This window comes from Eschrichtius robustus, chromosome 15 (assembly GCF_028021215.1).
Source record: "Eschrichtius robustus isolate mEscRob2 chromosome 15, mEscRob2.pri, whole genome shotgun sequence".
Classification (NCBI taxonomy): Eukaryota; Metazoa; Chordata; class Mammalia; order Artiodactyla; family Eschrichtiidae; genus Eschrichtius; species Eschrichtius robustus.
Window position 1 is genome coordinate 94,089,436 of NC_090838.1, and position 144,179 is coordinate 94,233,614.

At 48.5% G+C, this 144,179-nt stretch overlaps 1 protein-coding gene across 3 annotated transcripts; it reads right to left on the bottom strand.

Moving 5' to 3' along the window:
- Window positions 1-14,144: 14,144 nt before the first annotated feature.
- Window positions 14,145-93,962, bottom strand: UXS1 (UDP-glucuronate decarboxylase 1). Of its 3 annotated transcripts, none has more exons than XM_068564570.1 (15): window positions 93,792-93,962; window positions 77,681-77,708; window positions 76,294-76,342; window positions 75,195-75,238; window positions 64,760-64,820; window positions 46,826-47,006; window positions 35,652-35,756; window positions 32,834-32,893; window positions 29,915-30,036; window positions 23,715-23,834; window positions 23,226-23,269; window positions 19,680-19,740; window positions 17,605-17,662; window positions 15,901-16,004; window positions 14,145-14,980 (listed from the first exon to the last, which is right to left on the bottom strand). In XM_068564570.1, the coding sequence occupies exons 1-15, from the start codon at window positions 93,883-93,885 to the stop codon at window positions 14,849-14,851; spliced, it is 1,263 nt and encodes a 420-aa protein (XP_068420671.1). In that variant the 5' UTR covers window positions 93,886-93,962; the 3' UTR covers window positions 14,145-14,848. The 3 variants fall into 3 exon arrangements, with proteins under 3 accessions (XP_068420671.1, XP_068420670.1, XP_068420672.1); XM_068564569.1 differs by having other exon boundaries at window positions 76,294-76,357; XM_068564571.1 differs by lacking the exons at window positions 64,760-64,820; window positions 76,294-76,342; window positions 77,681-77,708; window positions 93,792-93,962 and having other exon boundaries at window positions 75,195-75,215.
- Window positions 93,963-144,179: the final 50,217 nt, after the last annotated feature.

Below are 144,179 nucleotides of genomic sequence, written 5' to 3' on the forward strand. Positions count from 1 at the left end.
TCCCTGCCCCCTATTACCTCCATAATGACAGGGTCCACCTCCTCCCTGCCCCCTGTTACCTCCACTATGACAGGTTCCAGCTCCTCCGTGCCCCCTCTTACCTCCACCATGACAGGGTCCACTTCTGCCCTTCCCCCTCTTACCTGCAAAATGACAGGGTCCTCCACCTCCGTGCCCCCTCTTTCCTCCACAATGACAGGGTCCTCCACCTCCGTGCCCCCTCTTTCCTCCACAATGACAGGGTCCTCCTCCTCCGTGCCTCCTCTTACCTCCAAAATGACACGGTCCACCGCCTCCGTGCCCCTTCTTACCTCCACAATGACTGGATACTCCTCCTCCGTGCCTCGTATTACCTCAACAATGACAGGGTCCACCTCCTTCGTGCCCCTCCTTACCTCCTCTATGACAGGGTCCACCTCATCCCTCCTCCCCTCTTATCCCCCATTACAAGGCCCACCTCCTCCCTGCCCCCCTCTTATCCCCCATAACAGGGTCCACCTCCTCTCTGCCCCCTCTGACCTCCAATGACGTAGTCCACCTCCTCCTTACCCCTTCTAACCTCCACTATCACACGGTCCACCTCCTCCGTGCCCCCTCTTAACTCCACAATGACAGGTTCCATCTCCTCCTTTCCCCCTCTTTCCCCCACAGTGACAGGTTCCACCTCCTCCCTGCCCCCTCTGACCCCCCCATAAGATGGTCCACCTCCTCCTTGCCCCCTCTTACCTCCACTATGACAGGGTCCACCTCCTCCGTTCCCCCTCTTACCTTCACAAAAACAGGGTCCACATAGTTCGTGACCTTTCTTATTCCACTATGAGAGGGTACACCTCGTCCCTGCACCCTCTTACCTCCACTATGACACGGTCCACCTCCTCCCTGCCCACTCTTAACTCTCTATGACAGGGTCCACCTCCTCCGTGCCCCCTCTTACCTCCACAATGATAGGGTCCACCTCCTCCGTGCCCTCTCTTAACTCCACAATAACAGGGTCCACCTCCTGCGTGACACCTCTTACCTCCACAATGACATTGTCCACCTCCTCCGTGCCCCCTCTTATCTCCACTATGACAGGGTCCACCTCCTCCGTGCCCCCTCTTATCTCCACTATGACAGGATCCTTCTCCTCCGTGCCCCCTCTTAGCTCAACAATGAAAGGGTCCATCTTCTCCGTTCCCCCTCTTACCCCCACAATGACAGGGTCTACCTCCTCACTCGCCCCTCTGAACTCCACAATGACAGGGTCCACCTCCTTCGTGAACCCTCTTACCTCCACAATGACAGGGTCCACCTCCTCCGTGCCCCTTCTTAACTCCACAATGACAGGATCCACCTCCTCCGTGAACCCTATTACCTCCACAATGACAGCGTCCACCCCCGCTGTGCCCCCACTAACCGCCACAATGACAGGGTCCACCTCCTCCGTGCCCCTTCTTACCTGCACACTGACAGGGTCCACCTTCTCCGTGTCTCCTCTTACCTCCACAATGAGAGGGTCCACCTCCTCCTTACCCCCTCTTTCCTCCAAAATGAGAGTGTCCACCTCCTCCCTGCCCCCTCTGACCCCCCCATAACATGGTCCAACTCCTCCTTGCCCCCTCTTATCTCCACTAAGACAGCTCCCGCCTACTCACTGCCCCCTCTTACCACCACAATGACTGGGTCCACCTCCTCCGTGCCCCCTCTTACCTCCACAGTGACTGGGTCCACCTCCTCCCTGCCCCCTCTTGCCTCCAGAATGACAGGGTCCACCTCCTCCGTGCCCCATCTTACCTCCACAATGACAGGTTCCACCTCCTCCCTCCCCACCCAACCCCCCCATAACAGGGTCCAGCTTCTCTCTGCCCCCCTCTGACCTCCCATAACGTGGTCCACCTCCTCCTTGCCCCCTTGTTCCTCCACTATGACAGGGTCCACCTCTTCCGTGCCCCCTTTTATCTTCACAATGACAGGGTCCACCTTTCCCTTCCCCTCTCACTTCCACTATGACAGGGTCCACCTACTGCGTGCCCCCTCTTACCTTCACAATGAGAGGGTCCACCTCCTCCCTGCACCCTGTTACCTCCACTATGACAGGGTCCTCCTCCTCCGTGCCCTCTCTTAACTCCACAATGACACCGTCCACCTCCTCTGTGCCCCCTCTTACCACCACAATGACTGGGTCCACCTCCTCCTTGCCCCCTCTTACTTCGTCAATGAGAGGGTCCACCTCCTCCCTGCCCCCTCTTGCCTCCAGAATGACAGGGTCCACCTCCTCCGTGCCCCCTCTTACCTCCACAATGACAGGTTCCACCTCCTCCCTCCCCACCCAACCCCCCCATAACAGGGTCCAGCTTCTCTCTGCCCCCCTCTGACCTCCCATAACATGGTCCACCTCCTCCTTCCCCCTTGTTCCTCCACTATGACAGGGTCCACCTCTTTCCTGCCCACCTCTAACCTCACATAAGAGGGTCCACCTTCTCCCTGCCCGCTCCTACCCGTCCATGAAAGGGTCCACCTCCTCCCTGCCCACCTCTGACACCCCATAACGGAGTCCACTTCCTCTCTGCCCCCCTCTGACCCCCAATAACGTAGTCCACCTCCTCCTTCCCCCCTCTTACCTCCACAACGACAGGGTCCACCTCCTCCGTGCCCCCTCTTACCTCTACATGACAGGGTCCACCTCCTCCGTGCCCCCTCTTTCTTCCACTATGACAGGGTCCACCTCTTCCCGGCCCCCTCTTACCTCCACTATGGCAGGGTCCACCTCCTCCGTGCTCCCTCTTACCTCCACAAAAACAGGGTCCACCTCTTCCGTGCCCCCCTTAACTCCACTATTACATGGTCGACCTCCTCCGTGCCCCCTCTTTCCTCCACTATGAAAAGGTCAACCTCCTCTTGCCCCCTCTTACCTCCACAGTGACAGGGTCCACCTCCTCCTTGTCCCCCTCTGACCCCCCATAACGTTTTCCTCCTGCTCCCTGCCCCCTCTGATGCCCCCATAACATGGTCCACCTCCTTCTTGCCCACTCTTACATCCACTAAGACAGGTTCCACCTACTCGATGCCCCCTCTTACCTCCACAATGACTGGGTCCTCCTCCTCCGTGCCCCCTCTTAACTCCACAGTGACTCGGACCTCCTCCATGCCCCCTCTTACCTCCACAATGACAGGGTCCACCTTCTCCGTGCCCCCTCTTACCTCCACAATGACAGGGTCCACCACCTCCGTGCCCCCTCTTACCTCCACAAAGACAGTTTCCACCTCCTCCGTGCCCTCTCTTAACTCCACAATGACAGGGTCCTCCTCCTGCGTGACCCCTCTTACCTCCACTATGTCAGGGTCCTCTTCCTTCGTGCCCTCTCAACTCCAAAATGACAGGGTCCACCTCCTCCGTTCCCCCTGTTACCTCCAAAATGACAGGTTCCCCCTCCTCTGTGCCCCCTCTTACCTCCACAAAGACAGGGTCCACGTCCTCCATGCCCCATCATACCTCCACAATGCCAGGGTCCACCTCCTCCCTGCCTCCTCTTACCTCCACACTGGCAGGGTCCACCTTCTCCGTCCCCCTCTTTCCTCCACAATGACAGGGTCCTCCTCCTCCGTGCCCCCACTTACCTCCAAAATTACAGAATCCACCTCCTACCTGCCCATTCGTACCTCCATAATGTGTGGATCCTTCTCCTCCGTGCCCCCTCTTACCTACACAATGACATGGTCCACCTCCTCCGTTCTCCTTCTTACCTCCACAATGACTTGATCCACCTCCTCCGTGCCCCCTCTTATCTCCACTATGACAGGGTCCACCTCCTCCGTGCCCCCTCTTATCTCCACTATGACAGGATCCTTCTCCTCCGTGCCCCCTCTTAGCTCAACAATGAAAGGGTCCATCTTCTCCGTTCCCCCTCTTACCCCCACAATGACAGGGTCCACCTCATCCCTCGCCCCTCTGAACTCCACAATGACAGAGTCCACCTCCTCCATTCCCCCTCTTACCTCCACAACGACAGGGTCCACCTCCTCCGAGCCCCCTCTTACCTCCACTATGACAGGGTCCACCTCCTATGTGCCCCCTCTTACCTCCTCTATGCCAGGGTCCACCTCCTCCCAGCCCCCCTCTTACCCCCCATAACAGGGTCCACCTCCTCTCTGCCCCCCCTGACCTCCCCAACGAGATCCACCTACACCTTGCCCCCTCTTACCTCCACAAAGACAGGGTCCACCTCCTCCGTGTCCCCCTCTGACCTCCCATAACGGGTTCCACCTCCTCCCTACCACCTCTGACCCCCCCATAACATGGTCCACCACCTTCCTGCCCCCTCTTTCCTCCACAATGACAAGGTCCACCTCCTCCGTGCCCCTTCTTACCTCCACTATGACAGGGTCCACCTCTTTCCTGCCCACCTCTAACCTCACATAAGAGGGTCCACCTCCTCCCTGCCCCCTCTTACCCGCCCATGACAGGGTCCACCTCCTCCCTGCCCATTATGAATCTCCCATAACAGTGTCCACCTCATCCGTGCCCCCTCTTACCTCCACAATGACAGGGTCCACCTCCTCCGTGTCCCCTCTTACCTCCACTATGACAGGGTCCACCTCCTCCGTGTCCCCTCTTACCTCCACTATGACAGGGTCCACATCCTCCGTGACCCCGCTTACCTACACAATGACATGTTCCACCTCCTCCGTGCCCCCTCTTACCTACACAATGACAGGGTCCTCCTCCTCCGTGCTCCCTCTTACCTCCACAATGACTGGGTACTTCTCCTCCGTGCCCCCTCTTACCTCTACAGTGACTGGGACCTTTTCCGTGCCCCCTGTTACCTCCGCAAAGACAGGGTCCACCGCCTCCGTGTCCCCCTCTGACCACCCATAACGTGTTCCACCTTTTCTCTGCCACCTCTGACCCCCTAATAACATGGTCCACCTCCTCTTTGACCACTCTTACCTCCACTAAGACAGGTTCCACTTCCTCCATGCCCCCTCTTACGTCCAAAATGACTGGGTCCTCCTCCTCCATTCCCCCTCTTACCTCCACAGTGACTGGGACCTCCTCCTTCCCCCCTCTTACCTCCACAACGACAGGGTCCACCTCCTCCGTGCCCCCTCTTTCCTCCACAATGACATGGTCCTCCTCCTCCTTTCCCCCTCTTTCCTCCACATGACAGGGTCCACTTCCTCCGTGCCCCTTCTTGCCTCCACTATGACAGGGTCCACCTCTTCCCTGCCCACCTCTATCCCCACATAAGAGGGTCCACCTTCTCCCTTCCCCCTCTTACCCGCCCATGACAGGGTCCACCTCCTCCCTGCCCTCCTCTGACCCCCATAACAGGGTCCACCTTATCTCTGCCCCCCTCTTACCTCCCATAACGTGGTCCACCTCCTCCTTGCCCCCTCTTACCTCCACTAAGACAGGGTTCACCTCCTCCCTGCCCCCTCTTACATCCACTAAGACAGTGTCCACCTCCTCCCTGCCCCCTCTCACCTCCACTATGATAGTGTCCACCTCCTCGCTGCCCCCCTCTAACCCCCCATAACAGGGTCCACCTCCTCCCTGCCCCCTCTTCCCTCCACTATGACAGGGTCCACCTCCTCCGTGCCCCCCTCTGTCCTTCCATAACATGGTCCACCTCCGCCGTTCCCCTGTCTGACCTCCCAGAACAGGGTCCACCTCTGCCGTGCCCGCGTCTGACCTCATATACAGGGTCCACCTCCGCCGTGGCCCCCTCTGTCCTCCCATAACAGGGTCCACCTCCTCCTTTCCCCCTTTCCCCCCCACCCATGGCAGGATTCACCTCCCCCTCAATGTATGCCTCCTGGGCCTGCAGTTTCATGAGCCTCTACTGAGCCTGGAAATAGCAAAGTACTGTTTCCTCTTGACACTGCACTGACGGTCAGCTGCCTTCTGGCAGGAGCTCCCCATGGCTAGGTGAGTACTTGAGCTCCCATGAGGTGGAATATTTTCGAAGCTTGGTCAGTGGCCCTGGACCAAGTGCTTTCCGAATCACACCACCTGGTCCTCCAAGCATCCCCTTTAAGTCAAGAAATACTGTCTTCCTCGATGGATCAGAATTACTTTCCAGGATTTTAAACCAACCATTTTCATACAAAGCTTCAATAAGGGACAGAAGTTCCCATTGGAAGAAGATGCTGACCAAGAGCTTTATTAATTTTTATTGGAGTGTATTTGCTTTACAATATTGTGTTATTTTCTGCTGTACAGAAAGTGAATCAGCTATACCTATACATGTATCTACTCTTTTTTGGATTTCCTTCCTCTTTTGGTCACTTCAGAGCACTGAGTATAGAGTTCCCTCAAGAGCTTTAACTCTTAAATTGGGCATGGGAGGATGGCATGGCCTAGACACTGCTCTCTGCTTCCTCCTCCTCCTCTTCTTTTTTTTAAAAATTGAAGTCTAGTTGATTTATAAGGTCGTGTTACTCTCAGGTGTACAGCAAAGTGATTCAGTTATACACATGTATCTTTATTCTTTTTCAGATTCTTTTTCCTTATAGTTTATTACAAAATGTTGAGTATAGTTCCCTGGGCTATACAGTAGGTCCTTGGTAGTTATCTATTTTATATATAGTAGTGTGTACCTGTTACTACTAATTTATCCCTCCCCATCCTTTCCCCTTTGGTAACCATAATTTTTTTTCTATGTCTGTGAGTCTGTTTCTGTTTTGTAAATAAGTTCCTTTCTATCATTTTTTCAGATTCCACATGTAAGTGGTATCATGGTATTTGTCTTTCTCTTTCTGACTTACTTCACTTAGTATGATAATGTCTCAGGTCTATCCATATTGCTGCAAATGGTGTTATTTCATTCTTTTTTATGGCTGAGTACTATTTCGTTGTATATATGTACCGCATCTTCTTTATCCGTTCATCTGTTGATTGACATTTAGGTTGTTTCCACGTCTTGGCTATTGTAAAAGTACTGCAGTGGACACTGAGGTGCATGTATCTTTATGAATTAGAGTTTTTATCTTTTCCAGATATATGCGCAGGAGTGGGATTGCTGGGTCATATGGTAGTTCTATTTTTAGTTTTTTAAGGAACCTCCATACAGTTCTCCATAGTGGCTGCACCAATTTACATTCCCACCAATAGTGTAGAAGAGTTCCCTTTTCTCCACACCCTCACCAGCATTTATTATTTGTAGACTTTTTGATGATGGCCCTTCTGACTGGAGTGAGGTGATACCTCATTGTAGTTTTGATTTGCATTTCTCTGATAATTAGTGATATTGAGCATTTTTTCATATGCCTGTTGGGACATCCTTTGGCTTCTTTGGAGAAATGTCTATTTAGAACTTCTGTCCATTTTTTAATTGGGTTATTATTATTATTATTATTATTATTGCAATTGAGCTGTATAAGCTGTTGATATATCAATATTTTGGAAATTAATCCATTGTTGGTTACATCATTTGCAAATGATGATGATATTTGCAAATATTTCTCACGTTCTGTAGGGTTTTTTTTGTTTATGTTTTCCTTTGCTGTGCAAAAGCTTTTAATTAGGTCTCGTTTGTTTTTGTTTTCATTACTTTAGGAGGTGGATCCAAAAAGATACTCTGCTCTTTATGTCCTCTATAAAGTATCCAGTCTTACATTTAGGTCTTTAATCTATTTTGAGTTTATTTTTGTATATGGTGGTAGAGAATGTTGTAATTTCATTCTTTTACATGTAGCTGTCCAGTTTTCCCAGCACCATTTATTGAAGAGGCTGTCTTTTCTCCATTGTATGCTCTTGCGTCCTTTGTCATAGATTAGGTGACCATATGTGCATGGGTTTATCTCTGGGATTTCTATCCTGTTCCATTGATCTGTATTTCTGTTTTTGTGCCAGTACCATACTGTCTTGATTACTGTAGCTTGGTAGTATAGTCTGAAGTCAGGGAGCCTGATTCCTCCAGCTCCGTTTTTCTTAAGATTGCTTTGGCTATTCAGGGTCTTTTGTGTCTCCATATAAGCTAAAACTTTTTTGTTCTAGTTCTGTGAAAAATGCCATTGGTAATTTGATAGAGATTGCACTGAATCTGTAGATTGCCTTGGATAGTATAGTCATTTTGACAATATTGACAATATTGACTCTTCCAATCCAAGAACATAGTATATAGGACTATTTCCTCCTTAGGTAGGTTTATTCCTAGGTATTTCATTCACTTGGATGCCATGGTAAATGGGATTGTTTCCTTAATTTCTCCTTGTGATCTTTTGTCATTAAGTGTATAGAAATGCAACAGATTTCTGTGTATTAATTTTGTATCTGCAACTTTACTGAATTCATTGATGAACTGTAGTAGTTTTCTGGTTGCACCTTTAGGATTTTCTATGTATAGTATCATGTCATCTGCAAACAGTGACAGATTTACTTCTTCTTCTCCAATTTGGATTCCCTTTTTCTTCTCTGATTGCCATGGCTAGGACTTCCAAAACTATGTTGAAGAAAAGTGGCGAGCGTGGACATCCTTGTCTTGTTCCCGATCTTAGAGGAAATGCTTTCAGCTTTTCACTGTTGACTGTGATGTTTGCTGTGGGTGTGTCATATATGGCCTTTATTATGTTGAGGTAGGTTCCAAGCTCACTTTCTGGAGAGTTGTTATCATCAATGGGTGTTGAATTTTGTCGAAAGCTTTTTCTGCATCTATTGAGATGATCATATGGTTTTTATTCTTCAATTTGTTGTGGTGTATCACACTGATTTGTGGATACTGAAAAATCCTGCAGCCTTGGGATAAATCCCACTTGATTACGGTGTATGATCCTTTTAATGTGTTGTTGGATTCGGTTTGCTAGTATTTTGCTGAGTATTTCTGCATCTATGTTCATCAGTGATATTCACCTGTAATTTTCTCTTTTTTGTGGTATCTTTGTCTGGTTTTGGTATCAGGGTGATGGTGGCCTCATACAATGAGTTTGGGAGTGTTCCTTCCTCTGCAATTTTTGGAAGAGTTTCTGAAGGATACGTGTTAACTCTTCTCTAAATGTTTGATAGAATTTGGCTGTGAAGCCATCTGGTCATGGACTTTTGTTTGTTTGGAGTTTTTTAATCAGTTTCAATTTCAGTACTTGTGATTGGTCTGTTCATATTTTCTATTTCTTCCTGGTTCAGTCTTGCGAGATTGTACCTTTCTAAGAATTTGTCCATTTCTTCTAGGATGTCCATTTCTAGGTTGTCCATTTTATTGGCACATAGTTGCTTGTAGTAGTCTCTTATGATCCTTATCCTCTTATGATCTGTGGTATCCATTGTAACGTCTCCATTTTCATTTCTAATTTTATTGATTTGAGCCCTCTCCCTCTTTTTCTTGATGAGCCTGGCTAACGGGTTATCAATTTTATCTTCTCAAAGAACCAGCTTTTTAGTTTCATTGATCTTTTCTGTTGTTTTCTTAGTCTCTAGGTCATTTATTTCTATTCCAATCTTTATGATTTCTTTCCTTCTACTAACTTTAGGTTTTGTTTGTTCTTCTTTCTCTAGGTGCTTTAGGTGTAAGGTTAGGTTGTTTGAGATTGTTCTTCTTTCCTGAGGTAAGATTGTATTGCTATAAACTTCCCTCTTAGAACTGTGTTTGCTGTGTCAGGTTTTGGATCATCGTGTTTTCATTGTCATTTGTCTCTAGGTATTTCTTGATTTCCTCTTTGATTTCTTCAGTGATCCATTGGTAGTTTAGTAACATAGTTTAGCCTCCATGTGTTTGTGCTTTTTAGTTTTTTTCTTGTAGTAGATTTCTAATCCCGTAAGTGTTGTGGTCGGAAAAGATGCTTGATATGATTTCGATTTTCTTAAATTTACTGAGGCTCGCTTTGTGGCCCAGCATGTGATCAATCCTGGAGAATGTTCTGTGCGCACTTGAGAAGAAAGTGTATTCTGCTTTCAGATGGAAGTTCTATAAACATCAATTAAGTACATCTGGTCTAATGTGTCATTTAAGGTCTATGTTTCCTTATTAATTTTCTGTCTGGATGATCTACCTGTTGATGAAAGCGGGGTGTTAAAGTCCCCCACTCTTATCGTGTTACTGTCAATTTCTCCTTTTATGGCTGTTAGCATTTGCCTTATATATTAAGGTGCTCCTGTGCTGTCTGCATATATATTTACAGTTGTTATGTCTTCTTCTTGGATTAATCCCTTGATCATTATGTAGTGTCCGTCCTTGTCTCTGGTAACATTCTTTGTTTTAAAGTCTATTTTATCTGATATGAGTATTGCTACTCCAGCTTTCTTTTGATTTCCATTTGCATGGAATGCCTTTTTTCATCCCCTCACTCTCAGTCTGTATGTATCCCTAGATCTGAAGTGGGTCTCTTGTAGGCAGCACATATATGGGTCTTGTTTTTGTACCCATTCAGCCAATCTATTTCTTTTGGTTGGAGAATTTAATCTGTTTACTTTTAAGGTGATTATCAGTATATATGTTCTTATTGCCATTTTGTCAATTGTTTTGGCTTTGTTTTTGGAGGTGTTTTTTTCTTCCCTTCCTCTTTTGTTCTCTTGTGATTTGATGACCAACTTTAGTGTTGTGTTTGGATTCCTTTTTCTTTTTTGTGTGTATCATCTATTATAGATTTTCGGTTTGCAGTTACCATGAGATTTTGATATAGCAGTCTGTAGATAAACAGGATTGTTTTAAGTTGCTGGTCTTTTAATTTCAGATGCATCTCTAATATCCTGTATTTGTGGTCTCCTCTTGTCACAATTGCTAGTTTTGATATATTTGTGTGTGGATGATTTCCTACCTGTAGTGTATGTTTGCCTTTACCAGTGAACTTTTCCATTCATAGTTTTGTTTCTAGTTGTGTCCTTTTCTTTTGTGCCTAGAGAACTTCCTTTAGCATTTGTTGCAAAGCTGGTCTGGTGGTCCTGAATTCTCTTAGCTTTGACTTGTCTGTAAAGCTTTTGATTTCTCTGTTTAATCTGAATGAGAGCCTTGCTGGGTAGAGTATTCTTGGTTTAGGTTCTTCCCTTTCATCACTTTAAATATATCATGCCACTCCTTTCTGGTATGCAGCGTTTCTGAGAAATCAGCTGATATAACTGATAACCTTATAGGAATTCCCTTGTATGTTACTTGTTGCTTTTACCTTGCTTTTTTTTTTTTAATTTTTATGTATTATTTGTTATTTATTTTTGGCTGTGTTGGGTCTTCGTTTCTGTGCGAGGGCTTTCTCTAGTTGCGGCAAGCGGGAGCCACTCCTCATCGCGGTGCGCAGGCCTCTCACTATCGCGGCCTCTCTTGTTGCGGAGCACAGGCTCCAGACGCGCAGGCTCAGTAGTTGTGGCTCACGGGCCTAGTTGCTCCGCGGCATGTGGGATCTTCCCAGACCAGGGCTCGAACCCGTGTCTCCTGCATTGGCAGGCAGATTCTCAACCACTGCGCCACCAGGGGAGCCCTACCTTGTTGCTTTTAATATTTTTACTTTGTCTTTAATTTTTGTCAATTTGATTACTATGTGTCTTGATGTGTTCCTCCTTGGGCTTATCCTGCCTGGGACTCGCTGCGCTTCCTGGACTTGGATGACTGTTTCCTTTCCCATGTTAAGAGAATTTTTCAGCTATTACCGCTTCAAATATTTTCTCAGGTCCTCCCTCTCTTCTCCTGGGACCTCTAAATGCAAATGTTGGTACATTTAATGTTGTCCCAGAGGTGTCTTATTAAACTGTCCTCATTTTTTTTCATTCTTTTTTCTTTATTCTGTTCTGCAGCACTGGTTTCCACCATTCTGTCTTCCAGCTCACTTATCCATTCTTCTGCCTCAGTTATTTGCTATTGATTCCTTCTAGTGTATTTTTCATTTCAGTTATTGTACTGTTCGTCTCTGTTTTTTTTAGTTCTTCTAGGTTTGTCATACATTTCTTGTCTCTTCTCAATCATCTGTGCCTCCATTCTTTTTCCGAGATCTTGGATCATCTTTACTATCATTTCTTTGACTTCTTTTTCAGGTAGATGGCCTACTTCCTCTAGTTGTTCTTCCGGGGTTTTTATCTTGTTCCTTCATCTGGGACATATTTCTCTGCCATCTCATTTTGTCTAATTTTCTGTGATTGTGGTTTCCGTTCTGCAGGCTGTAGGGTTGTAGTTCTTGCTTCTGCTGTCTGCCCCATGGTGGAGGAGGCTGTCTAAGAGGCTTCTGCAGGTTCCTGGTGGGAGGGACTGTTGCCTCCATTTATATTTAATGTATTATGTTAAGGCTTAAATGTGCCACTTTACTTTTTGTTTTCTGCTTGTCTTTTGTTTCTATTTTTTCCTCCCTTCACGTAGTTTAAATTAAAAAAATAATTTTTCTTTTTTTTTTTTTTTTTTAGAATTCTATTTGGGCATTTGTACAGATTTTTAGTGGATGCTCCAGGTATTACAGTATATATACACATAACTTCTCAAAATCTACTGGTGTCAAGTTTTACCAGTTTGGAAACATTACTTTCTTTTACCCTCCCGTATCTATAATATAGTTATTTTATTTCATTTATATACATTGAAAACCATAAAACTTATACAATTTTTGCTTCAACCATCAAACGTAATTTAGAAAACTTTGAGAGGAGAAAGAAAACCCATTATATTTACCCATATTTTTGCTCTTTCCTTGTTTCTTTCCTTCCTGATGTCCCAAGTTTCCATATTTTATTGTTTCCTTTTTGTTTAGAGAATTTTACTTTAGTCATACTTCTAAGGTAGGTCTGCTGGTGAAAACTTTTCAGTTTTACTTCATGTGAGAATGTCTCTGTCTTGATTTCCCCTCCATTTCTGAAGGATATTTTCATGGGATATAGAATTCTGGATTGACAGTTCTTTCAGCCCATGAAAAATGTGCCACGTACTTCTGGGGCCCTGGTTTCTGAGGAACTTGCTGCCATTCTGATTGTTTTGAACCTGGAGGTAATGTGTCATTTCCCTCTGGCTACTTTTGAGATTCTTTTCTTGTGGCTTTAGTTTTGAGTTTGACTATGACATCTTGGTGTGGATTTCTTTGGTTTTATCTCATTTGGGGTTCACTCAGCATTTTGAATCTGAACCTTTATGTTGCTTTGCCAAATTCAGCAAACTGTCAGCCCTTTTCCTAGGAATATTTTTTTCAGCTCCCCCCTCTCTTCCTTGTTCCATGAGTATATTTGATGAAAACTGTGGGGAAGAAAGTCGAAGAAATGAATCTCACAAAGGAATTCTAGATATTCCTATATTCTAGATATAGCAAGTAACGAGGTAAGAGAATTCTGGAGCCTGGGGCTTTGGGGCTCTCCCTACCTGCACTGCACAGCTGAGCTCCACCAAACTCCCTCCATGCCTACACCCTTTCCTCAGTGCCTGGCCGTCACTGTTTGTTAGTGGCTCCCAAACAAGTTTCCGTTCACCCCCTCTCAGTAAATGGTGTCACTTAGTTCAGGCCCAAATAATGACAAGTAAATATAAGAAGGCATCCCGAGTCCTCTCCTTCTCACACCATGTCCACTCAAGCATCGACCTTCAGTTCCAGAATCTTTTGGGGACCTTAGCACAACAAATAAAACAAAACCACAGCTTCCTTGGTCTGACCCCAGAGATTCTGATTGATTGATTGGAAAAACACGTCCAATTAAAAAAACAGACATCCTTAGGAGATTTAGAAGGACAGACAGGCAAGCCTAGTTTACCCTGGTGAGTATGGAGACGAGCGCAGTGCCCCTGCTTGATGCTTTTATCCCCTTGGTGTCCTTGCAGCATTTGTCACTACCACGTGGAGCCAACTGACTCGAAAATGTGTAGCTTTAACTAACTTCCTATGTGTTCTTCCATTTGTTATCAAAGGAATTTAAAAACCCTACCAGTAAGCCCTACCACTAAACCTTGGAAGAACTCTTCTTAGTGAAAATGAAGGCTCTCAGTTTCTACTCCACAGGCCACTAATGACATTTCCTTTTCTCCATCTGCTCCATGCTTCCAGGGAAGGACACACAATGATTCTAACCCTGGGTGAGACCTGAAAATCTCTCCACACTGCAGTGAACACCGTTTGCACAGATTCAGCCCCAGCAGCACAGAAATGTTTCCACTGTCCACTCATCAAGTTACATATTATACCAACCTGGATAGTTACAGAATTTTCTTTAAAATTAAATTCTCCAGTATTTTTCTTAGCCATCTGATGATGCACCATGCAAAGCCAACCTTTAAAACTGAGAGTGAGTTTCAATATTTTATTAAAATAGCATATTTAACCACTGTTAACCAAGAATATGTTAACTCCCCACCCCCACCATATGCAGCACAACACAGTAGTGATTGATTTCAAATATCCTGGATTGCGATAACCAACAGAGACATTTCAAAGTCAAGTCTGCAACTAAAAACTAGACGTTGGAAAAATTCTGAATTAGAAGAAACATAAAGCTCTCAAACAGAATTTTTTTTATCTGCCCGAGAATTAATGCGGTACGCCACCCACCTACCTGACAATACTGCTGGTCTGCTTTTTCTCCTCTGTGCATAGTGTAACGTCTCATTTATAAGTACCCACTTTATAAATAAATCAGCATTTAATCACCCCATTTAATGTTCCTTTTCAGCTTCACAAAGAAACCAGTAAATAAAACTGTCGATGACAGTCACGACATAGGCTCTCACGGCAAGGTAAAAAATTTGAAAATACGCAGAGATGCATCAATGCTGTTTTACATAAAAAGACAGATTTAAAAAGTGCAAGGCAAAATCTGCAGTTTTTTTAGGGGAGTTTTTAGGCACATCCATTTCTTAAAGCAAGCTTCAGAATGAATTCCAGTTTGTTCTTCATGATACCTGTTTAAGTCTTTCTTTTAAGAAAAAGAAAAACACATCTCGTCAAGTGTGAAACAGGGCATCTCCCGTCCCAAAAGGCAAGGTTTTCAGTTATGGCGCGTCCGTCCTTTTTTTATTCTCGCGGGCTTTGGTTTGGGGATGTACTGATTATTCGCCTGGTACTCGAGTTCTTTCCGGAAGTAGTGAATTGCTTTGTTTAACCCTTCCTCCAGCGGGACCTATTTAAAGAGAGAGCAAGAATGAGGGGCGTGGCCGGGTCCCCCGAGGCTGTCTGCGCCTGTGCTATGCACCCTGACAGACTGCACTTGAACGAGCTGCAGCCCCAGAGACCCACACTTCCTCCTGCAGGTTGGGAGTCTGTTCCAGTTTGAATCAGTCACAAAAGGCACCCTAAGAATAATGCCCACGTGCGCCCTTCTCTCAGAAGTCTCCACGGAGGAAGAGGCTTGGAAGCATCCGTATCCAATCCACATGCCTGATTCTCTGGGTGACACTTACTTACTCTCTGTACTTTCACCCCCGGGGACCTACAAGGGACCCATGACCTGGGAAGCCTCATAGTTTAGAGCTGCCCTGCAGCAAACAGGAAACAGAAACCGAATCAGCTGCCCATGTCCTCTCTGCGGACATGACCTCTCAACTGAGACCTGAAAGAAAGGAATGCAGCAGCCACGCCCAGCCCCGGGGGACCGTCAGCCTCGGGGACAGGCATCCCCAGCCTGGCGAGGCCACACCCACCAGGCTGATGGACTCCAAGCGCAACAGAAAGGTGGGGAGGCCCGCGGTCTCCCCCCTCCAGCCCCTCACACTCCCACCCGGCTCCGCCTGCACGGGAACCGGGGTGGATGAGCTCGCCCGCGTCGCGGGCATCATGGCCGGCCCTGCACGTCCATGACACCCTGGCTGAGTGGACGGAGGCCAAGCAGGGCTACCTGGGGCCAAGCCATTCCCCGTAACAGAGGACGAGGGACACAGGCTACAAGCCCCGTGTGGGCCTGGAGAAGACACTGCTGGGGCCACCCCGACCCCCAAGCCCCCAGGCCGCCCCACACAGCAGCACCCCCAAGAAACAGACACGGCACGGGGGTGGGAGGCCTTCTCCATAGGGCAGTGTGACCCCCCCCCCCCAACCACTTACCACGGGCTCCCACCCCAGCATCAGCTTCGCTTTCTTGATGTCTGGTTTCCTTTTCTGGGGGTCATCCTGGGCTTCGGAGAGAAACTGAATCTCACTCCCACTGCCTGTAGTGTTGAAAAAAAAAAAAAAAAAGGTAAGAAGAGAATCAGGAACCACTGGGACGCGACTCACCACACACACCAAAGGCCCGCCAGCCAGGTACACAGGTGCAGATGGAGTACTGTGTCCCAAGTCACCTCGGGCCCCCACCAGGGGACTGTGCCGCCGGCCGCACGGCGCTTGCCGAGGGCAGGACACCGGCCTGAACCACCCCGAGGGGAAGGAGGGGGCAGGCCCCGCGCACACCACCCCCCTCAGCAACACAGCCGCGTGCCCGCTGCCGCCAGGGGGGCTGTGACCCTGACGCCCCGATGAGCCACCCCCAGGCGTTCACACCCTGCGGGAGCCCCTCACCTGCAGCCAGGCTCCCTCCAGCCCGTCTAACGGGCAGAGTGCCGGGGAGTGACCATCGGCCAGCCCAGGCTGACACCTTCCGAGGGCCTGCCACCTAAGCCCTGCCAGAGCCACCCTGAGCCAACAAAAGATGTCCAGCCACCCTGCCGGACAGACCTCAAGCAGAAGGACAGAAGCCCGGCCGGTCCAGCTTCCTAGGACCAACAGAACGAAGCCAGCCCAGTGACCACTGGCCAGGCCTGGTCACAGAATCTGGAGCGAATAAAACAGCTGCTGTCTGAAGCCAGTGGTCTGGGTCGATGTGTTACACAGCCATCCACCCAGGCTTCAGACAAGCTTCTCAACTTCAACGTGAGCACGACCACCCGAGGAGTCTGGCAAAACGCAGATTCTGATCCGGGAGACCCGGGCAGGGTGTGTGACTCTGCATTTCTAACAAGTGCCTGACGGTGATGAAGATGCTGCAGTTTTCATCTCAGGAGGACCATCCCCTGTCCTGTCCGACTGGCCAGTGCCAGGAAGGACAACTGCAGAGAATCCAGCCTGCTAAGCGTAGGGTCTAGACAGGCCCACATCACGCTCGCCTGGTCTAGCCAACCCCACTCCAATCTGGCTGTGTCTGGACTCTGATTTCTTGATCAACCCTGGGAAGCAGACACCCCCCAACCCGAGCCCCAGGAACCTGACCCTGTGACCAAGGGCACAGCCCGTAGACACCGGCAGCCCACGGCTGGCTGAAAACGCACAGACTTCTCATAGCTTAAGAGCACGCCCTCTCGGGGGCCAGGCCCAGTGTCCACACCGCCTGCAACACCCCGCAGCCAGGCTGGCCAGAACTGCACACGGAACCTAAAACTCGCCACCAGATTCCACCAGAATCACACAAGCCCCGGTGTCGCTCTCCTGCTCCCTGAAATCCTGTGCTCGGCCCAGCTGGCGTCTGGAACCAGACAGTGGTCACCTGGGCAGAACTGCCGACCACAATCACGTCTCGAGCACAGAGGACAGACGTACCATTTCTGCTCCACACAGGCCTTCTGTCACAAGGGCGCACAAAGCTGGCCCCCTCCCCCGCACCCCTTCATCTTTCCGTCGCTTAGAATTACAAAGCGGTGAGGCGCTCCCGAGCAAGTTCTGCTTCTCATCCAATTCAATTAGCGTGTATTCATTACCCACCGTACAGGCGAGGCGTTATTAACCAACAGGGTAAGCGCAGCCGCTCACACGCAGGAAGGCCTCTGTCCTACTTACCAACGAGGTTTTTAATTAGCTGAGCGAATTCCAGGATCGTATGTTCTTCCGGGTTCCCCTAAGGAAGAAAGGTCTCTGGTTAGAGGTGTAAACGCAACGGCGACGGCACGCCCTCCCGCCCCACGCGCACGCCGTCCCCGACGCCGGGGGCTGGGCAGGGTCAGCAGACGCCCGCCTGTGTAGCGGCGCATCAGGGCGCTGCGTCCCCTGGCCCAGGTACGGGACGGTTTCCAGATGCAAAGGTACTGTAGGCTCGGTGTCGCTCTGCAAGAAAGCCTGGTTCTGCGAGCTTAGCTCTCCCAGGACACTCTTGCTTCCCACTGGGGGCGCCCTGCTTGCCCCCTCGGTAATGAAGACGCGTGAGCCTGGCCAGGAGTCCCAACAGACGCGAAGCGCGCTCGCAGGGGGGGCCCTGGGCAGCCGGTGCGAGACCCAGGATGTGGCTCTACGGCGGGCTTACTTTGGGGGCCTCTGAACGCCCCTCCGCCTCTTCCTGCCGCCCTACCTTCCAGCAGCCGCGGCCCAGCCCCTCCCCGAGCCTGCTCGTCCCGTCGGGAGAGAGCACCGTGAAGTCTGGCAACTCTACGTCCCAACACTCTTCATCCCCAATCTCCTGGTTTCGTCTGAGACCAAAGGTCAAAGAGGCAGGAAGGGACCTTAGGCCTAATTATGAGCACCCCGGGGCTACCGGCAGACACGCCCCTAAACAAGACAGGTTTCTACAGGAGTCGGACACTCCAGCACGGCTCTGTGCCGAGGGGCAAGAAGGACGCGGCACTAACGCGGGGAGTGGTTGCTTGGGGCGACCACTGGTTAAGACGCACACTTGGAAGGGCGAGAAGTGAGAACACAGGGTAAAGGGCGGTGAAGGCTCAAGATGAAGTGAGGATCACGAGACACGGCTTATGCTATTTAACCGCCTGTTTCTTCGAAAGTGCATGACAACAGCGCTGGCTGGGTGCTTGCGGCCGCCGGTACCCATGAATTGGTCAAAGGTCCCACAGGGAGTGGACCTCTCCAGGGCCCGTCCTTCGCCGTTGGTAGGAACTCCCGCCCAACCCAGGAGAAATGAACGTTCCAGAGCGTGCTTCAGACTGCTGGTCATGAAGAAAAGTACACGGAACGGTTTGCGAGTGAAGTGCTTTCAAGCAATGAGCAAGCACGTCCACACCTGTGAGCTGAGCCCCTCCCAGGGAGGGGAGGGGGCCGAGGTGGTGAGAGGGGCGGGGCTCCCCCAATGCGGGGAGGGGGGGGTACGGGGGCTCGGGTCAGCTGCCATCAGCAGAAGCGGACCGTCTAGAATGACGGGCAGTCTACACTGGACACCTCACATTTTAAACGGGATGGAATGAAACCATTCAGGAGACAGTGACCAAAAGGGTCAGAGGGCTCTAGCCCAACCTGATCCCCGGAAGAGCTGGAGAGGAGACTGGGGAAGTCCTGGGGAAGCTGTCACATCACAGCGGCACAGACCAGCTCTGGGGGGGTCCCCACGGAGAAGGCAGGCCCGTGGGCAGGCACACAGAGGACGAGGTTTTTACCTCTAAACAGAAGGAAAAACGTTCTGCCAGTGAGAACCGGCCAAGGACAGGACAAACTGCTCTGCAGAGAAACACATCCTCCAGCACCAAGAGTGAGCGAGGCTGGATCAGAGATCAGGCGGAACCAGCTCCCGATCCCTCCCGGGAGCGTCTGGGCTGCAGGAAGTGAGGGAGGAAGCGGCACGAAGGGCGTCTGGGCGCTCACAGACATGACAGTGAGGGAAACTCTCCTAGCCACTCCATCTTCTACAGCCCCGGAAAGCAAGCCTGATCGAGACCAACTGCACATTCAGTGATGGGCAAAGGACACACAGAATGTCACCTACAACCACCAAAGGCTCCACGAATTTCTGGACCTGGCCCTTCCGGTGGACGGAACAGGGTTAGTTTATCCCAGATCTTCTCTGTGGACTCCCGTTTTGTTCTATTCCGTGTATCTCCCTCTCGTACTGGGCAAGCAGCAGACAGGCACGTGCCCTGAGCGTGCTGACGGAGCGAGCGAAGCGGGAACCGGCCGGCCGGGGAGGGACTCACCAGGTTGACGGGGCTGCTGACGTTGCCGTTCATGAGCGCCACGAGGCCGTTCACCAGGTCGCTGGAAGAGAGGCGCGGCCGCTCAGCTGCCCGCCGGGGCCCGCAGACGCCGAGCACCGGGCACGAGCCGCCCACCTCCCGGAAGGAAACCAAAACCCCCGTGGGAGACTGGACGTCAGAACGAAACCCTGCGCGTGAGAGGGCGCAGAGGACGCTCAAGTGTTCGCGGATGGGATGGCGTGGCGTCTGGGATCCGCCTTCCGCGGGCGGGCGTCGGCACGCGGCTGAGCGGGACGCAAGCTCAGTGATGGGGCTGAGCTCTCTGCTTTGTGTATTTCTGAAACCCTTCAGCAATTAAAAAATGAAAGTAAGGTAGGCACACACCCCAAAAAAGATGGCGTTTATGCAAGTTTCTGAGGAAAGTCCATGTTTAACGGGAACCCAGGTAGTCGGCCCATATGGAAAAGCAGATGGTTTTTTAAAAAATAAGGTCTCCTGCAATGAAAGAACTCCAGTATGTAAGTCTCATACTGGCAACTCACAGAGAAAGCCAGACAACCCTGAGTGTTGAAACCAGCTCCCTGGACGTCTGGCCCCTCACCTCCCCCCAGGAACCCCAGCACCCGGATGGGACGGGCGGGGGCGTCTGGGTGTTGCAGACGGATGGCGAGCGAGCGGGCCGTGAGGGTGACGGTCAAGAGGCGAACTTCCGCTTACCAAGGTTTGGTTCTTATTTTCAGAAACGTTAAAGGGTGGTTCTGTCAAAAACAAGTGACTTCGTAAACATGACACCTCGCTGCTACACGAGCACTTTACTAGGTCACTTTCACCAGCTGTGCCTCACGAGGCTGTGAGGGCGGGCGCTGCTCCGGGGATGCAAACGCGGCCGCCTGGAACGCTCTCCCCTCCTCCGCCGTAACCAGCAAGGAGCAGGTTACTGTGCTAAACTTCCAAAAGAAAACCGCAGGTTTTGCTTTCCTTTTCACTGAAAAACAATTTGGGGGGGGGGGGGGGGTAATTTAGCAAACAAATGATTTTCTGGGTTTTTGCTTACAGCCAATGGGCATTTTGTAGGAACACGCCTAAAGTCCGTTCTGCTCTCACGGATCAAGCACAGATGCAAAGAACCGCTGACTTTAGATTCCTCGCTTCTAGAAACTGGCAAAAAGTCCCTTCATCACTATGGCCGTTAACGACCACATCCCAACGCGTCCTCTGACAGCACACATCTCTGCATGTTTGGAAAAGACGTTAAAATGTGCCATTCGGTAGCATCCACAAACATTTTTAATGGGGGGGGGGGTCCATATTAAGCTGGAAGGTGACGGACACTTATGTAATCATCCTGGGGGGAGGGGCATGCATCTTTTATGCAAAAAACTGGCAACTTTTAAGGCCCAAAGTGCACAGATCACATCCATTTAACCTGAAGCTCTTTAAAAGTGTCATTTTGACAAAGTGACTTTTTAAGACAACACAGCATGCCTCCGTGATGGGGTGAGGACGTAACCTGGCCACGAGAGCACCAAGCGCAGTCATGCCAGGATGTCAGCGCACACGCCACCCAGACACCGCAACGGTCACCCAGAAACGGTGCAACGCTGCCGCAGGGCAACCGTGGATTTTGGAAATGGGTAATTTAGTTCAGTAACTACAGATCCAAACGTTGTGCATTTTTAACTGTGAAGTAGAAGAGCCTCAGTTTCTACAAAATAGCTTCTTTAAAACAGCCCAGCGTTGGTAAGTTAACTCTCTCAGCCAAGCCTTGAACAACGGAGAGCGAAAGCCAGGAAAGCTCCTTCCCCGAGTCTGGTGAAGTCAGGGAACCTCAGCACGTCAGAGCCCACTAACTCAAGATGTGAGACCAGCAGACGGCACGGCCTCACGAAGAAAGGGTTTGCCCGAAGGGCCCCCAACACCACTTTTAGTGACACCACTGAGGTCCCTTCCAGGATGCACCCTGGTGTCTGGGTCGGTGACGGGGCGCGTGGACCGCACAGGCTGGCCAGCGAGGCACGTCCTGTTGGGGATGGAGTGCAGCCCGTGCACCACCCGATGCTTAAAAGATTTTAATCACCAGCAAAAAACAAGCACCTGAGAGGCTACTTTAAATGAATTTTGTATCTGATGCCTTTGAAATAGTAAGAACGGGTTGTAACTGATGCCCCTTTCACTGCACAGTCTCTGGAATACTCCATGAGATGGTACGGCTGGAGGAGTCTGGGGGCCTTGATGAGGCTGTTGGAGAAGATTCAACGTGACTGAGACGTCAAGACCCCCCCACCTCGAGAAAGTGCGCAGACGGGATCCGGGGGAGGGCAGGCGGGCTGGGCTGGACACGTGTCACGATGAGAAGACGGTACCCGAGCGCAGGATCCCAGGAGCATGGTCCCCACACAGACACGGGCCGCCATCACTTCCTTGCAGCGCACGGCTCCCGGGTTAAGTGCTCTGACATGAGAACAGGCCAGCTAGCTCCTGGCTGAATCCCTTCTTAGACTATTTGGGCAACAAAGTGGGCCAGTGACGTGATGGTCCCAGGCTTTTGCCCTGCTGGGCAAGATACTAACTGATGGGGAGAGAAAAACCACTGTTCATTATAAGACACTTACTCAGCTTTCTTTTGGACTAAATGTGAAAATTCACAAACACTTGCAGGGAAAAAAAAAAATCTACAGTGGTTGTGTTTTGTGTTTTTTTTTTTTTCTTTTAAACCAGGCAAAAATCGTGTGGTTGCTCGGGCCGAGGTGGGGTGGGAGCCCCCCAAGACCTGCCACCACTTCGCCTGACAGCATCCCTGGGGTGGCCGCAGGCACCAGGGGACAGCATTTTCTGATGGACAGGCAGTCCAGGGTATTTGTACTGAAAAGTGCAAGTATACGGTCCCAAAACATACAGCTAGATTTTCCAATGACTGAGGACACCGCAAACCTGTGCAGAATTCACTATCACTGTGCCACGTGGGAAAATATTTCGGTAGATGTTAACTGCTCATATAATAACTCTTCTCTCAGAACCCAAACCGCACTTTAAAACTTGCCACCAACCGAACTGGCCGACAAAAAACTGGATTGAGGAGCACTACCAAGAAAACAGTAAATATGACCGTGTGAGACTGTTCAACAAAGTTCTTAAAATATTTTTATCTGCATTTAGTTTGGGCACAAAATTTATCAACATTAGGCCTCTTGACCTTCTTAATGATGACGACCTCGTCCACCCCAGAAGGCACGTCTAAAGGGTCTGATTTCGGCATCTGCAGGTGTGCTGGATGCCTGAGGCCATCACCTCACTGGCCTGAACTGAAGGCCCTGGGTGACCCTCGGGGCCGGCAGGTTGGCCGACAAGACACTAGGTGGCAGCAGGAGACCAGCACATCCGACCTCTATTGGCAGAGAACCGGGAGCGGGGGGGGGGGGGGGGGGACACCGCCCACAGGAAGGGCAGAACTAACGTCAACCCAGTTGCTTCACCGGAATGAACACAGCACAACGAGCAAGTGACCCAGACGTGACTGGACGGTCCTCGCCCGCCTGGGGGTCTTACCTGACGTACTGGAAGGCCCTTGTCTGCGACCCGGATCCGTACACCTGGGGGGAGACCACACTGAGGGTCCCGGAACCGCGGACTACACGGGAGCCTTCAACCACCAGGGGCGTAGCCTGACCTCAGCCCTGACAACCCCAGGGTCCGGCCGTGCCAGGCCCTCCACCAGGCCTGGGGCCTCACCCAGGGGCACCCTGAGGCACCCTGTGGACAGAGACGCCCCTGGGCACAGTCATGGGCCAAGAGCACGGCGGGAGAGGCCTTTGCAGGCAGGCCCTGAGCCCGAGGCACCAGGGTGTCTGCAGCTCAGGGAGCAGGGTGACCTGAGCCCCGTCCAGGGTCACGGCTCCCGTGTGTTCCCTCCACGCACCGCCCCCTCCCTCCCTCCCTCCCTCCCTCCAAGGGCAGCGGGGACTCCTGACTTCAGGGCAGGCACCCCCCCCACACACCCGATCGGACGCACTCCCCCCGCGCCCGCCCGCCACCCACCGTGAGCGGCTCCCCCTGCAGCGCCTGCAGGATGAAGTTGCTGACCACCCGGCCGTCGTTCATGTGCATTCGGGGTCCGAAGGTGTTGAAGATCCTGGCCACGCGCACCTCCACGCCTTCCTGCAACACAGAAGAGGGTGAGCCCTGCGGCCCCGGCGCCCCACAGATACCTCTGCTCTTCCTTCCAGACACAGGCGCTTTTCCGTCCTGATGAGATGCTGTGTTCCCTGTAATCAAATCTGGAGGCTGCAAGTTACACCAAACTCACATGAGCCCCGGTTCCCACCACCTTGAGGCCCCCGGCATGAAACGTGCTGCAGAAACCTGAGAGACAGTGTAAAACAGTGCAACGGTACAACAATGATGGGTATACATTCTTCCCCAGTAAATAAATATCTACTTTCTTAACTAGGACCAGGCTATGCATCTCTTTCATCATCTCTTTCACGTAATATTCTGTATAACTTTATCACTCAACAGAGATTTAAATGTTCGTGAATGTTTAATAGCTGATTTGAAGAAAAACAAGAGAGCGCTTTGTCCTGGGAAAGGAGGGGCAGGTGAGCGTTCCGAAAGGGCTACATTGTACCTACTACATCCCCAATCTGTTCTGCTGGAAAACTCATCCGTTCAGTGAAAAACCAAAGACAATCTGGCACCTGATACAGGCTATATATAGCTAAACAGCCTGGGAAGATGCCAACGTACATTGTTTACAAAAACGGGTGTTCCAGACCTCCACAGACTTTCCCGCTTGTACTTTTAATGTTTCTATTTTTATTACGATAAACATCTCTTACTTTTGTTATTGGGGAAAGCATATTTTCAAACATGTAATCAAGGAAAGTATAGTTTTTTAAACCCCGAAAGCCTTCTGCGAACTATCTCGTTTAATTATCAATTTCACAGACTACTTTGTCAGTGATAAAAAGTTAAATGTTTCTATCACACTCTGACTCAGCAGACTCTTACAGCAATCCATCACCCATCAGACAACAGATGTGCATTTCCGGGTGTCAGAGGGCTGGTGGGGTGGGCTTGAGCCCCAGGGCTCAGTGGCCAGGCCGCGCTGTCTGTCTCTCCTCGCCGGGGAAGCAGGAGAGGGCGGGGCTCGTGTACAAGTCAGCCTCAGCACAGGCCCAGTGATGACAGCTTAGCTGCTGCCGGGGTCCTGCTGGTCGGCACAGTTCTTTCCTGACTCTACGTATCAGAGCCGGTACAGGCTGGGACCTGAGGGACCCGTAGCTGATGGGGCTGAGTTAGCACAGAATTTCTCCACCAGAAGTACGGCGAGTGAACGGCCATGGGCTGCGGCATCCCTAGGGCCCCACCAGGCCTCCCAGAGGCTGGAGCTGCCAGCCACCTCCGCCCACAGCGGTCTCATCCAGGTCTCCACGTGTGCCGACGTGCAGTGGCTGGCAGGCGTGGACCCAGCCCAGGTAGCTTTCAGAAACCGGAGCTGCCACATCTCTGCTAAGCCCCAGCAATACACCGTCAAGCCTTCCCATGGGCATTCAGACTCCTAGGACTACGATGTGAGCTATCATTCCAGGTCCAGGAATAAACCAACCCTGTTCTCCTCTGAACTGACCAGGGAGCAAGTCAAACACGGGGGGTGGGGTAGGGAGGAGCAGAGACGCTGCTCTCACTAGAAAATAGCTCCCAAGTATCCACCTGCAGTCACTTGTTAAGACGACAAAATCCGAAGTGAGTGAAGCTGGCTTTATTCCAAGGAGAGAGGACAAGCTCAGCACATTCACAGCGGTCAGGCCGCGTGCCGGCAGGGCGCCTGGGGGGCTGTGCTTTGCTCCCCGCCCCCTCCCTCAGGAGCACTGGGCTCTGCACACATGAGCTGCAGCGCAGAGGGACCTGCCTCTTGTGACCTGTTCACCTGGGTCCGGGACCTCAGGGGACAGGCAGCTCCTCCCGACTATCAGGTGCAGCTGACACGGGCTTCCCAGCAGCCCCGGCTCTCAAGCTCATTCACACCCTCTCCGCTGTGCCAGGCCTGCCCTGAGGGAGGCGCCCAGGACATGTTCGCCTGCAGGGAGCAGGACACACAGAGAGCGGGAAGCCCCCAGAGACGGCAGGCCCCCAGGAGAAGGACATGCCATCCCTAAAGTAAGGGGGTCACGCAGCCCCGAAGGCTGAACCACACAATTCCCCCCGGCCTCATAAACATAGCTTCGTGGGGTCCGCTCCCCGCCTGGGGACGAGACCGAGGCCATTACAGAAGGCAGAGCTCAGCTGCTGAGCAAGATGCCCGAAGGTGCAGACGAGTTCCCGTTCACGCTGGGTGGTGGCAGAGGGAGGCCACACAGGTTTGGGGACAGCGGGATGCCTGCCTGGCAATTGCCCTCAACGGTCCCGCCAGACCCTTAACATTCAGGCCAGAGCGGTCACTAGGCCCAGGCCACGCCCAGGCTCAGCGCACGGCCAGCGGGGAGTGGGCACCAGAAACAGGCCTGCACTGGGGGTTCCAGGCCATGGGCTTAATTAGCCCCTTGGGGTGAACCCCGCTCACTGGACATTTGACATCCTTTAGCTGGTTGCTGAACACTTTTGTTAACTAAGGTATAATACGCATACCAGGCATTTAATTTTAAGTATTCTGATGCCAGAAAATAAAACAAAACCATACCCTCAAGGCCCTGGACGAGAGGGTTTCTGAGTTTCCTTTCTTTCTGCTCTGCGGTCTGTGGTTTTAGGAATGGCGGCCTGTTTCGCAGACCCAGCCCCGTGGGTCGGGCTTAGACCCCTGAGGGTCAGACGCAGGCGGGGCCACGAGCTCCAAAGCACACAAGCGCTGACCGCAGCCTTCTGGACAAGTCCGCACGTTTATGAAACCAGCACGTCCAAGGGCACGGACGAGCCCAATGTAACTTCTCTGACAAGTTCAAAGTGTTCCTGAAAGATGCGATGCCCTTTGATCCCAACTGGCAGCTCAACCCATCCCCTGGAGGAAGACTCAAGGGAGCCCCTCTTTATGTAAGAAACGTGCCCTGAAATGTACCTGCAATAGATTTTTCTGGGAAATCAAATTCTACTTTGAATACATTTTAGGATATTTAATTCACTACAACAAACCCAGAAGAGAATCCTTTAAAATCTTTTATAAAATGTGTATTCATCCCTGGATTTATCTTGTTTATATTCTCAATCCTTATATATTAAATTTAGTCAGAGAAAGATACATCCACATACCATATGTGGTCTTTTCAATAAAATGATGATTTATACTTAAGAGGGGACATGCCTTTATGTATTAAAAAAAATTTTAAATTATTAATATAATTAACTAAAAATAGGCCAAAGGCATTCTATTCCACATGGTTCACCATTTTACTGGCCATTATTTTTTCATTTGCCTCCAGATAGCAAAAACTAACAGCCAAAGTTTTGAAGCAGGAGAGCTGGAATACTGAAAATCAGTCGCTCTGCTGTTTGAACTCCAAAGATGGTCTGATCTGCCCCAGACTGGGCTGTGCCCACAGGGGCCAGCCCAGTGTGGCAGGAGGGCCTCTGACTCACCCCCTGCCGCGGCTAATATAAAATCCCAAGTGAAAGAATTGCCCTATTTTTCCCTTCCGTTTATCTCTGAATGGGACCGCGGGTGGTAGTATTTTTTCCTTCTTGCTTATCTGTGTTTTCTTATTTTCTATCCTGGCAAAGCAACCTGCAGTACGAGAATCCCAACACCCCCCAGCTGTGTGGTGTCTGGCCCTGTGGACAGAGAGAGAAGATGCCCACGGTTCCCCCCCTCAGCACGACTCGGACAAACGAGGGACAGCGAGTGCAGGGGCACTGCTTAGCCCCAGCTGTGGTCACAGTCTTGGGCCCACAGCTCCCCCTAGAAGGGGACACAGTACGTGCAACATGAATAACAAGGCACGCGAGGTGTGAAGCTCACGCTGGGCCTTCTTCAAGGCCACTCGGAAGCGGGCGAGACCACAGGGACCTCCACCCAGGCCCAGGCGCCCAGCCCTGCTGTCCTGCATCAGCCCGTTGGCCTTGCAGCCACCGGAACCAGACAGGACTCCGCCAGCCACCAGGGCCAGAGGCACGGTCACTCCCGGACCTAAGGGCCAGCCAGCAGGAGTGGGGGAGGGACTGTGGGGAGAGCGGGACCCACACCTGCCTCCAAGGCCACAGGGGCAGGCCTTCCACGGTGCATTTCCAGATGCCCGGACGGCACTGCTCCCCTGGGCAGACGGGAGTCCTGGGGCAGGTGTGCTGAGCAGAACCCACAGGTTACACGGTGCTGCTGGCCTAGACCCGAGCTTCACAAAAGGTGCTGAGCCTGTGTCCGAAAGCAACCCTCGGCCCTGACACTGTGACGGGGAGCAGTCTGTGCACTGTCCTCAGTGAGAAGCCCACTGTCACCCTAACCACCAGGTGACTTCTGCACACAGGTGACATCATCTGCTGGGGCCCCTGCAGCAGAGGCGTTCTGCAGCGGGCGACACCCTGCCGCCGGCCACCGCCGGCCGGCCGCACACGGGGCTCCTAGAGGATACCTTACGGGGAGCACCACCTGTGCGAGCAGAAATGCAAACGCTGACAGTCCCCAGGTGTGGAGGGAGCTGTGATCCTGCGCTCACGAGCTGGACGGCGCTTACAGATCCCGGGTCAGCACGTGTGCAGTGGAACCCACACCCCGGGTGCTGGCATCCAGTCAGTGCTCAGTAAATGTTGGCTACGCTGTTACTAAACACCATAGTTACCATGAGCTCATACCCTAAGGAAGACATTATTAAGTTACACTACTCATCATTTAACAAGAACTAAAAGTTCAATGAAAATGTCCTACTTGCCCACCAGCTTTACCTACACAAAAACTCACTATGAAATACACCCCCAGACTGAAAGCGAAACAGCCGAGAACCCTATTATGTCCCCTCACACACTCGAGTTAGTTTCCTTAGGCACCAACATACACAGAGGTTGTTCTGTGTACCTGGGAGACCATCTTATTAAACTTCTGGGTCAAGATATTCTGGGCTCCAAAATGATATAGTTTGTCTTTTCTAAAACTGATTAAAATAAATGGATACTACAAGCCAACTGCCCAAAGTGGCTTAGAAAACAATCAGTTCTGCTCCTGGCCAAGAAATAAGGCAGAAAAACCTAAATAACAATACCTACCTCAGCACAAGATTATTTTGTGGGTCATCAATATTGGTATTTCATTAAAAATATAAGAGAAAAAAGTCTCTGCCACCTGCCCTCCAAAAAACAAACAAGGCGCTCAGTGCCCCCAGCCCAGCCGTGAGCTCTCAGCACCGGGTACCCAGGCAGGGTCCCCCATCACACAAAGCCCGTGGCCAGCTGACCTCCGAGCGGGCCGGCAGGAGGAACCCTCGGCCTGAGAAGGCTGCTCCAGGATGGACACTTGCTCGTCTCTGAGTCCCAGAGTGTGGCCACCACGCCTCTGTCAGCAGCCTGTCCTGGAACCACCCCCGTCCACGGTTATTCACCTACACGTCCCTCCAAGGGCATGTCTGTGAGGGTCCCAGAGCTGATCAAGCACAATGGATGGCCTGGCTGGGCCCCATCTGGACGTCTGATCGGCCCCTGCACAGCCCTCAGGCAGGCAGGACAGGGCCCTGTGACCAATGGGTCACGTCTCCGGAGTAGACAGTGGGGATCCAGGTGGGAACCCAGACCCCAGCCTCTCGGCTGTAGGCTCTACCTGCTCCAGCGTGGAGGTGAGCAAATCTGGAACTTGGAAAGATCCACAGGCAAGCCCCAGCACGGCCATGATTAAGGAAGCAGGGAATCAGAGTAAGTATAAATAACCATCCCTGAAGAGACCTATATTAAAGCCAGAATGAATTATACCCATTAGAAAACAGAAAGAAAGGTAAAAAGAAAAGTTAAAAAAAAAAAAAAAAAAAAATTCCACCGATTGGGAGGCTTTGGGAAAACAGAGGCTCTCATTAACTGCTGGTGGGTGATGAGGAATAAGGCTGACCCCAGTCACTCGAGGGTGTTCCAAACCTAAGGCTTCATGCCTGGAAATCATTTTTCAAAAAAGGAGACACATGGGGAAAGCTGCTGATGGCACCGCTGATTTATGACAGTGGGAAACTGGGGAAACACCCACCCCTGGGCAAGGTCAGTCACGGCGCTTTATTCCAGCACAGGCCTGGTCTACAAAGCCGTGTCTACACCGCCAGCCCCAGAGCCGCGTTGGATACCTGCTTCATGTAGGCATAGCACATGGTCTCGGCGACGCGCTTGCCTTCGTCGTAGCAGGCTCGGGGTCCTATGGGATTCACGTGGCCCCAGTAATCCTCGGTTTGAGGGTGGACTTCAGGGTCTGCGGGGGCGGGGAAACAATAAAGAAGTGCTTTCAGAGTCTCCCTTTGTTCCCGTTCATAGACGTTACGAACAATGGATACTGACAGTGCAAAAGGGAGCTTGGGAAAGACCAAGGTGAACATCTCACCTGGAGAGACACCTACCAGACGAGCACCTTCAGCGCCCCTCGGTCCACCTCTAACCAGTCCAGAGGGACGCGCTATTCTGACCGCTCGTATCAGTGATGACAGTTTTTACAGGAAAAAAAATTAATTCAAAGAGCAAAGTCTCTCAATTTTAAGTCTCCCCCCTCCCGTAAACTGTTCTTAACTTCTAGATTACTATAGACTAAATTAAACATCTATGTGAAAAGACATAGGGTCCAATTTCACATTTATAAAATATAGAATTTTATAAAGCATGGACTTACTGAAAATATTTTAAGAGCCTCTCTCTGGAACACAATGGAACACACAGTTCTGTGCTGTCACCAGAACTACCTGACAGCCTCAGTGACACACCTGAGGACCTGGTCGGCCCTGGTCCTCTAAGCACAAGCATGCAATGCAAAGAGCTCTTTCCCCAGCACGCATTGTGTACTTCCCAACGCCTGTTTTTTTGGTGTGTAAATGAATCGCACTTTAAGATGTACCAGAGGAGTGGACTATTTAAAGAAACCTAGTCACAAATTATTATTTTTAAAAATATTATCTTGACTTTTTTTTTCCTTATTTTTGGCTGCGTTGGGTCTTCGTTGCTGCGTACGGGCTTTCTCTGGTTGCGGCAAGAGGGGGTTACTCTTCGTTGCGGTGCACGGGCTTCTCATTGTGGTGGCTTCTCTTGTTGCAGAGCACGGACGCTAGGTGCGTGGGCTTCAGTAGTTGTGGCATGTGAGCTCAGTAGTTGTGGCACGTGAGCTCAGCAGTTGTGGCTCACGGGCTCTAGAGCGCAGGCTCAGTAGTTGTGGCGCACGGGCTTAGTTGCTCCACGGCATGTGGGATCTTCCCGGACCAGGGCTCGAACCGACGTCCCCTGCACTGGCAGGCGGATTCCTAACCACTGCGCCACCAGGGAAGTCCCTAGTCACAAATTCTTTTTAACACAAGTGCATTTTTGGAATCAATTAATACCTGATTTATCCGGTACAGCAGGAATTTTACACAACTATGCTATAAAATGCATAAATCTTTGCCAAGAAACCTGGATAAGGTTCACAATTCCTTTCTGCTTATGTCGGAGCTGAAGCTCGTGGGCATGACGGGACGTGAGCCGGGACGGGACGGGACCCAGACCTCTACAGTTGCTGCTGTGCTTAAAGTTCCCTGAGGAGAACAGCTCAGAGGCAAACAGGCCCTGAGAGAAGAAAACCAGCAACGGGACTTCACGTGGATGTGCTGATGACGCGAGACCTCTTCGGGGATTTCTGCCGAGGGCTGGGCAAGCTGGACTCCCAGAGAGAGACCCTGAACGTGGCAAAGGACCAGAAAGAGAAGAGTGGGCACAGGCACCGCCCCTCGACTGGTACCGTCCAGGCGGACAAGCCCGAGGCTCAGGACACACAAAACCACCTTGCTACGACAGAAGCGAGGGTGCAGAGGGACACCTTGTCTGGACTCTGTGTCCCCTGTTCAGCATCGGGGAGGCTGGCAGACCAGGCACGGAACCCACAGGAGGTGGGTGCCTGCAGACCGGGGCAGGGGGGCCTCCGTGGGTTACCCTGACGTCACTCCCAAGCCTTGAAGACCGCGAGCTGCCGTCAGAGATGCAAAGCTGAGTGGTGGGGGGGGGGGGGGCGGGGGAAAGACATCAGGGGCCTGGACGGGTGCCGTCAGCACTCTGAGACGGTGACAAGGACGCAGCCCCGACGGCGTCGGCACCAATGCTGCTGGGACACGTGACGCAATGGGCCACCCGGTGCCACTCGGGTACCCGATGGGCCTCTGCAGAGGCTGGAAGCGGGGAGCACGGGGACGGGGAAGAAAGGTCCCCCTGCCTGCCCCGCTCCCAGAGCCGGGGGCGGTGGGTGCTTTGCCTTCCCACTGGGGTGGCAAAGAGCAGAACTGCGTCAGTAGAATTGCTGCCTCTATGGGTTTTTCCATCTGGTTCCCTTATTATTATTATTTTTTAAAAAGCCATCTCTTCCCATGTTGCCTTCTCACTTCCTTTCCGCGACAGTAGCGCAAGGAGAAAATTGCATCGCATTAGCATGTGGCTTCTGCTGCGTCAACTAAGCAGTTCTCCAGAACCCTGCGCCCAGCTGGCGGGGCCGAGCAGGAAGCCCCATGAGAGGACAGGTGGCCCTCAGCCCTCTCCGGACGCTCACTTCCTCAAGGCCTGTGGAGGGCAAAGCAGGCGCCTGGGTTTTCTGGCTCCACCTACTTAAAACTCTTCCAAAACCCATCCTCCTACAGGTGAGGCAACCAGCACACGTCTCCCCACCGAGCAGGCTCTAAAGCCGACCCCTGAGCTCCCGGTGGGGTTGGGGGGACCCTGCTCTCACTGGAGCAAATGCTCCAGCTAAACTGGCGAAGTCCCCAGGGATCTGACTTCTGGGGCACCTGTGGAACAAAGACACTCTTGCGGATTGGTAAGCGGTGGGTGCTCGCGGACAAAGTGACACGACACCGTCCTCAGGGCGTGGTCGTTCAGCAGGAGAGAAAGGCTTGCCCCAGCCGGAGGAGGGAGCCCCTTGCTGCCACCTGCTGGAGAGCAAGAGCCAGCCGGGCCTTCCTGGAAATGGAGTGCAGACTCACTGGTCCCTTCTCCGCCTGAGATGGGATGCAACCGTCCAGGGGGCCGGAGCGACACCCACTCACCTCCGTACACCTCCGAGGTGGAGGCCAGGAGCAGACGGGCTCCGACTCGCTTTGCCAGCCCTGCAGAGAGACACACACCAGGACACCGTCACCTTCAGGGAACAAGGAAAACACGCGTGCACACACTCATTTCCGTAGCCAATTTAAGCAATTTTTTAGTATTAACCGTATCTGATCATCCATGCATCTTCCGTTACCCACTCTCATTGCATCTACTTTGGAACCAAAATTAAAATAGTAAGGAAAGGAAGCACGAATGAACCTCCAGAAGCACAGTATTTAGCTGGACACTTGTGACTGAAAGCAGGGCCAAATGCAGAGTCTGTGGGTTTGTTGTAAGTCACGACTTGAGTAGTTTCATAAAGATTCCTTGGCCCGAACGTACCACCCGGTATTTCATCAGGTAACTCCACCCCACCCCCGCAGGGAGAACGCAAGGCCCCTCGAGCCTTAGCCCCCCCCCACCACCGTCCTCCTCAATGGTCGGCCGCCTGCCCCCGCTCCCCACACGCCCCAGGCGTCTCCTGCTGCCCCCGAGCCCGTCTCCTGTCCGGGCACCTCCGCCCCACACCCTCCCTCCTTTGAGGTCCGGCTTCCAGAGCACCTGGCCGCATCCTCGTGCTGCTCTGAGCCCTTCCCGGGTTCGCCCCACTCCATGCAGAACGGACTAGAGCATCGTCAACTGCAGTGCCCAGGTAAGTCCTCCAGATGCTCCCACAGTCCCAACGCAGCAGGCCCTGCCCCAGGGAAACCCACCGCCTGCACGCAACCCCCTGCTTCCCAAACGACTCCCCCACGGAGCCTCTGTGCACAGACGCCACGGGATGAAGGGCCGGCCGTGCCACTCGCCGGGCGCTGCTCAGGGCGGAGGGCCAACTCGGGCCGTCAGGTGCACCGGAGGGAGAGGCTCAGGGCGCACACCAGCTGCGGGCATCCCGGGGGTGTCGGGGGGTGAGACGGAAGGGTCCCAGCGTGAGTGTGTAGGAGCACCTGGCGGAGCCCTGAGGATGCACAGCAAGAACAGAGACCAGCGCTGGTGAAGGTGCAGACGCCACGGCGAGCTCGAGGAAGACAACGGCAAACGGGCTGCAGCTGAAGTGGAATCTACAGGCTCACGGCACTGCAGGCCCACCTCCCGTGTTCCCACCCCACAGACGCCGGCCAGGTGGACCCCGCCAGACCCGCTGCTGCACAGGGACGGTGGATGTCACGAAGGATCCTGAGGTCTTTTTTTTTTTTTTAATTAAACTTTCAATGTAGAAAAGCGTAGGTTCAAATGCAGTTGTTACAAGTAATCCAGACAGATGCCCTTCGCCCGGCTTCCCCAACGGTAACAATGTGCAAGAGCAGCACTTCATCACAGCCAGGATACTGACAGGGATACAGTCACAGAACACCCCTCACCACGCGGCCCCCTCCCGGGGCGAGGCCAGTGTTTGCACTGAAACTGGACAAGCTTTCACCAAGACGCAGCCGCGCTCAGGGCCGGCAGGGGGTGACGCCGCAGAGGGAGGGCCCCCCAGGCTCAGAGCACCCGCCCCGAGTGCGGAAGAGCTAGTGACACTGCACCCCGCTCAGAAAACCAAGTCCCACTGGGTCTCCTTCCAGCCTGGCCACTGTCCCCCTGCAGCCTCTGTCCATGTCGCCCCTGGAAGACCCTTCCCCACACCCACTTCAGTCCTCCAGGCCGCCTTCACTCGTGGTTCCAGCCCCAGCCCGAGCCTCCCCCCGCCGGAGCTCTAAGGGCACTTCAGGGCGCCTGCTCTGGGAACCTGTCCGTCCCCCATGGTCGCCAAGCCCGAGTGTAATCCTCATCTGAGCGCCCCAGTGGACAGGACTGGGGGAGGCAAGTCGTCTTTCTGAACAACTCCGTGCACATGAGGCTGTTCCCGCACTGCCTCTGGCTCTGTGTGGAGGAGGAGCTGGGTGGCTGGAGAGAGGGGGCAGGCGCTTGCAGTGCCGAGAACGGGGCATCTCCACCAGGCGCGCCTGTGAGCAGGGTCGGGCTCTGTTCCGTCCGCAGGCTGACGCCCTCTCTGGGTCAGAGGAATCACCCTTCACTTCCTGCACAGCCTGCTCCCCCGAGGGCTTCGTGTAAGAGGCGGAGCGCCCAGCCCCACCGCCCTTCATGCCCGTCTCCCAGCTTCGCTCAAACTAAAATGCAGCACTATTTCCCAAACCCATTTACGGAACCTGTCTTAAATGTTCCATAATTAAATCCACTTTTTACCTGACATTTAACGAAGTGGTTCCTCTCTTCCACTTTGCACCTAACCAAAAGCCCTGGTTTTCTAAACCTGTGGGAACTGAAGCGCCTGATTTCAACCATCCACGTGCACACGGCCCAGACTCCGGGTCTCAGGCCAGCTGTCCGTGGATTCACACGTGCGGCCACCTGGGACGGTGCTCTCGCTCTCACCTCCCGCTTCCAGGGCGAGTCCTGCGGTCAGTCCAGGGCCAAGAGCTCAGCTTCCACCACCCCACGAGGGGCGCTCTCCCCATCCTCCCAGGGCCACCACCCAAACCGCGTGGGCTCAGTCCACCCACCCCATCTCGGATCAGAGCCGCTGAGGCACACACGCCACGAGTCCCGGAAAGCGCAGGAGGGGAGGGCGGCCGCTCGGGGGCCAGGGGATGTCACTACCGACCCCCATGACAAGTTCTGATGGCAAATCAAGTCACACCAAGGGCACGGACGGAGACGGGAGGTGTGGGGCGCTGGCCGAAGACCAAGATCAAACTGAAACAGAGCAGTCAGTGACCGACGCTGGACCAAGACAGCCCGACAGCAGCTGCAGAATAAGGGAGGCCGACTCACCCAGCATGTTGAGGGTGCCGATGGTGTTGGTCTTCAGCGTCTTGATGGGGTTGTACATGTAGTTGGGGGGCGAGGCTGGAGAGGCCAGGTGGTAGATCTGGTCCACTGTGGGGGGCAAAACCACGTCTGTTACGTCCACGGAAAACACTGAACACCTGAACCCCTAAAAATCAGACCGTATCATACGGGTGTTCGTGTGTCTTCCGCTGAAATTCTAGTTGTCACGTTTCCTTCTTCCTACAAACTAGTTTACATTTGTGATGGGAAGAACTTTAAACAAAAATAGAAAGTCTCATTAATCTGGAACAAAAACATGCCAGCCCCTGACGTGGCCTGTTCTCCTCTAATCAGAAACGGTCTGATTACCAAGCTGATTGCTTTCTGAGAAGATCTGTCCCAAATAAAGCATTCAAATTGGAAGGCAGACTGATTCTTCAGACAGAGTTAAGCATGAATATTAAAATAAACAACATTTTAAACTTATAAAACAAAGCTGACACAAGGGGCACAAATGTGTGGGAGAAGAGAGCCTTTTGCTCTGTTTTTATTTATCCTGCATATAAACAACAGACCCAGAGGTGACAGTCGGAGGGTGGATTTTAAGGCCACGAACGGCAAAACGTCTGGATTCCGCACGACCTGAGGAATGTCACCACACGCGACCCTCACTCCCCAGGGTCAGGCGACCCCTGCCCCACAGCAGAGGCCGGCAGGGCCGTGTCCCCTGGGGGAGCCATCCCTGCAGACACACCGTCTGTGATGCCACCCACTGCACTACAGTCAAGGGAAACCACCCCCGCCGAGGCCAGCCGGGGGACGGGGTCCGAGACACCACTGCCAGTGGGAGCCTCCCTCCCACACGGCTCGGCCCCGACATGAGCGCCTGCAGGGACCCTGCCCCTGCACCCCTTGTCCCCTTGCCCCCCCCCATCCTCTTCCCAGCCAGGACCACTGCTGTCCTTTGAGGTCAGGGCACCTCAGAGGCCAGGTTTCAGAGATGATGGGTGGAACAGGCAAACTTGAAAAAAAAGGTCCCCATGATGAATTCTGCAGTATGACGTTCTCAGAGAGCAGCCCCCGCCCAAACAGTGCCCAACCTGCCCACATCACACACCCCTTGTCCCCCTGAAAGTCTTCTGTCAACCCCGGGGCGGCGTGGGCACCACTGCAGTGCCGTCTGGGACCCGGGGCTGTTTCCCGACACATCCACCCCAGGGTGAGCAGCGGATGATGCTTTCTCATCCTCAGACCAGGAGAGCCTGGTATTCTAGGCAGGGGGCTTGGTCCCACTCAACTCACCCCAATGATCACGGTCTTTCAAGCCCTAGGGCGTCTGGGGGACGGAGGACACGTGAGCCACCAGGACCCAGATGGTTCTGTGCACACGGCGTCTTTGGGAAGGGGTTCTAGGTGAAGACAGACTCATGGTATAACCTGGTAACTACAGTTTTTCCTATACCAGGACCATACACCGAGGGAGGCAAGAACTACGTGTGCAAGGCTGCAGGTCCTGTCTTCTGGGTGTTTACTGACGTGGCTTCTTGCTTTGCTAAGAGCTTTCCAGCAAACTCCTGATGGGATTTTTATTTTTTAAAGTCTTCTTATTTTAAAACCAATACTCTGCAACATCACCTCCAACAAAATCTCAACAGCATTTTTTTTTTGCAGAAACAGAAAAAAATTCATCCTAAAATTCATATGGAATCTCAAGAGTCCAAATAATCAAAACAATTTAAAAAAAAAAAGTTGGAGGACTCCTATTTCCTGATTTCAAAACATATTACAAAGCTACAGTAACAAAACAGTGTGTTACTGGCATCAAGACATAAAGACCAATGGAACAGAATAGACAGCCCACAAACAAACCCTTCTGTGTATGATCACACAATCTCTGACAAGGGTGCTGAACCAATGGAGAAATGACAGTCTCTTTAGCAAATGGTGTTGGGAAAACTAGATATCCACATGCAAAAGAATGAGACTGGACCCTTATCTTACACCTCACACAAAAATCAACTCAAAATGGATTAAGAACCTAAGTATAAGACCTAAAGTAATAAAACTCCTAGAAGAAAACATAGCGGGAAAGCTGCATGACACTGAATTTGGCAAAGATTTCTTGGATGTGTCACCAAAAGCAAAGGCAACAAACGCAAAAACAGACAAATGAGACTACATCGAACTTAACTTTTCTGCCAAGATCAAAGGACACGATCAACAAAGCAAAAAGGCAACCTACAGAATGGGAGAAAATACTTGCAAGTCACATATGTGATAAGCTAATATCCAGAATATATAAAGAACTCCTACAAATGAACAAAAAATAAATAACCAAATTAAAAAATGGCAAAGCACTGAATATACAGTTCTCCAAAGATGATATACAAATGGCCAACAAGCATATGAAAAAATGCTCAATGTCCTTATCAGAAACATGCAAATCAAAACCACAATGGGTATTACCTCACACCCATCAGATGACTACTTCAAAAAAACAAAACAGGAACAGAAAGTAACAAACGTTGTTGTCAAGGATGTGGAGAAATTGGAACCCTTGTGCACTGCCGGTGGGAATGTAAATGCTGCAGCCACTGTGGAAGACAGTATGACATTTCCTCAAAATATTAAAAATAGAATTAACATATGATAAGACATTCCGCTTCTGCGTACATAGCCAAAGGAATTAAAAAGCAGAGTCTCAAAGAGATACTTGCACACCCATGTTGACGACAGCATCATTCACAATAGCCAAGACATGGAAGCCGCCCAAGTGTCCACAGGCAGATGGACCAATAAACAAAATGAGGTAAATCCAAACAGTGGAATATTATTCAGTCTTAAAGTGGAAGAAAATTCTGACACGTTACAGGACAAATGAACTTCAAGGACATTACTCCAAGTGAAATACGCCAGTCACAAAAAGACAAATGCTCTGTGATTCTATCATGCACGTGAGGTCCCTAGAGCAGTGAGATTCAGAGAGACAGCAAGCACCAACAATTTGCCGGGGGCTGGGGGAGGGCCTTACTGTTTGGTGGGTACAGGGTTTCAGTTTTGCAAGATGAAAAGGTTCTGGAGCTCTAGTTCACAACAACATACTTCACACTGCTGGTTAGTGCACTTAAACATGGTGACGATGGTAAAAACAGAAAAAGAGGCTTAGGAGCAAGTGAAAGCAAATGCAAAGAAGAGGATCAGTGCCTTTACCAAAGCGGAGGTGGAAATGAGTAGTTTCAGCTTGTGCATTTGTTCCCCTCCGTTTCTACCCCCGACGCTGCCAGCCTGCAGAGAATTCTCCTCAGTCCTCGCTCTGCAATCAGAGCCTCCCAGGGAAACTTCTGAATAAAAGGGGCCCGCACCCCTGGCATCCTGCCGCAGACACTCCAGGCGGGGAGACTCCGGACCTTTACTTACGTGTGTATATTTATGTATTTTGTAAAACCACATTTTAAAACTACTGGGTTGATTTAAAAATGGAACCCATGCTGTTCAAAGAATAATCCTTTTTCAAGAAACTAAAAAAACACAAAACCTTTTAAAATGGTTTACAGTCTGTCGATATGGGAATTCATTGAAGGGGTCGATCTAATTAAGAGGAAAATCCTGTGACTGCTTTCTGACCCCCAGAAGTTCTTCGGAGTTGACACACAGATAAAGATTAAAAAAAACAAACAGAAGTTCTACACAAATTGTAAATTAACAAGATAGTTCTCACAGAACCCTGTCAACCTCAGCTGACTGACAGCTCCGTAGGTAAGAGGCTGGATCAGCTCCCGCCCGCCTGCTAAGAGGCCCGGGGGCTGCATGCAGGGGGCCCCAGCAGCCCAGGGACAGGTCATCACTCCCCGCCGCTGCACGAGCGAGCGGGGCTGCACTGGGCTCCAGATGGGCTGCAGAGCGAGGGCCACGGCGTGGGGCCTGCTCGGCATCCCTCCCGGTTCACAGGCCCCCAGCAGGGCTGCAGATGGCATCAGTCAAGGCGTACGGGCTGCGACCTCCTGGCACAAATCATTCACCACTGGTTTCACACTGGAGGCGACAACATATACAGTGAAAAAAAAAGGAAACGGCATCAAAGACAGAGGAAAAGGGCCACTTCAGAGAGCGAAGTTCAAACGCGAGCTTCCGCGCGTGCACCCTCATCCTCACCCACGCTAGCGCGATCCAGGCGTCAGGGCGTGCGTGCAGTCAGGACCTCACGTGTCACCGCTGGCGGCCTGGACCTCGGGTTCCCAATCCCTCCTCCTGCCTCAGCGAGGGCTTCACACACGTCCTTCTTCACGGTTTATCCACACACGGCCCCGCTCTCTGCAGGACGGCAGACTAGAGCACGTGCAAATGTAGATTCCCGGGCAGACCCAGGAAACCTGCAACTGGAAACATCCCCTGCACGGCGGGGCTGACGTGCGAGCAGTGCTCAGTCGGGTCGGCCAGTGTCGAGATGGGCTGCACACTGGGGACTTATTTCATCCAAAGGCCGTTCCATCTGGTTTGTTGTGTTTTCCATCATCTGACAGCTTAGCCCAGCGGCTGTCCCCACCCACCGCAGCTGGAAGGACTAAGACACGCCCCGTAAGACCATTCCTTGCATTGATTTAAGCAGCGCCTCTTTCCTACGAGGCTGTCCTGCCTTCAACAGTAAGGACAGCAGCTCCAGCGCCCGTCCCAGGAGGACACAGCGCCAGTCCCTGACAGAGTCTTCTGGAAGGAATTATGAGGAGGAGAGCGGGGCAACTTCAGAACAAGCGTAAATGATCAGCCACGAGAGGTGCTCGGAAAATACGAAGAAACGTTAACAACAGAGCAGCAGGGTGAGCCCTCACAGCCCAGGAAAAGAGCCCTCAGAGCCTGCCCACTGCGCAGCACAAACTGCACCAAACATGAGCGCGGCGTTCAAGCGTCCCAGCTGGGGGAGGAAGAACGGCACGGCCACTCGTGCTGGCCGTCGGCCGCCAAGCGACCCTCCGGAGGCCCTGTCCCATTTACAAGGCTGAGTGCAGGGGCCACAGCTGGGAAAAGAGGAACCTTGAGAAATGAGTCTGGAAGAGCTCAAATTAATGAGAGACTAAACAGAAAAGCAAAGGCGTGTTCTCCTTTTTCACATAATTTCCTTAAATATGTTCAAAGCAGCATCCTGGCAGGTCTGGGCATGTTATTTTTATGTTGGGGAGAGGATGGGCCCGGGGTGGGGTGGCCACAGCACACTGGCCCCCCTGTGAATTCTGATACAGAAAGATCACCGGGATACAAAAAGCAGAAAATCAACAAGACTCAGAGCAATATAGAAATTGCTACTTTCTCTACCCACAGGGGAGAATTATGAATACCTAGATGTGTTAACTGGGTCACATAAACTGCAGATGAACAAAGAAATGCTAAGAGCAGTTTCTTGAAGGTGAGTTGGGACCTGGGAAGACTGGAGACGGAGGCAAGAGAAAGACTCTTTACGGAATTATCTTTTTAAATTTTTTTAAAAATAATTGAACCATATAATTATACTGCCTATTAAGCATATGTTTAATCTAAAAAAGATCACATTTAAAGAAATGATTGGATGTTAACAAGAACAGAGTATTTCTGGGTATTCCTCCTCTAAAATTCTCTTCTTTTTTATCCTTTTCCAAATTTTCTGTAGCATGCATGTATAACTTTTATCATCAGGAAACAATCGTCTTTTGAAAAGAGAAAAAAATTAAGATTCTCTTCCATGTTATTCTTTATCAAATACATAAACACGAAACCCAGTTCTTTCATTTAGTTCACAATATATTTAAATTTCTCTTGAGATTTCTTCTTTGACTCGTGTTATTTAGAAGTATGTTGTTTAATCTCCAAATACTTTGTGGTTTTCCGTCTATCTTTCTGTTACTGATTTCTAGTTTAATTCCATTGTGATCTGAAAGTACATTTATATAATTTCTATTCAATTGTTTTCTACTCTAGTAACAAACTTAAAAGGTTGTCAAGGTGTACTTTCTGGGCCAAAATGTGGTCAATCTTGGTAGACGCTCCATGTAGCTTGAGAAGAACGTGTTCTCTGTTGTTGGATGAACTAGTCTGTACACGTCCATCACAAGCTGTTGATCAACGGTGTTGCGAGAAGCCATGTCCTCACCGATCTTCTGCCTGCTGGACCCGTCCTTTCTGACGGGCGTGTCCAAGTCCCCAGCTATGACGGTGGTTCATCCCCTCCTCCGTTCATTCCATCAGTTCCGAGCTCTGTGAAGTGCATATACAGGGAGGTCTGTGACGTCCTCCTGGAGAACTGACCCTACGTCAGGATGCGCTGGCTTTACCGTGGTAACTCGCCTTGCTCTGCGGTCCAGTTGGTCTGAAGTGAAGACAGTGACCTCAGCTTTCTTCCGATTCGTGTCAGCATGCTTCACCTCTCTCCATCCCTTTAATCTATCTGTATCTTTATATACAGTGTGGGTTTCCTGCAGAAAACAGAGAGTTGGGTCTTGTTGTTTTTTAACCTCTATGACGATCTGTTTTTCAACTGGCGTATTTAGAGCATTCATATTTAAAGTGATTATCAATAGACCTGGATTAATATCTACTATATTTCTAGCTATTTTCTACTCATTTCCTTGTTCTTGTCTTCCACTCCTCTTCTGCCTTCTCTCGTTTTATCTGAGCATTGCATATGATCCCGTTTTCTCTCATCTTTTGGCATATCAATTATACCTTTTAAAAAATCCCTTTAGTGGTTGTCCTATAATTTACCATATGTGACTGACCCTACAGGCAATCAGGTGCCTCATATAAACAGAGTATCCCCAACTCCTCCTCCGTCTCTGGTGACACTGCTGTCATTCTTTCATTTATCATGAGCAGTAATCACCCGAGAGCTATTATTATTTTGAACAAACTGTTACCTGTTAGATTAAGAAAAAGAACAAAGGAAGTTTTAATTTTACCATCACATTCCTCCTCTGAAATTCCTTCTTTCTTTATGCAGATCCGAGTTTCAGATCTGCATCATCTTCCTTCTCTAAAGGACTTCTTGGAACACTTCCTGCAAAGCAGGTCTACAGGGGACAGATCCCTCGAAGTCTTTATTCCTCCTTCACACGTGAAGGACAAATTCACAGGATGGTGAATTCCAGGTTGGTGGGTTTTTCTTCCAATTATGTAAATACCTCCCTCCACTCTGCACGCTTCCTGAAGAGAAGTCTGCGTGACCCTCAGCCTTGTTCTTCGACGGGTGAGCTGTGACCCGCACCCGTCGCAGCTTCTTTCAAGGTTTTCTGTTCATCAGTCATTTTCTACAAGTTCAATGCGTAGATTTTGGGGGTGTATCCTGCCTGGTGTTCTCCAAGCTCCCTCAGCCTCCGGCATAGTCCGTGTCACTAACTTTGGAAGATTCTCAGCCGTCCTTACGCCACACGTTTCTCCCGTTCTTTCCTTTCTTCTCCTCTGGGAATCTCCCTGTGTGTACGTTACACCTTCTGTAATGTGCCCACAGCTCTTGGATAGTCCGCTCTGGATTTTTATTCTTTTTTCTCTCTGTTCTTGACTTCGGGAAGTTTTCACTGACACACCTTCAAGCTCCCTGTCCTTCTCCTGGGCTGAGACGAGCCCATCGAAGGCCCTCTTCATTTCTGGCACAATGCTTTTTATTTCGGGCATTTCCCTTTGATTCTGAGAGTTTCCACCTCTCAGCTTCCATGACCCACCTATCCCTGCAGAGTCCGTTTTTCCCACCAGCATCCTTTGCACGTTGACCACAGTTACTGAAACAGCCCTCGTGGTAACTCCAAGTCTCTGCCACATCTGTCCGGGTCTGATGTTTGCTCCGCCTCTTCAGACTGTGCTCGTGCCCTGGAACACGCCTGCAGTTCTTCGCTGAAAGGCACACACGCTGCACCAGGGGTGGGAGATAACGGGTCTCCGGCACAAGGTTCGAGCTAGCTGGCTGGACGCAGGCTGCGTTTGCTGCCCTGCAGCCCTCGGAGTCAGAGGCTGTACCTCCACCCCGTGCCCCTGCTTGATGTCCCCGGCTGTCCCCGGGTTTCCCTAGAGACCCCTCCTTACCTGGGCCTGGGCCCGGGCCCGTGCCTCCTCTGCTTCTTGTCACCCTCGGGGTCTCCACTGAGTGCCGGAGCCCCCCGGTCCCAGGCCCGCGTCTCCTCTTCATCGGTCAGGCCCTGGGGGAAGTCCCCCTGTGAGGCCTTTGGGGGAAAACAGGGCGCTCTGGGCGGATTTCAGGAAGGCTCGTTTCCCTTCCCCCAGCTGGAAGGCTGATCGTCACTGAGAACCTCGTGGGGGTCCTGGAGGTGAAGCTCACCACACAGCCCCCGACCCCCAGAACTGGGGCCCGGACTCGCGGCCCATCCACGCTGTCCCTGCCCGCGGGCAGCTCCCACTCGCCCGCAGCCGCTTCCACCCCAGTCAGGGTTCTGTGTCCACCGCCATCTCCAGCTCCCAGGCGGCAGTCTGCCCTGTGACCCTGTCCCCCGCTGGAGCCGAGAAGGGCCACGGGCCATCAGCTTGCTCATCTTCCCTGTTGTGAGGACGGGAGGGACTGTTCCAGGGTCCCGACAGGTCAGACCAGAAACCTGAGGTCCATCCAGCCGCCCGCGAAGACGAAGATGAAGATGGCTCCTCCCCGCTACGTGGTGCTCCCTGCTCCCTTTTGCAGTGTCCCGTCAGCCCTTAGAGCCCGGTCACTGCCCGCTGTCCTGTGCTCCCCCGGGGCCCCCTCCCCAGACAGACGCCCGCCCGCGTCCACGGAGCCGTCCTGGGCCGCAGCTCTGCGATCACCACCGTCCCAACGGCCTGGCATCCACCCCCCAGACCACACACACCCTCTATCCGACCCCGGCTTCTCAGAAACCTCCCGGCGTCCTGAATGGGTGGGTGGGAAGAAGAGTTAACTTTATCCCTTCCAGAGCCAGTTCGCAGGGTGGAGGCAACATCTGGAACTTAAACGCTGTGGTGGGTAAAATCCAGAGCTCTTTTAAAGCAACAGGAAATCCGATTAAGTTATCTCAATGATGACTTATGATCCCTTCCGAAGCAACGATTTTCTCCCCCAAACATCTAACCCAGACAACGCAGAGGCCTCCGTCGTAAGCCGCGTGACAACAGTGCTTCCTGTCTGATCGTTTCATGGTTAAGTACACGAGGGGGCCCCCGGGGTCACGGTGCCACCTCGGCCCCGACGTGAGTTACCGCGCTCACAGCTAACCTTCCACATCGACCACCCCACCCTGAGCCCAGACAACAGTTACTTTCCCACTGGACATACGGAAAGAGAATAAACCACGATGGTTACACTTTGAAAATAACAAGAGGAGGAAGCGTGTGCTGAGGAGAACTTAGTGAAGCTCTGCTGGGACGCTGCTAGGTCAGGCGACGCCACTGCTGCCACGTTAAAGCCCACACCTGTCAGCCCGGGAAACAGACAGACCAACACGATCAAGCGAAACACCTGCCAAAGCAGGAGGACATTCCTGCTATGCTGTAAATATCAGATCAACTAAGGCTGCTTCTATTAGGAAAAAGGTACCCACAGAGAGTAAACACCGAGTGTTTATACTTTGTTACACACTCTCACCACGCAAAGCAGGGGGGCGGGGAGTGAATAATTCATGCCATGGAGCTAAGTTCAGCTGGTTAAATTCCTGCTGTGACTGGGACCTCAGTGGGTAGGAGGGATCACCACCTTTGAAAAGCACAACTGTCCCCGAACCATGGCCCTTCCACGCGAGGACCTCAGAGCCTGGTGGGCATCGTGGGACAGAGTGAGGAGGCGGCCGGGACGGCTGGGAGCGACCTGGCACTTGGAAGAAGCCCGTGCGCTACAGGGGGCGGGAGAGTGAGGGGCAGGGAGAGTCCATGCAGAGAGACAGAGAGAGAGAGAGAGAGAGAGAGAGAGAGAGAGAGAGAGAGAGAGAGAGTGTGTGTGTGTGTGTGTGTGTGAGTGTGTGTGTGAGAGAGAGAGAGAGAGAGTGGGGGGGGGGGGCCCTCTACATGGAGTCCAGCGCCAGAAGCGGCAGAAATGGCCTAGAACAGCTGTGGTGTCAGAGCTCAAAGCAGACAACTGAGTTACCACTGTTACTCAATTTGGTTGTCTACTTAAAAGGCAAAAGCCAGAAGGGGGCGGTGGTTTACTAAACAGGCACCAAAGGAGTTACATCCTTATGATGAAGAACTATTTGGATTTCCTCTGGGAATTAACATATTAGAAAGTCTAACCTTTTTCGTAACCAAAAAAATGTACACCAAACCATGGGTTTTCTACCAAATTAACAAACTATTTTTGTTAGTAGTTTTTTAAGGTAACGCTCAAGGCTACTAATGTATTAGTGAAAAAGACACCACCAAACAACGAAGGAGACTCCTTAGCGTTGAGCACAATTCCCGTTTGGACTCTTTACCAAGGATGTAAAATTCGAAGATATTTATAATGAAGCACTGGAGACCTTTAAATAAGGGAACATTTACATAAACCGCGGCGTACCTGCACAAGAGCCCTGCTCAGTGATTACACGAGCTCTTCAAGGTTCCCCTTATGGACGGGGAGGAGGCCCATGATGGGGGGACCACGGGAAAAGCAGAGCCAGCTACCCCTGCGGTGTGTGTGCGGCCTCACCAGCCCCACAGCTGGGCAGCCCCCTGGCTCCAGGTTGCGTGCAGCAAGTACAGGTGGGTGCAGCCTCCCACCCTCAGGGCTGCAGCCAGAGCAGGTGAGAATGCACGTGAGGTGCACACCTGTTGGGGACCACCATCCAACCCACCACCGTCCCCCAAACCTAACTCCTTTAGGGTGGCAGAGTTACCAGAGGGCTCTGAACTCTGACACGGGGCGTCTCGTTATGAGCCCAGCATCCTCCATCAGCCAGCTCCCTGCAGGACAGAAGTGACTCCCCCCAGCCGGCAGGCATCAGACTGTGAGGCCACCAGGACCGGGGTGCCCTGATCGAGCCCCCTCAACAGCCCATGAGGCTCGAACGCAGGGCTGCCACGTGACAGTGAATCCAGACTCCCCCGTCCCGGCTGTTCTCCATCGCAGGGGCCAGGGTGGTGCCTGGGACGCGGTGAGACCATTTCCAAAACAAGACAGGGACTCAGCTGAGTCAGCCGGCACCCCGGGGCTGCCACCCCGTCAAGCCTGCCCGCCCGCCTGCCCGCCTGGCACCAACCGGCACGGGGCGGCCCTTGCTCACCTTCGATGTACAGGGGCTCCACCACGTCGTGGTTGATGAGCTCGAAGTTCTCGTGGCCGATCCAGTGTTCCACGTTCCTCTTCCTGCCCGTGAAGAAGTTGTCCACCACGGTCACCTCGTGCCCGTCCATCATGAGCTTGTCCGTGAGGTGGGAACCCACGAAGCCCGCGCCTCCGGTGACCTGCGTGCGGACAGCAGGGGAGGGTGCGGTGACCACCCGTGCGAGCGAGGGGTCCCGGTGCAGTCCCCACGGAACACAGGAGGGGGCGGGAAGGGGGACTGGGAAGGTTTCAAAGCGCGTCTCTTCTCACTCCAGAGGAGGGAGCCGAACCTTCCGAAACTTCTAAGCAGCCTGAAAATCTAAACTGCCGCCACTAAATAACACAGGAAAAGAGTAGTTACGAGTTTCAAAATCTGACATTATTAAAAGGTCCTTGTTTTACAGTGGATGGGATATTGAGCATCACTTACGTGGTTCTAATACTTTTAGAATCACTTTTTAAAAAAATGATCAGCAACATGCATCTATTTGGTGAACTACCAAAAAAAAAAAGGTGTGATACTGAAACTGGACTCAGAACACCTCACGAAGGGGTGGGAGGGAGACGCAAGAGGGAGGAGATGTGGGGACATGTGTATGCGTATAGCTGATTCACTATGTTATACAGCAGAAACTAACACACCATTGTAAAGCAATTATACCCCAATAAAGATGTTAAAAAATAAAACTAAAAAAAATTTTAAAATAAAATGGGGAAATGATGAGTAAAACAGAAAAAAAAAAAAAAAAAACACCTCATGAAAAACTAGTATCTTCCAGACTGTTTATAAGAACAAATTAATAAGCAGCAGACACCGTGTGCAGACCAAGACCCTAAATGATTCAGTCCTACTCTTGGGTTACCTAGTGTCAGCAACCCACCCAAACAGAAGGAAGGCAGCTCTGAGGGGCCCACGAGGGGAAGGAGATCACCACTAATGTGCTTCTAAAACTTAAACCCTCCAAATGTGTAAAGGCAATCATGACTGGGAAAAAATTAAACTAATAAAAAGACTTTATTCAAATTAAATAGTGTCAGTGGAGGGGGCCAGATAAAGCGTATTTTGTTTTTGGAGGATAGGAGCGAAAAGAATAAACCCAGAAGACAGACGTGGGATGGGAAACTATATTCTCTGCCTGTCCTGCCCTCCCCTCCCCTCTGCTCCTTCAAAATTCACATTCACATCACCCTCCTGTTCCAAACTGAAAGAATTAACAGCAGAAAAAACACCCACTCCTTTTAACCTAAAGAAAAAGCACCTTAACCTCTAGGTCTACGGTTTTAAAACATTTAATCTGCCACGAAGTCCTCTGTTCACATAAAATCTGATGTGTAATTCCCATGTTCATGGCAGGCAGGAGCAGAGCAGCCTGGGGGAGAAAAGGCAGATGGGGGGAGGGGGCGGGTAAGACCAGCCCAAGAAGAGCCATCCGTCCACCACCACCAAGAGATGTGTGTGCTCGGATGAAAAGACAAATACAAACACTTAGAACGTGCACGGCTGAGAAGCCCTGATGCCCGACAGTTTCCTATCAGCTGCGTCCATTCCTTATCGGGAGCCCCATTTTCTAAACCCCTTTGCTTTAGGGATGTGAACTGACATCTGAGGGGGTGGAGTTTTGGACCAAGATCCCCAGATCACCGGAATGACGCAATCAGCCCGGTCGTCCTCATTTCATATTCTCTCCACCACCTGTCGACTTGTCTGGTGTGTGTCTTATCTTAGCGCTCCTACACTTTACCTGGACGCCTGAATGATGATTTGAAAAAATAATTTTCTGGGAAAATAACTGTATTTCCAATCTGGCTCATAGCTCACGGGGCGAGATTTCATTTTATCTTACCTTTGTTTTACTGCATTTTCCCACAGTTTTTAAATCAGAAAAATTACATCTTTTTTTTCTTACAAATTTTATTTTGTATGTCTCAAATTGTGGATGTTATATGAATATTTCTGCAAAAAATTACATCTTTTTAGAAGAAATTTAACCCCTCTTAATGTAACTCTATATCTATATGCAAATGTTTTCTAAAATAAGATGTTCTGTAGCTTGCTAACTTTATCTCTGCACCTAAAATAACCGGTAAGGCCTGGGAGCCAGCAGAAACGCAGGGCATTAAATCATACACGATGGCTGGCAACACTTCACTAGTCTCAGTGGTGACATAAAATTGCTGGAAGCACCTTAGCCTTTCTTAAAATAAATTTAAAAAATTCTTTTTTCTTGAATAATTCCTTTCTTTCTAAAATACTTAAGATTTATGTAACCTAGCTGGGTGGTTACAATATGTTTCTTGGGCTTCCCTGGTGGTGCAGTGGTTAAGAATCCACCTGCCAATGCAGGGGACACGGGTTCAAGCCCTGGTCCAGGAAGATCCCACATGCCGCGGAGCAACTAAGCCCGTGCACCACAACTACTGAGCCTGCGCTCTAGAGCCCGCATGCCACAACTACTGAGCCCATGTGCCGCAACTACTGAAGCCCGCACACCTAGAGCCCGTGCTCCGCAAAAAGAGGAGCCACCGCAATGAGAAGCCCGCGCACCACAATGAAGAGTAGCCCCCGCTCGCCACAACTAGTGAAAGCCTGCACACAGCAATGAAGACCCAATGCAGCTGAAAATGAAAGGATAAGCAAATAAATTTTTAAAAATTAAAAAAATAAAAACAAAATAAAATAAAATGTTTCTCCTAATCAATTTCACCCCTTTAGGAAAGCATTTCAAACAGAAACAAAACGGGCAGAAGCTTAGCACTCAGGTAGCCTCCCCAGGAAAATAACCGCTGAACACAGGCCTTTGAGTAACAGGGAGCGGATGGTGGGAAGAGGAGACACAGGCCTCGTGCACGGAACAGATCAGGCCGTGCACAGCTTTGCTTGGCTCTGCAGTCCGTGACCTCTGCCCCGTGCGCTGCTTGCTCTTGTCGGGGCCAACAGGCAGCTAGCGGGTCCAGCTCAGGGCAGCATGCAATCTCATGCCGCCCCGTCCATCAGCAAAAAAAAAAAAAAGGAAAAAAGGATGTCTTTCAGAACAAAACTCTTCTTTGTGCGAAGGCTTCAACAATTACTGAAAAGGCTTAAATTTCAGCAACCATATGCCAGCCTTGGGCACCAAATGACTCGGAGATGTGACTTAACCTATGACGTGGCAGATGAGTCAAAAACACTAGGCTCATGGATTGTGGTTATGCGTGAAGTGAAAAAAAATACGACAGTGCCCGGCATCACAGGGAAACCATCCCACGTGGAAATGACGAGAACCCTAGCAAGGCCGTGCAGGGCTCATACATTTGCGCAGAGCCTCAGATTTTCTGATCACTCTGACGTGTGGCCGCAGGGAGATTAGGAAAATCAGCTTTTCTCCTCACTGATATATTTCTCAATTCATGCCTAAATACTTATACGTTTTTGATGTGATGGAAATAACCCAAAAGATGGGTGTACAACTGGCTTTACAGTCTACTCAGGGTGAGGTATAGTAGCCACCCAAAAAAGGCAAGAGACTTCCTGTAACTTCTAGAAGAAAAGGGAGATTTTGTACAGGCAACAGTTTAACACTGATTCACAAGTGTTATTCTGGTGTTTGGGATGCACGGTCCTACACTGGAGATGATGGCCAGGAACAGACATCCCTGTGTCCTAACCACTGATATGCCAAGGTCACAGATATACCAGGAGCTCCACAGACCTGGTGAAACAAGACAACCACAACAGGAGAAAATTAATTCAAAAGCCAATATTTAAGTCTCTGGATTTTGCCCTAAGGGCATACAGCAGATACGGAAACATTTATCCATGAAAATCTGGCAAAATTTAATAAGAACCGTGAGAGTCTGGACAACTGAGCCCCGGCTCACTCCGTCCTTCCACCCTCCACCCGGTGCAGAGCCGGTGAGAGTGTCAGGCGTGGCCAAAACCAGGGGCTCCCAGGGAAAGACGTAGCATCTCCCCAGGAAGGGCAGGGCCCCCGCATTTCACATTTCTCGTCCCCTTCGGCCTGGACTCCTGACCCCCAAGCCTGCTGGTCGAGCGCTCCCTTCCCCCAACCAGCTCCCACCCCCGACTCGGAGCAGAAGCTCCGCCCCAGGCATGGAAGTCTGCAACTGATCAGGCGTTACTGATCTCCCTAAAGGAACTGACTTGACTTGGAAGAGACAGTGGGGAAGTTCAAGCGTAAGGGAGATGATGGTGGCAAGCCGTGAGGAGGAGGCTGGCAGCTCTAGGAGAACAGCTGGCTTAGCAGACGGGACCAGGGAGAGACCCAAGAGCCTTCCCGGGTCAGAACAAGCCTCCAAGACTGCGCTCCAATCTCCCTCTACAAAGGGGCCAGAATTTAATTAGGTAAAAGTGAGGAGCAATTTATAATGCAAAGCTCTGACGAAAGGACAGATCACCCCACCGGCCAGTTATCAGAGCCTACCACACAAGGCAGACAGCTCAACAGAGCAATCAGGGAAGGAGACCGTGACAAGGGCCCTGCTGGAACCACCGTCATCCAGGTGACCGTGTCCACTCCCGAGGCTGCAGCCTCTGAGGAGTGGCCACCAGACCTTCACACTCCAGGGGAAATAGACGTCACCAAAGTAAACCAGCCAGGCCTCTGAACAAATAAATAAGCACACCAAAGTAAAACAGGCCTCGGGGAAGGGGGGGATCAGGATCCAGAGCTGCTGCAATGAACTACCCAAAATGTCTAGTTTTCTACCAAAAATGTCAAGATATGCAAAGCAACAGTTGCATGTGACTCATGCACAGGAAAGCAACCAGGCAACAAAACTGCCTGTGGGACACAGGCGACGGACTCGACAGTCTCCAAAGCAGCCACCACAAATATACTCAAAACAACTGGAGGAAACCAGATTAAGGAAGTAAAGAGAGACGAAAAAGAGAAAAGCTATAAGACAGAAACAGATGGAAATTCTATGTTGACAAGCACAGAAACCAAAAAGAAAAGTGGGCCAGAGAGATTCGACAATCTTCTGGATCTGGCAGAAGCACAAATTGGCCAACTTGACGCTGGACCAAGGGGGCTTCTGCACCGTGAAGAAGAGAGAGAAAGGGCTTCCCTGGTGGCGCAGTGGTTAAGAATCTGCCTGCCAACGCAGGGGACACGGGTTTGAGCCCTGGTCCGGGAAGATCCCACATGCCACGGAGCAACTAAGCCCATGCACCACAACTACTGAAGCCCGTGCACCTAGAGCCTGCGAGCCACAACTACTGAGCCTGCGTGCCAGAACTACTGAAGCCCGTGCACCTAGAGCCTGCGAGCCACAACAAGAGAAGCCACCACAGTGAGAAGCCCACGCACTGCAAGGAAGAGTAGCCCCCGCTCACCACAGCTAGAGAAAGCCTGTGTGCAGCAACGAAGACCCAACGCAGCCAAAAATAAGTAATATAATTTAAAAAAAAACAGAGAGAAATAAGGGAGAGTGAACAGAGCCTCTGACAAACATGAGACGCCAATAACCACCCCAACATGCATGTAATGGGAAAAAGGAAGAAAGAGGAACAGAAAAATGCTCAAGGAAATAAAGGCTGAAACTCCCCCAAACTGGCGAAACACAGTAATCTATACTTCAAGAAGCTCCACTAACTCCATGTAGGAAAATGTAAACACAGGTAGATGCACGCAGACACGTCACACTAAAAATGATGAAAACCAGAGACAAAGATGAAGTCTGAAAGCAGGTGCACTGGGTTGAATACTGTCCTGCAAAATGTATGTCCTTCTGGGAACCTCAGAACGTGACCTTATTTGGAAGTGGGGCTACTGCAGGTGTAATTAGTTCAGGTGAGGTCAGAGTGGACCCAGGTGGACCGTGAGTCCAGCGTGAGACATGGGGAGAGCAGCGCTTGGTGATGGAGGCAAAGGCTGGGGTGACGCCCCACAAGGCAGGGCTTCAGGGACTACTGGCCGCACCAGAGTGCAGAGAAAGGCTGGGAACGACTCCCGCCAGAGCCTCCAGACAGAGCAGAGCAAAGCCCGGCTGACAACTTGGATTTACACTTCCAGCGTCCAGAATTGGGAGCTCCTGTTGTTCTGAGCTACGGGGTTGGTGGAATTATTACAGCAGCCGCAGGAAACTGAACAAGAGGAAAAGAGAATGACCCCTGAAGTGCAGGAAACCCCAATGTGACTCACAGCTGATGTTTCATAACAAATGATGGAGAAAGCAGTAGAGAGAAACTACAGCCGAGAATCTTACAGACACCAAAGGTAACTTTTAGAGATAAAAAACAGAGAGAGGTAAGAAGTGAGAGAATTCATTGCTATCAGACCTGCCATACAAGAAATACTAAATTCTTCAGGCAGAAGGCAGATGATACTGGGGAGTGGGGGGAGAATAAAGTAATTGAGTAACTATAAAAGGCAATATAATTGCATTTTTTCCCTTTTCCTCTTAATTGCTTTAAATTTAAAGACCAAACTACTTAGCACAACAATGTGGACACACTTAAAGCCAAAGAACTATACGCTTAACAATGATTGAAATAATAAATTTTATGTTATATATATTTTACCACAACAAAAAAGAAAAAGCCACTTGAACAAAATAATATATATAATTATATTATTTATCCTTATAAAATACAGAAATATATTTGACAACAGTAGTGCAAAGAAGGTAGGTGAGAGCTAAGTTGTTTGCAGTAAGGAAATGACACCAAAGTTAACTCAAACCCACAGGAACAAATGAAGGTAGATAAAAACGTTATAAAAAGGTTAATGTAACAAATTCCATAAATATATCCTTTCTCTGCTTTATTGACTCAGCTTATTTAAAAGATATAAACTTGTATAAAGTAATAATCATAACAATGTGTTGGGTTTGTAACATGGATAGAAGTAATACACAGAACTAATGCAGGGGGCATTTCTACACCTCACTGGACCACAGTATAAACCTGGAGCAGAGTCATGAGTCAGGGCATATGTGGTGAGCACTAGAGCAACCAGGAACAAAATAAATTTTTGAAATACAGTAAAAAAAAAAAAAAAAATCTTTAAAGGAATTTGAATGTTATACAAGAGAAGATTCACTTAATGCAAAAGAAAACAGTAATGGAGAACAGAGGAACAAAGATGTGAGGCAAACAGAAAACAAAATGAAGTGGCGAAAATAAAAATCAACTATGTTGAAAATAACATTAAATGTGAATGGATTAAACAATTACTCAAAAGGCAGAACACTAGAAAAAATAAGATCCAACCACTGTCTAACGAGGACACTGTCGACTCAAAGATAGAATGGGCTGAATGTGAAAATATAAAACACAGCATAGAAACAACAATAAGAAAGACAGAGTGGCTACAACGCTATCAGACATAATAAACTTTAAAACAAAAAATGTTCACAGATAAAGAGGGGGCATTTTATAAGGATAAAAGGGTCAATCCATCAAGTGGATAAAACAGTTACAAACATTTATGCACCTACAACAGAGACCCAAAATACATGAAGTGAAGTTGAAAGAATCAGAGGGGGAAACAGAATTCAACAACAAAAACAGCAAACATCAATACCTCATCCTCGATACTGGACAGAACTATGCAGCAGATTAACAAGGGAATAAAACATTTGAAAAGCACGATAAGCCACCTGGACCGAACAGATGCCTATGGAACACTCCACTCAACAGCAGCATAATACACAGTCCTTTTAAGAGCACATGAAATATTCTCCAGGAGAGACTATATCCTAGGCCATAAAACAAGCCTCAACAAATTTAAAAGGATTCAGATCATACAAGGTATGTTCTCTGACTACAACGGAATGAAATTAGATATCAATAACAAAGATATCTGAGAAATTCACAAGTATGTAGAAATTAAATGACACACTCCCAAGTAACTAATGGATCAAAGAATAAATTATAAGGGAAATTAGAAAATACTTTGAAATGAATGACAATGAAGAAACAGCATTCCGAAAACTTAGGGTATGCAGCTAAAGCAGTGAAATTCCTAGAAAGATACAAACTACCAAAACTAACTCAAGAAGGAAACAGAAAACGGCATAGGTTTGTAACAAGAGATTGAATTAAGCCTGAGTGCAGATGGCTTCTCTGGTGAACTTCACCAAACATTTAAAGAAGACTTACAGTTGACCTTCAAACAACTCAGGGGTCAGGGGTGCCAAACAATCACACGGTGGGAAATCCAAGATACCTTTACAGTCAGTCCTCCACATCTGTGGTTCCACATCTGCAGATTCAATCAACCACAGATCGTGCAGTACGGACTGCAGTGTGTCTTTTTTTTTTTTGATTAAATTTATGTATTTATTTATTTATTTTTCTTGGTTGCACTGGGTCTTCATTGCTGCATGTTGGCTTTCTCTAGTTGTGGCGAGCGGGGGCTACTCTTCATTGCGGTGCGCAGGCTTCTCATTGCAGTGGCTTCTCTTGTTGTGGAGCATGGGCTCCAGGTGTGTGGGTTTCAGCAGTTGTGGCACGCGGGCTCAGCAGCTGTGTCTCGTGGGCTCTAGAGTGCAGGCTCAGTAGTTGCGGTGCATGGGCTTACTTGCTCCGCGGCATGTGGGATCTTCCCAGACCAGGGCTCAAACCCGTGTCCCATGCACTGGCAGGTGGACTCTTAACCACTGCGCCACCAGGGAAGCCCCTGTAGTGTGTCTTTACTGAAACAAATCCACATAAGTGCACCAGCACCATTAAAACCCATGTTGTTCAAGGGTCAACTGTAATGTCAAATCTTCAAAGTCTTCCCAAAGAGTAGAAGAGGAAAAAACACTGCCCCACTTATCCTACGAGGCCATTATTACTGATACAAAAACCAGAAGAAGACCTCATAAGAAAGGTAAATTCTATACCAATATCTCTTATAAACATAGACATAAAAATCCTCAACAAAATACTAGCAAATCAAATCCAGCAATATACGAAAAAGGATTATACACGGTAATCAGCTGGGATTTATTACAGGTATGCAAGGTTGGTTGCAAAATGAACAAACTAGGAAGAGAAGGGATCCTCCTCAACCTGATGAAAGGCATCTCTGAAAACCCACAGCTAACATGGCCCTTGATGGTGAAAGGCTGAAACCTTTCCCCTGAGATCAGGAACAAGACAAGGATGTCTGCTCCTCCCACTTCTATTCAACACTATATTAGAGGTTAGAGCAAAGACAATTAGGCAAGAAGGTGAAATACAAAGCATCCATATTGAAAAGGCAGAAGCTAAACCACCTATAATTACAGATAACATGACCTGCATGAAAATCCTAAGGAACCCACTTAAAACTATTAGAACTCAACAACGAGTTGAGCAAGGTTGCAGGACATTAAGACAAAAATCAATTGTGGGGCTTCCCTGGTGGCGCAGTGGTTAGGAATACGCCTGCCAATGCAGGGGACACGGGTTCGTGCCCCGGTCCGGGAAGATCCCACATGCCACGGAGCAACTAGGCCCATGAGCCACAACTACTGAGCCTGCGTGTCTGGAGCCTGTGCTCCGCAACAGGAGAGGCCGCGACAGTGAGAGGCCCGCGCACCGCGATGAAGAGTGGCCCCCACTTGCCACAACTGGAGAAAGCCCTCACACAGAAACGAAGAGCCAACATAGCCAAAAATAAAGAAAGAAATAAATTTAAAAAATAAAAAAGTGACTCTCATTAAAAAAAAAAAAATCAATTGTGTTTCTATTTACCAAGAGAATATGCAATATAAAAATGGAACTGGCGACAGAAAGATAGACAAGATGAAAAGGCAGAGGGCTACATACCAGATGAAGGAACAAGATAAAACCCCAGAAAAACAACTAAATGAAGTGGAGATAGGCAACCTTCCAGAAAAAGAATTCAGAATATGATAGTGAAGATGATCCAGGACCTCGGAATAAGAATGGAGGCAAAAACCGAGAAGATGCAAGAAATGATAAACAAAGACCTAGAAGAATTAAAGAACAAACAAACAGAGATGACCAATACAATAACTGAAATGAAAAATACACTAGAAGGAATCAATAGCAGAATAACTGAGGCAGAAGAACGGATAAGTGACCTGGAAGACAGAATGGTGGAATTCACTGCTGCGGAACAGACTAAAGAAAAAAGAATGAAAAGAAATGAAGACAGCCTAAGAGACCTCTGGGACAACATTAAACGCAACAACATTCGCATTATAGGGGTCCCGGAAGGAGAAGAGAGAGAGAAAGGACCAGAGAAAATATCTGAAGAGATTATAATCGAAAAATTCCCTAACATGGGAAAGGAAATAGCCACCCAAGTCCAGGAAGCGCAGAGAGTCCCATACAGGATAAACCCAAGGAGAAACACGCCGAGACACATAGTAATCAAACTGGCAAAAATGAAAGACAAAGAAAAATTATTGAGAGCAGCAAGGGAAAAACGACAAATAACATACAAGGGAACTCCCATAAGGTTAACAGCTGATTTCTCAGCAGAAACTCTGCAAGCCAGAAGGGAGTGGCATGATATACTTAAAGTGATGAAAGGGAAGAACCTACAACCAAGATTACTCTACCCAGCAAAGATCTCATTCAGATTTGATGGAGAAATCAAAAGCTTTACAGACAAGCAAAAGCTAAGAGAATTCAGCACCACCAAACCAGCTCTACAACAAATGCTAAAGGAACTTCTCTAAGTGGGAAACACAAGAGAAGAAAAGGACCTACAAAAACAAACCCAAAACAATTAAGAAAATGGTAATAGGAACATACATATCAATAATTACCTTAAACGTGAATGGATTAAATGCTCCAGCCAAAAGACACAGGCTTGCTGAATGGATACAAAGACAAGACCCATATATATGCTGTCTACAAGAGACCCACTTCAGACCTAGGGACACATACAGACTGAAAGTGAGGGGATGGAAAAAGATATTCCATGCAAATGGAAATCAAAAGAAAGCTGGAGTAGCTATACTCATATCAGATAAAATAAACTTTAAAATAAAGAATGTTACAAGAGACAAGGAAGGACACTACATAATGATCAAGGGATCAATCCAAGAAGATATAACAATTATAAATATACATGCACCCAACATAGGAGCACCTCAATACATAAGGCAACTGCTAACAGCTATAAAAGAGGAAATCGACAGTAACACAATAATAGTGGGGGACTTTAACACCTCACTTACACCAATGGACAGATCATCCAAAATGAAAATAAATAAGGAAACAGAAGCTTTAAATGACACAATAGACCAGATAGATTTAATTGATATTTATAGGACATTCCATCCAAAAACAGCAGATTACACTTTCTTCTCAAGTGTGCACAGAACATTCTCCAGGATAGATCACATCTTGGGTCACATATCAAGCCTCAGTAAATTTAAGAAAATCGAAATCATATCAAGCATCTTTTCTGACCACAATGCTATGACATTAGAAATCAATTACACGGAAAAAAACGTAAAAAGGAGGCTAAACAATACGTTACTAAATAACCAAGAGATCACTGAAGAAATCAAAGAGGAAATCAAAAAATACCTAGAGACAAATGACAATGAACACACGACGATCCAAAACCTATGGGATGCAGCAAAAGCAGTTCTAAGAGGGAAGTTTATAGCTATACAAGCCTACCTCAAGAAACAAGAAAAATCTCAAGTAAACAATCTAACCTTACACCTAAAGGAACTAGAGAAAGAAGAACAAACAAAACCCAAAGTTAGCAGAAGGAAAAAAATCATAAAGATCAGAGTGGAAATAAATGAAATAGAAACAAAGAAAACAATAGCAAAGATCAATAAAACTAAAAGCTGGTTCTTTGAGAAGATAAACAAACTTGATAAGCCATTAGCCAGACTCATCAAGAAAAAGAGGGAGAGGACTCAAATCAATAAAGTTAGAAATGAAAAAGGAGAAGTTACAACAGACACCGCAGAAATACAAAACATCCTAAGAGACTACTACAAGCAACTCTATGCCAATAAAATGGACAACCTGGAAGAAATGGACAAATTCTTAGAAAGGTATAACCTTCCAAGACTGAACCAGGAACAAACAGAAAATGTGAACAGACCAATCACAAGTAATGAAATTGAAACTGTGATTAAAAATCTTCCAACAAACAAAGTCCAGGACCAGATGGCTTCACAGGTGAATTCTATCAAACATTTAGAGAAGAGCTAACACCCATCCTTCTCAAACTCTTCCAAAAAATTGCAGAGGAAGGAACACTCCCAAGCTCATTCTATGAGGCCACCATCACCCTGATACCAAAACCAGACAAAGATACTACAAAAAAAGAAAATGACAGACCAATATCACTCATGAATATAGATGCAAAAATCCTCAACAAAATACTGGCAAACAGAATCCAACAACACATTAAAAGGATCATACACCACGATCAAGTGGGATTTATCCCAGGGATGCAAGGATTCTTCAATATATGCAAATCAATCAATGTGATACACCATATTAACAAATTGAAGAATGAAAACCATATGATCTCAATAGATGCAGAAAAAGCTTTTGACAAAATTCAACACCCATTTACGATAAAAACTCTCCAGAAAGTGGGCAGAGAGGGAACTTTCCTCAACATAATAAAGGCCATATACGACAAACCCACAGCAAACATCACTCTCAATGGTGAAAAACTGGAAGCATTGCCTCTAAGATCAGGAACGAGACAAGGATGTCCACTCTCACCACTATTATTCAACATAGTTTTGGAAGTCCTAGCCACAGCAATCAGAGAAGAAAAAGAAATAAAAGGAATACAAATTGGAAAAGAAGAAGTAAAACTGTCACTGTTTGCAGATGACATGATACTATACATAGAGAATCCTAAAAATGCCACCAGAAAACTACTAGAGCTAATCAATGAATTTGGTAAAGTTGCAGGATACAAAATTAATGCACAGAAATCTCTTGCATGCCTATACACCAATGATGAAAAATCTGAAAGAGAAATTATGGAAACACTCCCATTTACCATTGCAACAAAAAGAATAAAATATCTAGGAATAAACCTATGTAGGGAGACAAAAGACCTGTATGCAGAAAACTATAAGACACTGATGAAAGAAATTAAAGATGATACCAACAGGTGGAGAGATATACCATGTTCTGGGATTGGAAGAATCAATATTGTGAAAATGACTATACTACCCAAAGCAATCTACAGATTCAACACAATCCCTATCAAATTACCAGTGGCATTTTTTACAGAACTAGAACAAATCATCTTAAAATTTGTATGGATACACAAAAAGACCCCGAATAGCCAAAGCAGTCTTGAAGGAAAAAAACGGAGCTGGAGGAATCAGACTCCCTGACTTCAGACTATACTACAATGCTAGAGTAATCAAGACAATATGGTACTGTCACAAAAACAGAAACATAGATCAATGGAACAAGATAGAAAGCCCAGAGATAAACCCACGCACCTATGGTCAACTAATCTATGACAAAGGAGGCAAAGATATACAATGGAGAAAAGACAGTCTCTTCAATAAGTGGTGCTGGGAAAACTGGACAGCTACATGTAAAAGAATGAAATTAGAACACTCCCTAACACCATACACAAAAATAAACTCAAAATGGATTTGAGACCTAAATGTAAGACCGGACACTATAAAACTCTTAGTGGAAAACATAGGAAGAACACTCTTTGACATCAATCACAGCAAGATCTTTTTTGATCCACCTCCTAGAGTAATGGAAATAAAAACAAAAATAAACAAATGGGACCTAATGAAACTTCAAAGCTTTTGCACAGCAAAGGAAACCATAAACAAGACGAAAAGACAACCCTCAGAATGGGAGAAAATATTTGCAAATGAATCAACGGACAAAGGATTAATCTCCAAAATATATAAACAGCTCATTCAGCTCAATATTAAAGAAACAAACAACCCAATCCAAAAATGGGCAGAAGACCTAAATAGACATTTCTCCAAAGAAGACATACAGATGGCCAAGAAGCACATGAAAAGATGCTCAACATCACTAATTATTAGAGAAATGCAAATCAAAACTACAATGAGGTATCACCTCACACCAGTTAGAATGGGCATCATCAGAAAATCTACAAACAACAAATGCTGGAGAGGGTGTGGAGAAAAGGGAACCCTCTTGCACTGTTGGTGGGAATGTAAATTGATACAGCCACTATGGAGAACAATATGGAGGTTCCTTAAAAAACTAAAAACAGATTTACCATATGATCCAGCAATCCCACTACTGGGCATATACCCAGAGAAAACCATAAATCAAAAAGACACATGCACCCCAATGTTCATTGCAGCACTATTTACAATAGCCAGGTCATGGAAGCAACCTACATGCCCATCGATGGACGAATGGATAAAGATGTGGTACATATATACAATGGAATATTACTCAGCCATAAAAAGGAATGAAATTGAGTCATTTGCTGAGACGTGGATAGATCTAGAGACTGTCATACAGAGTGAAGTAAGTCAGAAAGAGAAAAACAAATATCGTATATTAACGCATGTATGTGGAACCTAGAAAAATGGTACAGATGAGCCGGTTTGCAGGGCTGAAGTTGAGACACAGATGTAGAAAACAGACATATGGACACCAAGGGGGGAAAACTGCGGTGGGGTGGGAATGGTGGTGTGCTGAATTGGGTGATGGGGATTGACATGTATACACTGATGTGTATAAAAATTGATGACTAACAAGAACCTACAGTATAAAAACAAACAAACAAAACAACTACTACTAAACTTTCATTGGGTTATTTGTATGGAAATATGTTAATATAAATGTTTCAGACATTACATTAAATTTCTAAAAATCTTATATGTTCTGGTATAATGTTGTAAGTCATAATTCTAGTTATTACTTTAAAATGTATATCTCAGAAATAAAAAAAAAAGATTAACTATGAGTTGAACCTGGATGATGGATTCAGAAGAGTTCATTATACTGCTATTTTTGTTTATATTTTATTGTTTTTATTGTTTTCTATAATAAAATGTTTTTAAAAATTAATTTAAAAAAATGGAACTGGCAAAACAATTCAATTTATACTAGCATCAAAAAGGATAAGACATTTTAGAATAAATTTAACAAAGAAAGTGCAAAATTTGTCTTCTGAAAACTACAAAAAAAAAAAAAAAGTTAAAAGAAACTACTGAAGACCTAAATAAATGGAAAGACACCCCATGTTCAAGAACCGGAAGGCAATACTGTTAAGATGGCAATGTTGCCCAAACTGACTTACAGATTCCATGCGTCTCTGTAAGAATCTCAGCTGGCTTCTTTGGAGAAACTTATGGGCTGGTCTTAAAATTCACAAGGAACTGTAATGGGTCCAGAACAGTCAAAATGATCTTGAAGAACAAATGTGGAGGACCCACAATTCCCAGTTTCAGAACTTACTGCAAAGCTACAGTGATCAAGGCAGTGTGGTACTGGCACAAGGATAGGCATATAGATCAACAGACAGAATAGAGAGTCCAGAAATAAACATTCACATTTATGGTCAGTTCATTTGTGACAAGGGTGGCAAGACAATTCAACAGGCCACGATTAGTCTTGTCAGCCGACAGGGCTAGACCACTAGGCAGCCACGTGCAAAAGGATGGGAGACCCTTATCTAAATCCATAGGTAAAAATGAACCCAAAATGGATCAGAGACCTAAATGTAAGACACCAAAGCTATAAAACTCTTAGGAAAAAACAGGGCAAATCTTTGTGACCTTGGATTAGGCTACGACTTCTTTTTTTTTTTTTTTTTTAATAAATTTATTTATTTATTTATTTTTGGCTGCTTTGGGTCTTCATTGCTGTGCACGGGCTTTCTCTAGCTGCGGCGAGCAGGGGCTTCTCATTGCGGTGGCTTCTCTTGTTACAGAGCACGGGCTCTAGGTGTGTGGGCTTCAGGAGCTGTGGCACACAGGGCTCAGTAGTTGTGGCTCACGGACTCTAGAGCACAGGCTCAGTAGTTGTGGTGCACAGGCTTCTCACTGCGGTGGCTTCTCTTGCTGCGGAGCACAGGCTCTAGGTGCGCGGGCTTCAGTAGTTGTGGCTCGTGGGCTCTAGGTGCACGGGCTTCAGTGGCTGTGGCGCACGGGCTTAGCTGCTCTGTGGCATGTGGGATCTTCCCGGACCAGGGCTCAAACCCGTGTCCCCTGCATTCGCAGGTGGATTCTTAACCACTGCGCCACCAGGGAAGACCCTAGGCTATGACTTCTTAAATGTGACACCAAAGCACAAGGAACAAAAGAAAAAATAAGCTTCATCGATATTTAAAAGTTTTGTGCTTCAAAGAATACCATCAAGAAAGCGAAAAGACAACCCACAGAATGGGAAAAAAATACTTGCAAATCATGTATCTGATAAGAAACTTAGATCTAGGATAAAGAACTCAATAATGAAAAGAAAAAGAACTCAATTTTAAAATGGGCTAAGTGTCTGAGCAGACATTTCTCCATGGAAGATACAGAAATGGCCAATAAGCCCGTGAAAAGATGCTCAACATCATCAGCCATCAGGAAACTCAAATAAAAACCACGAGACAGCACTTCACACCTACGAGGAGGGCTACAAATAAAGACCTATAATGACAAGTGTTGACAAGGACATGGAGAAATCGGACTCCTCATACACTGCTGCATGTCATGGGATGTGAAACGCTGCAGCCGACGTGGCAAACAGTCTGGCAGTTCCTCCAAAGTTTAAAGAGCTGCCACATGACTCACAGGATAAATGGATAAATAAAATGTGTCCTATCCATACAATGGAATATTATTTGGTAATAAAAAGATATGAAGTACAGATAAATGCTGCAACATGAATAAATCTTAAAAACATGCTAGCCAGTCACAAAAGGCCAAATAGTGCATTATTCCACCTGTATGAATACCCAGAATTGGCAAATGTCCACAGACAGAAAGTAAATCCATGGTTGCCTAGGGGTGGAGGGGCTGTGGAAATGGGGAGTGACTGCTCACGGGCTCAGGGTTTCTTTTGGTATGAAATGTTCTGAAATCGATGATGGTTGCACAACCCTGTGAATGTACTAAAAACGACTGAATTGTACACTTTAGGGGGTGAGTTGCACAGTACATGAATTATAGCTCAACAAAGCTGGCACTTCTACAAAATGCAAAGGTGCTGATCTCTTTGGACACACTCTGCTGCATGGCACGCACATGGGGTTCTTTCACCGGTAAATTTGTATTCGCGTTAACAAGGAGACCACTAGCCGAGGAAGCCCCCGGTGTATTTATCAAGGTGGTGTGTGAACCAGCAAAGGGTTTAAAAACCACTGCTCCGGAAAGTTTCACATTTCCTCAGAAAGTTGCAGACAGGGTCACCATACGACCTGGTAATTCCTCTCCTAGGTGTACATATACCCAAAAGGAGAGGAAACCTATGTCCACAGAAACTTGTACCCACCCGTATGTTCACAACAGCATTATTCACAATAACCTCAAAGGAGAAACAACCCCAAATGCCCATCAACTGATGACTGCATAACCAAAGTGTGGTACGACCACACAATGGAATTATTCAGCTCTAAAAAGGAATGAAGCCCAGATTCGTCTACAGCACGGATGAACCTTGGAAACACTGAAGTTTAAGAGAAAGACCACACATTGTATCATTTGAAATGCCCCAAACAGGCAAATCCATAGAGACAGAAAGTCGTTCTCGTGGTTGCCAGGAGCTGGGGGGGGGCAGGGGGGTGGGATGGGAAATGACTGCTGATGGCTAAGGGGTTTCTTTGGGCGATAAAATGTTCTGCAATTAGGATGTGGAGCTGGTGCAGGACTTTGTGAACAAACCATAAACCACTGTATACGCTGAACTGTATACACTGTACCAGTGACTTTTATGGGTTGTGAATTACACTTTCATTTAAAAAGCAAATTCCTTGATTACAAATATGAATCAGATGTGTAAACTTACCAAAATTCTTTTACGGTCCTTTTCTGATAAAAATTTTACAGGCGGGTATTTCTGGGTGAAGCTGTATAACATAAAGAGATTATAAAAGAAAGAGTCAAACATCTCGTGTGAGTATTTTCTCTATTTGCCACCAAAACAAATGCCGGATTTGAGAACTGTTACTGTCTGCTCCCCTCTCTTCTCCAAATGAGGGCTGCAGCAACCAAGCAAGCACTGGTTAATCTGAGTTCAAGATCAACCTCCTCCTTGTTTACAATCAAACAGGTGTGACATGCGATGCTATCCCCGGGCAGGGAAAACGTCAGGAAGTACTAGCCACCGGCAGCCAGAGCTGAACACAAAACACGGAAGGGGTGGCGTTCTCGAGATGCCGTGCCCAGGCGTGGGAGGAAGAAATCGGCTGTGTGGAGTCACAGACCCAGCCCTGCCGACTGTACCCCCAAGAGGAAGAGAAGGTGTAAGTAAGACTCTTCCCCTGTTTGGGCAGTCTCACAATTCCAGCCTCCCCTACCCAGCTGGGGGCCCTGGACAAAGCGATTGGGCATCAGCCCTTTCTGCCCCCCGTGGTCCGTCTGAACCTGTCTGGGGTCTCACCTTATCTTTCAATGCCTCTTGCCCCCATCAAGGTGCCACCAGTCCCCAACCCACACGGATGTTCCAGGACTGGGGCAGCATAAAAGACATATAAAGTGTCAAAAGACAGTTGATAAATATAGACTTGAAATATCCACTCTTAAAGTGATTCGGTCAGATACAAAAGGGCTTTTAAAAAAATGTGGAGAAAGCAGCTCTAGAGTTATTATTTTAACTGCAGATGTGCTGGGCGGGGGCCCTGTCTCCATCCCCTCCACACCCGCAGCCGGGACGCGGAACGCATCTCCTCAGCGGTGGCTGAACTTAACGGAGCAGGACAGGTCCTCAGACAGAAGACCTTGAAGCAGGTGCTTCCCGTCTCCTGAAGGAGTGAAGCTCGCTGACAACAGAGCTGGGGCGGGTTGGCAGTGCACGTGATCCCCCCGTAGGAGCTTCCAGACTCTCAAAAGGTCAAGTTCGCCATGCAGACACCAAACACAGGCAGGCAGTTGGGAGACGCCCAGGGGATGGTGAGAATACCAGCCTTCCCGTGTCAGTTCTGTGACCCCGTCCACACCCCTGGGGCAAGACCCCCCAGGCGCTCTGGGCACCTCGGGGCTTCCTGCTCCCTCGAGCCAGAGGGCTGCCTGCAAGCCGTCCTGGGACCCGGCCACCACAGTAAGCGCTTGATGAAGCAGGGCCGGGGCAGCCCTCCCACCTGCCCGGTACCCCGCTCTCCGAGGGCCCAACACCCCCACTCCTGCCTCAGTCGGAGCTCCCCACATCCACAGGCCCAGCTGACTCAGCTCCATCCCACCCTCCCCGCGCTGCCCACCAGCCTGCTTCTCCTCCAGGCCGTGCTGACGCCTCCCTTCCTTCACCCACCAGGGTTCATCCCCTCCAGGCTGAAGGGTTTTAGAGAGAGTCACGGGGGAGGGCGGGCCAGGGCTGCACCCTGGGACGGAAGTGGGCGGAGGGAACACAATACAAGACTCGTGCCTCCAGGAGGAGGTGACCAATTTGTCCACTGAAACCGATTTTCATCCAAGTGGTGAGCTTAGAACAGTGCCTGCATGAAAGCTTAACATGAAACCAGATATGCTATTTTACACCAGGCAGGAAGAGCAAACAGTTTTCTTATAGGAAATATACTTAAAAGAAATAAAACTGAAGCAGACACAGCCGCCTGACACAGTCACTGGTGCAGGATGACTAAAAAAACCACTTCAAACAGTGTGTGCTAATAAGCCCTTGATTTAAGAAACGCAACACTGGCTGCTTTCGTGCCCTGTTTTTCTTCGACGTGTAACAACCAAGTTTCAGATTCCACATGGGTGATCATGTTACTGAAAGTTTAAAAAACGATCTCACGGCCCTCGTTCCTCGCTTTGAGGACTCAGGGCACAAAGCTCTAGGTGGGAGCCAGGGTCCTGCTGGGTGTGCACCCCCAGGCTGTGGTGACAGCCGTGTGACCGAGCTGGCCGTGCGAGGGGCTGAGCCCCGAGCCCCAAGCTGGGTGGACAGGGCAAGGGCGAGGTGTGGGCTTCTTTCAGGCCGGGGCCCCTTTAAAATCCTACCCAGGTGCCGCTCACCCATGGATTCGTGTGCTCAGGCACCTTTTCCGGAGCACCTGTTCCAGACCACGCCCTGCGCTGGGGACACAGCAGCCATGGGGCGGGGGCGGGAGGCCGCCCACCTGAAGCCTGCATTTCTGAGTGAGAAGCGGCAAGAAGGCAGAAGGAAGTGTGAATTCCGTAACGGACCTTTCCTTACCCCCCCAGATGGATCCTATAGTCATTAATTATCGCATTGCCCACTCTAACCTTCCTGTTTGTTAGGAGAGCCTAGGTCCTTCTACTCAGAATTTTAATTAGCATTATCACCTGCTATCTATTCAAAGAATGTTCAAAGATGTGGAGATGGAATGAAACAGCATGCAAGCCGACTATCAGGAACTGGAGCGTGAGGTTAGGAGGACAGAAAGACCAGAGTCACAACACTGTCGATCCACTACACTTCAATAAAATTTAAAGAAAAAAAAAATAGAAAGAAAGAAAAGAAATGAAACTTGCCTGTACATTAGAATGACTCGGGGAGATGTGCAAACCCCCAAAGCCCAGTCTGCATGCTAGGCCAATAAGAGCACCATTGCAGGGAGGGGGGCCCAGGTGTCAGTACTCTCTAGAAACAAAACAACAAAACACCGCAGAGTCCACGACCCAGGCTGCTAGGACGGCACGGACCCCTGTGCCTCCCTGTGTCAACTGGTGCTGACCTGTCAACTGTGTGTCCTTATTTCTTGGGGCCCCTCTGCCCCCAAGTGACGATCACGTATTTCCTCCCAGTGACATTCTTATGCTGCCAGGGTCAGGATGGCTGTGTGAACATTCCTATCACACAAAGTCAGGAGGAATGAAACTAGACAGAGCTCCTCCAACTTCCACAAGGTCATGTCCGCACCTGACCTTCTGACTCACCCAGTAACCAGGGCCCAGCTGTCGCCTGAGTGGCTCACCCACTAGAGGGACAGAACCCTTTCAGGCTGAGTCACAGCAAAGCAACGCCACGGGGCGAGCACTCACCCTCGGTGCCCAGCTTACAGGGAACTCTCACGGTTTCACAGGAATGAGTTACCAGAAAACTATTTAAGATTACAGTCATACGTGTGCTTCTCTTCCCAAGTTAAAAGGAACAAGAACATCACAGAAGTATCAAAGGGAACTGTATAATTCTCATAATTCAAGAGCTCCTGTGTGTAAAGCCACTGCCTTAGAAAAGTTACCTAAATGATTCACTTTCTTTTCATAAGAAAGTTCATGTTATTCTCTAAAGAAAATGATCACTGGTGGGCAGATTTTTTCTTTCTTTTTCAGCCAAGGTAAAACTTGTGGTGGGTTACTTCTTACTGTAAACAATTTATTTTTTAAAAAGCTTCAATTAACATTCCTCAAATTACAGCAGTCCTATCGAAGGCAGGATTTCTGGTTCCCATCCAATGAAATGTTACAGGCAGTGTCATTTCAGCACCGAATAGTGGCAAGAAAGATTAAAGCACAAATAACAGCCTTCTATTAGTGATGGAATCAGTTAAAAAAACAAGTAACAACGTTTGCTCCAGTTAAGAGTTAAAATCGATAGCTTGCTGACTGCATATAACTTATCAGCTGAGGGCAAGAAGAGAGTGAATGAACACATTTAGTTTGATGAATTTTCTCCATCCTCATTTCTCCTTGATCATTTAATGAAAACACTGAGATCAAAAAAATTGCTCTCCATTGCTTCCTTCTTATTTTAGACTTGATAAAGGGCTCACACAAGGCTAATAAACACATTGTCCAAACACGTCCCAGGGGAAAAAAAATATACAAACTTTCATGAATGAATGTCTTCATTTTTCTTTTTTAAACCTCTTAAGACCCAACTGTTACTCCAGACACTTGGGAGTTTTCTACACACACTCAAGGGAGAGCTCCCTGTGCCCGAGGCCAAGACAGAGATGGAGCCAAGACAAAGCATGAGCAGGACCCAGGACCTTCCTCTGGAAAAGGATTCAAGTAAGAGTGTCCACCATCTAATACCATTCTTCCCTCCCAGCCGCTTCACCTGGACTCAGTTCTGGAAACTTCCCGATGTACTGGTAGTATGGGGACAAAAGCAAACAGATGACTGAATGGGACGAATCACAGGCTCCCCATCCCTAACATCCCATGGTGCTTCCATGTGGTCCTGGGTTCCAGGCCCAACAAATGGCATTCCTGCTTTGGAATCCTCTGAGACTGGTCAACAGGTGCTAGAAACCATCTGACCACCTGCTGGAGCCAGAAGAGGGCAGACGTAGCCTCAGACCGTGTGCCACGAATCTGCAGGAGCTGAGAAGTCCGCAGGGCTTGGGAAAGGAAGCTTTCAACGCCCCTACATCCTTCCTTCTGCCAACATTCAGACTATTTGCGAGTTTTATTGGCGGGGGGACCAATGACACTGACGTGGACATTTGTCTGAATTGTCACAGGTTGCAGAAATCAAACTGACAAAGGGCCTTCGAGGAAAGGCTTTCCCACAGGATCTGGGGTTGGGCTTCAGGAAGACTTCTGAAAAAAAAACAATTAACTTTGTGTCTCCACACAACTAGGGCACCTACCAGGCACGAGTGGGGGGCCACAGACACCTAAGTGGGCGGGAGGAACCCCCAGCAACTGGCTTGAGGGATCTCAGTTCCCAGGCCAGAGGCTGGGCCCAAGCTCCTGTGGTGGGAGCTCCGAGTCCAAACCACTGGACTAACAGAGAACCTCAGACCCCAGGGAATAACAATCGGAGTGAGGCCTCCCAGAGGATCTCATCTCAGCACCAAGACCCAGCTCTATCCAACTGCCTGCAAACTCCAGTGCTGGACACCTCAGGCCAAACAACCACTAAGACAGGAATACAGCCCCACCCATAAAAAACAAAAAAAAATGAAATGACAAAAAAATATGTCACAGACAAAGGAGCAAGGTAAAAACCTACAAGACCAAATAAATGAAGACAAAATAGGCAACCTACCTGAAAAAGAATTCAGAGTAATGATAGTAAAGATGATCCAAAATCTCAGAAACAGAATGAGGAAAATACAAGAAACATTTAACAAGGATCTAGAAGAACTAAAGAGCAAACAAACAGTGATGAACAACACAATAACAGAAATTAAAAATACTCTAGAAGGAACCAATAACAGAATAACTGAGGCAGAAGAACGGATAAGTGAGCTGGAAGATAAAATAGTGGAAATAACTACCACAGAGCAGAATAAAGACAAAAGAATGAAAAGAATTGAGGACAGTCTCAGAGACCTCTAGGACAATATTAAACACACCAACATTTGAATTACAGGGGTCCCAGAAGAAGAAGAGAAAAGGAAAGGGTCTGAGAAAATATCTGAACAGATTATAGTTGAAAACTTCCCTAACATGGGAAAGGAAATAGCCAATCAAGTCCAGGAAGCATAGAGACTCCCATACAGGATAAATCCATGGAGAAACACACCGAAACACATATTAATCAAACTATCAACAGGTAAACACAAAGAAAAAATATTAAAAGCAGCAAGGGAAAAGCAAGAAATAACATACAAGGGAATCTCCGTAAGGTTAACAGCTGATCTTTCAACAGAAACTCTGCAAGCCAGAAGGGAGTGGCAGGATATATTTAAAGTAATGAAAAGGAAAAACCTACAACCAATATTACTCTACCCAGCAAAGATCTCATTCAGATTCGAAGGAGAAATTAAAACCTTTACAGACAAGCAAAAGTTAAGAGAATTCAGCACCACCAAACCACCTTTACAACAAATGGTAAAGGAACTTCTCTAGGCACGAAACACAAGAGAAGGAAAAGACCTACAAAAACAAAACCAAAACAATTAAGAAAATGGTAATAGGAACATACATATCGATAATTACCTTAAACGTGAATGGATTAAATGCTCCAACCAAAAGACACAGACTGGCTGAATGGATACAAAAACCAGACCCGTATATATGCTGCCTACAAGAGACCCACTTCAGACCCAGGGACACATACAGACTGAAAGTGAGGGGATGGAAAAAGATATTCCGTTCAAATGGAAATCAAAAGAAAGCTGAAGTAGCAATACTCATATCAGACAAAATAGACTTTAAAATAAAGACTATTACAAGAGACAAAGAAGGACACTACATAATGATCAAGGAATCAATCCAAGAAGACATAACAATTGTAAATATTTATGCACCCAACACAGGAACACCTCAATACATAAGGCAAATGTTAACAGCCATAAAAGGGGAAATCAACAGTAACACAATCATAGTAGGGGACTTTAACACCCCACTTTCACCAATGGATAGATCATCCAAAATGAAAATAAATAAGGAAACACAAGCTTTAAATGATACATTAAACAAGATGGACTTAATTGATATTTATAGGACATTCCACCCAAAAACAACAGAATACACTTTCTTCTCAAGTGCTCATGAAACATTCCCCAGGATAGACCATATCTTGGGTCACAAATCAAGCCTCAGTAAATTTAAGAAAATCGAAATCATATCAAGCATCTTTTCTGACCACAACGCTATGAGATTAGAAATCAATTACAGGGAAAAAAACGTAAAAAACACAAACACATGGAGGCTAAACAATATGTTACTAAATAACCAAGAGATCACTGAAGAAATCAAAGAGGAAATCAAAAAATACCTAGAAACAAATGACAAAGAAAACACGATGACCCAAAACCTATGGGATACAGCAAAAGCAGTTCTAAGAGGGAAGTTTATAGCAATACAATCCTTCCTCAAGAAACAAGAAAAATCTCAAATAAACGACCTAACCTTACACCTAAAGCAATTAGAGAAAGAAGAACAAAAAAACCCGAAAGTTAGCAAAAGGAAAGAAATCATAAAGATCAGATCAGAAATCAATGAAAAAGAAATGAAGGAAACAATAGCAAAGATCAATAAAACTAAAAGCTGGTTCTCTGAGAAGATAAACAAAATTGGAAACCATTAGCCACGCATCAAGAAAAAAAAAAGAAAAAGGAAAAAAGGGAGAAGACTCAAATCGATAGAATTAGAAATGAAAAAGGACAAGTAACAACTGACACTGCAGAAATACAAAGGATCATGAGAGATTACTACAAGCAACTATATGTTGGTAAAATGGACAACCTGGAAGAAATGGACAAATTCTTAGAAAAGCACAACCTCCCAAGACTGAACCAGGAAGAAATACAAAATATAAACAGACCAATCACAGCACTGAAACAGAAACTGTGATTAAAAATCTGCCAACAAACAAAAGCCCAGGACCAGATGGCTGCACAGGTGAATTCTATTAAAACATTTAGAGAGAAGCTAACACCTATCCTTCTCAAACTCTTCCAAAATATAGCAGAGGGAGGAACAATCCCAAACTCATTCTACAAGGCCACCATCACCCTGATACCAAAACCAAAGATGTCACAAAGAAAGAAAACTACAGGCCAATATCACTGATGAACACAGATGCAAAAATCCTCAACAAAATACTAGCAAACAGAATCCAACAGCACATTAAAAGGAACATACACCATGATCCAGTGGGGCTGATCTCAGGAATGCAAGGATTCTTTAATACATGCAAATCAATGTGATACACCATATTAACAAATTGAAGGATAAAAACCATATGATCATCTCAACAGATGCAGAAAAAGCTTGACAAAATTCAACACTCATTTACGATAAAAACTCTCCAGAAAGTAGGCATAAAGGGAACTTACCTCAACATAATAAGGGCCATATATGACAAACCCACAAACAAAATCGTTCTCAATGGTGAAAACTGAAACAATTTCCTCTAAGATCAGGAACAATACAAGATTGTCCACTCTCACCACTATTATTCAACATAGTTTTGGAAGTTTTAGCCACAGCAATCAGGGAAGAAAAAGAAATAAAAGGAATCCAAATCGGAAAAGAAGTAAAGCTGTCACTGTTTGCAGATGACATGATACTATACATAGAGAATCCTAAAGATGCCACCAGAAAACTACTAGAGCTAATCAATGAATTTGGTAAAGTAGCAGGATACAAAATTAATGCACAGAAATCTCTTGCATGCCTATACACAAATGATGAAAAATCTGAAAGAGAAATGAAGGAAACACTCTCATTTACCACTGCAACAAAAAGAATAAAATACCTAGGAATAAACCTACCTAAGGAGAAAAAAGACCAGGATGCAGAAAACTATAAGACACTGATGAAAGAAATTCAAGATGATACAAACAGATGGAGAGATATACCATGTTCTTGGATTGGAAGAATCAACATTGTGAAAATGACTATACTACCCAAAGCAATCTACAGATTCAATGCAATCCTTATCAAACTACCAATGGCATTTTTCACAGAACTAGAACAAAAAAATTTCACAATTCGTATGGAAGCACAAAAGACCCTGAATAGCCAAAGCAATCCTGAGAAAGAAAAATGGAGCTGGAGCAATCAGGCTCCCGGATTTCAGACTATACTACAAAGCTACAGTAATCAAGACAGTACGGTACTGCCACAAAAACAGAAATATAGATCAATGGAACAGGATAGAAAGCCCAGAGATAAACCCATGCACATATGGTCACCTTATCTTTGATAAAGGAGGCAAGAATATACAATGGAGAAAAGACAGCCACTTCAACAAGTGGTGCTGGGAAAACTGGACAGCTACATGCAAAAGAATGAAATTAGAACAATTTCTAATACCATACACAAAAATAAACTCAAAATGGATTAAAGACCTAAATGTTAAGGCCAGACACTATAAAACTCTTAGAGAAAAACATAGGCAGAACACTCTATGACATAAATAACAGCAAGATCTTTTTTGATCCACTTCCTAGAGTACTGTAAATAAAAACAATAAACAAATGGGACCTAATGAAACTTAAAAGCTTCTGCAAAGCAAAGGAAACTACAAACAAGATGAAAAGACAACCCTCAGAATGGGAAAAAATATTTGCAAACGAAGCAACTGACAAAGGATTAATCTCAAAAATACACAAGCAGCTCATGCAGCTCAATATCAAAAAAACAAACAACCCAATCCAAAAATGGGCAGAAAACCTAAATAGACATTTCTCCAAAGAAGATATACAGATTGCCAACAAACACATGAAAGGATGCTCAACATCACTAATCATTAGAGAAATGCAAATCAAAACCACAATGAGGTATCACCTCACACCTGTCAGAATGGGCGTCATCAAAAAATCTACAAACAATAAATGCTGGAGAGTGTGTGGAGAAAAGGGAACCCTCTTGCACTGTTGATGAGAATGTTAATTGATACAGCCACTATGGAGAACAGTAAAGAGGTTCCTTAAAAAACTAAAAATAGAACTACCATACGACCCAGCAATCCCACTACTGAGCATATACGCTGAGAAAACCATCATTCAAAAAGAGTCATGTACCACAATGTTCACTGCAGCACTATTTACAATAGCCAGGACATGGACGCGACCGAAGTGTCCATCGACAGATGAATGGATAAAGAAGATGTGGCACATATATACAATGGAGTATTATTCAGCCATAAAAAGAAATGAAATTGAGTTACTTGTAGTGAGGTGGATGGACCTAGGGTCTATCATACAGAGTAAAGTAAGTCAGAAAGAGAAAAACAAATACCGTAATGCTAACACATATATATGGAATCTAAAAAAAAAAAAAAAAAGGTTCTGAAGAACCTAGGGGCAGACAGGAATAAAGACTCAGACATAGAGAATGGACTTGAGGACACGGGGAGGGGGAATGGTAAGCTGGGATGAAGTGAGAGAGTGGCATGGACTTATATACACTACCAAATGTAAAATAGCTAGCTAGTGGGAAGCAGCCGCATAGCACAGGGAGATCAGCTCAGTGTTTTGTGACCACCTAGAGGGGTGGGATAGGGATGGTGGGAGGGAGACGCAAGAGGGAGGAGATATGGGGATATACGTATGCATTTAGCTGATTCACTCTGTTATACAGCAGAAACTAACACAGCATTGTAAAGCAATTATACTCCAATAAAGATGTTAAAAAAAAAATCATTTAAATAAATTTTTTTTCTAGAGAGAACCCATAGCTTTCATCAGAAATAGTTTTTAATGACCAAAGGAAAAAAAGATCTAAAAGCACTGCATCCGAATTTTAGAGTAAAAATTGACGTTCTCATGGAAAAGTCCCTGTCTTCAAGGTGCCTTGTATCTTTGAAATTAGAGTTAATTACTCAGCTGAGATGAACTGACATTAGATACTGACCTTCTAAGATCAGTAATATATAAGTATTTTCTTAGACACAGAAGAAAAAGCACACATACCTTTTTTCCAAATCTCTGATTTTCTCTCTTAGTGGTTCAACAATCTAAAACGAAAATAACCAGTATCAGTTTTAAAGCAGAAACCCAGTCCTCCGCCACGTTCACCCACTCTGATGTTCCAGACGGACAGGGAGTGATGTGGAACAGATTTTAATTCCTTCTACGATTCACCTCCAGCTCGAGGTTAAGTCAGACCCCGTGACTCACAATCCTAGAATCGAGATGCTGAACCGCGTGCTGGAATCTCTTACTCCAGAGACGCCTAAGCTCTCAGGAAATTCACCTTTGTCCTTCCCGACCTCACGGGCAACGTCAAAGGTGGTTCAGGCTCGTGAAAACAGGCGATCACCACCCCCGCTTCTCTTCAGGTGAGAGAGAGGACCCCCGGGTGCTGCCTCTGCTGTGTCGCCTGCCATCAGCACCGCGCCTGCCTCGCAGGCCGTGTGTCCACCGCATTCGCGGGCCAGGGCCGGGGCTGCACAGGACGACCGGCACGTGCCTCCAAATCACAGTGAGCGGCCCCCAGCCCTCCCGCAGCCCATATTACAACAGTCTGTCTGCACCGACACTGGACTAAAACACGAGCAATTATTTTAACCAGAAGGTGTGAAGTGGGCTAGAGTTGCCGGCTTTCAGTGAGGCAGGCCACAGCCTCCCCTCCGCTCGTACGCCCGCCCTGCTCTGTGTGTCCCCGGGTCCTCGCAAACGAGTCGGGCCGTGCTTCCTGTTGGCACCTGCTCAGGTGAGTGGAGGCCGGCCCCTGCCCCCATCCCTGGGGAAGGTTCTCACTGCCGTTCCTCTAAGGAAGCCTGGAAAGGCTCCCCTGAAAAGTCACATAAGAGCGTAAATCCATCTTGCCTGTAGGGCAGAATTTAACACACTGCACCTTTACAAATGGACAAATGCTGACACAGAGGTGCGGCCACAGCCTAACAAACAGAAAGTCTCTTCTTCAATGAGGGAATGATTTCTTGAGAGATGGTTTCAGAATCAAAGGTCAACATCAAGCGGCCACAATAAAGATACCAGCGCAAGCAAAGGGACTGAAGTGGACAAATAAGCAGGAAAAGGAGGAGCAAACTTTGGAAAAGAGACTAACCTCTTCAATCTTGCTTTCAATCTTGAGTTCACCATTTTCCTGGATGGACCTGTTGAGTAGAAAACTACAAAACTGAGACCAATTGAAAGGCTTTGTGACTCCAAGGTGTATTTCTGACCAAATCACCGCAACACAAGCCGAAGGCTGCACGTCACCCCCCTCCTCCCCAAGAACCCATCCCGGGCACCCACCCCCCAGGATGGGAGACCGGGGACCAGACAGCCGGCGGGGGAGGAGGGGGCTGGGGGTAGCTCCTCAGCCCCGCACCCCAGGCTCACCACCTCCTTACGGGGTGTTTCTGTTAAACTACCCCGTACCCCAGGCTCACCACACCTTACGGGGCATTTCTGTTAAACTAGGACCATCTCACTTTCACATTCCACCCAACACGGGATTTTAATTTAGAGGCAGAAAGTGTGTCTATAGGGAGTACAAGTTTCTCTGCTGGGCTTTCCTGGGATTTAATGCAAAATGGAGTTTTTCCAAGTGCAAAGACAGAGCTCCTTTAATGGGACCTGAGCAGCCCTCCAGCCACACACAGGGGCCTCTGTCAGGACACACACACCAGCCCCGGTGGGAGGAACTGGGTCAACAGGGCCCCAGCCGCCCTGCAAGCCCCGCTGGACGTGAAGAGCCCAGGGGGGGCAGAGCTACCCTCCCCGGCTGCCCGCAGCTGCGCTGACTTCCCAAACCTGCTGTCACCACAATGCCACTGCTGCTCTGACTGTCACACCAAGAAATACAAAGTGGAGGGGATTTTTCTTTAAATGTAAAACTGTACTCACGGCACCAAATTTGTTTTTACAGTGAATGCTTATTACTTTCGCTGATTTTTTTTTTTTTTTTTAAGAACACTGACACAAGGATTGGACTTTTACAAGTGTCCCTCATGCTCTGTTGAGCAGCACAAATAATGCTCACTCAGGCCAGAAGGTCCTCGGGCCCTCCCTCCCCGGGACGGACAGTGGTCTCAAGCATCCACTGGTCTGCTCCTGGGGGTGAGGGCAGCCTTGGTTTCCCTAAGAGGCTTTGGAAAGGTGCCCCTGAGTGCTCTGCTCATGCCGCCCAGGAATGCCATTTACATTTCAGGAGCCTGAAAGCTCAGGTCCACCCTCTTCTGTCTACAAGGCCGGAAAGGCCTGCGGCGGGCACCACCAAGGAGCCGCCACGGCTGCCGCGAGATCCACCGTCACGTCTGAGCTGGACTTGGGTCAGCGTGATAACCAGAGCGTCCTCCAGAGCACCCCAGGAGAGAAGACGAGCTGGACGTGTGAACAGCAAGAAGCTCAGGTCCACTTTGACATCGTCCTCAATCATGGTGTATATATAACAATGACGTGTGTCCTTTCAACCCAAACATAACAGCCGCGTTATTAAAAACAATTACCTCATGTTAACCAAGTTGCCCCAAATAGCTGTAAGAGAAAGAAAAAGGAAAAGTCAATATTTAAGTTCTCCAACTAATACAATATTAATTTTTAACCAATATCTTAAAGTTGCCTATGAAAACTATAGCTCACGAAGACAATAAAATGCACACTTTCAAAATAATAAGTCCTGGGACTTCCCTGGCGGTCCAGCGGTTAGGACTCCGTGCTTCCACTGCAGGGGGTGCAGGTTCGATCCCTGGTCGGGGCACTAAGACCCTGCATGCTGCACGGTGCAGCCAAGAATACATACATACATACATACCTACATAAATAAAATAATAAGTGCGACTAAACATAAGCGAAAAGATGACCCTATATACCCCTAACTCTGGCATAACCTTTTGGAGCCTGGAGTGCCATGGTGCACGTGCTTTGATACGCAGTACGTCCCCAACCTTTGAGGAAGAGCCAGTCACGGGAATCAAAGAACTGCAAGAATAAAAGAGACCCCAGGGCTCAGTCCAACCTCTCCCCCTCAAATGGCGATGAGACCGAGACCCAGAGAAGCTACAGGATGGCCTTACCCTGTGGCCGTCCTCTCTCTCAGCCCTCACCCAGCTCCCCTATATCACAGCCTCGTCTGCTGGGCCACCTCCTTGACGGCAGACACCTGAGTAACCGCGTCTCAACCAGTCCGGCTGCCGCAGTGGATTTTACCAGGGGTGACTTTACAGACACACTAGACCACAACACGCACTTGAAGTTACTGACCAGAGGGTACCTCACAGAGAGACGCCCACAGAGAACGGTGTCGCTAAAGCTCTGTCCGCATGCCGACACGGCCCCCACGTGACCACTCCCCCAGTGATGCACAGCTCCTGAGGCCAGGCGTGCTCAGGTGCCGCCAGATGCTGGGGAAAGCAGGGAGCAAACACACACACACCCTGGAGTCCGGGGCTGGCAATTCTGTGAGCTTGGGAAGGCCCTGAGGTGAGGGGCGACCCTAGGCATGTTCTCACTGCATCTGCCGATACCCAGCGGGGGGCTAATAAACGTTTACTGCAGAGTTCTCAGTGTCCAAAACCATGCTCCTTGCAAGAGATCCCCATTGTGAACAAGGGGAATGATGAAACCATAAAAGCACAGCCCTCTTCAAATACAAGAAGAAACTATGATCAAAAAGATAAGCAATAAATAAGTAGAAAGTGTCAAGTAAGCGAGAAATGGGAGAAATTAAAATGAAGCTGTACTGTATTCATTACTCATTAGAAAACAAAGAATGTTTATGCCTTTGGACCATGTGATCTTACTTTTGAGGATTATCCTCAGGAAATAAGTATACACACAAGAAAGCTGCCTTCACAAGTCACGGCCTTATTTATAATTAAAAAAAAAAAAGAATAAACCAAAATACATTACAATTGGGGAACTATTATATAAATTATAATATAGCCATTCACGTGATGAAATCATAAAGTCATTAAATATGACTGTAACAATTATCAAAAAAGATAAGCGATAACAGATGTTGGTGAGGGTGTGGAGAAAAGGGAACCCTGGTTCACTCACTGTTGGTGGGAATGTAAACTGGTGCAGCCGCTACGGAAAACGGTACGGAGGTTCCTCAAAAAATTAAAAACAGAACTACCACACGATCCAGCAATTCCACTCCGGGGTATTTATCCAAAGGCAATGAGAACACTAATTCCAAAGGATACATGTACCTCTATGTTAATTGCAGCACTATTCACAATAGCCAGGATACAGAAGCAAGCTGAGTGTCCACTGACGGATGAATGGGTAAAGAAGATGTGGTGTATATACGCAATGGAATATGATTCAGCCATAAAAAGATGGAAATCCTGCCATCTGCGGCAACACTGCTGGATCCTCAAGGCATTACACCAAGTGAAATAAGTCAGAGAAAGACAAATACCGTAGGATCTCACTTACATGTAGAATCTAAAAACAAACAACAAAAACCCAAGTTCACAGGTACAGAGAACAGATCAAAGGCTGCCAGACGTGGGAGGTGGGAGGTGAGGGATGGGTGGTGTGAAATGCGCATAAGTCCTGGGGATGTCGTGTACAGCACGTGACTGTAGTTAACAACACAGTCCTGAGTATTTGAAGGAAGCTGCTAAAACGGTGAGTCTTCAAAGATCTCATCACACACGCACACAAATCTGTAACTGTGTGGTGACGGATGTTAAGTAAACTTATGGTGATCATTTCCCAATACACACGCACACTGAATCATCACATGTACACCTGAAACTAATAAAACGTTATATGTCAATTACATCTCAATAAAAATACGGCAACGAAACCATGCTGCAACGTGATAATGCAGGTGTGACAGCCCCAGACAAGAAAATATATCTGCTACTAAAAATTGCACAGAAAAAAAAAGACCGTCTGAAGACACCAAAATACTGAGTTCAAGTGCTGACGTTGACTATTTTTTCCTTGTATCTATGTGCCTACCTTGCTTTGTAAAAAGGAGGGAAAAGATTCTTGAGCCCCTGCCAAGCTGCATGCCCCCTGTCCCCGGTCTCTATCTGGGTCACTGCTCACCTGGGATGCCAGGTGCCCGTGAACCAGGAGGTGCAGACCCTGGGACACTTGTCTTCACTGGGGACCTGAAATGAGTACCTTGTCTCATTCTGGCTTTAGGATTAGCTCCTCATCAAAACAGCCCAGAAGCGACCCCCTCTTTCTGTGCCAGGGAACTAACTGCACGCGAGAATGACCCGCGCCCTAAGTTGCCTTCCGAGTGGTGACAGCCTTTTGACCATCTTCTCAAATCATCCCACGGTTATTAGTTCATTCCATTTTCTCCTTCTTAACCTCTTCTTGAATCTGTTTACAATGTCTATTTTGGAGACATTTCTCGGTCCTCCTGTGGTCACTTAGACCACTTGAGAGCAGGTAAGGCTGCCATCCCTCCCGGGAAGTAGACACACGGCCTCCCGAGTCATCCCCCCCTGCCCCACCAGGGCTCTGCTTCATCGTCTCTCCCTTGGGAAGCGCGGGTGGCCCTGGGATCTGCTGGGGAAGACGCCCACCGCAGGAGCTTCCCCGCCCTTTACAAACGGAAAATAAGGACCGTGGGCGGGTAATGCCCCTCCGCGGGCACCTGGACACGCACCCTCCTCCCCAGCTGCTCCTCCCCGCCCAGCCCAGGGCTTCGTGACCCCCTCCCCTCTCCTCACCAGCGGACCTCCTTGCAGCCCCTGCTCCCACGGGACTCGGCACCTCCTCACCACTTCAGCTCCATTTACAGGGGTCTCTGGGCACCTCGCCTGGGCACTCCATTTTCGGGACAGCCCCTCCCCCCCTCCCTGCCGCAGGGGATGCTGTGGCCCCCTGTGCTGCCATGGTGACCACGGCACCCCTCTTTTTCACTGGCGGCTTACGGTGGGTCTCCCTGCAAGGGCAGGAGTTTCCTTATTCACACTCAAAGCACCAAGCACGGGCAGGCCAGGCACCAAAACCAGCCAGACGGAGGTCAGGGAATGTTCTTCCTTTCTTACAAACATCACTTGCTTAGTCCTTTTTATCTTCAGAAGCAGAGCCACCTTCTGGGCTCAGAAGGAGATGGATGCCCTGGGAGGAGAGGGCAGCAGAGGTCCCTGGGGAGGGAAGATGAGGCTGCAGGTCAGGGTGGGCCTCAGGGGCTGTGTTCCCGACAAGCTCCCCCGAGGATTCTGCCCATGAACTGAATGCAGGCACCACTGCTTCCCCTTTGGTAGCTGGCCCGTGGTTAGCAGGTGACCAGCATCACTCAGTGTGGTGAAGGCAGCAGGGTTTCAGCACCAGAGGAAGCAGGGTGTGAGGGGCAGACGGGCAGGGGAGAAGTGAGCTGAAAGCAGAGGACGGGGCGTCAGGATGGGCCGGGAGGTCAGGGTGGGTGGGACATGGGTGTTGTCACAGGGTAAGAGCTGGGGGGCGGCTGGGGGAGGGATAACGGCTGGGCCAAGCGCGCTCTCGGCTCCCCCTCCATCCCACGGTGACGGGGAGAGGTGTCTAACGGGGGGGGGGCAGGAACGGAGGTCTGGAGCAGGAGGCCGGCAGCCCCAGCCTGGGTCTCGGGACAAGGCCGAGGTGGCGCAGGGACTCGGTGGCGCTGGAATCACCCCAGGGGCCTTCCGGGCTCACTGTTTCCAAGCCCGAGGTCACGCTGTCACTCCCACGTCACAGCTGAAGACCAGAGACAAGAGGAGCACCTGTGACCTGTCAGGTCACCCCACAGCCGTGTGACCGGGCCATGCGGGGGCCTCGTTCCCAGGCCTGCGTGGCCCGTCTAGGGCCCGGGCTCATCCCCACTCCCACGAGACAGGCGCCTTGTTGTCCCCAAACCGGCTGCTAAGCTCATTCCCCCCAGACGCCCGTGGGGCACGTGATCAAACCCAAACTGAGCATCGAGGCCTCGTGAAATCCTCAGGGCCACGCAGCCCACTGACCGAGGAAGATGCGCCACCTGCGCAGGTAAGAAACGCTTCATCCAGAGGCGGATCCACAATGGAAACCCGTACCGCCCAGGCTCCTGGGCTCATCCCAACCACGCACCGTCTGCAGAGCAAGTTCTAGGACGCCGCAGGGCGGGTGCCTTCCCCCGGCCACCCGTGCTCCTCTCGGGTCCCGAGACGGGGCTCAGCAGAGGCCAGGCCCAGCCCGTCCGCCGCACTCTGCAGCGTCAGCGTGACGTTCAGAGAGCGAGACCCTCCCTGGTGCCACAGCTGACACATCCCATCAGAGGAGGGGTCCTGGCCCTCCCCGCAGTCTGGGCAGCCGGTCAGAACCAGCGTGCACGTGGGCCTCGGTTGCTGAAACACCGGATCCTGCAGCCCAGGGCCACCCGGCAGGACCACGACCACCCGAGGGCAGACAGGTCAACCACGCCGGCCGAGCTGTCCTCAGGGGCAGACTTGCCAGCCGAGTCTCCGGGAAGGGGACCCTCCAGCCCCGCTGTGTGAGTCCCGACCGTCAGGCTAGACGTCACCAGAGAACAGACTCTGCTTTTCGAATTCCCACCCCACAGACCCATGAGCGTGGTGAAACAGCCGCTGCTCTGTGCCAGCAAGTCCTGAAGTGGTCGGTCACGCAGCGAAACAACCAGAACCAGAGCAGAGACAGGTGCTTTAATCTCCCATCGACCCAGGATCCGGGCAAAGTTCCTCCCGCCTGGGCAGAAAGGGTGGCTGAGGTCCCAGGGGCCCCCATCCCTACCACGCAGGCTGCCTGCCTTGTGTGATCACAGCATCAAACGCGCCCAGGAAAGAGGAGCCCTGCTCACCTCCCACGAACCCTGACAACTCCGGCCCCCGAGGAACAGATATAGACCCCGCGGTGGCTCAACTGAAGGCCTTCAAAGCAGACAAGGAAACGCATCCTAAACCGATCAGAGGGTTCACATCAGAAGATACTATTCTGTTTAAAATTCTCCAGATAAGGCAGGGGGCTGTCAGAGGAGGGCTTCCCCGCCTCCAGGTCTCCCTAAAACTATCAGGTGCTGAGGGTCAGGCAGCATCACACACGAAGGGCAGCAGCCACGGAACGGGGAGCCCTCCTGTCCCCCGACCTGAGGAGAGCTGGCCCGGAACCCTGCCCAGCCGGCCGGGCCTGCGTTCGTGCCAGCCATTACACAGAATGGAAGCTGCCCAGATGAGGCGGTCTGGGGACCCCCAGCAGGCTTGCGGCTGGCGTCCTTCCCAGGCCATGCGCGGAGGCCCTGCACCAGCCCTGCATCCCTCCCAAGACGCCTCCTCCAGGACGGCCTCCGGGACGAGCCCCAGCACAAGCCCTCCAGCTCCCCACCCTGCAGCCTCCAGAGTCCCAGCTGGCGGGTCCCAAAATTCGGCAAAGAACACCTTTAAGTGACTCACTCCTTCCCAGAGACTTTCCTAAGAAAGCTGCCCCAACATTTCCATGGGAAAAATTTTTGCCCCGAAGTGGTTAAAAACGCAAGAAACCGTGGGCGTTGTAGATAACATCGGTCCCTTTAGAAAGTCTTTACATGTAAAAATGTCAATTAACTGAGATGAGAAACTTAGTAGAATCCATTTCTGTTTGTTCACACTAGACACACGTTTAAAACTTCATGCAGGTGTATTTATGCAGAAGACAACCTGAGAAACATGAGAAAGGCCTTTCTAGGCTCTGGTATTACTGCAATTTCCACAGCCGGCAGGGAGAAAGTCTGAAATAAGTTCCCTCAGGTCTGCAAGGGAGCCAAAGTGTTACCTCCATCCAGGTAGGGCAGCACCACGCTTGCAAAGTGCAGGGTGACCAATGAGATCCCCGAGCCGGTCAGTCAGTAGAGACCCCAAACCCAACTGTCATCTCGAGGACTCCCGCTGTTTGAGCAGCCTGGAGAGGGGACAGCCCCCAGCCCCCGGGACCCTCGAGGTAGACAGGGCAGAAGCTCATTCGGACCAGAGCTACACAGCGTTTCCCCAGGAGCCCGTTGGAAATGCAGATTCTCAGGCCCCAACAGGGCTCCCCAATCAGAAACTCAGGGGGTGGGGAGCCATCGGGGTTTAACAAGTGCTCCGGCCAATCTCCCCGCAAGCTGAGAGCCCACCTCTGTTCCCCTCCCTGCTCAAGGCCTCCGAAGGCTCCGTGTGACAACCGTTAAACAACTTCTTCACAAAACAGAAACAGACTCTCAGACATACAAAATAAACTTAGTTACCAAAGGGGGAAGGGAGGGAGGGATAAATTAGGAGTTTGGGATGAACATATACACACTACTGTATGCAAAATAGGTAACCAACAAGGACCTACTGTATGGCACAGGGGACTATATTCGATACCTTGTAATAACCTACAATGGAAAAGAATCTGAAAAGGATATATGTATAACTGAATCACTTGGTTGTACACCTGAAACTAACACAGTATTGTAAATCAACTGTACTCCGATATAAAATAAAAATTAAACTAAAATAAAAACCAAACTGATGTCAAGAGCCCTCCCGCCTCTCCCTCTGTGACGGGCACAGCTCTGGATGCCCCCCTCGCCCCAGGTGGCCGGCAGACCCTCGCGGCTCCTCCCCCAGCGAGTCCCTCTAGCCCACGTCCCCGGTCCCGTGCCGGCCCCCCTCGTCAGGCTCTGGCCACCGCAGGACGCGCGTGGCTGTGCTTCCATGTCCGCCCTCCCACGAGGCACTCCTGCCTTCTCTCCAGGTGACTCGTCCTCGTCCCGCTCCTGCTCCGGATTCCAAGTCTCCAAACCACTCCCATCGCCCACTCCAGTGATCAAGAACTCTGGAGTGCGTGCCCCACGTGTACTACACGTATCGTATTATGTTCATCACAACACGGACAAAGGCAGAAAACGGAAGAGGATGAAGGGAGACGTGTACGCACACACGGAAGTTCCAGCGTGCGGGGTTCCGTGGGGCGCACCCCCGAAGCCAGCCCCACGGGACACCCCGCCCGTGCCCCCCAGGGCTCCCCCCCCATCCCACCAGGCTCACACCTGCCAGCCCACTCCCGGCAGGCAGGAGCCCAGGAGGGTGCACAGCTGCCGGCGACACTCAGCCACAGGCCCGGGGGCAACGCAGGCGGCGTTTGGCCCCGAGTCTGAACATCTGGAGCAGGTGGATCACATCCTGGCTCCTCAGCTGCACGGCTCTCCTCCGACGGCAGCTCCTCTCGCTGAAGGGTTCCCACCGGGTCAGACCTCCAGCCCTGCCTCCTGGCCCCGAGGGCCCCCAGTCCCTGCGCCTGTCACCTCCGCCCTGGGCTCCAGGGTCCAACCCCGTGCACCTCCCAACCCGCTGACCCCCAGGCCTCCAGGGCACCGCACCCCTCACAGCCCAGGCCTCTCACCTCCCTCCAAACACCTGGACCACGTTCTTAAGAACCACGTGGGGAAACGGAAAAATCATCCTAAGATCTGTTTCCACCCCCAGAACACCGCTGACCCCAGCGTGCGGGGTTTCCACACCACCAACCAGCTCTCCGGCCCCCTGGACGCTAACGACCTGCCCCAAGCGCTGACCCCGCAGGTGAGGGGCTCAGGCCCACAGGACAGCGCACTTCACCCCACCAGGCCCGGGGCCTCCTGTGCTTCCGACCAACCAACTGGCTGCAAGTCAGGGCTCCACGACCCCCTCCCTGGGTTTGATAATTTGCTAGAAAGGCTCACAGGACTCAGAGGGACAGTCTCCTTATGACGACCGGCTTATCAGGAAGGACGCAGCTCAGGAACAGACGAATGGATAGTCTCGGAGGGACCAGAGCCTCCACGGCCTCTCCGGGCACCACCCACCCAGCTCCTCACCCACCGAGGGGCGCGTCAGACCTCACTGTTGAGGACTTTTTACAAAGCTCCATCTCCAGCCCCCAACCCCCTTCCCGGAGGTGGTGGGGGGTTGAGGCTGACAGTGACCTGCCCCATCCCAGGCCAAACTAGGGCCCACCCTGAGTCACCCCCAGGCAAAAACTCGGGGTGATCAAAAGGGGCATCTTAGGAACAACAGAAGACACCCCTATGGCTCAGGAAACCCCAAGGGTTTTAGGAGCTCTGTGCCAGGAACGGGGACCAAGACCACAGATATCTTCCTCGGAACCACTTGAGGCGTGAGAAAACGGCTGCAGCCTACCTCACAAAGGACAGTTAACACCGCCGATGTGTTAAGAGCTCTTAAAAATGAGGGGAAAGACGACCAAAAACTCAACAGAAAAATGGGCAAAAGCTGAACAGTTCTCGGAAAAAGATACATTAGCATCCTTCAACACTTGAAAAGATGCTTAACGTCACTCCTATGTAGAGGACGCACACCGAAGCAGGAGAGACCACTTCTGCCTGGTGAGTTGTCCACAAGCTCTGATGGGGGTGTGGGGAAGACAGCTGTTCTGGGGCATGGCTCGGGGGACCACACGCACAAGCTTACTCACTGCAGCAGTACTTGCAAGAGCAGAGTATCTGAGACAAGGAAAATGCTTTGCTCAGGAGCCTGGTCACGGAGAACGCAGGGCACACACACAGGAGAGACACACAGAGCAAAGGTGAGCTCCATACGCTGATACCAGAGCCTTCCGGGAAATACTGTGCAGGAAAGGAAAAGAGGGCAAGATAGTCTACGTGATTCACTACCTTCTGGTAACAATGAGTAGCAGGTGTGTGTATACACACAGCCTAATGCCTGGATTTGCAAAAAGAAACCAAAGATGCATAAAATGGACTAATGACAGTGGGAAGAGGGCGGAGGCCAGGGATTGCAGCAAGACACGTCTGCACATAGCTTTTTATTCAGTATGACTTCTGAACCATGGAAATGGCTTACACACTTTAACAATCAGAAAGAAAAAATAAATCCTAAAATAAACGGAACACAAACAGAAAAAAAAATAAACCTGACTTGTATCAGGCACAGAAAAACATGTTTCACGGAGCTTTTGAACACAATAACTGTACCCCCTGAGCGAGAGAGATTCTAAGGACAAAAAGAACTACAGAGAAATTCTGAATTTTCTTAAGCTTGTCCTTGGTACTGGTAATGAGGCAATGATTCTGAAACTGGTATGGCTGGTAGTACAGAGCAAATGAGTTTTTCCTGATGTCAGAAACAAGATTTTCATAGTGGGAGGGAGGAAATAGCAATATGGGAAGTGGGCAGGGGAGGAAGAACCCCATTATGATTTAAACTGGGGGCATCGGCATAAACTCACAACTGGAAAAAATTCGTACCTGTCCTGGCTCTGTCCACTGCAAGAGCTGGAAGCAAGGACACCTCAGTGAGTGCTCAGACCCCGAGTTCTAATGCACGCTCTCCACTGAAAGGAAGCAGGGCTCCTTGGAGAAATGGCTGATTCCAGGTTTGGGGCACAGAAAACACAAGATGAGCCTGGAGCATCTGGAGATCAAGGAAGTGCTCAAAGATAGAGAGAACCTCTAGTCCTTAGTGACTTAAAAAAAAAAAAAAAGAGGGGTAAATATTGATGGTGGTCCTCAAAATATGTTCACATCCTAATTCCGAGAACCTGGGAATCTGACCTTACTTGGAAAAAGGGTCTTAGCAGGTGTAATTAAGGATCTTGAGACCAGAAGACCACCTCAGATTATCCAGCTGAGCCCTCGATCCCGTGACCAGTGACCTTATAAGGGACAGAGGGACCTGACAGACAGCAGGGGAGGGGCCACGGGACCAGCACCGGGAATGAAGCACCCGCAGCCTGAAGTCGCCTTCAGGGGACCACGGCGGCCCTGCCGACACCTCGACTTCTGACTCCGGCCCCCAGAATCGTGGGAGAATCAATTTCCCTTGTTTTAAAGCCGCCTAGTTCCTAGCAATTTATTACAGCAGCCCCCAGAAAGCTAACAGAGAGAGAGAGAGGGAGGGAGAGAGGGAGGGAGAGAGAGAGAGAGAGAGGGAGGGAGGGAGAGAGAGAGAGAGGGAGGGAGGGAGGGAGGGAGAGAGGGAGGGAGGGAGAAAGAGAGAGAGAGAGGGAGAGAGAGGGGGAGAGAGAGAGGGAGAGAGAGGGGGAGAGAGAGAGAAAGAGAGGGAGGGAGAGGGAGAGGGGGAGGGGGAGGGAGAGGGGCAGGCCTCGGTCTCTGTGTCCAGAAGAACGCCAGTTAATAAACAGAGGAGGATTTACAGAATTCGAAAGTGTCGTTTTTGTGATCCCCAATATAAACCTGACCCAGGCGAGGACTGGCATGGATGCGGAGCGCACTGGCTTGTAAGTCTCCGGGAACCCCTGGCTGGGTCCTGGGAAAACGGATCCTGGAAATCAAGTGGCCGGCAGCCAGCCCCTCCCGGCATCAAACTCAGCACTGACAGTGGACAAGCCTGATGTAATGCAAATCGACCAGCGTTATCATAAAAATATTTACCTGAATTTAATCCTGAGGAAACAATCAGATAAGTCCAGAAGGCTGGACGTTTCTAAAGGACAAACAGCCTGTGCTTTTAAAAGGTAAATGTCATGAAAAAACAAGAGTTAGAGGCGTAACAGCGATGTGTAAACCCTGACGGGATCCTAGATTAAAAAAAAACAAAAAAACAAAAAAACAGAAAAGGCTGTAAGGACATTTATGGTACCACGGGGGCGGGCGGAGGGAATTCAAATATGGACTGCATATCAGATGATACTATTTATTGTTAATTTTTAGACTATGATAATGGTGCTCAGATTACATAGAAAATGCAGATCTTAGGAGACACATGTTGAAGTATTTAAACATGAAGTATTACTATGTCTACAACTTTCAAATATTTCAACAAAGAAGTATATGTAAAAATGAAAAGAATGAGCAAATGTGGGGAAAAAAAGAACTGGCATATGTAGGCCGAGGGTTATTTGGGTGCTTGCTGAATTATTTTTTCAATACAACAGAAATTAGGTGTGGAAACTCTTACAGTAGATGTCGAGGGTCAAAACAATTTCCAGGTTGCCCCTCCCGGCCACCAAGAAGGTGGGGGGAGATTCTAGGCTCCTATTCCTGGGTCTGGGGGGACCCTGGGAACCTGCAGTAACAAGCATAGTGACCGCTGGGCTCAGGGGAATCTGGAAGCACCACTTAAACAAGTTTGCCTGTTTTCCCCTTTTTTCCTCTCTTTTCCCCCAGGAGCCCACTGGCATCACCATCACCTGTCTGCTGAGCGACTTAACGATCGCCAATTATGGAGGGCTCATCAGACCAAGGGCAAAACTACTCTCACAAAAGTCCCAGCTCAGAGAAACTTGATGTCTGTTATCACACGTGCAGAGCTAACACATGTAAAACATGCTTGCACGTGGTTTTCAGGGGTGATTTAGCGTCTTTTTGGTGGAATAACAGGGACAGGAGAGGAAAGCACCACAAATACAGTGTCCTCCCAACAAAACCCAGGACACACCCAAAACTAAGTGAGCGCTGTTGCTGTCACAGCCCGGGATTTCAAGAGCTGAAGGAGTGCCTCTGAAACGTCAGCAAGCAAGCTTCGCCTTTGTTCTGTCGTTTCGGGTATAAACCAAGGTGCACAGAGGGATGGGGACAAGTGCTTCTGGGAGGTGGAGAAGAAGGAAGAGGGCAGAGGAACCAGGAGAACGGGGAGCCGGGGGCGGGTCGCGTGGAGGAGGCTGGAGAAGGGCCCTGCCCGCTGCACACAGACGTGGGGCACCCTGCCGGCTCCAGCCCCCCCACCACGGTCCCATCTCTGCAGAGGGGAGGGCAGAGGGTCTGCGGCACGGGGCCCCGTCAGCTGGGGGACGATCAGGGTACGGCTCAGCCCCGCAGCCCTGCCATGCCCGGGAGAGCCGGCACCGCCGCCCGGAGGATGCTGAGCGCTCCACCAACCAGTGAGGCAGCTGAGGGTCCATGGGGCAGCCGGGGCCCCCCACCCGCCCAGGACCGATCGTGCAAACAGAGCAGACGGCCCAGCGTCCCGGGAAAGCCTCCAAGGAGAAAGGAAGCCACCGGGGGAAGAGACTCTCCAGGGGAAGAAAAGTGAGCCAACGACCACCGTGCAGAGGAGACCCTGACACAAAGACCACGCTCTTTGGTTTTTTAAATTCAGGGAGAAAGAGAACACTCATAAACAAAACATGGTAGCAAACATAAATGTTCTCAATCACTAAAAGAGTTAGATGACAAAGTTTCCAAAAAGTAGGGAAAAGTCTAAAATGACAGAAGAGACGAAAGGAAGAGGACTAGACCAGGCCACCCCACACGGCGGGGTAACGCTCCAAAGGACAGTTCGGAAGGTTCCCAGAACCGCAGAGCGAGGCTCCTGGGCGGCCAGGCTTGGAAGCACCTGGCACGTGGGCACACGTCACCAGCCGGCGCGCACCCCTGGGCGGGTGGGTGGGCACGCAGGTGCCCCTGACCCCCTGCGGCACGGAGGCCTCACTCTGGGAGGGGGCTCAACATGCCGAGCACGGTGGTCCTGAAGGAGGCCAGGTATCAACCGCACGTCCACAAATGCACACTCGGGGCACACCCGAGTGCGGAGGGGCCGAGCCGAGGCGTGCCGTGGAGGATGGCGCCGGGGGCAGGAGAAGGGCAGGGCCTGGGATCTCCCGGAAAAACCAAGTCACAGAGAGACGGGAGCTGGCTCGAGCCTCGGCACCAGGACCCAGAAGGGATGGGGCCTCACCGCCCACCTGTCAAGTACATGTGAAGACAGAAAAGACACGGCCAACGCCTCCCAATGCTCCTCCCGTGAGCTCCAGCTGAAATGAGGCGGTGGCAGTCAGGGGACAGCATCTCCAGGCCAACGGGGCTGAGGGCAGGGCCACGAGGTCCGAAGGCCCCTCCTCAGGGAGCTCGGGAGGCTGCTCAGTGTCTTGGGGGAGAAAGACATGAGCGACAAAGCTTGCAGTCCAACAAGCATAGGGCCTGGAGAGCGGAGTCATTAGCTCCGGGAAAAAGAAAAGGTGCCGTTCACAGGGCTCAGGTGAACAACATTTAGTCGTGCGCATAAACACTAAGCGCTGAGCTCCTTAAAATCACACCGCATCTGCGTGGGTTGGTGGGGGGAAAGCGAGGAGAATAAACAATCGTCTTCTAAAGAAGAGAGCCACTAGGTAGTATCTAGAATTCTACGCAAGGACAAACACCAAAATCATCAGCTCAAAGAAATGAAGTGCTTGCCTCCGGGGAGAGGAAAACAGTGCCTGGGGACACCAACAAACCCGGCAAAGGCTATTTGACTTTAACTCTAGCCCTGTCAAAAACACTAAAAGTAATTCCAGCTGAGTCTCTGCCTAGGGATCTACCTAGCAGGTTGGCATGACTTTCAGACCTCTGAGCTCTTCCAAGGAGCTAACAGCACTGATCTAAGTGCTACAAGGGCTGAAATCCCCGTTACCGAGAAGAAAACACATGCATGGAGAAGAACCTCAGTGCAGTGCAAGCTGGCCCATGCTCAGCCCCTGGGCCTGGACCGAAGAATTATGTGCCAGCAAGGACGCTGGGCCCGCACGGGCACAAGAGCATTTCCAGGAGGGGCTGTGTGTCACCCGGGAGCAGGGGCGTTTTCTCAAACAAAAGGGAAAGATTATTAACAAGGAGAGCAGAGACTGGACGTCACAGGCATCGTGGCTCACGGACGCCTTCCATGTTCTCGGGTGCTCTCAGCCGGCAGCCACAATGTCATGCTTTCCCCTGCGAAGTGTCCGGGACTTACCATCCCTGCTTGTTACCAGCACTGCCTCCACCCTAGTCTAAAACCTCACAGCTAAACTCACCCACGTCGGGCACGAGGCCTCCGCCAGGCCTGCCTGCTCCAGCCCGCCTGCCAGGGCAGCCTCGTCGCCACTTCGTGTCCATACTCCAGCCACACCGCGGTTCTCCACATTCTGAGGACACGCCCTGCTCTCGGCCGCCACAGGACCTCTGCACATGCTGCTCCTTCGGAACCCACCCCTCCTCCGCCTGCCTAGTCACTCCTACACACACTTCACTTCCCAGCTCAAGCCCTCGTGCATTCCCGCCCTCCCTTCCTACCTGTTCGTAATTTAACCCTCATTTGGGCGAGCATCTAATTCGTGGCCAACTCAACTCACCTGCTTAGGCCACAGGTTCTAAAGTGGGGTCCCCAGACCACACCAACAGCATCTGAGGTGAAGCTATTAGAAACGCAAACGGCTGGGCCACACCCCAGACCTACTGAATCAGAAACTTGAGGGGAGAGGCGGCAACCTGGGTTCTGAAAACCCTCCAGATGACTCTGACACAGAGCAGTTTGAGAAACACTGCCCAGGTGTTTTGCACTCCTTGGGGTCCTCGGGGACTAAGCAGAGGGACACGCAGCAGAAAGGGCTGGACGGACAAAGGTTAGGGCTCAGTAGGATCTCCTGGTCTACAGAATGGTGAATGACATCCCACAACCCCCTAGCTTCAGAGGACCCAAAATCGACATGGAGCCTGCTGCAGACCTGGGTTCCAGCCCCAGCTCCCCGGCCTTGCCGGGCTCAGGTCTTGGTCTCCACAGCTTATCATCTGTGTGGTCATCAGTAAATTTGCCCGATTTTTCTTGGCCTTAACAGACTCACCTCTAGAATGGGAATAACGACAGTACCTATTTCCTAGGATTGCTGAGATAGTTACAGGAGACAATGAAACAGGCTCACGCACCGACGGGGAAGCTCGCAGCCAATTTAGATATGGTAATTATTGTCCTAACGACAGTTACACAACTTAAAGCGGTCTTTCCCCTGGGTTCTCGGCTGTCTCACTCAAGACTGGCACAGCTTCAGACTAGTTCTTCCTCCCTTGAAGACTACTCCCAACTAACTGCCCCCAGCTGGGCTGCAGCAGACAGGCTGGGTCTCAATCACCCGCATCTTCCTAGAGCTCAACTGAAATCACTTTGCCGCGCCCCCCTCACCTCGGGAGTCAGATCTTGGTAACTCAACCGGTGAGCAGGTGTTTCGTTTCAGCGTGTATCACCTCGTGGCTAGGATTCAAACGACCTCACTTGGTCCAATTCTGGTACTTGGGGAAGTATTAATAGCAATGAAAATACATTCCCATCGAATAAATTTTTTTTTTTAAAGGGACAGCTTCTGCCTCTAAGAAACCACAGGGTCTACCCTCTGCCTGCAAAGTGCCCCTCCTGCCCTAGGTCCGGCAGCCGTGGTGAGTGATGACGGGAGAACCACACAAACTGGAGCGGCGCCGGGATCCCCAGCGCTGCGCCTCCGTGCTGGGCCGACCGGCACCCGCACCCTCCGGTCCTGGGCGCAGAGACCCCTGGGCATCCGAACACCTAGGCGCCAGGACCCCGGGCGCGGACACCTGGGCGGGGGCACCCCCGGGCGTCCAGAAACCTGGGCGCCAAGACCCCGGGCGCGGGGACCCCCGGGCGTCGGACCCCTGGGCTCGGCCGCGGGCCGGCGGGGTCCGGCGACACTGGGCTGCCCGGCAGCCAAACGCGGAGTAATTTTCCTAAGAGCAGGCAGCCGGCGCGGGGGCTCTGCCAGGCGACAGCATTCGCACCCCCTAGTCCAGCCCGGCGACGCGGCACGCTCGGGAACCACTGCCCGCAGCCCCGCGTGCGGCGGGGCAGCCGGGCCGAGGGTCCGCGCCTCCTGTCCGGACGGCGGCCGCGCGCGCGGAGCGGGAGGGAGAGACGGAGGGAGGGAGAGAGTAGGCCGCGGGCGGGAAGGAATAGCCGGCGCACTCACAGGCCACGTAGGCGAGCAGCGCGATGCCCAGCAGCAGCTTCATCCTCCTGCGGCTGACGGCGGACGCGAGGCGCAGCAGCGCCTGGCTCAGCATCCCGGGCCGCGCGCTGCGGCCCCTGGGCTCCTTGAGCGGCTGAGGCGGGGGCGGCCCGAAGGCCCCGCCCCGCGCCCGCTTCCTGCCGGCGGGGCCCGCGCGCATGCGCCACGCCCGCCCCGCCCCGCCCCGCAGGCGCAGTGCGGCGGCCCCGGCGGGCGGCGCGTGCGCGTGCGCGGTTCCAAGCGCTAGTCGTGGGCCGCCGTGGGCGTTGTGCTTCCGAGCGCTCGGGGCGGACTCGGGGATGGGCAGGTGTTGGGAGTTCTTTACCGCCTCCCTCTGAAAGCCGACTGTTCTCTCGGCTTCTTTACCTAAACACCAATGAAGTCCAGACCCCGTGCCTTTTTCCTTCTGATCGGCTGGAACGTCTTTCTTTTAAAAATGAGGAGTTTACATGTAGCTCAATATCAAAACAACAACCCAATCCAAAAATGGGCAGAAGACCTAAACAGACATTTCTCCAAAGAAGACATACAGATTGCCAACAAACACATGAAAGGATGCTCAGCATCACTAATTAGAGAAATGCAAATCAAAGCTACAACGAGGTGTCACCTCACACCGGTCAGAATGGCCATCAACAAAAAATGTACAAACAGTAAATGCTGGAGAGGGTGTGGAGAAAAATGAACCCTCTTGCACTGTTGGTGGGAATGTAAATTGATACAGCCACTATGGAGAACAGTATGGAGGTTCCTTAAAGAACTAAAAATAGAGCCACCATACCACCCAGCAATCCCACTCCTGGGCATATACCCTGAGAAAACCATAATTCAAACAGAGTCATGTACCACGGTGTTCACTACAGCACTATTTACAATAGCCAGGACGTGGACGCAACCTAAGTGTCCATCGACAGATGAATGGATAAAGAAGATGTGGCACATATATACAGTGAAATATTACTCAGCCATAAAGAGAAACGGTGGGATAAGGAGGATGGGAGGGAGGGAGATGCAAGGGGGAAGAGATATGGGAACATATGTATATGTATAACTGATTCACTTTGTTATAAAGCAGAAACTAACACACCATTGTAAAGCAATTATACTACAGTAAAGATGTTAAAAAAATTAAAATTAAAATTAAAAAAAATAAAAAAGAAAAAAAAGAAACGAAATTGAGTTATTTGTAGTGAGGTGGATGGACCTAGAGTCTGTCATACAGAGTGAAGTTAAGTCAGAAAGAGAAAAACAAATACCGTATGCTAACACATATATATGGAATCTAACAAAAAAAAAAAAAGGTTCTGAAGAATCTAGGGGCAGGACAGGAATAAAGATGCAGTTGTAGAGCATGGACTTGAGGACACGGGGAGGGGGAAGGGTAAGCTGGGACGAAGTGAGCGAGTGGCATGGACTTATATATACACTACCAAATGTGAAATAGGTAGCTAGTGAGAAGCAGCCGCCCGGGAGAAACAGAGTGGTCAGCAGCGCCTCTCACCTCTGGGAATGCCAGGTTCTTTTGCTAAACTTAATGGAATACCCTTCTTCAGCTTTGTTGTAAACCTCCAAGAAGAACACCACAACTAGCAATAAGGCAGTAATTGGTTACATCTTTTGAACCACTCAGCACAAATGCTGTGACTCTGTGATTCTAATACAACCTTCCCAATCCCAGGTCTGCCCATTAGCCGTGGAGAGTCATTGAGTCGGAGGAAACTTGTTAAGTCCCTCCCCGAGGATGGTGCCCACACCTGGAGTGGCCACCTGTCAGGATGCCCAGCCCTCCACCCTCCCCAAACCCCAGCCCCACCCCTGCAGTATCCAAGGAGAATGCCAGGTGACACTTCCTTTGGAGGCAGAGAGAGACCCCTGGGTAGGCTGCCAGAGCACACCAGCCTGGGACAAATAGCTTTTTGTCTGGGAGTCTTAGTTTCCTCATCATTAACATCTTGAGTTTGGGTTAAATCTATGATTTCTGCAAAGAAGTGCCTAGAGCAGGGAGCGCCCTGAGCTCCTCGGATCCTATGATTCCATGATTTTTATTTTTTAATTTAATTTATTTATTTATTTTGTGGCCGCACCACAAGGCTTGTGGGATCTTAGTTGCCCAACCAGGGATGGAACCCGGGCCCTGGGCAGTGAAACCAAGGAGTCCTAACCACGGGACCTCCAGGAGATTCCCCCATGATTTTGATTTTGATTTTATTTATTTTTATTTACCATGATCACTTTAATTTTTTTTAATTTTTTATTTTATACTGGAGTACAGTTGATTCACAATGTTGTGTTAGGCGTATGGCAAAGCGATTTACTTATATGGATTCATGTATCTATTCTTTTTCAGATTCTTTTCCCATATAGGTTATTACAGGGTATTGAGTATAGTTCCCTGTGCTATACAGTAGGAATTTCATGATTTTTAGATAAAAGGTGAGGAGCAGAGATGTGAGAAAAGATTTTGACACTTGCCCTAAGGGAAAATCAGATAGAAGCTGTACGTGGGTTCCAAGCATGTTGGGTTGTAGGTGGGATTTTGTTGGTAGGTATTTATTAGTTCAAGCAGCCCGGAAATTGTGAAATACATGCTATCTCTGTACAGAACTCCCTAAACCCAGCAGTCCTACCTGAGCGTTTTTTTCAGCCACCAGACACTGCTGCCAATGTCTCCAACCCCGAAGGATTCAGTATATGGAAATACCATCAGCAGCTGCAGTTAGAGTAGCCACTGCTGTCTTATTACCACCCAGGAGGCTGTGGGTGTGTGGCCCAAGACCCTGATTTCCAGCTCAACCCAAGCCAGAATCGGGGACTAATCAACAGCAAGTGTGCGCAGAGCAAAGGCCCGAGGGGAGGGAGGTGCCATGGAAACGCCCCAGGCTCAACTGGGAAACCCGTGGGCTTAGGCAGGTCACTTCCCCCTTAGGCAGGTCACTTCCCGGTTCTTCCTTTCCCTCTCCTGCTGCCCACACCCTCTGCCCCAATAGGTTCTGGGCTCACATCCCCTCCCTGCCTCACCCTTGCTATCAGCTACTCCATTTTTTCAATGGATACGTTAACAAGAATATTTTCAACCATGACTAGTTACAAGGCAGTGTTCTTGCCACTTGGGATGATTAAAAAATGAATCATAATAGGGCTCCTGTCCTAGAGTGTTAAAAGCCTAAGGAAGGTAGAAAACTGCAGTCTAGGGACTTTCCCTGGTGGCACAGTGGTTAAGAATCTGCTTGCCAATGCAGGGGACAGAGTTCAAGCCCTGGTCCGGGAAGATCCCACATGCCGCGGAGCAACTAAGCCCGTGTGCCACAACTACTGAGCCCGCATGCCACAACTGCTGAAGCCTGCGCGCCTAGAGCCCGTGCTCCGCAACAAGAGAAGCCACTGCAATGAGAAGCCCGTGCACCACAGCGAACTCGCTGCAACGAAGACCCAATGCAGCCAAAAAAAAAAAAAAACCTGCCATCTATTAAACTTCTACCACGAGCCAGGGACTGTTGTGCGAGATGCTTTCACGTGTTATATCACTGAATTCTGTAACAGCCCCAAGACACAGGGTTGCTGATGCTGCCGTGTTTAATAGACAGGAAACAAGCTCTGAAAGCTGTCAGTGTCCCCGCAGCTGAGAGTGTGGGAGTGGGAGTGCTTCAACCTGTGCCTTCCCCTGGGAGGAGAGCGAAGGCACGCAGAAGCAACCATATTTCATGGTAGAAAGCGGTGCCAGGGCAGGGGTGCAGCTCAGATGGGTCGCTAAGGCATTTCACAGGATAGAGGCACCACTCCCAGGGAGCGTGGTGTGCCCCGTCGGCTGGCTGGTACAGCTACAGGCTCACAAAGTTCACAGGCTCACAAAGTTCTCCACCCTCCCTCTGGGTGTGTGTATTCCATGGGAATGAGCAATTGCTACAGATCAGGGCTTGTTTCGTTTTGTTTTCTTACCAGTACACCTCCCTTCCAGGTGAGAAGAGCAAGCAGGAGGCTCTGCAGAGCAGGCCCTACGTGAGCTGAATTTGAGAGCGGGAGTGAGGTACACACACAGTGGGCAGGGCTGCTGGGGAGGGAGAGGATCCCAGGGCACAGTGGGGATCCTGTCTGGCTGGAGGAGCCTGGGAGAAGAGAAGGTGTAGACAATGTTGGAAAGGAAAGATTCTGAAAGGCCTTGAGGGTTAGTACCAACCAAGAGTCAGCCGTGCCTGCCCTTGTCAGGGGTTACTGTCTCACCCTCTGTCTGCTCCTCTGGTCTCTTCTATCTGCTGGGGCTGGAGGGGGGTGATGGGGGCAGGGCGTGGTCCACACTGCATCTTCCAGCTCCCTGGCAGGACCCGCAATAGTCAGCCCTGGTGGAAGATGAACAGGAAGAAGAGAGAGCGTCTGCTTCTGGCTGGTCCAGCGTGGCCCCGGCTAGTGGTTGCTGGAAGTTGCTAGCACTGGCCATTTGCTAGTGAGGGTGGGGGGATTCTGGGCCCCAGCAGCCCAGGGTGAGGAGGCATCTTTTCAAAGATCCGCCCCCCGGAATCAAGTCTCTTTTCTGGGCTGCCCCCGAGCTGACCGCCAGGGGCATCCCCAGCTTCTGACCGCTGGGCATCACCCGTTCTTCCTGCTTCTCCAGAATCCCTCCTCTTTGTGCTGTTCTCAACCCTGCGACAGCCCTGAGCCCAAACTCCCATACTGAATGCCGTCTGTTTGAAAGACTCAGTAGTTTTCCTGACTAGACCTGGGCCGACACATCTTCCTCTAAGCAATCTGAGAAAGAGGCATTGGTCTCAGTTTAGCTCCTGAGCTGCCCGTCATGAAGCTGATCCTCTGAGCCGTGCCAGCGCTGCTGTGGGTCACCGCTGTGCTCCTGCTGGCCCCCGGCCGTAATGCCTGCCCTGCAGTCCCGTTCTGGAGGGTATGACTCCCACGGGTCTCAGGAGGTGGGCCTCATTGCCCTATTGCCTCGTTTCCCAGTCCACTGTCACACCAGGATGAGATAGTGCATTAGACCAGGGGTCCTCGACCCCCTTTCCTCTCCTCTGTCCTCTGCTCTCCGACCTCCCCAGCCCCTGCTCCACCTCAACCCTGGAATTCCTGTTTATTTCTATGCTGTGCGGTTTATTTCCCCTCCTAGCGAGCGGCCCCATCATCCTCATGTAAACCTGCTAATAAAAGTGTCTTTCTAAGCAAATATAGTTCCCTCCGTAAGAAATACTCTGGTGTCACCCTTAAAATATCTTCTTAAGCCTGATCAGAATAAGCATCTGGACTCTTAGACAGTGGGAGTGACTGTCCACCCCCGGGCAGCAGCCCCCATAGTCCAGGCAGGCTTCCTGGAGGTGGTGTCCGGATTGAGAACAGTCACAGGAGAGGCACCTGGCGTAGAAGGCAGGTACAGCAGTCCAGGTGGGCAGGAACAGGAAAATGCTAGCAGTCCTGGTGGAAAGGGCGTGCAGACACATTTGAGGATTATTTCAGACGTAGAACAATCGAAGTTCTAGTTGATTGTAGAGAGCAAAGGGGAAAGGATTAATCTGTAGGACTCTGGAGTCATATGCCAGGTGACAGGTCCTCCTGAGGTGTTGCTCAATGAGACTGAAGGTATTTTTCCTCCTAGGTGTTTGTGTTTTAATGAGACCCTGGACAAGGGTTCAAGCTGGCACAGAGGTTTCAGATGCACACCAATCAGGCAGGAATGTAGCAGATGCCTGGAGCTCTGAGTTTGGAAGGGCTCCTGCATCCAGACGCAGCAGGAAAAGTGCTGTGATGTTGGTGATACCTGCATGACTCTGGGGGGACAGGGCCTGGGAGACCCGTGACTCTCGGTTGTCCTGGTTCTATCTGCAATTCCTTCCAGTTCAGGAATTTTGTGCTGAATTTCAAGTACTAAACCCTGCTATTGGAGGAAAAGCCTCCGTATCGTAGCCTGCAGGCGACTCATTTCTTGTCTCGTCTCAGACCGGTCCTGTGTCCCAGACCAAAAGAACCAGGAGCTAGACAAGGCGCTGGAGGAGGGTCTGGTAACAGTAGGGCCTCAGAACCAACCTGGGCTCTGCTCAGAGCGCTGTTGGACCAGCAAGAGCGAAGCAATCGGTTAATTGTGGATTAGGCATAACTACTACTGAGCCGTGCTTTTCAGACCTTATGATACTTTAAGTCGTGCAGAAGGAGGCTTAAAATGACATTTTTTAGGCACAAAGAGGAGTCAGGAGAGAAGAACATTCTGTGTGCATGCATGTGTGTGCATGACAGTATGCACATGGAAGGGGTCTTCAGAAGTAGAGTTAGGCCACATGGCATTTTGGTTGGAAGCAGAAAAAGGCTCCCCTTCCTTAATACCCCTGACTTCCATCTATAAGGAGGTTATCAGAGTAAATATATAAATTTATGTTCTCTATGATATTGTGCCTTTAATCAGTGCACAACCTGTACAACTGTACATGGCGTACATGGCCAGGACTAAGGTGTTGGATGTAATGATGCAGTGAGAAGGTAGTGCAGAAGACAGCAAGAAAACAGCTTCTCTGTATGCATCTGGGGCCATGGAGTTATAACAACTGGACTTGCTCTAATTGGGTTTTCTGGTGCATAACCAATCATTGCCTACTAAGGCTCTGCAAGCAGGCATGCAGCTGATGCATGAAAATACTTACATAAAATGGTCTACATCCCACGTCCTCCACTTCCACTTTGCTGTCAGGACCCCAAGTCCAGGCAGTGGCAGGGAAGTTGGGATGTGACTGAAGTAAGGGGCAGAGGTGATACGGCTGTGAAAGCATGCTGTGACTGCAGAGCGATGTTACTGGCAAAGTAGGTGTGAAGAGAAGTCCATGGACGTTTGAGAAGGTGATCATTTAGAAGGGCAACATGGAAACAATCAGTTACTTTACTGTACTCCTCAGATATGGCTTTATGATTGCTTTTAAATTACCAACATAAGGGGAAAGCAGAGATCTTGGGATGGTAGCAAATCTCCATCAGGAGGTCATGTGTAGAACTCAAGGCCAGGACGGGGGAATTTTCAAATGTTAATGGGGTAAAACTAGAGCATTTTAGCAGAATAAGACATGAAGTGGGGAGGAAGACAGGCAGAAGATTCAGAGCAAGTAGACGTCAGTTTATTCATTTTAAAGATAGTGAGCCTGGTGTAACATACAGGTTCAAGGTGAAGCATGAGGACACAGCAGCTCAGGAAAGCCATTGCCTTTCTTCCTTCACATGCCAGAAGAGGCTGGTCCCGAATGAAGGCTCGATGTGCTTAAGGGAGATCTTTGTTGGAGAAAAAAACATTCAAAAGAGATATCCCTGGGTGAATTTCTAAAGAAAATTAAAGTAAAATAACACTACCTGAGTGGGTAAACACAATGTGGTCTCTCCATACAATGGAATATTATTCAGCCATAAAAAGGAAGGAAATTCTGACAAAGGCTACAACATGGATGGATCTTGAGGACATTATGCTGAGTGAAATAAGCCAGACACCAAAGGACAAATACTGTAGGATTCCATTTATATGAGGAACCTAGAATAGACAAATTCATAGAGAGAGAAAGTAGAAGGGTGGGTGCCAGAAGCTGCAGGAGACAGGAATGAGGAATTATCACTTACGGGGGACAGGCTCATTAAGGAAGATGGAAAGTTCTGGAAATGGATGGTGGTGATAGTTGTTTAACAATGCGAATGTACTGAATGCCACTGAATGATCTACTTGAAAATGCTTAAAATGGTAAATTTCGTGTTATATTTTATCATAAAAAAAGAGGATCACTCCTACTTTCCATCCTCACTCTAAAGTCATAAGTGGTAGAACTTCTTCAACTTGTAACTACGTAAAAGAAATGTTAATCTTCTGATTTGGTATTCTCTCCTGCTTCATTGAATGTATGCTTACAGTAAAAAGTAATAAAGTCACTCGCTTGCATTTCCTAGAATTTTATATAAAATGATATCATATGGTATATTCCCTGCTTTGTCTGGCTTTATTTAGCATAGTTCTTTTGAGATTTATCCGTGAGGTTACCTGGCAGGTCCTTGGTTGTGGAGGAGTGGGTATGAGACATTTCGGGGCGGGCAGAAGGGAGTGATCAGAGAAGAGTTTTGGGGGCCACAGATATGTTCCTTATTTTGACTGTGGTGATGATTTCATGTGTATGTGTATATATCTCTCACATTGTCTTCTTTAAATATATGCAGTTTATTGTATGTCAATTATACCTCAATAAAGCTGCTAAATATTGGGGGAAAAAAGTAATAAAGTAACACTAAAATATCCACCAAAGTCTTTTCAAAGGTGTCTGTCAAAATCTCCCAAGGGAAATTTTTCTGAATTATTTTATCAAGTGGAGGCGGTCATTTATTTTTGATTTGGGGAAATGAAAGCAATGTTATAACTATAAAGAAACAAGGGCCTTGTATACCAGACCATAAGACGACAGCACCCCGTACACAATTTGTGTGGGCCGCTTCTTAGAAGTTTGATTTAATTGGCTTAATAACGTTTATGAAGCTTCACAGAGTGTAAAGGTCTGTGTGTGTCTGATTAAACTGTGGTCCCTTTCATGGAGGTTCCTTATCAGACCCTCCTGCCATCCTTACCACAGCATCTTTTTTTTTTGAAAATAAGAGACAGGCATATTATTGTTACTTATGTCCCAAAATACAGTAAGTCACGAGTGTGCAGTGTGACTGCACGATGGCAGCGGTAACACCCAGGATTTTTCTGATCTCCGTACTCCTTTGTCCTCTTCAGCTGAGGAGGGAGATGAGACCCGGCATGAGAGCATGTTTTATATAGCAGAGACCTCGGCAACCCCAGGCCAAGGACAGCCATAGCCACACTGCGGGCGTGGCGGGAAGGGCCTGATACTGTATTTAGGACTGGAGGTCAGATGACCCCGGGTTCCAGTTCTGGCCTCACCACCGATGAGACTCTGGATGTATTACTTCACTTCCTTGAGCCTCCATCTGTACAATGGGTTGAATAACACACACCTTTCAGGGTTGCTGTCAGGATTCGGGATAATATATGTAAAATAGAACAGTGCCTGTTTTATCTCAGAATAGCTGTTACACCAATAAATAAGCACTGGCAAAATGTGTGCTTTTTCAATACTTTTAGATTGATGCTATATTGAGAGTATCCGTAACTAGCCATTAACATTATTGGTTGATTTCAATACATTCCTTCACATCTGGATTTGTTAACTCTTTGAACTTTTCTGATAATTGTCTCTCAATGTTTTGCATTTTCAGAGACAGGAATATCATACAGAAAATGTTATGTGAAGGCCTGCTGACAATTGCCTTCACTAGTGAAGGAAAGGGGAGTTCTGATTTTAAAATGTGTCATGTCACTTTATAAGGACTGTCACAAAAGTACGGGTTGTGACTTAGTCGTCGGTGCCCCAAAAAAGTCAGTCGCCAAGAGAAACGTGATGTAGACTCTGGTCACCCCATCAGATTAGGGAGCCCTCAGGGCGGTGTCACTAAAGACATGCCTCTCTCAGCATTTGAGAAACAGAGGTTTTCACCCCATCTGAGGACGCTGGCAATTGATCAACGCAGTTTATTGTTAGGAAACTTATGTTGCAAATGACGAAAATCAACCCAGTCTGTCCCCAAGAGAAGGATGCTGGAACGGTTCACACAATCAAAGGGAGGACAATAAAACTGGGGCCTCACTAACTGTCTCTGATACGCACGCACGCGTGTGCACACACACACACACGTTCTAATTCTCTCTTGTGCTGAACAGAACTCCCCCTGAAGGTGGGTCATGTGGTCCCAGCAGTTCCAGGTTTACAGGACAGGCTCAACCAGCGGCAGCCTGCCGATCTGCTTTTGTGTGGCCTACAAGTGGAGAACGGTTTCACATTTGAAAGGGTTAAAAAAATCAATATTCCCAATCCACAGGAAAGCAAGGGGCAGAAGAATTAGAACATGTAAAACAAAATGTCTCATCAAGCAGAATTTCTGCACAAATATGCAGTAAGGCTGCCAAGTAAGTTTCCTAATAGCTCATTGGTTAGCTAAGCAAGGACAACTATTTACCAAGGATGAGTTAATTAAATCATATTTTATTGCAGCAGCTAAAGAAATGTGTCCAGAGAAAATAAACATATTTAAAGCTATTCACCTGTTGGTGAGAAACGATTCCTCACAGAGCTGGGGAATCAGTGGTCAGTTTGTCAAAAAGACAAATGATTTCAAGTGGTTTTCTTTTGCTCTTGAGGAATCAACAAATGTTACTGGTACGGCTCAGCTGTCGTTTATTTGGAAAGTCAATGGTGAGTTTGGGGTAAATGAAGAATCGGCTTCTGTGAATCATCTGTGTGGAAGAGCCAGGGGTGAGAATATTTCCAAAGCTGAGAAAACACTGACTCAGTATAACCCAAAAGGGAATCTGTTAAGATGTGTTACATCTGATGGTGGTGTAAACGTGTGGAGCAGAAAAACAGGTTAGTTGGACAAATTTAAAAAGCTTGTGAAAATGTAAAGTGTTTAAAGCCTATGATTACTCACTGTATTATTCATTAGTAGGTATTTGGTGGAAAATTTTTGACCATATATGTGCTATGGAAGCAATGGTGTCAACAGAGGACTTCAATCACTCTATTGAGCTTAAGCATGATCGGTTTCATGAATTTTTGTCTGAAATAGAAGCTGAATATCCTGAATGGCCCTACTGAACAGCAGTTCAGTGGCTTGGCAGTGGTAAAGTTTTACTGCAATGTTTTGAGCTCAGGGCTGAGATTGAATTTCTGAACAAAAAAACCTACACTTAATCCCTATTATGAAACATTGAATATCAGCAGAAAATTAACTTCTGCTGTAGACTTGATTATGTTTATTAATGAATTCATCCTAAAATTAGAAGGCAAAACAACACTTACATGCCAAACAAACCACAGTAAAGCCATTCCAATAACCAATAACATTTAAATCACACATAACATCAAGCTGCTTTGTACACTTCTCATGCTATCAAAAGTTAAAATAAGAAATGAGAAATGATATCTCTGTTCTCATGTGAATTTGCAGTGCATATATATATTTGAGCTCAAATTACACTTTTAGCAGTGTTTATCAGACCTTCCAGAGAGAATAGAGAGAAATGGGTGGAAGTAGTGCTTAAAGAAATCATGTCTCATAATTCTTCAGAATAGAAAAAAATAATGAGTACTCATATGTAAACAAAACCAAAACCAAAAAAAAAAAAAACCATACTAAGACACACCTACTAAAGAACCTGTGAAACATCAATTCCAAAGAGAAACTTCTAGATGCTACAAAAGGTAAAAGATATAGCAAGTTTAAAAGAATAACAATTAGGTTAAGAGTAAACATCTCAACTACAAAAACTAGAAGTCAAAAGAAAATGGGACAATTTCAAAGTACTAAGGAAAAATAATGGTCAACCTTGACTTCTATACCTAGCTGAGCTGTCATTCAGAGGGATGAATGAAGACATTCCCAACATACAAATGCTGAGTTTGCTACTCACAGACTGACACCAAGACTGGAAAAGAAGGAAAAACAGGTTCTGTGGGAAGAAGGGACAAATTTGATTTTGGACACATTGAGTTTGAGACATGCACCCAGTGGAAAATGTCCAGTGGGTGATAAGAGTTAGAATCTGGAGCTCAGAAGAGCTGCCAGAGATGAAAACACAGGTTTGGTATTCAGCTGAATTTAATGATGGCAAAGCTACGGATGCATATTACTTTGCCCAGGGAGACAGACTGGAGCGAGAATAAAGAAAGACTAAAGACAGGACTCTGGAAAGGAAAGAGTAGAGAAAGCAGAGAGTGGAATTGCTGGAACCAAGAGCAGAGTGAGTAGGAAGATGGAAAATGGTCAGCAACACCGGATGCTACAGAGAAGTCAGACAAGAAGGTGGGAAGAGGTTTTGGATTCAGCATTAGGTCTCTACTGACAGTCTTACCTCAAAACCCAACTCTGTTCCATTCCTCTTGTTCTTAAAGGCCTCCTGGGGTTTTTTTTCCTCACTAAATAATAATTTGATTCAATCAGGGTGCAACCAGAAGAACAGAAACTACTCAAAAAAATTGGGGGGAGGGATTTTTTCCAGTTTTATTGAGAAATAATTGACATACATTATCAAAATATTTTAGACCCAGCAAATACTGGGGAAGATAATACAGAAAGTTTATAATTCTGCTGATGACTGGGATGGTGAGGCACCCTAGTGATTGGCAAGGGTGAAAGTTCACTCCCCACCCCCCTGTATGGGCTGAATGCTTGTGTCCCCATAAAATTCATATGTTGAAGCCTAAATCCCCAATGTGATGGTATTAGGAGGTGAGGCCTTTGGTAAGTAATTAAGTCATGAGGGTGGAGCCCTCATGAATGGGATTAGTGCCCTTATAAGGGGCTGAAACAACCAGTTCTCTTTTTCTGCCTTGGGAGGATGCAGCAAGAAGATGCAGCCACAGCCTGGAAGAAGGGCCTCACCAGAACCCAACAGTGCTGGCTCCCTGATCTTGGACTTCCAGCTCCAGAACTGGGAGAGATAAATGTCTGTTGTTTATAAGCACCCAGTTGGTAGTACTTTGTTACAGCGGCCCCAGCTTACTAAGACACCCTCCTTGTCTAAAGGACAAAGTCAGGAGCCACTGTTACCAGAGCCCAGAATCCAGGGTCTCTGGCAGATGCTGTGAGGCGCTACATTCCTGTCCAGCAGGAGCTGGGGCCATGGGAGAAACAGCTGCTGCTGGAGCTGAGAAAGGGATGCACACACACCCGGCCTCTCTTCCTGCTGTGTCTCCTGGCAAACCCAGCTTGAGGCCAGCTGGCCAGGAGCTGGGAGATGCAGGTGGCATGCACAGTGCCCTGTGTGGTACTGAACGGAGCAGGGGAATGGCTAGCAATGGATATGAGAGCAAAGAGACCAGGCCCCCAACCCCTGTGCCCTTTATCTGCTTTTCTCCCTCCTACTTCTTCCATTAACCCAACGCCAATCAAACGGAACCACTGTTCTCTGGGTCCTCTCAGAGTTGACTGACATGATGCTCTGAGTTAATTCTCTGCTCTTTTCTTTGCCCTTTGAAATCCGTCATTATCTACAACGTCCAGCTCAAATTCTGCTTCTTTTATGAGAGTTTTCATGATCCCCTGGTTAGAAATCATCCCTTTATGCTTTGCATTTTCTTAGCATTTTATGTCTAGATCTCTTATGGTGTTTATATATAGAAACTCGATTGTAATGATTAAGTTCACATATATTTTCTACTAATAGACTGAGATTGTTGAGGGCGGGGACACATCTTCCTTGTTTTCTGTTTTCCGTGGTGCCTTGGTCACCGCAGGCATTCAGCAAATTTGTTGCATGGTAGAATCAATGCAGATAAGAAGCACCATCATTTGTATGGGTTAAAATGACCCCACAATTCAAAAGTAAAATGCCAATGCGTATTATAAGGAGGGGACTTATACACATTATAAACCTAGAGACACCCGATTATATTACTGCACAGAAGAGGCTGTACCTTTTCTTCCTAAAGGCAATACCTCCAGCTCTGTGTGATTGCCTTCTGGTGTCTCTATTTTATTTTGATGGCTTCCCCATTGCTTGGTCTGTAATTTGATACTTGCTTCAATTGAAAGGGAAACTGATGATAATGACGATGGTCATAATGAGTTATTCAGATTTTTATTCAGATTTTTGAGAACCATCGAGGTAGGTTTTCAACTTGCAGCACATCTCCTGGGGCATTTCTAAAACAATACCCCTCCACCCAGAGATTTAAATTGAGTTGCTCGGGTTGGCCCAGGCAGCTCTAATATGTAATCAACCATTGGGATTCTAGGCTTTTTTTAGAAGTAATACAATATATGTTCTCATGCAGCTGTCTGGCCATTTATTTATTTATTTATTTATTTATTTTTGGCTGCGTTGGGTCTTCGTTGTTGCGTGTGGGCTTTCTTTTTAGTTGCGGCGAGCAGAGGCTACTCTTTGTTGCGGTGCGCAGGCCTCTCATTAAGGTGGCTTCTCTTGTTGCGGCGCACGGGCTGTAGGTGCGTGTGCTTCAGTAGTTGTGGCACATGGGCTCAGTAGTTGTGGCACATGGGCTTAGTTGTTCCACGGCATGTGGGATCTTCCCGGACCAGGGCTCAAACCCGTGTCCCCTGCATTGGCAGGCGGATTCTTGACCACTGTGCCACCAGGGAAGCCCCCTAACCTTTTATAAGTAAAAGATAGGGAATCAGACAACTCCTTGGGTTCAGATCAAGGACTTTGGACAAATTACCTGGTACCTCAGTTTCCTCTTACTTTAAATGGGATCAATCATCGTACCTGCCGCACAGAGTTGTTTTATAGGTTAAATGAGTTCATCCACGTAAAACACTTAGAAAAGTGCCTGGTGTATTAAAATGCTCAATTATATAAGATGTTATCCCAAGTCATTTGTTTTCAAGACAACCATCGAATCCCTAGCAGTGAGGAGGTTATGCTGATATAAAATTGTTAACTTCTATAACCTTTCATTGTGTCCTTGTGATGGCCAAACAAGAAAATATATCATATATTCCCCAATATAAGGCAAAAGTTTTTCCTCCCTAAAGCTCACTCCTCAGGAGTCACCTTATATTTAAGGCAGTACAAAGATTCATAAAATGGGATGCAATCTCAGTTACTTTATTTTGAACACTATTTAAGCTTGAAAGGGCCTGAAAGTATCCTAGTTTGGGATGCTTGTAGAGGTCACCTGAGGAATCATTTATTTAAAGAAAAAAGAAGAGACCCCCAGCAGACTGATATTAGTGTGAAGGCAAGACCTGCCCTTGCAGCTACTAAACTCACTGCACACAGGCTTTTTACAGATCAGTTAAGAAAGGAATAGCATAATTATTCAAATTACAGAGATCACATACAGGATGAACGAAAAAACAAGCAACTATCTTAGTTAATGATGAGAACGGATATTTGTGAAGGGGGCTGATTTTTCCACTGGCAGTGTATATACTGTTCAGAAACTTCCAGATCTCAGTTTAGTCAAGAACTGAAAGCTATGGGCTCTGGAAAATTGTTTTAGAGGCTCAGAATTGACTCCAGTGGTGATAGAGGCAGGTATGTCGAATACCACATGAAGAGTTTGTATAGAACTGAAGAAATGAAAGGCTGGAAAAATTGATATCTCTAAATTTATGTATTATTGAATGTGTTTTATAACACATATTACAGCTAAATTAATAAGTTAACTATTACGAGTAGACATTTGATCAAATCTACATTTACATCCCTAAAAGTTTCTATACTCAAGCTGCCTACAGGATAAACAAAAGATACTGGGTAAATATGAAAAGAGTTGAGCACAGGACCTGGTTCTTAGCCAGTGGCAATAAATGTTTGTTTTGAATAGAAATCTTGCTTCCTCAGAGCCAGGTACACCCTGGTCTTTGAGGAAAAGAAGGAACACCAGCTCCTGCTTTTTCAGATGGGCGTCACAGTGGTTGCCCCCAGAGCCGCGGTCTTTGACTCTGTGAGTGATGCTTAGTTACTGTTGGCAGATCAGGAGGGGAGGAGGTGGGACTTGCAAAACCAGCGTGAAGCCAGGGGCCTGTGAGATGCACCTCCCCCGCACGGCAGACGTCCAGGGAAAGAACCGGAGGAAAAAACAAGAACACAAAGCAAAGAAGAGGGTTTTGGCCTCTTGCGTTCTGCCTTCTCGTTCCCAGGGCCTGTTCCCTGCAGGGCCTTCCCTCCAGGCAGAGACCTGGCCTGGATCTGAGGTCAGGGGCACGAGGCCAGGGGCCTGGGGGAACCCTGACCCTGTGTGCCCTTACCCATCTGACCGCACAAGGACCAGACTGGCACTCATGGTCTTCCTCCAGTCTCTTCTCACCGTGGCCTTAACTGGTGCACAAGGGAATGGACAATCACCGTTTTAGCTTTGGAACTTGCTGAGGAGGCGACAACACTGAGAACATACTCAGGGGGTGCAGCCCGCCTCCCCCATGCCTACAAGTCCATTACTGAAGGAACACGGAGCTAGGGCTGGGACTGGGTTTCCCGGGCGTCAGCGTGGGCTGTGAAGCGGTCTGTTCACTCAAGACAACAGGTAGCACCAAAAACCCTAGGGACTGGGCAGGGCTGAGAGCCCCAGAGCACAGCTGGGACCACCCCGCCAAGCCAGACGAGGACCCAGGGGATGGTCCCAGCCACAGGGGATAAGTGGGGAAGCTGGTGCCAGGGCCAGGAGGGGCCAGAGAGGGCCAGACTGTGAGCGTGTGTCAGGGGATGTAGGAGCGAGTTCTGGGGCGCTTGCCTCGTTCCCTGCTGGTGTCTGAGGTTGGCTTTCATGGGCGAGCGGGGTCCCTGGAGAGTGTGGGCAGAGGCAGACAAAGGGGCCAAGGACCTTGAAGGTCATGGTAGATCTCAGCTTGTTACTGAGTCCAACCTCGTCCTGCTCACCACACAACAGGCTGATACATCGAGAGACAAGCTATTGGGGCATTGAATGATGACTTTATTCAGAAAGCCAGCGGACTGAGAAGACGGTGCACTAGTGTCCCAAAGAACCATCTTCTCTGAGTTAGAATTCAGGCTTCTTTTATATCAAAAGGGGAGGGGTGTGGCTGGCTGTTGCAGACTTCTTGGTGTCGGAATCCTTTGTTCTTGCAGCTGTCGGTGTAGGTCAGATCAGGATGTTCCTGTAAACCTCCAGCAGGACAAATGTTATTCTCTGTTCTGCAACTTTTCATCTCTCTATGAATGGAAAAGTGTTGTAGCTTTTTAAAGTCACAGCCTTGAGAATGGGCTCTGCTGTATATTTCAGGCTACAGGCAACACTTCTTAACTTGTAGCAAAAGCAATAGAACACAAAGGTTAAAGTAAAAGAAACAGATCCAACATGAGGTCAGATTTGTTCTTCCCTGTTACAATGTGACAGCTTTTCTGGTCGGCACCTCCCTGGTCCACCTGGCTGACATGCCCCGGAGCACCTGAACAGAGGGTTTCACTGGCAATCAGCTAAGACCAGGTTGAGAAGTAGATCACCCTGCTGGGACTAGTAATTTCTGAAGTGCTTAATTCCAGGCTTCTGTAGAACTTGAAGGATCTGCAAGGAGAAAATACAAGGACCTGTGCGTTGAACTATTGTTGGTGAGCAGTGGAGGAGAGAGAAAGAAGCTGCCTTCCGGTACTCCTTAAGGCTCTCCCTCTGCATCCTTTTGCTTCAGGGAAGCATAAACTGTGATTCGTATATCTGACCAGTAACGTCGTCTCTCTGCTAGGGCCAGATTTCTGATGAGCAGGTAATAAATTCCAGTTGTTAATGTGCGTGCCAGCTGGAGTGTGAATGCCCAATGAATACTTATTGACCAACTGACTCCGGGATAGTGGGTGATACAGGCAAATTACGTTTTCAATTTGTTTTTTTGTGAAGTTTGCATTAGCCATTAAAGAGGTTGATTTCTCTGGGGTGTGAGTAATTAACTTCCCATCAGCGAAGAAAAAAGTAGCTGTCTGATGTACAACATCACGATTCACAAAGTCTGCTTTTGACAATGGTTATTATCAGGCAACTGAGAGGCAGACGCCTTGCCTTTTAAATAGGCACCTTATCTACTATAAATCTGTTCATTATTAGAAGTCCAATTAATTTTTAATCACTCTAACTACACGGTTACATAGTGATACCAGATGATTTTAAGAGTGAAAACTCAAAAGCCTTGCAAAAAACAAAACAAAACAGAAAAAAAAAACGTTAATAACACGTCTTTGGGTCTTCCTTTCCCAGGAGGAGAAGTGAAACCTATTTGAAATGGAAAGACGATTTCTGTAGCTGTTTGGAAAAGATGTTGGAAAAGATGGCACATTACCTAGCCGCTTAACCAGTATCTAAATTGCAAATTAGTATCATATATCACCCTTTATGGGTGGGGGGAGGACAGCCTTGTAAACTATGCTTGGCCAAGTAGATTTGCATAATATCTGCCTCTCTTCTTTCCTTTAGCCAAATACCAATTATGTTTGGACTGGGCTGCTGAAAACGTGCTTCAGGACGTCACTTCGACTCACCTAGACACAATTTTGCTTTTTAAATTAAAAACAATTTTTAAAAAAGAAAAGCTGTTGGGAAATTTACTGTGCATAGGGCAATACTTTCCTCAGGATTAGGTAGAAACAATACTGCGGTTTTCTTTAGCGATCGCCTCAGTGTTTTAAGGCAAGATAGAGCACTTTGATGAGCAATCAGAGATGGCACACCTGTTGGTGGACTGTTTAAAGTGGTGGAGGAATGGTCTCCACTTGCCCACGATCGTGCAGGAAGTGGCGTCAGAATCACCTTCCTGCTGCATCCTACTTAATCTGCCCTGGTCACCGAGGGACGATACAGAGAAAACAGTCTCTTCCAGGAAAGCCTCAGCTCCTTGGACAGGCTCAGCTGGAAAAAGCACAAAACCTCAACAAGGGGAAATGAATTCATGGAAACCAGGCATCTGAGAACCGGAGGGGGTCATCCCGAGTCATCCTAGAGAAGGGATTAACCTGGAAGGACCGATCGTAAGAGGATTCTTCAAGAGATGACTTGGAATTTAAAAAAAAATTACAGGACATAGTATGACTGAAAGGACAAGGGGAAGGAGGAGGCACTTTAACTTTTTGTTTTTTTTTTTGGCTGCGCCGCGTGGCTTGTGGGATCCCAGTTCCCCAACCAGGGATCGAACCCAGGCCCTCGGTAGTGAAAGCATGGAGTCCTAACCACGGGATGGCCAGGGAATTCCCCGGAGGCACTTTCGAATGTGATACAAAGTTATGCAGAGCTGGAATGTACGCTGGCTCTTCTTTCCCTAGGATCTCTGCTAAAAAAAATTGCAAATAATTTTAGACCTTTAAATCAAAACCTTTAAAACAATTCCAGTCAGGAGTCATCCATCATCTCCCAGGAGGAACCGTTTGCATGCTCTGTCAGCTTCCCTCTCTGTTCTCCTACACAGATGCTGCAAGCACGGGCGTGTTCCATGACGCTGATGGCTTGTTCCTACCTGTTTGTACTTTGGGGCACACAGGGATACCTTGTCCCCTCGTTTTGCTGTAAATGTTTTCCATGGGTTTCTCATTTTGATATCTAGTTGCTCTGTGTCTATGACCACCGTCCTTCTCCCACCCTCACCCCATTTAAGGAACTAGCTCACCACCCCCCTCAGGGAGCAAGTAAGGGCACCTGTTACTTGTTTTCTCTCCCTGGTGCTGCAGCAGGAGTCCCAGTAAAGCCTGGCCTGCATTACTCATCTGGCCTCAATTTCTATTGATTAAAGGGTCAAGGGCCCAGGTTGGTAACACTTTGCTTTGTAGTAAGTGTTGAAATTGAGTAGTGTTGAGTCCTCCTACTTTGTTCTTCTTTTAAAAGATTATTTTGGCTATTCTGGATCCATTGCCATTCCATAAGAATTTTAGAATCAGTTTATCAATTCTACAAGAAGTCAGCCAAGATTCTGATAGGACTTGCATTTAATCTGTAAATCACTTTGAGGAATATTGCCATCTTAACAAGTCTTTGGATCCAAGAACACGGGATCTTTCCCCAATTATTTAGATAACATAATTTGTTTCATAGTTTTTAGCATATAAGTTTGTACTTCTTTTTAAAAATTTATTTCTAAGTATTCTTTCTGTTATTCTCTTTGATGCTATTGTAAATGAAAGTTTTTTTTTTTTCAATTTCATTTTTGGATTGTCCTGAAAGTTTTTCAGAAATGCTTTTTGTTATTGCAAATTTGAAACATATGCAAAAGTTCATCATCAGCTTCAGCAATTATCAAGTCATGGCTGATCTGCTTTCATTTTTATCCCACCCACTCTTTCCACCCTTAATTTCAGAGCATATTTTAGACATGGTAGCGTTTCATTTATAAATATTTCAGACTGTATCTTTAAAAGATAAAGATCTTCAAAAAATCACTACAATATTATTATAACACTTAAAATATTAACATTAATCTCTTTATATCATCATACATCTAAGCAGTTAATTCTCTCTCTTTCTCTCTAAGAGTACCTTCATCCTTATGCATGTGTTTTTTTCTGTTTCACTACATAATTAACTGAAAACTGCTTAAGGAAAAGTATTGTGTGATTAAATGTCTGTTGAAAGAATGCTTCACAGAGTTTTCATTCACTTTTGAAGATTTGCTTAGAATTTACCAACCAACCGATCAATCAACTGACTCAGGAGTAAAACGAGTGAAAGAAGACAATGACATGAGGCCACATCTATTTTAACCCAACACATTTTGTTAGAAATTCCATCAGATTAACTGCCCAAAATATACAGGAAAACCACCAGACTGTTTAGGGAGCGGGGGGGTGGACTATATGATTTTAAATTAAAGAAATACTTTTCCCCCTACGTTGTCCTATAAGATGATTTAGCCCAGGAGAAAATATGGCTACATCTTGGTACAATTTCTGTAGATTTGGATCAGACTCACATTACTACTCAGGTCTTCTGAAGTCAAGGACTTTCATTAGTGACTTGTTTTTGTTTTGAGAATGAATCGGAATCGGGTATTACAAGGTTGTTTGTAAGTTTCCATTTCCTCCACTTTGTGCCTGGCTCCTGCATCCGACACAATCAAATTATATCTAGACAAAATATTAAATTATGTCTAACTCGGCTTCCTTTGGCCCGAGTTTTGTCTAAGGTTTGTGTGCATTGTCGTGGCGAGATTACACGGAAGATTGTATAAACTCAACTCAGAGGTGTGGATCCCTTCTAAACATTTTCATGGGAGCGTCAAAACTGTAGTGATGCTTTGCTGATGATCTGAGGGTCCTGCTGGTGACGCTCTTCCTGCAAACCTCCAATCTTACTAACGCTGAGAAAATCTCTTGGATACCAAGTATATATCACCTTTGAAGTATGAGAAAAGAATTGATTTCACCATTCCTCTGGAAGTCAAAATTTGGGGTGTTCTTATCTTTCTCTTGTATAGAAAACTCAGGAAGAATTTCGATCTGAGGTGAGGGGGTGACAGTTCACAGTGGGGAGGGGAGATTCTGCCTTCCTAGGGATGGATCACATTATTCTTCATGAAGCGCCTACTGTGAACCCCCCGGGACTTGCAGAATACAGAAGAGGACAAAACTCAGCGATTCTGTGCTTCCTGTTAAGTCTCTATAATTATTTTTACTTGATTGCTCAGTTGTCCCTTGCAGCTCCTCAGCTTACTGGTTCTGCCGTAACTCGTGCTAGCCTCACGTTGTATTAATGGTGACAGTCTGTATGTCAAAACCCCAACAGTTTCTGAGAGAAAATCCGCAGTTGACAGGCACGTACTTTCCTTTTCTTCCAGCTTTTCTGTGGTGTAATGGACATCACGTGTGTGTTCATCAACCGAGGGGCGGGAATTCGGAGCACTGCAGACTCCCGACCAGTCCCCTCTGTGGTCTCCCCACCTCAGCCAGGCCGCTCCCCCCACTGGCCCCCACCCCAGAGTGAGTTCCAGGCCCACCGGGTAAAGAAGAGGAGGTCAGCAAAGGGCAGAGGCCGAGGAAGGAAGAAGGAACCAGAGCTGCTGGGAGATGACGGGCTGGTGAGCTCTCTCGGCCCTTCCCTCTCGGTGGGGAGGGCTAAGTGCCCCAAATCCAACCCCACAAGCAGGGTGCCTTTGGTCCTTTCTGCCCCTGGGAGGCCCTCTCCCCGATGGTTCCAGGCTCTAAGAGGAAAGTGTGGACTCGGACACAGAAGGCCTGGGGTCCAATCCTGACCCGCTGTTTGGAGCAGCCTGGCCTCGGGCAGCGTACCGCACATCCCCAAGCTCAGGGACAGCTCCACAAGGGGCTGCGGGGAAGATTACGGGGCCCAGTGCCCAGCGCCCTGGTGCAGGCCCAGGGGCTTCTCAGCTCAGCGAAAAGCAGCAGGAGTCTCTGCCTGAGGTCTAGACCCCCTGAGCTCTGTGGATCAGACACCCAGACAACAATTTGTGACCCTCAGACTGCCTGGCACACAAGGGGACCCCCACGGTCGGTGCTGAAGGGACACAGCTGTCAAACCAGCCGTGAAGGCGACGTGACCAGCCAGCCGTGCGCCGGTGCTGGGACTCCAGCCGCTGCGGTCGCTCTGTGCCAGCACGGCTGGTGCATCGAGCCTCTGCCCCGGGCACGGCCGCTGCCGCTTCTGTGTGTACGAGGAGCATAGAGAACACGCTCACTGACAGTGCTGTGGACTGAACTGTGTCCCCCGTCACACTCAGATGTGGAAGCCCTAGCCCCCAGCACCTCAGAATGTGACTGTATTTGGTTATAAGGCCTCTAAGGGGCGATTAAGTTAAAATGAGGTCATTAGTGACTACGGTTAACGATACAATATTTTATACTTGAAAGTTGCTAGCAGAGTAGATTTTTTTTTTAAGGATTTAAAATTTTTTTTTAATTTTTAAAAATTAATGTATTAATTAATTAATTAATTTTTGGCTGCGTTGGGTCTTCGTTGCGGTCCGCAGGCTTCTCACTGCGGTGGCTTCTCTTGTCGCAGAGCATGGGCTCTAGGCGTGTGGGCTTCAGTAGTTGTGGTTCACAGGCTCAGTAGTTGTGGCGCATGGGCTCAAGTTGCTCCGCTGCATGTGGGATCTTCCCACACCAGGGCTCGAACCTGAGTCCTCTGCATTGGCAGGTGGATTCTTAACCACTGTGCCACCAGGGAAGCCCCATTTGTTGCTTTGGATCTGGCAACAGTAACACCCTAACCTGCTAATTCCATCTCCGAAGTCTGCAAAGTGTCCTAAACTGCCCAGTCACCGAATCACCCCGATCACATCGTGTGTTCAAATACAGGGAAAAGCTAAATACAATATTTTGTTCACTCTTCTCAAAATAGCAGCAGAATAACAACCCGCTCCCCCAGATAAGTGCCTTTAATAATGCCTTAAAGAGACTACAGGATTAAACATTTAGCTGCTACCCTCTGGGCAACTCTTAAAACAAAAACACACACACTGTGCAGGATTTCATTTCCTCCCATTTCCCCACGTCTGACTCTGACCCACGCCAAGCATCAGGTGGGTGATGTCAGATGGATGAATAGTTCCCGGCAGTTATGGGGGCGGCAGCGATGAGTGAGGCTGGAACTGGGCACAGTGGTTGAGCTCTTCCAAGAAAATCAACATAAAATATAAGGCAGTGACTTGCTCGGCAACCAGAGAAGATCACAGGAGCGTCTGACAGCTTCTCCTGCTCAGAAATTGCTGCGCAGCTGCGGCGACTGGCGTCGAGCCCCTCAGGGGTCTCCTGGGGTCATGCTTCCCTCCCACCCTGGTCTGGGGAGATTTTCCCAAGTTCAACGTGTACAGCATTTCAGAACCGGTTCCAACAACTAGAGGGATTTAAGACAACCTGAAATCAGCAGAGTAAATCAGCATTCCTCATAAATGGAGTCGCTTAGCTAAGCCCCACGTCACCAAACTGAGACCTCATTACAGTTTCCGCTCTCCCAGAAATGGAATCTTAACCCAGTGGGTCAGGAACCGCCTGACCAGCACTGGTCAGCTGCCTGGTAGACCCCTGGCACCCGTCCCCTATGGGAAAGTGACCCTGTAATAACCAACCCGCTCTGGCCAGCGTCACTTCCTTGTCCCTGCTCCCTTCTGACGATGAAAGTCCTGCATCTGTCCAGCTCCTCGAGGCGCCTCTCTACCTGCAGATGGGACGCTGCCCGATTCATGCACCGCTGAATAAAGCCAATAAGATCATTAACACTTACTCAGTTGAATTTTTAACACTCAATATAGACAGACATGTAGACAGGTAGAGAGGATGGATGGATGGATGGATGGATGGATGGATGGATGGATGGATGGAGAGATGATAGATCGATAGACAGACAGACAGGACAGGATGTACATGTAAGCCTTCAGATCACCATGGGCTGGGAAGGAGAAAGGAAGGGAGTGGAAGGCATTGGAGAAACATGAGGAGGAGGTGGGAAAACGACTGGGTGTCAAGCAGGTCCTGTGAACTGCGGAGCTGCCGTGGGATTTAGTAAAAACCTTGAGGTCTACTTCAATCATCAGACGTTACGTTTTACTCAACAACATAGCTTTCTCTAGGTAATAGTAAATATCTCGATTCCACAAGACATACAGACTTGGAGGACCGATAGAATAAACATCCATCCTGAGATGATGAAACAAAACAGCACAAAGACAGTGGGCTCTGGATCTTCCCCGCTGCGTTGCGCTCCTCGCCCGGCCCCTCTGAGCTCCGCTGGCCGCTCTCTGGGATCCAGTGTTTATAACTGCTTGTCCTTACCCCTCAGTACTTTTCTATGTGTCCATATACAATGTAGAGTATTCTCCTGCATGTTTTCAGGCTTTGGCATGAATAATATACTTCATGCCTTCTTCTGCAACATTTCATCTCATTTCAGCGTATAATTGGGATTTATTCATGCTTCTCTTGTCTCGCTGTGGTTCATTATTTTCACGGATGTATAGCATCACACAAGATGAACGAACCACAGTTATTTATTCTCCTGCTGATGGCAACTTGGGTCGTTTCCACATTTTAAGCTCTTGCAAACATTGTTGAAATAAACATTCTTCCATATAGTTCTCTTAGCATATGTGTGAACATTTCTCCAGGGTAGGAAAGCAGGATTGGAATTTCTGGGTCGAATAACAACATAATTTTTCTATTCTCTCCTTGTGATAATTCTCTTGATTGATCTGTATATCAACCAAAAAAAGATTGTTATGGAACAGAGATAAAAAATGTCTAATTCAACAGTTCATTTAGTTCATTATAGAGACTGCCCATCCTTGTTTCCATGTGAAGAACTGTGAGATTGGAAATCTTTGACTTATAAAGTCTACTAGGACTCGATTGAACTATACTGTGTTTTTTGGATACAAGGTAAAACATGAAATCCTGCTCTGCTTTTTTATTGTCTGACACATGTAAGCTAATCATTTTATTCCCGACCAAGCTGTCATTCAAGGATAAAGTTTACGTGACAAACTCAGAATTCACGCACCAGCCTTCATGCACTGGAGGCCAGAGCTAGGACCCTGCAGTTCACTGCAGGGTGACTGAGTTCAACTTACATTAACTTTCAAGTCACTTTGTCTGTAAAAGTAAAAAATGCTTAATTTAGTGACGAATGATTAGAGACCTGACATACAATAACTTCCCTGACAGAAAAAAAAAAAAAAAAAGGAAAAAAGAAACAGGAGAATTAAGTCCAATGATGATAACATTTCTCTAAGTATCTAACTCCCAGTCTTTTTTTTTTTCCACGGGGTTTGATCGTCACTGCTGCGCGTGGGCTTTCTCTAGTTGCAGTGAGCGGGCTTCTCATTGTGGTGGCTTCTCTTGCTGCGGAGCACGGGCTCTAAACGCGCAGGCTTCTGTAGTTGTGGCACATGGGCTCAGTAGTTGTGGCTCGTGGGATCTAGAGCACAGGTTCAGTAGTTGTGGTGCACGGGCTTAGTTGCTCCGTGGCATGTGGGATCTTCCTGGACCAGGGCTCGAACCTGTGTCCCCTGCATTGGCAGGTGGATTCTTAACCACTGCGCCACTAGGGAAGCCCTAACTTCCGGTCTTGAAGGAAACTTCACCCTGACTCTGCCTAGGATCACAACACTCTGTTGATTCATTGGTAATTGGCCCATGCCCCTTTCTTGGCCATCTGCTAGGTACCCACAGTTTCTTTTTTTTAATTTTATTGAAGTATAGTTGATTTAGAATGTTGTGTTAATTTCTGCTGTACAGCAAAATGATTCATTTTTACATATGTATATATATATATTCTTTTTCATATTCTTTTCCATTATAGTTTATCACAGGATATTGAATATAGTTCTCTGTTGTTTAACCATCTGTATAAAATAGTTTGCATTTGCTAACCACAAACTCCTATCCATCCCTCCCCCACCCCCCTCCCCCTTGGCAACCACAAGTCTGTTCTCTATGTCTGTGAGTCTGTTTCTGTTTCGTAGATAAGTTCATTTGTATCATTTTTTTAGATTCCACATATAAGTGATATCATATGGTATTTGTCTTTCTCTTTCTGACTTACTTCACTTAGTATGATCACTTCTAGGTCCATCCATGTTGCTGCAAATGGCATGGTTTTGTTCTTTTTTATGGCTGAGTAATATTCCATTGTATATATGTACCACATCTTCATTATCCATTCATCTGTTGATGGACATTTATGTTGCTTCCATGTCTTGGCTACTGTAAAGAGTGCTGCTATGAACATAGGGGTGCATGTATCCTTTCAAATTATAGTTGTGTCTGAATACCTACAATTTCTTGAGGAAGACAGTAATTTCCCCTGACTTTCTTGGCTCCCCTGACTTCTCTTGTGCAAAGCCCTGCTCCTGAAGCAGTCTGCGGAGGCACCTCTGGGACCCTTGGCCCCGGCACAAGCCAGCTAGACCTGCGTCTGCCCTCTCCTGACCCCCCGGCCAGGTTCCAGCCTGTTAGCAGTTACTTTGCTGCTGCTGTTTTTGACCAAAGCCCCAGTGTCCTTTGGAAGCATCTGCAAGTATGTCTTCTTTCCATACGAAATCGTTTTTATCCAAGGAGACTCCCCCCAACACAATCACTGGATTCCAAACAAACAAATGTATCCCTCGCTCTAACACTCCTCCATGGGATCAGCAGTTCTCTGTTTTCTCCTTTCTCTTATCTCTGTGTACTTTTCTTGTCCTTTTAGGTTTAACATATGTTTTGAATCTTGTAGTCCATTTTGATCCCTTCTGTATAAAAGAAGGTGTTTTATAATTCTTTTTTTTTTTTTTTATTTTTGGCTGCGTTAGGTCTTTGTTGCTGCCCGTGAACTTTCTCTATTTGCGACGAGCAGGGGATACTCTTTGTTGCGGTGCGCGGGCTTCTCATTGCGGTGGCTTCTCTTGTTGCGGAGCACGGGCTCTAGGCACGTGGGCTTCAGTAGTTGCAGCACACGGGCTCAGTAGTTGTGGCACATGGGCTTAGTTGCTCCACGGCATGTGGGATCTTCCCGGACCAGGGAACAAACCTGTGTCCCCTGTATTGGCAGGCAGATTCTTAACCACTGTGCCACCAGGGAAGTCCTATAATTCTTAATAAGTAATACATTGAGTCAAATTAGATGAGATGTTAAAAGATTTCCAAGGCAAGCTCTACTATTCCAGGTTTCTATCTACCTTTGTACTCTCCAGTTTTTACACACCAGTGACATCTGTGCTTAGATGTTACCAATGAAACTAATCCTGAACATTGAGCAAAGTGTATCAAACTGAAAACGTGCTTGGCATTTACTGGGGGCTCATGCCAGGCCTTTCAAACTTTTATTTGCCCGTCTTTTCTGTTAGAGCTGCAGGAAGAGGAATCCAGACAGACCATCAGGCTGGTAATACGAGCTGCGTGAGCAGCTCTCCGTATGGACCCATATCAGCTGCTGATGGCGAGTAGCTCTGAAAACGATGAGGTCATCACACAGCGCTCTGCTCAGCGCGTTCTTCTGATTCATGGCTGTGCTGGCCTTGACACGGATAATGGTACAGCCTCCATCTCCAAGACTGCCTTCAAGGGGTCCAGAGTGCTTTGCTAATGTTTTCTTATCGATTTTCATGTCTCTGAGGCAGGGTTTTGAAGGCCCCAGAGGGCAAGGTGAATGGTCAAGCCAAGCTATTCAAAGTCAGTGAGAAACCCAGCTCGAGTGCCACCGCCCAGCCATGATGGGTTCCTCCCCAGCCGTGGTCCTGACCATCTTCGCTTCTTCCTCGAGCAAGAAGAGGCTTTGCAAAATGAGGAGCTCAGACTCATTACACGGGGCAGGGTTTCTCTATGCCTTCAGTTTGTTCAGTCCCCCAAACCCATGTTATTATTATTATTTTAATAAATTTATTTATTTATTTTTATCTTTGGCTGCACTGGGTCTTCGTTGCTGTCCGCAGGCTTTTCTCTAGTTGCGGCGAGCGGGGGCTACTCTTCGTTGCGGTGCACAGGTTTCTCATTTAGGTGGCTTCTCTTGTTATGGAGCACGGGCTCTAGGCGCATGGGCTTCAGTAGTTGTGGCACCTGCGCTCAGTAGTTGTGGCTCATGGGCTTAGTTGCTCCGTGGCATGTGGCGTCTTCCCGGACCAGGACTCGAACCCGTGTCCCCTGCATTGGCAGGTGGAGTCTTAGCCACTGGACCACCAGGGAAGTCCCCCCAAACCCATTTTAAATGGCTGTTGCTTCCTTTGGAGGGTTATCCTGGTGAAGGATTTCTCTACAGGGCAAAACGATTTCCCACTATCCAGACTGCTTTCTATTATCTACAACACAATGGACAATGGCAGACACTGAAGCGCATGAGAAATTTTTATAAAAAAGAAGAAAAAGAGGACAGGAAGTTTTTTAGAAATCCCAAAGGAGATACTTCCTTGACTTTAATCAGCTTAAAATATATAAATATTTGACCTCTCCGAACAAATTAGAAGCAAAAAAGCCTAAAGCGTTTAGCTTCCTGACCTGATAAAGAGTTGGTTTTCCTGAGACTGGAGCACAGCTCAGTGAGGGTCTCCAGGTGGGGCTGCGTGGAGGAGCGAAGCAGAGGCGGGTCGGAACGGACGTTTCCACACACCAGCTGCTGTGCTGTCAGAACCTGGCTTCTGGGAGGCTGGGTAGCCTTGACCCGAGAGGCCCGTGCAGCCTCCAAGGAAGCAAAAAGCCCTGCATCACACGCAGTTGCCAGCATCAGGACCAGAAATTCTTTGCTGTGGAGGGGATGGGGATGGGGGGCATCCTGGGCTCTGAGAATGTTTAGCAGCATCTGTGGTGTCTCCTCAGACACCTGGGTCTGCCAGGCAAACATGTCTCCAGACGTTGCTGGACGTCCTCTGATAGAGAAGCACTGTCCTTTATCAACCGCTCTGAAGTGTCAAGAACTAAACGTCCCAAGAGTTGGCTGTTGTCAAATGTCACCAAGAACACCGTCGCTCCGTGTGAGCTGACCCAGCACATCAGGAGAAACTCAAGATGCCACCAGATCCACAAGATTCGCCCTTCCCTGCAGCTCTCTGCACACCCACCCGGAAGCAGCTGCTCTGACACCCTTTCCAGGGAAAGCTGGATGCCTTTCAAATGAAAACACTTGCTTCACTACCAAAGGCTTGAAGGATGAAGAACATGGTCCCCTAATTACAGGTGGAGGGAAGGAAAACTTTGCCCTCTTCCCTTCTCGGTTCTTTGGCTGGTCTAATAATTAAATTGACTTAAGGCAGATTAACAGGAGAAAAACAAATTTAATTTTGTACATACAGGAGCTCATAAAAAATAGGAGATTCAAAGAAGTGACCAAAGTGGGTAGCTTTGATACCTTCAGACAAAGAACCAATACATCTGTGAAGAACTGACCAGACAAAAGGGATCTGGGGTTGGTGTAGTGATGAAGGAGGAGTAACAGGGTCTGTCTGCACAGCCCTGAAAGCCTCATCTCTGGTGATAAGAATGTCTTTCTACCTTCTTGCGCAGGGAGAGCACCTTCACACGGGAGAATTATCTTCTGGCTTCAGGGGGACAAAGTGCGTCAGAGTGTCCTTCTTGTACCAGCTGTTTCTTAAGTAACTTTAATTCAAAAAATAACCAATATGCCAAAATGGCATATTTTGGAGTGGCATATTCTGTTCCCCTACACAGGTGTTATTAATAATTCACTGAAAAGTTACACTTAGCAATCAGTTTTAAGATGAGTCACTTTGCCCTTAAAAATGCATTAGTATTGGATTTCCCTGGTGGCGCAGTGGTTAAGAATCCGCCTGCCAATGCAGGGGACACGGGTTCAAGCCCTGGTCGGGGAAGATCCCACATGCCTCGGAGCAACTAAGCCCGTGCGCCACAACTACTGAGCCTGCGCTCTAGAGCCCACGTGCCACAACTGCTGAGTCCATGTGCCACAACTACTGAAGCCCATGTGCCTAGAGCCCGTGCTCCACAACAAAAGAAGCCACCGCAACGAGAAGCCCGCGCACCGCGACTTAGAGTAGCCCCCGCTCGCTGCAACTACAGAAAACCTGCGCGCAGCAACGAAGACCCAACACAGCCAAAAGTAACTAAATTTATTTTTAAAAATGCATTAGGATTGTAGGAAGGCTTAGTGATTCGCCAAGCAAATTGACACACATTATAATCATGCTACCACACCACATAACTACCTGTTGATGACTAAATTATAGATCTCCAGTACAAGAGTAAACAAATTTCTTTGCATTTTACTATCTGACTGTTGGAAGTTTTTAAAAACATAAGTAATCAATCATTAAGAGCTTTTTCATAGTGACTGGACTTATTGGTTTGCAAGCGGTGCCATTATCATTAATTTGTTACAAGTATTAATTAATTAATTAATTTACCATTTCCTTTTCTTTAAAATGCTCAGCTTGGACAAAATGCAGCCCCAGTGAATTGAGTCCGGTGGCTGCAGACAGATCTATCATTTATAGCAAAAACAACAAAGGCAGTATTTTCGGAGGGAAGGAGACAGGACCCTGCTGGTAGAAACATTTTGATGCTGCACTAGTAAGAATATACAACCATACACAGTAGATCAAACATAGCCCTGTAGGAAACAATGGGACTGCAGGAAACATTTTTTAAACAGGATCAAAGAAAAGCTACAGGAGGCCAGCAGGAGTTGAAGCCCAGAGCCTTAAAAGGAAACCTACAGTAAGTGAAGTATCAGCTATGTGCCATCACAAGGGCATTTCACCAGAAACCAGGAATTAACCAGCAGAGAAGGCTGCAGTGTGTATGCTCAATGGACTACAAGGAGAGACTCAGAGACCAGATTAGGATGTTTGTACGCTACTTGACAATTATTGGTCGGGTTGTAGCGTTTGTTCTGAGCCTTGCTGGCATTGTAACAGAAACAGGGTAGTATGGTAGAACGGACACACCATAGCCCTCACCTGCCTTTTAACTAATAATTGCTACAGAGTCTACTTTCCAAAAAGAGACAGAGTGTGCTCATGGATTGGAAGGGTCAGTATTGTTCAAATGTCTGTTCTCCCCAAATTGATCTAGAGACACAACATTGCTCCAATCAATCTCCCAGCAGGCTGTTTCCTTTCTGATTTGGATGTATAGATGTGTGTGTGTGTAGTTGTGTGTGTGTGTGTGTGTGTGTGTGTGTGTGTAGGGGTGGATTTGGGAAGAGATTAGCCAGAGGACCTCACCTGTCCGGATCTGATGAGGAAAAGTCTCCACTCTGCATTCTGGCTTCAAAGCAATTGCAACAGCATTATCGGGGGCTTCCTGACTGCAGCAAGAGCAGGAAGAGGCACGTCAAGGATGCCGCCAGCAAAGGTCAGAGAAGCTGACGGTAAAAGCATCAGCCTAAGCACCAGGAGCAGTGTCCGGGAAAGGACTGGAATTCCACCACCTCCACCAGCGGGAACTCCTGCAGGGCTGCTGTGCCCACCACGTTGGCGCCCGGGGAAAGATCTGCAAACCGTGCCCATCCCACCAGCAGCTCCCGCCCCCCAGAGTGGGGACCCTGCTGCACTTCCCCTTCCAAACCTCGCTCGTGTCTCATCCTCTGATTGTAACCCAGAGCCACACATGCAGGGAAATGTCCCCGACCACAGATGAGAGGGGTGGATGTCGGTCAAATGACCACCAGCAATCCCACCAGGCACTTGTACGGTTTTACCAGATACATTTATAGGGTCAGAATCTGGGCACGTGGCCCCTCCTCCTAAATCATGTTACCACCCCAATCGCTCCCCAAGTTCATCCAATCCCCACAGCGAACATCCACTTGGGAGAAATTGCCTTTAACACAATTACTGAAAATGTGACCGCAGTTCCTGTTAATTAACATCTCTTTCTTTTCATTTGAATAGAAAGAGATTTTAGCAGATTGATGGGCATCTATTCAAATGAGTCACTAAAAGCCTGCTGTCAGCTGCTCACAAGGGTGATTGTAAATCACCCCGCTCATAGTGATTTATGGTGGAGGAAAGCAGTGCACCTCATGTGCTATTGTCTTTCCAAGTAAGATGCATGGGGGCTTACCCTCAGGACCGGTTACCATATGTATCGTTTTGCCATCTCCCCCTTCCGGCAGCCTGAATTCTTCCCCCTCCCGGCAGCCTGAATTCTTCCCCCTCCCAGGTTAGCAGAGCCTAGATTTCCTCTGAGACGGGTAAATTTGATTGATCCAAGGCACACCTGCACTCTCTCTTCGGGAATTGGTCCAGGCGACCCCATGAGCCTTGAGGGAATTGAGGGAGGTCAAGGGGTGCCTCTCGGAAAGGTTTCCCTCAGTCATTAGAGAGGTCCGGGGAGGACAGCACCTCTCCTCCCAGCAGACCTCACCCTGTCTGGATGTGGTGCCCGGACAGCCATCATCATGGTGAAGCCGCGTGGGAAGTGGCATTGGGATAACGGCCAGGATGAGGGCAGCACAGAGAGGACAAGGCACCGGGCACCTGAGAACAGGACAGAGCCGCCGTACCTGCCCTTTCTGCGGACTCGTGGGGACAGTGGACGCTCGATGTCTTTTGCTTTCCATCAATGGACCTGGGATTATTTGCATCCCAAACCATCTTACCTGATAACAACTGCTCTTATTAGAACGCTTAATTATGACCCTGGGTCTCCTTCAAAGTGAAATTTAATGATGCGAGCAGCAGATCACATTAAAATCTAGACTTGCCACCTCCATAACCTCTTTTCCGTTCCTTTATTAAATAATAGTGATAACCGATATTTCCATTCTGTTAGGACTAGTTGCTAACTTTAATCCATCCTCGATGGATTTGAATAAAAACTGGTAACGAAATCAGGAAATCAGCCACATTGGGTCCATAAGGAATCTCATGAGCGGCAGGGCACGTTTACATTGACTGGGTCACAAGGATTTTCCCACAGCAAGCTGGAAAACCTGCTACCCTTTGAACAGTTGGACACATTTTATTAGTTTTTATTGCTTTTATTGATTTTTTCTTTGCTTTTATGCTTCCGCAATTATAGGCTGCTTCAGTGATAAATATGTGAGATTTTCACTTGAAAAAAGAAAAGAGTAGGCCGATTTATTAAGGTAACTGCTATTGGCAGTTCATCTTACCCCTCAGGATACAGCATGTGATGTTTTGCATATGTACGTGCTTAATCAACATACGAGTGTGTGAGGGAAAGACATGCCCAGCCCTCTGGGTAGAGACAGGTTGTGGATTCTCCAGCCCCATCTCTGTGAGTTGGGGATCCGCTCTGGGCTTGGCCCCTGGCCTTGACACTTACCAACTGTGAGATCTGGGAAGGGGACTGAACATTGTCAACAAGCTGGAGTTTCCTCATCTGTACAGTGAGGATAGTAGCAAATATTTAACAAGCTAATACCTGCTCCCTGCCCCTAAACACACACACACACACACACAATAATGATGATATCATAATCTCAGGCTCAAGAAACCCCATATTCCAACCTCAGCTCCCTTGGGTTACTTGTCGCCCACTCGGGGAGTAGAGCAGAGGAACGGGTTCTTTGCAGACCACAGAGCTGTGCTTCCAATCCCTCCCGCTCACAAACCCCCTCCCCTCCCAACAGGCCCCTGCACTGACATCAGGTGGAAGCCGACCTCGGGGACCACGCCGGTCACACTCCAGTGGGTCACACTGCCAACACCCACACCGGGAGAAACACACTTCGGTTGTGCTAGCCTGGCTGGGAAGAGCAACATCCCAGCGTCAAGAGAGATGCTGTAACCTGTCACCCGGGAGCCCCACGTCAAGACCTGTCTAATGTGATAACACTGAAATATTTCCACCTGAAGTGCCAACTTGAAAAATTTAAAGAATTTAGAGACCAGCAAGCTACTCACCCACAAATTATTAAGGTAATCATTCAGTCAAGTCTGGAGATCAAAGGGTCGTCTATTCTCTGCTGATCTTACACCTATACGAAATTATGAACCCTTTTTTTCCAGGGGACCCTGACCGAAAACCCTGTAAGTGAGGCCGCTGGGTCGGAGAGCTGAATCCCAACAGAGAGCGGTTCTCAAAGTGGGGTCCCTGGACCAGCAACATCACCTGAGAACCTGTTAGAAACGCAATTCTCATCCGCCGCTCCAGACTGACTGAAGCAGCAACTCTGGATGCAGACCCGGCTGTAACTGTGTGTGCCCTGGCCACCCCTTCCTCTCCCTTTAGTTTCCTGACACCCAGTGTTTCTGAGGTGAGACACAGCTTTGCATCTCAGAACTGTCCTCTGTCTTTGAACCCTCCATCTTCCTCAGTCTCTGTTTCCTGTCTGTTCAGATAATCTTGAAGTTTCTGGCGCTCAGATCTATGAGTCTATTAAATGTTTCACTCAGAGTGAGAGTCAGAGGTCTTCCACGGTCTCGGGCTTGGGGTTGCCTCTTGGGCATTTCTGGTAGGAGCGTTTCTAGGGAGCTGAGCATGTGCCAACTTCCTGACAATCCAAAAAGTAAAGACTTATTTTATTTGATTTTCAAAACAAAGAAACACGGCAGCAAACATCAGAGATCTATTTGCTATAGTGATGGCATTGCCTTCACTAGGATTGTTTAAAACCAAATATGCCGTAGGGAGAGTCTTCCTGTGCTGAGGGGCCTGGACCTTCCCCAGGAGAGAAGATGGTGGCGGGGAAGGGGAGGTTGAGGCTCCGGTGCCTGGATTGGGGGCCCGGAAGGTCCAAGTTTTAGTCAACTTGTGATCTGAGGCTGGTCCTGCAACCTCTCCGCACCCTAATTTCTCTATTTGTAGATGTGCGATCACAAGTCTTGCCTCGTAGGATTGCTGTGAGGATTCAACAGAATAGCACATGTATTAGTTAGTCAGCTTGGGTCCATGGCAAAGTACCGCAGCCTGGGGGCCTTAGCCCACAGAAATGTATTTTCTCACAGTTCTGGAGACTAGACGTTCGAGGTCAAGGTGCCGGCAGGGCTGGTGTCTCCTGAGGCCTCTCTCCTGGGGTTGCAGACTGCCACCTCCTCCCTGTGTCCTCACGTGGCCTCTCCTCTGTACACACACAGCCCTGGTGTCCTTCTGTGTCCAAAATGCCTCCTACAGGGATGCCAGTCAGATTGGATCAGGGCCTCACCCCAAAGGCTTGGTTATTCTTTTCACCTTTACTGAGATATAATTGACATATAACATTGTGTAAATTTAAGGTGTACAACAGATGATTTGATACACTTGTGTGTTGTGATTTGTATATTGTGAAATTACCATGATAGGGTTAGGGTTACCATCACCTCACATAATTACCATCTGTGTGTGTGTGGTGAGAACATTTAAGATCTACTCTGTTAGGGGACTGCCCTGTTTGCGCATTGGTTAAGAATCTGCCTGTCAATGCAGGGGACACGGGTTCGAGCCCTGGTCCGGGAAGATCCCACATGCTGTGGAGCAACTAAGCCCGTGCACCACATCTACTGAGCCTGTGCTCTAGAGCCCATGAGCCGCAACTACTGAGTCTGCACTCTAGACCCCGAGAGCCACAACTACTGAAGCCCATGTGCCTAGAGCCCGTGCTCCGCAACAAGAGAAGCCACCGCAATGAGAAGCCTGCACGCCGCATCGGAGAGTAGCCCCCGCTCGCCGCAACTAGAGAAAGCCCGTGCGCAACAATGAAGACCTAACGCAGCCAAAAGCAAATACATAAATTAAAAAAAAAATCCCTGTTCAAAGCAAGAGATGTCAAATAGTGACCTTTAGTGCAGAACTTTCCAAAATGCTTTCACCTAGAGCATATGGATAAATGTGACATATGTCTACACAGAGATACGATCTTCTCTGGGGAAGAGGATCTCGGGAAGACCTGAGATTTCCCCAAGTCCAAGACCTGGGTCTGCGCTTCACCCCCACCACCTCCATCTCCTCTCCTCCATCTCTCGGACAGCTAGCGTGGAGCCATCACTGAGCTGTGGATTAAACTCAGAGTTTCTAGAATATTGCACTTCAGAACGTCTTGCTTTGGAATTTGGTTGGCAGTGACTTAGAGACAGCTGGCATCTGTACACTATTAATTATTTCCACTAAAGAACTAGGTGTATATTTCCATTTATTCAAGCTCTCAGTGTCCTTCAATAGAGTTTTGCAATGTTCTGCACGTACTGTACATCTTGTACATCTAAGTTCGTTGATGGGCAGACACTGGAGACGGCCCATCCCACACTCGCTCCCTTGTAGCACGTTTCCTGTAAAGAGTGAAACGCTGAAAACCATATATTTCACACTCACGTAGTCAGGGTTCTGCAGGTGACTTGAGTTCTACGGCGCAGAGGCAACTTGCTTTAGGGAGCAAGTCACACCTCTGAGACCACAGTGCGGTCTTCAGGGCAGCTGCCCTACTAAAAGCAGCAGAAGATAACAATATAAGTTGATCGTCTAAAGGTGGCCCTTAAGTAAGGTAACTTTTACTGCGGGATTTGTGTGTTTGTTTTATTTGTGTGCAGGCGAGTTAAAGGTTTGTAATGTGCTTTTAGTTCCATGATTACCTTCATGATTGTGGACACACTGAGATCTCTGCTTCTGATTCACAGCGTCAGACGGCATCTCCACTTCCGTCTCTGATGAAAATGACAACATTTCGCCTTTACCCTTCCTCATGCGTTCCGTCCCCTGTGTATACAGCATTGCAGTCAAGTAAAATGTACTGCTCTGATAGGTAGAAAAAGTGGCTTCATCTTAAATACTGAGCTCATTTTATTCTGGGGTCTCTATTGCTATTCAGTAAGAAAACGATACTAATAATATAAAACTTCCAAAGCACAATATTCCAACCCTGTTATTCCCAAAGAATCTTAAATATGTCCATTCTGGGTGCCTTAGGCTGATCCAGTTTAAAAGAGTCTCTGTGGGGCATGGTTGCCAGATTCAGCAAATAAAATACAAGACATGCTTATTTGAATGGGACAGGGACTTCCCTGGCGGTCCAGTGGTTAGGACTCAGCACTCTCACTGCCATGGCCCCGGGTTCAATCCCTGGTCAAGGAACTAAGATCCCATAAGCTGTGCAGTGCGGCCAAAAAAAGAAGAAAAAAAAAAAAAAGAAAGAAAGAAAAAGAAAAAACATTGTTTACCTGAAATTTAAATTTAACTGAGCTTCCTGTGTTTCATCTAGCAACTCTCCTTTGGGGTAACAGAAGGTAAAAGTTTACCTCATCAGGAGCCTTCCCCTCTTGTCTCTGGGGGGCGTCTGGGCACTGGGGAGCCTTAAATTACATCTGTGGGGTCCGTAGGACTGTTGCTGGGCGGTGAGCAAATCAGAATTTTAATAACATTGGAGATAAATTTAGCTTCTTAAACAGAAGTGTTTTTTTGTGGTGGTTGTTTTGTGTCAGGAAGGAAAGAATATTTTTAAACAAATTTAGTATAATTCATCCTCAATGGAGAAGTCATTCTGAGCGTGACAAAGCAGGAAAGCATATCTTATTTTCCAAGTTTTGCAGGATAAACATAAAGAATGCTGGCTTCCGGTTTCTGCGCTACACAGAGAGGGCTGGGGCCTGTCAATGTCACTTCAGCTCTAAATTCTGCGCCTTTCTGACCGTTTGCTGCAAAATGAATATCTTCAGTTTTTAAGACAAATGCCTGTAAAATTAGAACAGCACGCTTTCAGTTGTAACTAAGTGCTTTAACATTTAAATAAAAATGCATTTAACTCCATATACCCATCTGTTGCAGATAAAACTCTTCAGAATATCAAACATTTTATTTTCTAGATAACAGTGCTCTTCTCCTGTGATATCTGTTGTGGTCTACTGCTGCCATAACAAACCACCCCAATGCTGAGTGGCCTCAAACAATCACCACAACCTGTATTTTGCTCTTGAAACTCCAGTTCCAGAAGGGATTAATGGGAGGAGGGAGGGTCTTTTTTTTTTTTTTTTTTTTTTTAATGTGGGATCTTCCCGGACCAGGGCTCGAACCCGTGTCCCCTGCATTAGCAGGTGGATTCTTAACCACTGCGCCACCAGGGAGGGTCTTGATTCCTTTCAACTTAGCAGCTGGGCAGTGTTAAAGCCTGAGACGCCAGCTGGGGCTGCTGGAGCTCAGGGCGGCTCCACGTGGCCTGAGGCTCTCAGGAGTCGTGGGATGGGCTCTCACGGTGAGGGGTGTGGGCGGCCAGAAGGGAGCCCTATCGCTTTTCATGACCTAATCCCTGAAATCCCGTGGGGTCATTTCTGCCACATCCTATTCATCAAAGCCGCTGCAAAGGCCCACCCGGGATGCGGGGAGGGCACCTGATGATGGAGGAGTGTCATCTAAAGAGACTTCGCCTGCCTGTTCCCGATGTGCACATTGTAGGTCCGCACGAATATCAATCCCACTAACTGAGTGAATGAAGACTGAACATTCAACAATAAGAAAACAACAACCCAGTAAAAAGTTGGGAAAAGATTTGGACAGACACTTTGCCAAAGACATAAAAGAGGTGGAGATAAGCCCATCAGAAGATTCTAAGTATCCTTAGTCATTAGGGAAATGCAAGTTGAAACCACCATGAGACGGCACTCCGTACCGTGAGAGTGGGGCATGTAAGGAGACCAGGCGCTGGTGCAGATGTGGAGTAGCTGATGCTCTCGTATGCTCTGGCGCGGCTGGAACGTGGTGAAACCACGCCGGAGAAGGGTTTGGCTGTTTCTCAACATGTTAAACATGCACTTACACGTGACCCAGCCTCCACTCTTAGGTATCTAACGAAAGAGGTGGAAAAATCTGATTGAACGCACATCGGAAGTGGAGAGGTTTTTACTGAGCATTGGCCTCAAACCTGCAATTGTTTGTGGAATCATTTCTATCAGCTACTGACAACTGCACTCAAGCTTGTGTGTGGTCAGCTCACGGCCAGGACGCTGGGTCGCCTCGTCCGAAGTCCCCCGGTATCCTGTATTTTACTGGGGAGTTCAGTTCGTCATCTTTGGTTATATCTTACCAACGTCACTCAGCTTTGACCCTCATCCACATCCCTATTCCTGGCTCTGTCCTATTTTGCCCTTTTCCATGTCTGGCACCGGAGCTGTCCCTGGAAAAGTCCTTCCTGACCACCCGCCCCTCCCAATCTTCCCGTCTCCCACACACCTTTATTCCTAACCTCCACACACTTTGTGTAATGACATGTCTCTTTTTAAAAAATTTATTATTTATTTTATTTATTTTTGGCTGTGTTGGGTCTTTGTTGCTGCGTGGGCTTTCCCTCGTTGCGGCGAGCGGGGGCTACTCTTCGTTGCAGGGCACGGGCTTCTCACTGTGGTGGTTTCTCTTGTTGTGGAGCACGGGCTCTAGGCGCGTGGGCTTCGGTAGTTGTGGCTCGCGGGCTCTAGAGCGCAGGCTCAGTAGTTGTGGCACACGGGCTTAGTTGCTCCGCGGCATGTGGGATCTTCCCAGACCAGGGCTCAAACCCATGTCCCCTGCATTGGCAGGTGGATTCTTAACCATTGAGCCACCAGGGAAGCCCCTGATAAAGTGTCTCTTGTCAGCACCTGGGCTGGCTAAGAGCATCCTAAGTTCATGAGCGTTTCTCATTTATGACTCGGGAACCAGAACTGTCCAAGTGAAGCATGACATCGTAGGCATAACCTCAGGATAAAATGAACGGCTGGGCTTCTTTATTTCTTCTGATAAAGGGTTAAACATTTCCAAGTTGTCAGTCAGCACGTGGGCTGCTTCTCACTGTAACTTTCCTCCCAGAAGATTAATGCTAGAGCCACTTATCTGTGAAGATACCTTTGAAGGGAAACAAATGAAAAAGTGGAAATACCAGTCCAATCTAATCTTATGAATCCAATCTGATGCAGAAATAACATCGGGAAAGCTGGGGAATGGATACACACTGCACAGACGCACAGATCATCTGAAATTGTGCTGTTGGGTTGGCCCATAAGAAAAGTGGGAACAAATCTAACTATATTCTTATCGGGTGAGATAATAAATGATATTTATCTTTCTGTGTATGGCCAACTCAAAGGGTTGCAAGACTCCTGCACACTTTCCATTCTCTCCTGGGCTTTGAAAAATAACTGTTCCTATGACCCGATCAGTACACCTATAAGGTGAGGATTTCACCATTCAACTGCCACTCAGAAGAGTTCCTGAAACATGCTAGATGAACCCATGCCTGAGTCCCATCCCTCCTTCCCTTGCTTTCTTGCCCTCTGGGAGCTAGAAATTCCAGGATGTTGTCCTGCAGGTCGCATCTGGACCAGAGCTCTGAAGATGCAGGTTCTAGGCTAGATTCTGACTTTTACTCGAAAGTGATCTTGAGCAAGGCACCGTTTTCTTCTTTTGTGTAATTGGGATCCGTGTAAATCTGGTTCTCAGCCAGCGGTGGGGGGCTGGAGGTGGATTTTGCCTCCCAGGAGCCATTTGGCAACGTCTGAGTTTGAAGACATTTGGGGTCGTCACAGCTCTATGGGGAGGGTGCCGCTGCATCTGGTGGGCAGAGGCCAGGAAGCCGCTGGACACCCCACAAGCCCAGACAGCCCCTCACCACGGAGAACTGTCCAGCCCCCAAGGCTAATCATGCTGAAACAACCTGGCGTAAGAGTCCGTGATCATTATTAAAAGAGCGTAGCCAGAGGGAAGGGTGAACAGCTGTTATGTAGATACTTCAATCCGGTGCCAGATATGTAAATCCTGCTTGATTTAATTGTCACAACGCTCTCCAAGTGTGGATGTTTGGGTCTCCATCTTGCACATGAAGCATCTGGGGCTCAGAGAGGCTAAGTGACAGTCCTGTCACTAGAAACCATTGCAGACTCGGAGCTCTTTGCATTCATTTGAGGGAAGAAGGGTTTGAAGCACCCCTGCGTTGGGGGCTTTGTAGAGTCACAGGCTTCCCGGAGGCGTCTCAGAGGTGCTGGGTCTGATGTCCTCATTTCCCAGACGAAGAACCTGAAGCTCAGAGGTTGACCCTGTCCCCCGGAGCCGGGGCCCAGCCCTCTGACCACACCCTGTGCAGGGGGATGGGCTGGGGACCAGGGCCCAGCAGGCAGAGTGGGTGCTTGGTCACCGGCCAGCAGATGCCCAGGTTTTTATTGTTAACCTGGAGATAATCATACTGACCACACATTTTTGTGAGGTTTAAATGAGAGAACATATGAGGAATGCTGAGCACGGGGTCTCCCTCTGGGGGAGAACCACCGACCACAGGACATTGAATTGGGCCCACCCACTCCATCAGGTCCCTTTCCTTCCCCAAACCCTGTTAGCGGAATCTCCTGCCTTTTTCCCCCACAAATCCTAGTAGGACAGTCACTTGGGTGGCCCCCCCCCAAAAGGGCCATAGAGGTGGAGCCCCTCCCCTCCGGCATCTCCCCACGTACCTGGGCAGCTGCCTGGGGCTTTGGGGACGACAGGAAGTGCTGGGGGAGGGGGGACTCCTTCTCTTCTTGAGTTTGGCGGGGAGGCGCTGGAAGGCCAGGGCGCTGGAAGATCATCGCAGCAACGCCGAAACTTACGAGTTGCCCCAGAAGTGGGCTGGGGAGGCCAACCGCAGGCCAGGGGCTGGAATCTTCAAGGAACCAGACCCGGCGACCCCGGTGGTACTCTAACCCTAAGGGCCCCTAAGGGTTGGACGATGGAGCTTATAGCACGAGCTGCAAAGCTTCTTCTTGGGGGCGGGGTCCCTGATGGGCAGGAAGGGGGACCAAGACTGGAAAGGGACAAGGAGGGGCAACTAGGGTGGTTGCCTCCTTCTAGCCCGAGGCAGGTGGGCGTGAGGACAGAGGCAGCTACCTGAGCTGAGGGGGGCGGGGGGCAGGACAGGTCACTTCTGGGGGGAGGGGTGCAGATTCAGGTCAGGCAAGAAGGTGACCACATCATCCCCACAGATATTTTGTTATGTTTTGTTTTACTTTTAATTTTTATTTTATATTGGAGTATAGTTGATTAACAATGTTGTGTTCGTTTCAGGTATACAGAGGAGTGATTCAGTTATAGATACATACACATGCATCTATTCTTTTTCAAATTCTTTTCCCATTTAGATTATTACAGAGTATTGAGCAGAGTCCCCTGTGCTCTACAGTAGGCTCTCGTTGTTTATCTATTTTATATATGGTAGTGTGTGTATGTCAGTCCAAACTCCTAATTTATCCCCCCGCCAACTCTCCCCTTTGGTAACCATGAGTTCATTCTCTAAGTCCCCACAGATATTTCTGATCTTCACAAAATGATACACACGCAGTTTATGAACATTTTCAGTTGGATTCATGTGACATTTATACTAAATGAATGTTTGACTCATTTATTTCTTGCATACCTTACACTTTATGTTATTATATACTATACTGTACTAAGATGTTTTTATCATTTTGGTAATGAGACATTTAAACTCTGGAAGTGTTGCTATTGGGTAAATTGCATGTGTGTCATTGCTGGTCTTCTTATGCAGGCCACTTGAGTGTTGCTTAAATAGCAAAGCTACTGGGTAAATTGCATGTGTGTCATTGCTGGTCTTCTTATGCAGGCCACTTGAGTGTTGCTTAAATAGCAAAGCCAGATGCAGATCCTCAAGGTTTCTGTTTAGTTTCTTACTGTCGGACCAGCACTGCTGCCCCCTGCTGCTACGTGGGAAAACTGCACCTACATCTCGGTATGAAACACTTCTGGGCACCTTCTTGGTCTGGGCGGCCCGGCCCCGTCTGTCCAACTTGCTACAACTCAGTGCAATGACCATGAAGACTAGTAAGCATCGTGTGTTCCTGCAGCTGGTAAAAGCAGGTGATTACTGATTAATTGACCACTCTAGGACAGTGAATTTCCCTCCAAATCCCACTGCCCCACTGCACAGCTACAGGTGCGGGCAGAAAGATAAACATGCAAATATTCCCAATGTCTGTGGCGTTTGAATTTGAGGTTGGTTAGTGTGTATATTAAAGAACTTTCCACTTTCAGGGCTTAAAATGAGTGGGCAGATAACTCTGAGGCAACATCAACAAACACATTACATCAGTGGTTCTCAAAGCGGGTCCCTCACCGGCAGCATCAGTATCACCTGGGAGCGTGTTGTAAATGTGGATTCTCGCATCCTAGTGTCCATCGACGGATGAATGGATAAAGAAGATGTGAGATATATATATATATATATATATATACATATATATATATGTATATATATATATGTATATATATATATATATACACACGCACAATTTGCTCAGCCATAAAAAAGAATGAAATAATGCCATTTGTAGCAACATGGATGGACCTAGAGATTGTCATACTAAGTGAAATAAGTCAGAAAGAGAAAGACAAATACCATATGATATCACTTTGTGGAATCTAAAAATATGATACAGATGAACTTATTTACAAAACAGAAAGACTTACAGACATAGAAAACAAACTTATGGTTACCAAGGGGAAGGGGATGGGGGAGGAGGGATAAATTGGGAGTTTGGGATTAACAGATACACACTACTATGTATAAAATAAACAGCAAGGTCCTGCTCTATAGCACAGGGAACTATATTCAATATCCTGTGATAAACCATAATGGAAAAGAATACGAAAAAGAATATATATGTATATGTATAACTGAATCACTTTGCTGTACACCAGAACTTAACACAGCATTGTAAATTAACTGTACTTCAATTTTTAAAAATGCAGACTCTTAAGGGCCACCCCCGACCCACGGGATCAGATACTCTGTTGGGGGTGTTCGGGGGGGCAACAATCCGAGTTTTAACAAAGTCTCCAGTTGACGCTGATGAATCAGTTTGCGAGACCCTGGTTAGAACCTCGACTCTCCGAGTGTGGTTCCCAGGATCGCCGTCACCTGGGCACCTGTGGGAACAGCATACTCTGGAGACCCGTCCCCAGATCTCCCGAATCAGAATCTGCAGTTTAACAGGATCCTCGGCTCTTTCGAGTTTGAAAGAACCACTTTTTTTTTTTTTTATGACAAAGATGGCAAATATTGTCCTTTGCCCACCAAACAGCCATTCCTGTCCTCCTCTGCTAATAAGACCCCAATTTTGTATTGGGCAGGGCATATGAGGGTGTCTTGGACATTTCAAGAAGAAACTTAAAATTTTTTCCATTGCAGAATTTCTCTGCAAATTGCAGTTGCTGGCAAAAGCTTCTCTGGATGAAATGGGTGATGCACACACAAGACACAGCTTGGAAGAAGGGAAAATGAGCCACTTCTTCCTCCTGCATCCCTGGGCTGGGAGGACAACTCTGGTTTTCAGCAACGAACCAGGCACGGGGCCTCAGCCCCCCTTTCTCCCCAGCTCTCCTGAAAACATATGACATGACTGCAGTAGGAGGAAATTGTGCTATGTGAACAAGGTTTTAGCGACAGAGATTAAATCCAGACTTGGTCTCTCAAAAGCTGTCTACCTCTCGGCATTAACGCAACTCATATAACACCCCAGCTACTTCACGCCGGTGCTGTGAGCTCCATGTAAGATGATTTATGCAGGGAAAGTTTGCGGACAACTGCTATGGTCTGAATGTTTGTGTCCCCCTAAATCCTTATGTGGAAATCCTGCCCCCAAGGTGATGGTGTTGGAGGTGGGGCCTTTGTGAGATGATTAGGTCATGAGGGTGGAGCCCTCATGAAGGGGATTAGTGCCTTCATAAGAAGAGACACAGAGAGCTCCTGGTGCCTTCCACCCTGTAAGGACACAGGGAGAAGACGGCAACCTGGAAGAGGCCCTCGCTGACCAACTGGCACCCGGATCTCAGACGTCCAGACTCCAGAACTGGGAGCGATATACTTCTGCTGTTTGTGACCACCAGCCTGTGGGATTCTATTACAGCAGCCTGAATGGGGACTAAATCCTGCAAAGCAGCAATTAAACAAAATGAATTATAACTGCTACTGTTTTTACATTGACTTTTAAAAAAAAATTTTCGGCTGCGTTGGGTCTTTGTTGCTGCACACAGCGTTTCTCTAGTTGTGGCGAGCGGGGGCTACTCTTCGTTGAGGTGCACGGGCTTCTCATTGCAGCGGCTTCTCTTGTTGCGGCACATGGGCTCTAGGCGCATGAGCTTCAATAGTTGTGGCACATGGGCTCAGTAGTTGTGGCACATGGGCTTAGTTGCTCCGTAGCATGTGGGATCTTCCCGGACCAGGGCTTGAACCTGTGTCCCCTGCATTGACAGGCGGATTCTTAACCACTGCACCACCAGGGAAGCCCCTACATTGACTTTTTAAAAATGCAATTTTGAAAATTTTACACCAATTAATTTTCTACAATAGGGAGCATCCATCAGTAAAGTTTATCAACTAGGGGCTCACATTTTAACTCTTTGACCTCAGGTCTCCTTGGTTTATTCTCTTACTGTCCCTTCAGGAGAAGAAAATGTGTCTGGGTCTTCAAATATGTATGGACTGCACACATCTTTTACTTCCTAGTGGTTGTCTAGCCCTTGGCTGGAAAAAACAATTGGTAGAATCACGGTTTCCAGCAGGAAATATTACTTCAATGCAACCATGATTGATTGTGTCTCTCCTCCATGATGGGCACCATCGCAGGCCCTGGGGATAGAAAGATGGATAAAATATGATAGCTTCCCTCAAAAAGCTCATAGACAGATGGGGGGGTGGTGTCATAGATATTTACCAACAATAATATCTTAGCTGCAAAGAAAGAGCCCTTGTCAGTGCTGGTCTCGGCTGATTCTCTCAGCACCTCCCATGGCTGTCTGTCCCCTCTCTTCTGCAGATTCTGTTCCAGACAGATGGCAGAGGATGGGGAGATGGGGGGGCAGCTTGGTGGCTCAGGGCAGCTCAGGGGAAGACGTGCATCCAGCATCTCCAGGAGAACTAGGTGCTGAGAATCTCCCACCTGCCCCAGTGCCTGTGCCAGGGGCCAGGGGGGCCTTGGTCCTCGTCTGGAGGGAGCAGAGAGAAGGCAGAACAGTGCCGGGGAGGGTGGGCGCTGTCAGGGCGGGCAGAGCTGGAGGGGGCACTGGGGGCATCTGCAAGGCCCTGTGAGGTGCTGAGAGGTCATGTCAGGCACAGCAACTCTCCAAACCCTGAAAGGAAACTCCCTCCCAAACAGAGGTCTCCACGGGGAAAACTGCCAGTGGAGCCCCGTTAGAGGAAGCAGGGGTCCTGGTGACAAAGCAGAGGGAAGGTCATTCTGCGGTGGGCCGGGGGAGTGGGGGGACACAGAAGAGGCAGCGCTGGGAAAGCACAGGCCCTCTGTCCCTGCAAATCAGCAGAAGCTGGAGAGGCTGGCTCCCTCTCCTGCCACAAGGAGCAGGAGACTCTGTCTACTAGGACAACAACAACAAAAGCAACCGAAATGAAGCATGGTTGAACCCCTCCAAAGTTGTTGTAAGAAATGGAGAAGAGGAGAAAAAGACCATCGTTTCCGAGGCCACAGAATCTCCTCTATGGGAGCTGCAACCTCAGACATTTAGGGACAAAGTGCTACCTGAAGCCTGGGATTTGTGTCCAAGGATCCTGGAGAGAGTGCAGGCCGACCTGCGACCCAAGTGGGTCACGGACGAGAGGAGGGGTGAGGCTGGGAGGTGGGCGGGTTTCCACGCTCGCTGGTAAATTCTGGCCGCTGCCCCGCACCCCTGCTCTGCGGGCCCTGCCCCTGCTCCCCCTCCCCGCCTCTGTGCACACCTGTGAATGATGGGCTCCGTCCTCAGCCCTCTTTCCCCTCATTCCATAGAATCCGGCAATGTTCTTCCACTGCAGACCTCAAATCCTGCCCACACGCTCACCACCCCGAATCTTTGTTTTCGCCCAGAGGTTCCCCCAGAACTCTGCTTGTATAGTTACTTCCCAGCCCCTCGCGCCCCCGGAGTTCAGGGTGTCAGTGGCCAAACACACGTCTCCTCCTCAGATCGACCCCTCACGCCCCATTTCCCCGAAGCAGCTCAACCTTCACCTCTTGCCCAAGCCAGGAACTGAGCCACGTTCCGGGTCTGACTCTAGTTCGACAAACCAGATCGTGGCGCCCCCTGTCACCTCAGAAGCAGATCCTCCCCTCCCCCTCTCTCCAGTTCGCCCCCTGACCTTACAGTGGTCTTTACATCGAGCATCTGGCCCGAGTGGTGCCCTGGGAACCTCTGCCCCGGTCCTGGAAGACACGGATCCGGAGCTGGTCCACAGCAGACTGACTCTCCTTCCCTCCCCCCACACCTGCCCCCCTCATCCCCTCCTGGCCTCTCCCCCCGCCCCTCGACCCCCAGCACAATGGAAGCCTTTGAACCCCACTTCCTTGCTTTCACCCTGTGTTGCACATACACCTCCACCCCTGGCCCCCTCCTAAAACATCTTGCCTCTTTGATGGCAAAAGCCATGAACTTTCATCTTTGTTTCCTCAGCCTTGCATGTGTGATGCTTGCTCAATATTTCTAAACGTTTTTGAAAAAAAATCAACAGGCTTGTGTCCATATTCAGAAAATATCACTTTTATTTAGATGTATGCCTCTGTCGGCCTCTGTCACCAATTAGCAACTACTTTCAAAGTAAGATTCTTAAATTTCAGATCCAAATCAGGACCCACTACACAGCAAGCCCTATTACTTTCGTAGATTGTCTGTGTCATTTGGAAATGAGGACAAGACAGAAGTTGTCTATCAGACGCATTATTGGAAGCTTTCTAATTTTCTTATGAAAAGGATCCATCAGTTGAGAAGCTGAAATAGTGGAGGACTTTTTATGGGCAACGTATGAGAGATTGTATAATTGGCTCCGGATCTATGGCCATATTATAATTGATATGACAGTAAACACACCAAAGTGATGGATGTTTGAAGCAGCAGCGGTCGTGAAACCAAAAAAATGAGACGGATATTTTTAATCTCAAGCTGATTATGTCATAAACGCTGTTTAGAGATGATCTATTACCAGACCTCAGAAGGCAAACAATCAGAGAAATGTGCCTTATACTGTCAAAGGCGCTTGAGAAACTGACTCAGGTTGGACCACACGACAAAAATTCATCCGATTACCCACACTGTTTGCCAGTTTAGATGTTCAAGTATTGTTAGCTTGATGGGGATACAAATATAGGGGCAGATCTGAATTCAGACTAAATCAGGGAAGTGAAAGTGTCTGCATAAACCACAAACTAAGTTATCAATGGTTCTTTTTTCATTCTGCACGTCATGTACAGGGTTTCCAGGCAGCTTGGATTTATGGACACTCCCAGGCTGCGTGCAAAATAAGGAAGAGAGAAAGAGCAGCCCTCACGCCACCCCCGGTTGGCACGTCCTGTGGATCATCTCCCGCCGGCATCCAGGGGTCAAAGCCCTGGCCAACGGGCACTGCTGGCTGGCCTGGCCGCCGGAAAGTACTTTCCCAGTCTTCACCTCGGGGCCCGGTGAACTTGGCGACCCAGGGTCAAAGTTGTTGCTGGAGATGTCTGCTGCCCAAGGAGCGGAGTGGGAATTGCGTAAACACATCTGAACAGCTGTTCCTGAGACACAACAGCTCTGCTCCCAGGGAGCCGGCAGAGGCCAGGCAGTGGTCTGTGTTTCCCCGGAGCCTGGGGCAGCTCTACATGCAGCCAAACCAACAGATTTACCGCCGGCCCAGGTGCCATTTCTGTAATCAGGATCACGGCGTGCAGTCTGCTTTCCCACCTGGGCGCACAGAGGATGCTGATGGCCCCTCAGGTGTGGTCCTTCCCAGGTATTCTGGAGGCTTCATACTGTAAGCACCTGGGGTTCTCCACTGAGGGGCTCCTTTGCCAGGCCCTGCTTGCTCAGAATGTTCCAGAACACCGAGGAGTCGACACCAGCAGGAGCAGCCATCGGCCAAGCTGACGAGAACCAAGGGTGAAATGAGGGTTCCCTGGGCCCTCAAGAGGCACGAGGCTGAGGCCTGCTCCAAGCCGTCTCCCGGGCCAGCAGGAGGGACCCCAGGTGTCCGCAGAGGGACCCGCTCGTGAGCACACACTCTATGGGCTCGCTTCAAACGGGCTTCGTTTTCAGACCTGTTTAAAGATTTTCACATACAAATTCAGAAATCAGAAAAAATTCTCTGTCAAACCACATATTCAGTTTTTTCTTAAAAATATGGTATCTGCAATACTAAGTTTAAGTACTCCTAGACAGGTTGTATTTAAACATAAATGCTCGTAATCTTAATACCTGATTCCCCCAAAGAACCGCAGCTTTCCTAGGTGCCCCCTCCGCTCAGTTATGAGCGTGATGTGGTCCTTTTAGCTGCCCCATAACCTCAAGGACCTGCCGGCCCCCTTCTCTCTGCTGTTTACCTGGTGGATTCTGACCCGCTGAGCGATGTCAGTTACAGCCCAGGAGGAAGGCTGGCTGAGGATCTCTGTCCTGCTTCCGGGCCAGGAGAGGGGCGGGAGGGAAAGCACAGAACAGAACGGGAGAGTTCTCACACCAGGGCTCACGCCCTCCTGAGTGTGTGTTTCCCTGATTCTGTCAAAACTTCACTCCGGGGAGGAAATGGTTGGGATCTTCATCTAATTTCCATGGTGGGTGGCCTCCAGGAAGTTGCTGTCGTTACCAAGGCTCTTTGGATCTTTGCACTGGTTTACGTAGACAGAGCTGCTGGGTCATTTCTGTCCTGTTTCGCTTCTTGATTGCCGCCTCAACCCAAGTCCTGGATCCCGCGAAACGGGTCCTTGCCTTTGGAGATGCTTTGCTGTCACAGCCTTCAGTGGGATGCTGTTCCCAGCATCCCGTCCCGTCTGTCACGTCTCTCGGCTGCAGGTTCTGGACGCCTGTAGCAGCTCCTCAATGCCCTTCTGCCCAGCGGGGCTGCCTGTCCACAGCCCACAGCCAGCGCAGGAGTGGGCCCTTCGGTTCCTTCCGATTCGCTACTGAGAGAGAAACTCAAGTGGCATATCTGCTGGCCAGCCGGGACGGCAGGAGTTCTTTTTCAGCTGTTCCTGTCTATCAATCCACCCCCGCCCCCGGCATCTTGCCTTTGTGCAGTCATTTTACCCAACTGTCCTTCCCCATATTTTACTTGGAGTGTGTGTGAGAGACAGAGAGAGCGAGGGAGCTTCCCTCACCATTTCGTTTCAGAACCGTGGCTTTTAAGCTTCAACACAACCCTACGCTGCTCGTTTATCTCTTCCATTTCCACCCCCTGACTCGCGGCCTCCACAGCCCTATCTCTCAACATTGCTTTCTTTCCCTTTTCATCTGTAAGTGTACTTTTTTTTTTTTTTAATTTATTTTTATTTTTGGCTGTGTTGGGTCTTCGTTTCTGTGCGAGGGCTTTCTCTAGTTGTGGCAAGCGGGGGCCACTCTTGATTGCGGTGCGCGGGCCTCTCACCATCGCGGCCTCTCTTGTTGCGGAGCACAGGCTCCAGACGCGCAGGCTCAGTAGTTGTGGCTCACGGGCCCAGCTGCTCCGCGGCATGTGGGATCTTCCCAGACCAGGGCTCGAACCCGTGTCCCCTGCATTGGCAGGCAGACTCTCAACCACTGCGCCACCAGGGAAGCCCCTG

What these genes read in the sequence shown, in the direction of transcription:
- UXS1 (XM_068564569.1), bottom strand. Translation starts at nt 93,885, where the DNA reads ATGCTGAGCCAGGCGCTGCTGCGCCTCGCGTCCGCCGTCAGCCGCAGG. An exon ending in AGGACCGTAAAAGAATTTTG is followed by an intron (nt 47,007 to 64,759) that starts GTAAGTTTACAC and finishes GTCCGCACGCAG; the next exon opens with GTCACCGGAGGCGCGGGCTT. An exon ending in CACCTCGGAGGTGTACGGAG is followed by an intron (nt 30,037 to 32,833) that starts GTGAGTGGGTGT and finishes CCGCCCCCGCAG; the next exon opens with ACCCTGAAGTCCACCCTCAA.